Source organism: Lates calcarifer, linkage group LG9, assembly GCF_001640805.2.
Source record: "Lates calcarifer isolate ASB-BC8 linkage group LG9, TLL_Latcal_v3, whole genome shotgun sequence".
Lineage (NCBI taxonomy): Eukaryota > Metazoa > Chordata > Actinopteri > Centropomidae > Lates > Lates calcarifer.
Window position 1 is genome coordinate 16,636,646 of NC_066841.1, and position 131,194 is coordinate 16,767,839.

A 131,194-nucleotide genomic window follows, 5' to 3' on the forward strand; every position below is an offset into this window, starting at 1 on the left:
GCTCTACTGCTGCAGTCCAGTTCCTCAGTTTTAGCTGCTACTCCAAAGCGCTTGTCATAATCGTCATTCATCATTTCTTTAAAAAGTCACAGTTGTCACAAGTGCTTAAAATCTCTCAATTTGCTGCCCTGTCTGCATTTTGCTCCTCTTAGTACTACAGCCAACATTCTTCATGCTTTACAAGTAGTGAGTATTTGATAAATTTACAGTAAGGACACATAAATGGAGCATAATTTTAAACCAAAAGTGCTGAACAATAAACAATGGTTTAGTCAGTCAGAGGACTCTATATTTGCCTATAGTATTTAGAATACATATTATGGCAATGATGGAAAGCAAGCATATTCACTCAAGGAGTGTATTTAAGTATTTAAGTTTTCTCTGCTGCTGAATGTAGCCTCTTGCAGTGGTAGTGATGGTCGCTGGCCAAGAGCTCCAGCCATTGTTGCATTTACAATACAGGCGGTTAAAATACGTCGTCTGAGCAGCGTTACTGCTTCAGGGCAATCTGGACATTACTGGCATCGGAAAGTGATGAGACGGGACAGCTGGCTGGGGCTAGCAGGTTAGCATGCTAACTTCAATAGAAGAGAAAAGGAACAGAACAAGAAGCAAAACATTACTGTTGCTTTTCACCACTAGAGACAGCTCTTGATGTGTAAAGAAATTAAGTTTGATGCTGAACTCACATTTCTTCTAGACTGATAAGCAAACGGCTGTTACTGCTAACACTGGCAATTAAGCGATAGCAAAAACTTATTAATAGCCTCTTTCACGCCCAGTTCTTGGCTACTTGTATGTTACTTGAGTACTTCCATTGTATATGTATATTTACTGTTTATTCCACTCCATTTAGCTGATAGCTATAGCTTCTTACTGCACAGATTAAGATTTTACATTAAAACACGATGTCTTATCAGGGCCACTTGTCACATTTCCAGATGTCTACGAGTTGTTTGCGGTTCCAAAGAGAGAGAGAGAGAGAGAGAGAGAGAGAGAGAGAGATTGTTCCTCTAAATTTATAGTTGTTATAATTTATAATTCCACTACCATATCTGTACATCCAATCTGAAGCTACTGTCTCTTTCCCAAAGTTAACAAAATCCACCAAACAACACATCTAAAACTCACTAATTAACACATTATGTCCTTATATAATGTAAAAACCAAAGCATCAAAAGAGCTATTTATCATTATCATTGTATGAAGAGTTATGTGCTGCGCTAGCTTCATACATTGTGTACAAACTTGAGTGGTGTCAAATTTTTCATCTAACAAATTACATTTGCTTTTTAAAATAACTATTCCAGGGCTAAAGGGGTAAAATTATTTAATAATTCATAAAGGAGCCAAATGAACAAAAGGTTGTGTGCCAGAACTTTTGTTTTTCTTTCCTCTTCCCATTAATCATTTCACAACCCCTTCAGATTTATCTTATGACCCTTTGGAGGGGATCCGATCCCTCAGTTGGGATACACTGAACTTAACTACCTACCTATATGTAAAGTAACTAACTAGCTCCACTTCAACAAACTTCATCAGTGATATCACATAGCCAGTTTTCTGCTGAGCAAGTACTCTTTCTGCTGATAGTATCTTTATACTTTTACTTAAGTAGGGTTTTGTTAGCAGGACTTTCATTTATTGTTTAGTATTTTTACACTGTAGTGTTACTTTTAGTTAATTTAAGGATCTTAACTGTACCAATCAAAACTTTTTAGTTTGTCCTGGAGCACACTGGAGCGTTGATACAGTTGCTCCACTATAAAATTCCTAGAGTGCTTCTTTGCTCCAAGCACATTTACATCTCCCAAAGTGACCTCTTCATACATCCTAAACCACACTACACCCCGACTCTGCTCTTCTCAAGCTTATTACACTTGGGTGCTCTTGTAGTTTTTTGACACATCACCTGTTGCCGTAATTGGAGGGAACTAAATCCCTACCTGCTGTCTTTTTTTCCCCCTCTCATCCTCAACCCACTTTGATGCCCCACTTATCACCACTGCCATTGTAAGTAGTTCTGTGCTTAGATGAGGAATTAGCTTTTCACTCTGGTTTCTGCTTTTACTCACCCAGGATGCTGCCTCAGTAGAATCCATGCATTCTGATCGTCCTAAATCCATCCTGTAAACACTGCATTAAATATTGATCATGGTATCATGCACAACATTTTTTTTCTTTGCTGCGCTAGGCTTAAATGAGCACTGTGCAAGGTTTTCTCCTAATGAGACACTTGAAATGCTGCAAGTCATCTTCACCACCACCCATTTGATCAAAGCTTAAAGATTACAGATTATTGAAATTAGTGGTGCATGGGAGGGCTAAAACACATTGCTTTATTATAATGATTGCAGGGGAACGCTTGCATGAAATACATACAGTGAATAATACATATTTTTTCTGACTTATCATACTGCGCTGCAGGCAGTGCAGAAGAATGAGTTTTAAGTGTTAGAGGTACATACATTAGCTGTCCATAAAATGCATAGCCAGGACGATTCTTTGAGCAGACTTTGTTGGAGGCAGCAGCAGCAGCAGAGAACAATCCATGTGTGATCACCAGATGCAGCCTGGGAACTTCTTTCTTGTGGCGAATCTGTGGAGCTAGAATTGTTTGACATTATTAAAACATGTTGTAGTGCAATTAATAGTAGACTTACCTGTTCTGCAGCTTAAACAGACATCCAGTTGTTTATATTAATATTTAGTCTAAATTCAACCCTCAACACACACACTCTCTCTCACACACACACACTGTTTAAATGGATGTGGCCAAACTCATTCTGAACTTCATTAACAGGAGTCATTTCCAGCTCATATTGTGTGTATAGAATAGCATGTGGTAAACTTAATGACCTTTTGACAGTAACTTCTGTTTTCCTGTGTGCATGTAAAGAGGGGGCCTCTTACACTTACACTATGGTATCATTTAACATTTATTTTTTTATTTTAAATAGTACAATAAATATACTACAAACGAACATTGGCTTTGGTAGAGTTACAAGTTCATCATTTTCTCTCCACTTCACAATTGCGGACATGACCTTTTTTTTTTCTTTTATTCATCTGTAGCATGGAAAAAACGGATGTATCCTGATGAATAAAAACGTGGACTGGAGATCATGTCACCCTACAAAATTATAACAACAAGAGAAAAAACTTTACAATTTCATGCATACAGATAGGTTTTAATGCTTCAAAAGACATACAAGAGTGGATGGCCACAGTAAACTTGAATTTATTGACATAAAAACTAATATATCTTCTATCCTCTTATCCTTACACAGGTTTGACAAGACTGTGAAAACAAACAAACAGACAAACGGAAAATCTACAAAATAAAACAAAAACAAAAACAAAACAATGGCAGCATTACTGCTGGTTTTGGAAATTTACAAAAAAATTGTTTGTCCTTTCGTTTTATTGAGAGCAAAGAGTTAAATTTGGGTGTACTGCATCACAATGAAAAATAAAGCCAAAGATCTACAAGCATATTGAGTTATCTTAACAAAAATGGTTCAAGTCACATATTTGAAGATTTAAAAAAAAAAAAAAAGGAAACAAAACAAACCTATGGATGAAGGGCTGTAAAAATTCTGTGGTAGATACTAGTGGTCATAAGCATAGAGAGTGCATAGTTTGAACAAAGAGCATAATTACAATAAGGGCAAAAATAGAAGACCAACAAGCAGTTTCTGACACTGCATGAGCAACCTCTTCCATCTGGCTAATTTGATGACCTGTTTCTACTGCGGTTAAGTCAAGAAAAGTACTTTTCAAGTTGTATCCCATACAAAATAAACAATTTCAAGCCAGTTAAAGCTAAATATATACGTGATAACCTTTGGGTTTCAAACACCAAACAAAACATTGGACCATCGCCCTTTTTGGACGCTTTGGCCCAATCACAACAATTCCACTTCTCAACTCCATCAGTTTGGACGTGGCACAGATGATCCAACAGCAAGAGGCAAAATGCAGCGTCTTAGAGCAGTGATATGCAAAAGCCAACAGCACCATCTTAGCTTCCTTTCGTTATTCCAACATTTTGGTACAAGTATCAGACACATTTCTTATCTGTGCGGTCCGCCGAAGCAGGAGATAACATATGCCGCCATGCTGCTCTGATCTGTGAGTGGATATGTAGGGAAATGGCATGCAAACGCCACCGCTGGACATTAAAAAAAACAAAAAAAACAAACAAACAAATAGATGCAGCAAAGATCCACCTGCGTCAGATGGTGGTGGTTAAGAGAGTCAGGGGGTTGCTGGTGATGGAATATTATCACCTCAAATTTCCTTTCATTCAAACAACACAAACTAGAAAAATACATAGCACCACAGAAGAGAGAAAATAGCACCTAGGTTTTGATTTCTTTGTGTTTTCATTAAAATGTGACATCATCTCCCGTTGCATAGTCAGATAGATGAGTATCTCAGGAAAAAAAGGCTGTTTATTAAGTTAATGACATTGCCACCAAGGTAGGTGTTCTGTTCAGAAGGCACAAAAGGAGGAATGTATTACTTTTTGTTTGTTATGCAAATCAACTGTCACATAATATCACAGAGCTTGTTTTCGTCTTTTATTTCCATTCCGTTCTTAAATTACAACAAGATGTGCTCCACAACTGCAACAAGACAGGACCTCCCAATTAGACTGTTTTTGTTTTTTCAACTATACAAGTCGAATTTCCTCACTTTGGATATTTCTACAATTTAGGTGTTATCCCTGTATCCATCATCTCCTACCTCACAATTAATAAAGTCACATGCATGTTTTGAAGCCAGAAGCAATAAAACATTACCAGGAAAAATATACAGAATGTACTTACAAACATAAAAATTATTTATATATATTTATATATATAAGATCCATTCCAAGAGAATGGGGAGACAATTATGCACAAACAAAGCTCCTGTAGTGAATGAGCAAAACAAACCAACAAAAGGCAAGTGGAAAAAAGCCAGGGAGATGAGGGAAAACATGAGATCAGAACTAAAGAAGAGAAAAGAGCCAAATCAGATGGAGTCCATGGCAAATAACTGCGAGCGTCTGGAACGGCTGCAGCTCTCAGGGTTGCCTTCGTTGTTTGGGACAAAAAAAGTCTAAATCAAGTGTGATGACGTGGGGCTAGGTGTGTGTGTGTGACTGTATATATGTGAGTGTGAGTGTGTGTGTGTGTGTGTGTGCGTGCGTGCGTGAGTGTTTCGTGTAAAAGGCAGGATCTGACATCCAGTTTCAAAACTTGCATGTGATGGAGAAGGCACACTGAGGTTTCAAGGTTATTTCGTTTTCCTCTATTCCTAAAGAATTTCACTGTATTCTCAACTTGATTTCATTTTACTCATACTTGTTGCTTTATGGAAAAAAAGTTACTTTTTTACAAATAGAATTGTCCTATTCTTTTTCAATTGTTCAATTGAGAAAACAAAAATATGCTTTTTTTTTCTCCATTTGCTCAGTAAACAGTCTTAGCCGATGAAACAGACAGGGCCCACTTCAAATCCAAACTTCTGCGTGGAACCTCCAAAATCGTTGAACATGATGTCCACAAATGGCACCTGTTCCACCTTTGGTGTGTTGATCTCAAGTACTGTCTTTTCATAGCCCTTTTTCAACTGAGAAAAGACACAGCAGGAAAGAGAGTTAAGTGTGTGTAGGAAAAAAAAAAACATTCTTTAGAAATAAAAACATCACACGCTTTTGCAGAGCTCTTATTGACCGAGCCACTACACAGACGACAGAAACACAATTTTCTGACAGTGTTCATCAAAGGAACCCTGCCAACCGTCCCACAAATACTCACACACACACACACACACACACACATCTCTTTGACTTACCGCACAGCCATCGACCATTGCGCGGATGTAGGGGTTGTTATCATAAGACATCTCCTCATCGTTGGAGCCCAGGAAGCGGATGGCCTTGTCGTAGTTGTCCTGCTCCTGGTCGTGCCAGGCCACCGACTGGTAGCAGTTGTACGTCATGTTCTGCCTGGCTGCCGCGCTCAGCAACCGCAAGAAAGTCATCTGGACCACGCCGATCGGGTTGCCCTCCGCATCCACATAGGAGAGCTGCAAAAACAAAACAAAAAAAAAAAAAGAAACGCAGATGGAGTTGAGCATCAAAAACTTACCACCAGGGTGAAGGGACCAGTGAACCGAGGGGAAGGATATCCTGAAGATACTAAAGATTTACTGAACACACTGTCATGTCTACACTGTGCAGTGTTTCTCTCTCCTGGGAGTCATTTTGAATTAATTTATGACTAGTCATTTGTTTTCCTCTTTTACTGCTGTGTTGGGATTTCTAGGACGTGTTTCTTATTGATAACACTGTTAGGAAAAGGAGGTGTCATCTGAGGATACACAGTTTATATATACTACCATGTTCTGTGGTGGCCCTGACAAAACAGAATTTTATGTTGTATGTAGGACTGACTTAGGTAATGCAGCACAACATATTGACCTGATCATTAAAGGATAATATTGGTGTTATTCTATATTTTTCTAGTTGTCGACATATCTATGAAAAGGCTGAAACCAGCAATGCTAAAGTTTGTCTCTCCATACTTTCTGACTTAACTACCCTGTTTGTTGCACTCACTTCCTCACCCATTCATTCCTCCTGACCTGTAAATCTTTAAAACCAGGTCATAAATAGTTGTTAGATCAGCGCTGCAGTTTGTTGCTTAAAAAGTGGTTCAGTGGTGGATTAATACACCTTCACTGCACTATTGAACAGAATGGTGTATATGAGACCAGGTTTTGATACATAGATAATATGTTAATAGGATCAAATCATTGCTGGTTTTAATCTTTTCATGGAGATTTGTTGACAATAAAAAAATATTAAATATTACCGGCAAAAGATAAGCATGGACCACATATTTCTGAGGCCTAATGCCTGTGAGCTGCACTGATGTGGCTTAATGTGGAAAGATCTGCCATCAAAGTACAAAAATAATTATAAAAAATAAGCATAACTAAACACCTCAATTAAATCTTGATTATGTAATTATGTAAAATATAGAACCAATATCACCAAATTATGGTAAAATCATGAAAATGCAATTATCTTAATAGGAAGTATGTTGCAGTAATGGTATGTTAATTGCCTGGTAATTAACCCATAATTAACTACTTTTTGAGCTCATGTTACAGAAAACTGAGCTACATCCTGTTAAGCTGATTATGGCACTCTGTAATCCTGACTGATAAGACAGCAGGTTTGGAACCAGTCACAGTTCGGTTTAATGTCCGTAAGTGACTATCAGCATACCAACCATCAGGAATCCATTAGATCCGCATGATCGCTTCGTCTTTCAGACAAACGGGACTTACTGAGAGTAGAGCGCATGCAGCATCCATGCCAAGCAGCCAGAGCAGCAAACCGTCTGCGAATCTGGATGTGTTCTTTCTCGACTTGTTCTTGCACTTAAGCAAACATCCTCCCACACACACACACACACACACCCCTCAGGACACATGCATTTACAAACCCATTGTACCGACACTCAAACTTGATATTAACAGAGTGAACTAATCATCTTCTCCATTTATTTGTGCAACAATTAAGTGCCAATGATTGCTGTAATTAGCTAATTAATCACAGGATATAAACAGTAAAGACGTTGTTCTGTAATTTCTGTCTGAGTGTCGGCACTGTGGCTCAAAATAAAAAACCATTCTGAAGTTTTCATCCTCAGAGTAGCCTTGTGCTTTTCTCATTTACCCCACCATCATCCATCCCCTCCCTCCCTGCCCCGCGCAGCGTGTGGATCCAGCCTGACATCACCAGAGAAACATTACCTCTTTATCATCACAGCCGCAAGTCAACAGTGACTGAGTACCCAGAAGCCCCTGGGTGGTGACTGAGTGCCTGACCTGCTTGACTCAGAGCTACTCTGCCGGATCTAAGTAGTGTTTAAGGAAGACAGTGGGAATGTGAGTGCAGCTGAATGGCTGCAGCAGAGTGGGAATGACACTTATGTCCCCCCCCCACTTGTGGAGGATAGATGACCTGCTGAGGCAGGAACTTGTTGAGATCTACAGCTAAAAAAAAAACACATTTGTAGGGAAGATAAGTGTAAATTGATGTATTCACTCTTAGTTGGGTTAACAGTGTGAACAAAAACACCTATCCATGGATACAATGATGCTTCTCGAGTCATGGAAGTGTCAAGGCACACAGTCACTCGTAGAAGATGCTCTCTTAATGTAGCAGAGGTGTGGCAGAGTGGCTGATACAGTCAGGAATTTCTGCAGTAAAACAGCAGAACATTGTTTTCTACATATTAAACTCCATTAGATGTCAAATCCTGCCTGCATAGTCCACAAACCTCTCTTCCATTTCCCTGTAAGAGCATCACCTTTGTTGCTGGACTGAAAGTGAGAGCAGCTCGTGCTGATTCATGCACCACAATAACATAATCACCAACAAGCAAGGTGCCAGTGCATATACATACTTTGTAGGGCAGAACCAGAACCATGCAGAGCCTCAGGCACACAGAGTCCAGGCCTTAGCCAAGACTCTGGTACCACAGGCAGGGCCACTTACCAGGGAACCTCTCTTGTAGTGACTATACCATGTGCCTGGCGAGTCTTTGGGCCATTTTGCCATTTTGCTCTGTAAAATATAAGAGGCATTCAGGGAAGGGAAAAGGACTTGGGAAAGTCGGGAGTCTGGCTTACCAGTTTACCACGTTTGAATTCACTGAACCAGGAGCCGGGATTCTCCTTTACCCAGGATGTGAGCCTAGCCTGGGGGCATGGATCAACAGAGAGGCAGAGCAGGAGGAGGAAAAAACAGCAGTGTTAAAGACAGGAAACAGATCTGACAGAAGCACATCCCCAGTTTTTTTTCTCCCCTCTTTATCCTCCTGTTTGTCCTCTCAGGAGTCTTCAGACCTGAAACAGTATTCGGTGAGATCAACCAGACCAACCGGACCATGGCAGAAGGTTTTAGCAAGCCATTATGCCATTTTGTACAGTACAAACTGTAGCTGGCAGCTAATTGCTGCTGAAAAATTCATGAGTACACAGTGATTAATTAAGAAATGATCGCCTGCAAGGAGCTCTTATACCACGGCCTCCATTCCTGCTGTTCAGTGTTAGTGCTGTGCAGCCATGGTGCACTAACTTTGTTATGCCATTAAAAGCTGTGAATTGGCCGACAGGGCACAGCTCTAATGGTCTGAGGCATGACAATGATGAATTTCTCCATAATTAGATTGCAGGGTTTGATATGGAACTGTCATCAATAGCTTAACGCGTTAATGAATGATGGGCCGGAGATCGCTCATCGTTGGGAGATGGCATACATTAGACCCATGCTGCCTTGAAGGTGACCTCCACTTGTTTTCACCGGAGTGGACTGAGAAGAGGAGGGAATGTATCCTTGCTGTGACTTTGACTTTTTCTGGACTCCGTGATAGCATGTCTGGCTTTCTGACTCAGATTCTGTATGGGATGTGGACAGTATAACTATGTGCTCTTACAATAACTGTGCCAATCTAAACGCACGTGGGAGTCTTTCCGGTCTCAGTGCAAAGACTGACAGCGCAGGCTTTTCTTCTCACCCCCGACACAAATGAGAGGAGCCCATCACCAGCACGCTATAAAAAGTCTGCTTCATTATTCTGAGCTTAAGCAAACTCCTGCTCCTCTGAGGCTTGGTGAGTGGGATCATTAAAATGGCTGTAGCACTGTGCTATTACACAGCCCCCGACTTGTCAAAGACAGTGTTCCCAGTGTTTCACCACTCCGCTACTCTCCTCTCCTCCACACACTCATGCATAATGAACCAAAAATCTTCTCAATGTGCCTGTCACCTGCCGAAGGCTTTCACAGGTGATAATACTCTTAATGGCATTCTATCTAAAAATGGCGCCGAAACAACAGAGTATGGATGCATTAAGAGTGAATGTGTGTGTTGAATGAGGGGGTTGTCTCCATGCAGTTACTAACTGTCAGAGCTAAACTGAGATTTAGCATGTTTGTAAAATAACTCTGGCTCTCATGGGAAATGCAGGGAGTCCTGGTGAGTCATCTCCCACATGTTCTTCATAACAACACACCGGGTAATCTCACAGAGGCTAATTATGCAGGTACATGAGTAGGTACAATAGAGTTCCTGTTGCAAACAGCACTGTCTTGAGATGTACAGGTTATTTATACAGTATGCACTCCAGTTAGTCCCAGACGTGAGAAAAAAGACAATCATTCACCTGTCTGGAGTATTAAGCTTATGTTACCTTACTGTCAATCAAATCACAAACACAAGGCTCAAAATGGTAAAATGTATTTTTCTAGCACCAGTTTCACTTTCCATTTACTGTTTCCTCAACCTGTCGGTCTCATGTGTGGCAGTGAGAGTGAGAGTGTGAGTGTGTGTGTGTGTGTGTGTGTGTGTGTGTGTGTGTGCGTGTGTGTGAGCAAGTGTTTGTGTATATGCAGCCAGCCTTACCCCTTCAGACTTCTTATCTGGGAAGATGCAGCTCTCTCCACCTGCTGTGAAGTTGCAGTAAACCTTGAAGGAGTCCCGAGAACAGCCCTGGTTTGGATCAATCCAGTACTCACCTGAAGAGAGAGTTAGAGAGAAAACAGAGAGAGAGAGAGAAAGAGAGAGAGAGAAATTATAGAGAGGCGTGTGTGATTTGAAGGCTGTACAGTTCTCCTCCAGGTCAAGGCAATGTCTGACATTTTATGGCCTGTGCTCAAGTATAATGCATGTCTCTATGTCTACACTATCATTCTGTGTTGCATCTATATTATATTTGGAGATGTTATACAAGGAAAAAGTTGTCACTGTTTAATATTGCCTGGCTCAAGGCAAACACATTATACTACACATTCTTAATTGTTTGTGTTTTCTATTAAATTCAGCATTAAACCCAGTCTGACATATTTTAACAAACATCTATCTTTGAAAAGTGAGTCCTGCTGTTGAGGTGGAACATCCATGTGTAAACAGCTGTAAGTGTCATGCAGCCATGAGGATTAGCTGGTGAAATATCCAAAAAGCAGTGAGATTCTAGGGCTGCAACTTATTATTTTCATTAAAAATAAATCTCACAATTATTTTTGCAATAGTTTAGTCTATAAAAAGTCAGAAAAGATTATCTAAAGCCCACGGGGATGTCATAAAATTGCTTTTTTTGTCCTTAAATCCAAAGTTATTATCACATAAGAGAAAGTAAAGCAGCAAATCCTCTCAAAATCCTTTGATGATTAATATCAAAATTGACACTTATTATTTTTCTGCCAATTGACTCATCGATTAATCAACTAACTGTGGCAATTTTTGGCTGATTATAAAACACTATTTGGTTATGAGCATTTCTCCACTCAATATGTGGTATACTGAACAGGACATATTACATAATGCATTCTAGCTGGGTGTGTTCATGCCTAAAACTCCCATTTACCTGATGATTCAGTGATGTTCATAAATTTGGGGGTGTATACTATTTGCAGTGTGCCTGAGGCAGGGACGTGGGTTGTGGCTCTTAAATGTGGGCTGCGGCTTTTAAAGTATGTGCTGTCCAGTAGCAGTCTTTTTCTCAACATTTTGAGCAAGCTCCTGATACACACCATTTTCAGTGCAGAAATTAAAAACTGAGGAGAGAAAAGATTGGACAATAGACCTCATGCCTCATTTAGATGAAATGTGATACAAACCATCGGGGAAATCAGGGTGGCAGAGCTGCAGGTCCTTGCAGGTACGAGCAGGGTTGCTCTGTGTGCCCAGCGGGTGCTTCATCTGCTCGATCTCCAGTTTCAGGGAGTTGAGTGAGCCAAAGATTTCCTCCATGCCGTCATCGTAGTCCTTGTAGTTGGCATCCACGGCCGCATCGTCCACCATCTGGCTGGCATCAATGTTCCTACGCGTTCTGCCCTTAATGGGAGCGTGAATGGGGAGTGGGTGGATAACATCGCCAGGAGGGCCCTGTTAAGGAGAGATGAAAGGAAAAGACACAAATGCCAGTCAGAGGTAAGGATAGAGATTATGTAAATGTCCATAAAACCAAGAGATAACGACCTGCAGAATTCAAAAGAGTAGTGCATTAACTTACAGGAGGGCCAGGAGGTCCAGGTGTACCAGTCTCTCCCTTTGGTCCAGTTTGACCCTGAAGAAGACAAATGAGATGAATGCTCAATCTTAAATGCCAAATGATTTTATGAGTATCATGTGAAAAGTTTGTCATTGTTTCTGATGGTATTCAGCTTTAATCAAAACACTTACAGATGATCCTTTAGCTCCCTTGGGACCAGGAGGACCCTAAAGATGCAAGTAATCAATATTAGCTCAGACATTTTATGCTATTGAGTCAGACACATTCTGTAGTGCAATGTGTATAATTAGCATAGTCTTACAGGTAATCCAGGAGGACCCAGTGGACCAAGTGGACCTGAGGGACCAGCAATACCCTGAAGGAGAAAAGAGAAAATGTGAATCCATAACTGTTGTGTGACATCAAAGGAAGCACTGTTTATTTCTGAGCATGACTACATTTTTCCTTTGCTAAATTAAATTAAATCAAAGACCACAAATAAAAACAAGACCATCAAAAACTTTCACTTGGCAGATTGTTGGCATAACTGATACTAGTCTTCTGCAACACTTATGGTCTGTTTTTAATACAATGTGTGAGCATGTGTAGGACTTGGGACTATGGCTCAGGTGTAGGTTTGTCAGCTCACATTGTCTCCTTTGGGCCCAGCTGTTCCTGGAGGACCAGGAAGACCTCTGTCACCTTTTTCTCCTTGTTCACCTGGGGGTCCGATAAGACCAATAAGACCTGGATGGCCCTGAGGGCAGATAACACACACACACATATTATCAATACAGCTGTCAATAATACACCATCCCAAACATTAGCCCTATAATATATCTATTTCCTACACCCTCTAATCATTAGAGTAATGATCTGATGGCTGGAGGCAAACAACAGATCAAATCAACCTGTAAGCAAATAGGATCATTAGTCTTTGTTACAGTATTTACTGTAGCTTATGCTCCGCATCAAAAACACAGATCAGATCAGTTGAGCAGGTGCTGAAGTGGCTCACCTTTTCTCCTTTGACACCAGAGTCTCCTTTCAAACCGGGTAAACCAGGAGGGCCCTATGAGAGGAGAAACAGTTGAATATGGTTTCAGATCAGCCACACAGATGATGTGAAACACCTCAGTTCAAAGGGCAGGAGTCACTGCTACTCACCATAGGTCCAGGAGGTCCATCTGGGCCTGGAGGACCGGGTAGACCTTGCTCTCCCTGCACAGAAATACCAATTATACAGTTTTTAAGCACCAGCTCACATGAAATCACAGGTTTCTATACATAGCACAGTCTCCTTTGTTCTGCTGTTTATCAGAAACTGATTATGTAGAGTTGCTTTACATGCATCCACTTTTAACATCATTACATAACTTCAATATGACTGTGATCAACTGATGACAAGATAAGAAACACTTTACTTACAACTGGGCCAGGAATACCCCTGAGGCCTTCAGAACCCGGCTTGCCAGGTGATCCTTGAGGACCAACGGGACCTGTCTTTCCTTGGGGACCTTCCAAGCCAGGCTCTCCCTTTCAGACAAAAACAGGATACATAAACCATTTGATTCTTGCTCATTTGTTGTTGTTTTTTTACACTGTTGGTATAAAGTCTGTATTATTTGTTGGATGTGTTACCTTGGCTCCCTTCTCTCCTTGTCTTCCTTCAGGTCCTGCTGCTCCAGGGGGGCCCTATTTTAAACAGACAGAGGTTAATATTGCAGAATACAAAGACAGAACATTTTAGTATTTTGGCATTGATAAAATTTTGCAAGGACGAGGAGGGGGGAGCACGTGTCAGTACTTACTCTCTTCCCTGGTGGTCCAGAGGGACCAGACTCTCCAGTAGGTCCAGGTGAACCCTGGTTTAAAATTTCAGAGGATAAAAATGAAATGAAATTGCAATTTAAATGATAATCTTAATTTTACTCAGTGACTCTAATGATGCATAGCACAGTGGACAAGTGACACTCACAGGCTGACCAGGCTCTCCATCATCTCCCTTGTCACCAGGTGGACCATCTAACCCCTGCATAAGAATTGAACAGATGCTCAGCTGTGCTGCATTACATCAAAAACAAACTGTACAGAATAGGGTTTGCACTATTCATGACTCATGCCACACATACAGCAGGACCGGGCTCTCCAGGGGGGCCAGGGTCACCAGGGAAACCACTTGGACCCTGAAAATCAGTGAAAGCTACATTACTTTTTTCCTCATTTATTTGGAGATAAGACATTTAGTTCCAGGTCAATCATCACTTATCCATCATATAAAATGTATTGTCTTAAGCTGAAGGCAGAACTTACTGGGCTGCCTTTAGGACCATCATCTCCAGGGGGACCCTTAGGGCCGGGAGGTCCAGCTGCACCAGCTGGACCAGCTTCTCCCTTTTCTCCTCGTTCTCCTCTTGGACCCTGGAATAATAACACACAGTTACCAGCAATTCTAATGGAGACTGGTGGAGACTGGTGGAGATAGAAAAGGACACTTAAAAGAAAAATTTAACAGCCTCATTAGACTTTTATGGTCATTGTAGATAAACTAATTTCTAGTCTAGCTTTTGACCAACAATAATTCATTTGTGTTAGTGGTCCTTTCATTCTTTGTTGGTTCTTATCATGTAAAAATGGAGAAAAGACCATGAGATAACTCACTGGTGGGCCGACTTCTCCCTGAAGACCTGGCTCTCCTGTTTCACCAGCATCTCCCTGATAAGAAAGAGAGAAAAAGAGAGAGAGAGAGAGAGAGAGAGAGGGGAAGGGGTGAGAGAGACACATACATTATCAGACAGGTGATTTGTTGATCCGAAGTGGTTCTAAAAATCCCATCATTTACAGCAGCTCTCACTGTCCTGGTGCCCTTGTCACCCAAATGGGGACAGAAAGAGATGACACGAGAGATTTCAATCCATCAACTGCAGGTAGATTGGGTGGCTGGAGCAAAGAGGGCGCTGACCTCTCTGTTCTCCCTGGACCCTGCCCATATATCTTGTCCTGTTCCTCCTGCCTTATTGGATAGTTGCCCTGTTGACTCACCTATACACTGGGCACTATCGTTACTCACTGTCACATAAGCCTACCGTCCTCCCTTGTGGGGTTTACTGCAGATGCACTCTGCCACACCTGTTTCAGGGAAAAATATTAGCCTGTGTCATGTTTGCGAGAAAAGTCACCGATCGATAGGGATGCTCTGCAGAGCCAATGACAAGCTGCACAGTGACATGTTATAATAAGCATATCCAGATTCTCTCAAGCAGCTTTATATTGTGAACATCAACCAATACTCTAAATTAGCATCTGGCTGTCTTCCAGAACCTCTCTTGCTGCCGTCAAGAAATCCACTCTAAGCAGTTGGTATGCCTGTTTAAAAGCATGACTGATCCTCCTGTATTAGGAGTGTACATTGGTACTTATGCAACGTTGCATCTGAGAAGCCTTGTGCAGGCCATAACTGCATCCTTACGACAACCTGCTCATTCAATTCAATTCAATTTTATTTATATAGCGCCATATCGCAACAAAAGTCATCTCAAGGCACTTTTCATATAGAGCAGGACTAGACCATACTCTTTAAAATAGGTATTTACAGAGAGAGACCCAACAAATCCCACCATGAGCAGCACTAGGCAACAGTGGCAAGGAAAAACTTCCTTTTAAGACGCAGAAACCTCAAGCAGATGTTCACCACAGGGATGCTGGTGGAATCTGCTGAGAACAGGGAAACCGAGAGCATGACAGACAGCTGCTCATCACCATTATATGAGGGATGTGTTTACAGAAAAAGCCTGAGCTCAGTCGCTTGCCAGCTCCCTGGGCTGGCTAATAAAATGCCAGATCAGCTGAAGCACGGCTAGCCAAAAAAGCCCTGTGTTTGTTTGCACAGGAGAAGGACAGGCTATCCTCAGGGAGATTATAAAGGAGCAAAAGGTGACTCTATTGACTGAACCAGATAAAACAAATCACACCATCACTACGGACAGGGAGTGAGCTGAAAGTGCACAGCACTGCAGTCCAGCAGCTGCAAAAGCTGCCAAAGCAGGCCTTTCATAATGAAAGAGGGGCAACAAATAAGAGCGGGAGCTGATTTTATGAAAGCTGCCTTTAATAATGCATTTATCATCCTATGCAAGTACGGTGCCTTTGAGTATTTATTCATACTCTCTCCACCCAGCACCAGTACTGTTGGGGATGGCAGCCTGTCCGTTAGATTTGCTGTGCATCTGTCACTCTGCAGCAGGGAAAAATTATCATGTCCCATTTAAAAGGGTATCATATAAATGGGCATGTGAAATATTAATGGCGGCAAAAGCCTTGTAAAGAGGTATCATTCACAGTCTTTACCGCAGAGCATTCAAACAAACTGATAGCACACTGACTCTGCCTCTTCCAAAGTGTTGTAAAAACCAGTCAGCTGGATAAAAACACAATCACAGTCACAACACACCTGTTTCATAGGCAATTTACAATGAAAATGTGTCTTAAATTCATTGTGACACTAAGTCTACTTGCGGACCTTTGTTGCGCTGCCAAACTCTCTGGGAAAAATTGCATAAACACAATCTTTACATTAAAAATCGATATTCAGAGACACAGCACTCATTTTTTTCAGAACTGTTCCAGAGGTACCACCTAGCAAAAAAGGCTGTGGCAGGATGAATCCATTGTCAACTGAATGAATGCATTTGAGCAGGTGGAGTGGGCTTCCATAATGGAAACACAATAGCTCCTCTTGTCCATGTTAAAAACCACAGAATTACAGACAAAATCTGTTCTTCTCAGGAAAGTGCAGGGCCCCAAAACACAAACACACAACAGCAAGAACATGATTATACAGCAGTCAAAATATATTATTTCACAGGGGCAGTTGTTGTACCTTTGTGAAATAATGTTCCAGGAGACAATGAAGTTACCATTTCTGCATGTAATTATGCACACAAAATTGTTTTGGTAGACAGTATCTATGTTGTTACACTGGATACTTTTATTTTTGCGGTGTGTCTAAATATCTGTTTACTATAGTGATTAAAATTCACAATTTAGTTAATTGCCTACAAGATAGATACAATTACTATCAAATAAAAAAGGAAGTACAATGCAACAAAACTGAATGGAGTTTATGTGACATTAGAGATATCTGTGTTTATACACAGACAAGAGAGGTGGCAGGTGTAAATTAAAAAAGATGCAATTTAATGCCTAAAAAGTGCCATCAAAACAGATCTGCTACCTGATACACCTCACACAAAAACGTTCACTGCACCACTCCACCCTCTGCTGCATGTGCTGGCTCATCCATGGTGACAAGTCACACAAAGAGTGATCAAAGTCCACAGCCAAAACAGAGGTTTACCTTTTCTCCGACAGCGCCAGGGTTTCCGATACCACCAGGAGGTCCCTGAGGGCCGTCAGCTCCTGGGGGTCCTGAGGGGCCTCTGGGACCAGGGGGACCAGGTGGACCCTACCAGAAGAGAAGAGCCAGTTTAATTTAGAAATACATTTCAACTGCATATTGCTTGTAATGTAATGTATTGAATGGTAAGACAGTCACAGAGAATGTGTGTAAACTTATGTTAATTCTCCATGAGGCTCTTACCATCTGACCAACGTCTCCAGTTTCACCTTTCTCGCCAGGTGGACCAGGCAAGCCCTGAGGAGTGTACAGAGGATTTAGTCATTTAATCTCAGTGCTTCTTAATGATAACGTTTGACCACAGTTTGCATTTTTCACGTTTTCCACACCTGCAGCCCGACTGGGCCTGGAGGTCCTGGGAATCCTCTTGCTCCTTCATCTCCCTTCTGGCCGAACAGACCCTGCTGACCTCTGGGACCAGGTTCACCATCTGCGCCCTGCACAGCACGATAGATAAAGGCAGTCACAATCACAAGATACATACAGACACTGGTGGCACAAATACAGTAAATGAAGCGCTGAATGATCTGTACACACAACCACAAGCTGGACACTTACAGCAGGACCAGGTGCTCCAACGGGTCCTTGAGGGCCAGTAGGACCAGGTGGACCCTGCAGAGGAGGAGGAACACATTAAAATAACAGTCACTATTCAGAATGCATGTATTCACAAGAAAATGTTAATCATATTTTCTTTGGGGCTGTAAATGAAGAGCAACGTACATGTTCTCCTTTGTCGCCCTTGCTTCCCTTCTGGCCTGGCTCTCCAATTTCTCCCTGAGGAATGAAATGATCACAGTGTGAAACAAAGACAGATAAACCTCTCAAGTCAAAGTAATACAGAAGTGAGAGGGAAATAAAATATGACAGTGAATAATGGTAAATTATTATCAAACACTCCTGAACACAAGATGATATGAAAGCGCAATAAAACTCACACTCAACTGTATCCTGCCTTTTGAAAAGACATTTCTTCAGAGATCTGTCTATGGATATTTCAATTGCATCACTCTTTTCCTGACAAATATAGCTCACATCTGAAGGGGGCTTATTGTGCTGGTTGAGTCATTGGTGCTACTAGCAGCCAAAACAGAATAGATAATTAGTCCCATCTCAACCTGTTTGCACCAGAATTCCCTGAATGAAGAACCTTGCGCCATTCTTTCAAAGCCTCCGCATGCTGTGGGTGTTTGCAGAAATAATGCTAATAACTGCCAAAGCCAAAGGCATTTACTTTTGGGCTTGAGTCAGACCATACTCTTTGTGAGGCAGCATTAGTCTCTTAAATAAAGGCCTCAGAGTTGTCCATTCCCCGTGGACAGGAGTTCTAATGAGAAAGTGTCTGAATGTGTGTAAACATTAGCTTGCGAGATCCTTTTTATCTTTGTTGTAAATACCCTCTGTATTCTCTGTGTCCGTCTGCACCGCAGGGACCGTTGTAAGGCCAGTTAAGAACTGAGGCATTCTTCAAAGGATAAGAGATTATCCTCTGAGTATCTCCGTAGCTGATCTTCCTGCAAATGTTTTTAGAGGGTATGAGGAGTTATTCTTGCTTCTGAATACTAAAGGGTCACTTTCACACGTTCTGTCACTGCCACAAAATTCCTCCCTCTCCTCTGTCTGTTTGTACAGAGGAGTACAAAGCGGCAACAAGGCAGGTTCGCGTTCTAAAGATCTAGTAATCGATGCAAACTCTGTCAGACAAATTCCCCTTAGAGCGTTTAAGGTCACAGGGAAAGAGACGAGGATATCTGGCTCAGATCTAAACTGTAAAGTTTAGTGTCTTTGTAAAGTGGGTGTGTCTGTACTATGTATTAGTGTGTGTGGTCCAAGTATTACTCCTGTTGTGGGGACCTATCTGTTTACAGAATAACATTACGGAGACTTGTTTTCCTTATGGGGACAAAAAGCAAGTCCCCAAAATGTAAATCATAAAATTTCAAGGTGAAGATGTGTTTTAAGGTTAGTATAAGGGTGAGGCAAGCAGTCATTATGGTTAAGGTTCGAGTAAGTCTATAGGAAATTAATGTAAGTCAATGTAATGTCCTCTGAAGTCATGGGGATGCCACAAACCAGGAGAAGCAACTCACCTTGTCTCCATCCTCTCCAGGTGGTCCAGGAGGTCCTCCAGGTCCTGGCAGACCCACAGGTCCCTGAATACCATCTCTTCCAGCTGGGCCTTGAGGTCCTTTCTCTCCCTACAATAATGTATTTTGTCATAGTAGAACACCATGTTATCAGCCATGCTAAATTTATGCTATTTTTTGTATGTCACAGTAAATTCAATAATGTGACGTTCTTACCGGTCCACCTTTCTCTCCAGCAGGGCCTGGAGGTCCCTGGGGTCCAGGACGTCCAGGAAGACCGGTAGGTCCGGCTGGGCCAGCAGGACCACGCTCGCCAGGAGAACCCTACAGTACCACCGCACAGCAATATTATCAGGTATCAGAATGACTGAGCAAAAATATCAAAGACATCAAAGTTTTTGCACTGAAGCAAAATCATAATATCAGGCACATCTACTCTACCAAATAGGTCAGACCTTTCTTATGTAAGTAGCAAACTGCATATCATTATATAAGAGCCTGGAACAAGTGAGGGTGGGAACTTTACAAAGAAGACAATTTCCCAGAGATGGAGAGAGAATGTGGAAGGTGAGAGCAAGAATGAGAGAATGAGAATGACAAACTGAGGATGTGATGCAGTAAATTGTACTCACAGCAGGGCCAGGTGGGCCATGAGGACCTTCATTCCCTTTCAGGCCATGAGCCCCCTGCAGAACAAAATAAAACGAAGGCTTCAGAAAACAAACACATCTGTTGGAGAAGCACACATCCTGCCTTACACTGGACTCCCTATCTTCAAACAGGCTCAGCGTGAGATGGAAAACCTTCTATAGTCCCCAAAGTGAAGGCCGAGAGCAGACGGTAAGAACAGTTATTTACCAGAACTGCTGCAAACATCCGTCACATTACAAAGGAACAGGTGTATCGCATAACTTCTGCATCCCTGAAGTTAAATGAACAGCTGTTTCTGCCAACAAATAAATGTGGATTGCATAACAACCCGGACATGACTTTGTCAAGTTACAATAAAAAATTTAAAAAATAAACAGCCTGGAGCACGCTGTTCCTCTACTGAAGCCCACTCAGGGATCTAATATCATGTCTGATTCTTGAGGTTCACCACAGTCTTACAGCAATTTAATAGCCCAGAACTATTATGCAATAACCAAGCTGTGAAAAATTTTACATTTGTGAGAAACTATTGTACTCAATCGGAGCAGAAGAGAATACTAACCACAGGGCCAGGAAGACCTCTCTCTCCGGGGAAACCTCTTTGCCCAGGAGGGCCGTCCTTACCTGCTGGGCCAGCAGGGCCGGGGTCACCCTGTTGGTCAGAGCACAAAGACATTAATTCTATAAATCCAAAGTTAGGGACTCTGTGGTCGTACGTTAAATCATCCTATGAAACAAAAACTCTGGATTGGAAACAAATGTGCTATTACAGGTATGTATTATACTGATAGGGGGCTAAAAAAAAATTAAGTTATTAAACAGAGCCTCAGGCTTCACCTTGGCTCCTTCTTTCCCTGCAGCACCAGGTAGACCCTGCTCACCAGGTGGACCTGGGGGTCCAGGGTGGCCCCGATCTCCCATTGGTCCAGTCTCACCTGTTGGTCCCTACAATTGAAAAAAACAAAAGAAATTCAAAACAAAACAAAAATAAAATCATGGACACTACAGTATAAAACCCAGTTGCAGAGGAGGTGTGAAGAAGAGAAACTACAGTGAGAGGATGGCACAAGGAACACTGTGAGCAGAATCAGCAATTCAAATATTAAAAAGATGTTACAATTTCTCCAGCTATTACAAAACATGGTGTGGAGAAGCTGAGCATTTGCTGTGTGGGAGGCCTACTAGTCATTAAGGCCACATACAGCTCCGCTATCATCAATGTTCTCAGCTGGCATTAGCCGAGCGGCTGGGAGGGAAAGTCTGTTAAACATTTATGCATAATGGATGAAGAGCCCATTGCTAATATGAAATGAGTGTAAACAACACTTAACTCATGGCTTGTGAGATATATGTAGGTATGAGGGTAGATGTCTTTTTTTGTCAGACAAACAAAATGCTGAGAATATGTAATGTAACTTTGATAGTCCACATCTTAATGGTAGTCTACAGATTCCCTCTGGGCAGTCCTTCTACAATACAGACTATAACTTTTACACTAAAATTAATACAAATGCATATTTGTTATCGTTTACTACTATATGGAGATTTGTGTTTACATAACAGAGCCTGTACAACCAAGCCTATACAATGGTCAAGTGAAACCAGCAGTGATAATACATGTAAGGGAGGAACAAAATGTTGTTACTGTCACTCACCTGAGGTCCAACCACACCTGGAGGACCAGGAGGGCCAGTTTTGCCTTGGAATCCCTGTTTATTACAAAGAAATAAAAATAGTCAACAGCGAATTTGGTAGAACACAGATGAAGAGCTGAATAATCAGAGCTGTTTACTCACAGTCTCTCCTCTCTGTCCAGGATGTCCAGGCAGTCCATCTTTCCCTGCAGGTCCCTGAAAAATACACAAACCCATGAATATGCAGTTCAGTGCAAACAGAATGACAAAAGACAGAGGGGGTTTATACAGAGCCCCACGTGTGTGGTGTACGAGTTTGGACTTACAGGAGGACCCTTTGGTCCTGGGAAACCTGTTGGTCCCTGAGGCCCTGGCAGACCCTAAAACAAACAACAAATCACTGGTCATCTATCAGTTATCTCTTATGGAAACCGATACATGTTATCAGAATAAAATGTATGATGGTACATACCCTCTCACCAGGAGGTCCCGGTGGGCCGTCATTTCCTGAGTTACCCTGAAGAGAGAATAAAAGGAATTACATGGTGGGCTCAGATAACAACATATGCAGTATAATAACCAGCAGTGAATATATTTTATGCACCTTTGGTCCAGCTTTTCCTGTTGGTCCTCTTGGCCCTCTCTCTCCTCGAGGCCCCTTAGGAAAAGACAATGTGGTTAAAACCAAAGAAAGGATCCTAAGACGTTATTTGTTACCTGAAAATGTTGAGCTTAATTATTGCCTCAGTTTGAATTCCCCTCAAGCATGCCCAGGTTGAACCTCCACTTTCACTCAGGTGCCAAGATCACCATCTGTATATAAACATGGGTCTGCTGAATAAGACTAACCGTTGGTCCTCTCTGTCCGCGTGGGCCAGGCTTTCCTGCTGTTCCCTGTGGACACGAAGAACACACACAGTGATCAAAGGAGTGGCACTCACATCATTAAGAGGTTGCATCCTGTTGAAGAATGGATCTAATGCCAGCAGACAGTAGCATTTGGAAGCAGATTTCAACAATCCTGGGCCATTTAGGAATTTACCTTTTTCAAAATTACCATCAATATTAATAATCTCTTACATTACATTCATTTCTGGCTCCAAATTAGGACAGTTTAATAGACAATAAAGCACAATTTAATGACTTTACAGAAATATTGCAATTATAGCAGCTGCATGCAACTTTAATGAGAAAAACAATTACATCTTTTGTGTAGCTTTAAAGTTTCAAACAAGCCCTGTGATACTATGTTAATGGCACTATTATCCCATTCTGTCTGGCGGCTTGGTCTCATAAACTTCACAAATGTTTTGTGAAGATGAAAAGCATTGTGTGCCTTGCTCCACTCGTGGTGACAAACCATTACTCTTGCAGGCCAAGCTAATGGGCCATCCCTTAAACAAAGAAAATGAAACATTGCTCAAGTACCACAATGTGATAAACAATTCTTTTGGTGGTTTGAAATGAGTTGTGTAAGTGGTAATGAAGAAGTAATGCAATTGTCTTTCTGTCCTTGGTAAAAATCTTTATTTCAGAGCCATGCAACTTCCTCTAGGTTGATAAATCTGGAGCTCGGACAGGAGCCTGTCTCCATCCTTACGCCTGTATTGATCCAAGCCTTGTAGGAATGAGAAGAATAATAAGAAGTCTATCTGACATACCCGAGTTCCTTTCTCTCCGTTGGCGCCAGGGAAACCTTGGAAACCCTGAGATCCCTGTGTGCAAGAGAGAAAGTAATTAATCATTTGAGAGACAACCCTTAAGTATTATATCCCTTGTTTATTCCCTGAGATACCTGCAGTTTATTAAATGCAACAGGAGCGTTTCATTGTTGTCCTATCAGGAGTCTAGCGCTGACACCAAAAGGCATATTTAAATTCCCTGCTCTTTGATCAGGGAGCTTCAAGCATGTCCAGTTGTCAGACTGCAGTTTTGCCTCCAAGAGGCTAAAGGATGAACCATCGCAAAGCAGCTGTCACATGCGTGTGTATGTATTTTCTAATTCTCTTTCAAATGTACACAGAAACATGCATGCGTGTGGTGACATTCTGGCCAAATTGGGTCCCTTATCTGATTTTCAGTGAACTGAAATTGTTAAGTAATATGTGCACAGTTACCTTTGGTCCTTGTCTTCCTGGATATCCTGGCAACCCGGGAACTCCAAGTTTACCCTGTAAATGAGAAAAGCCAAATTTGTTTTTAGATTTATTTGAAATGCTACTCCAGCAATTAATAATTGCATCTCCATAAAGTTGGGGTACTCATATGATACACATTAAAAAAAACACTCAATGGTCAAAATTGATTCAGCAAAGACAGATATTCTGACTTTTAGTCTCATTTATTCTCCTGAATGCCAACTTCTTTCAAACCATAAAACTCCAAGTGTGTAACACAAAACAGGGTTATTTTTCCAACTTTACTAAACAAACTTCAGATCCAGGAAACTTTATTGACTAAGATACTGATGAGTAAATTGAACTTCAACTGGATAGTGGTTTTGATGAAAACTTTAAATATATGACACACTAACATTAATGTCAGTTTGTAGATGAAATATCTAGTATTTTAGGGTTATCAGTAATGAAAACAAAAACCATCCAATTTTAGAAAGTAGAAACTCTAGACAATGTTGAGTCTGTTGTGTAGACTGTCATTAAATATGAAAATGACTGATGAAAATGAGGATAACCAATTCATGCACCGTGGTTACTATGGAAAATAACCACAGTTTTTGCACCAACCTTTTGTGCTTGATGGATGATGACTTGCCAAATCAGATGTGAAACAAGTTTGTTAGCACAGTCTTAAAGACATTTTAACCTTTAGCGAAAGATCATTAAGAGGCTGCATTATCTAGTGGAATTAATTTACTACTTCTTTTTTTTTTAACCACAACAGCTTGCCCAGTTTTCAATTTAAAAATTAAGAATGTTAAGAACCGAATCCATATTATTCTCCCAGTTGGTTCAAGAGAAGCAGCAGTGAAAAATCGGTGGCTGCTCAGAGCAGTCTGATCGAAAAAACAATTTTCCTTGTTAAGCCCTGCTGAGCCATCATCCTAGATCAAACACAACTGATGATACAAAATAACAATTTGGATTTTTATTCTGTTTTATCAGTCAGTGTAAAATTTAGGCTATGGGATGCCATAGCTGTTGGAGCCAATCTGGCAAAAGGAGCTTACCTTCTCACCAGATGGGCCAAGAGGACCAGCATCTCCTGGGAGACCTGAGCGACCCTTTGGCCCCTCTGGACCATCTTCTCCTCTTGGTCCTGCTGGTCCGAGCTCTCCCTGAACACAAGAAGCACAAGCCGTAAATATCACATGCCTAACACTTAATCTACTGGACCCACTGTTAATGTTGGGTCCTAACAGATTTATCCTTTATCATTGAATATACCAACTGGAAGTCTATTTTTTACAACCACATTGAGAATTAACAAACACGTTGAATGTATTCTCCAGAACACATTAGATTTTTAACACATTAAAACCTGAGTTGTTTACACTGATGTTTGCTTGAGTTAGCATTGTCTGTCTTCCCTGCCTTTTGTTAGTGCGTTGCAATGTTTCTCGGCCGACTACTGCCACCAACTGTCAATTAGTGGAACAGTGTTAAAAATAGCACTGCGCATGTGTGTTACTGCCCTCTAAAGGTGGCAAGAATGTCTTACTGTGTTTTGCACATGCTCCTGGTGCTTTGATCACAACATTGCTTCATAGTGCCACCAGTGGTCAGAATCCCAGAAGGGAAGTTACAACACTTTTGTTTATTTCATCAGATGTTTATATATGGGGTATTGTCATGTCCTCACTTGACATTAAAAAAGAAATGATACACAGTGTATTAGAGAATTCCTTTACAACAACACAGTCCTATTCAGATTGCATCACATGAGGAACTAGACAACTTCTTGTTTAGCAAACAAATCTGTCCATTCTCAGTAATTCAGGTCACCCTTTTAAAAATGTTCTGAGTGTAAGGTTGCTTAAATAATCAAGTAAGGCTATTTTTCCTTGCCGTCTGCCCCTCAAAGCTGTTAGCAATCCTATTATGGCTTCTCTCTGTAAGTGTGCTCTCCTTCTAACAGGACACACGCTAAATGACAGAGTACAAACTCGCTCTGACAACCAGTCGCTGCTGCAGAGACCCAGTGGTGTGTGAAAGGTATCTAGTTAAAGGCCCGCGCAGAGTCGCACAAGCAAGCGAGTGTGCGCGCACACCCACACTCAAGTACACATAAAACGGCATCAAGCAAACTGTACTTGACTCGCACTTGCAAGCTCATCAAAGAGAACACTTTAAATTGAACACTCACACACACACACTTTTCATAGGCATGCTTAAAAATGAGTCATTTAGATTCTAGTCCATGTGTGTTTCTTCCAGAGCAAGAGGGCCTCCTCAAATCTTTGCTTTCATCTGGATCTGCTACATCTCCAGAGGAATACAGGCTACAGCCCCATGTCTCTCTCTTGGGTTTGAAGGGGTTTAAAGTGCCATTGATTTCTCCTTCCTTTCTGCACTCGGCTATAGACAAGCCTGGTCAGGGATTGGGGGGTTTGATGTTTGAAGTAAGAACTGGTGGAAGTTATGTTTCTCACCGTAAAAAGGTGTTTTTCCTATGACTTGACAGTCTAAATCCCTAATGCACTTAAGAAAAGGAAGCTGTTGCTGGGCAAACCTGTCAAAGTTGTACCTGTCTCATAAAGTTGCTGAGGTTAGGACTGACTGTTGGCAGAGGGGATAGAAAAGGAATTGGAAACTGCTCACGTAAACACATTCGCACACGCACACAAACTAACAGCTGGCAATTGGAACAACACCTTATGTTTGCTCATTACCCACAATTCTACAGGAGTCACGGAGGCATGGGCCACAAGGGGCTAACGTGACAGGAGTGGTTGGTACTTTTACTTAGTTCGAGTTAAGGTCACCCCCAACAAAACGTGGCCCCCAAAACCATTCAGAATGCACAAGTTACAGTTGTGTAACTAGCTTAATTTGTTTGGTGATGCTTCCAGCGCTCAAGACATGATTGACACATACAGTTGAGAAAAATATAAACAAAGAAGCCTTACCCTGTCGCCCTTGATACCCATATCTCCCTTGAAGCCGGGGAAGCCGTCTTCTCCCTAGCAAGACAATAAAGACAGGTGAGGATGTAATGAAGGAGAAAGAATTGGATAATACAGATGTCGAAACCATTTGTGTTGTATTCATACACAGACACACACTCAAAGACAAGCACACACACACCCACATTCACACAGAGATATGGAGTCTTGGCAAGATCCCCTGTTGCCATAGAAACTATTGATTGCTTTTTTTTTTCCCCTTCTGTACCAGTACAATTCAGATGAGTTTTACAGGATTTCATTGAGATTATCATCAACATCAAACATTTCCTGCAAGGCTACCACCACTCTCACCATCCTCACCCATTAATGTTTAGTAATATTCATACAAATAACACAATTCCTCTCTTTCTTTTCTTTTCACACAGTCACTTCCTTAGCTGACAGACAGAGCTCTCTTACCTTTTCACCCTTGTTTCCTTTAAGACCACGAACACCGTCGGCTCCCTATGATGCAAGAACAGACAGAAGTTACAGGCCAGTCTGGTCCATATTAGACAAAGGAGGGGGCTGACACCACCAGTGTGATGGCTGCAGTTTTTTGAAAATAAGGTTGTGAAGTCACAAATGTTATCTGATATGGCTGATTCTCACTGCTTTCTTTTCCAAATGTGCCAATGTGCTATGGAGGGTACGCCCCTGTGATGGATGCATTTAGATGTGTTTTGTCTGCAGTTTAGCAGATTAAATCCTCGCAACCTCCATTCCCATCTAGTCTTATCACCTTCCCAGAGGGAGCAGACACTTCAGACTTCAGCCTTGTAACAGGGGCACTGTTAGCTAGAAGTCAAGCCACTTGTGTGATCCCCTCTCTCAGTGGAGGCTTTAATGATTGGATCAGTCACGCCCTCTTGCCAAGAATTACTTGATGGGATTTCTTTTGTCATGGTTTTATCTGCTACTAATGACATCAACAAGAGAAGTGCTGTGCGCCTTGAGCCATTATCAGCCCATGTGACTAACCTCAGCACCACCTTCTGGGAGATAAATGATGTAAAATCAGAAAAGTTGGCTTTCCTGTCTTAATCTTTGCATTGCTAAGTTAGTTTTATGTCTTTGTAACATAAGCAGAGGCCACTGAAACAATAAATACAGAAATTAATTTGGAAAGAATGTGGGACTTTTAATTTGTTAAACAACAACTTTTGCAAAATCATTCTTGGTTGGTTGGACAAACCTTGGAAATAATAATACAGCTTTTTTCTGGGGATCTTTAATAAGATGGTGGGAAACTATTAGCCTAAAACTGGTAGATAATAATATTACAGATTAATTTTTTATTGGATGATGATTAACTCACCTTCACACCTCGGGGCCCAGGATAGCCAATGGGTCCTTGAGGGCCAGCAGGGCCCTGATGGGGAGAAAGATGTTTGGTGAGAGCTTGTAACACACACACACAACAACAGTACACACAGTGTGAGTGTTATCTACAGTACATTAATTCAAAAATGTTTTATGCAAATGTGTCTGAACTAGGACAAAGGGAGGGAAAAGAAACTTAGAAAAGCATAAAGAAATTAAGAAAAAAGTCAGAGAAATTAGGAGAGAAATAAAACTTACCATGTGTCCTTTCTCTCCAGAAGGCCCCTCCTTTCCAGGGTGACCCTGTGAATTATTAAGAGAAATATTATTGCATCTCATTTCAGGATAATTACCACCATAAATACCACAACACCCCCTATAACTGAAGGATTAGGTTGTAAAACTACTTGAGGACGTATCAAACTGGAAAATTTGAATCAGAACATTTAGAGTTCAATCTCATCTGGGATTTTTATCCTTAATGCACAGTATTATAGAGGCACTACCAGCTATTAATGGGCTTTAAAAGCCAAGGCTGCTGTTTTGGGACTTCACAATACATTGCACACATTATTGTACATACATGCACGCACACACACACACACACACACACAAGAAGACACAAAAAACACACATCTAATACACACGGATGTCCGGTGCAAAAAAAAAAAAAAAGCGGGAAATTGATTGCATTCTCATGAGACAAAGAAGCTGTTCAAAGCCTCTGATGGGTTTTTAGTGATGTGAAAGAGGAAGGAGAAGGAAGCAGATACTAGAGAGGACTGAAATGAGGGACAGAGAGATTGAGAAAGAGAATATTGCAGCTAATGGAAGATGCAGCCTCTATCTCTCTTTCCTTTCTTTCACTTTTTTTTTAAACACCATCTCCTTGTCTCTTTCTTTCAGTACAGTTATTCATATTTCACAGCCTCTCTTGTCTGTCTCTCTTAGGTGCCACCTGGTGCCTTCCAAGACACATCTGCCATTAGCACAGGTGTCTTCCGTACTGTCTGTACAGAGATGGGAAAGAGGGTATTTGCATGTATATATCTGTGTGGGAGGAGTGTCCCACACTTACAGAGCTGTGGTAATGTGTTGTATCATACATATGTTTCAGCCACATAATTATGTCAGTATGCTTTGAATGTGTTAAGGGGTTTTCAAATGTTAAAATTTGATACGCTGTTTTGTGTTTTTTCTCACAATTATACCAATTGTACATTTTTTTAAAAGACAGAGAGGGAGAAAGAGAGAGGCTGTTTCACTTTCACACTCTTCTTTGGATGTGTGGTATATACTCACCGGTGGGCCATCAGCTCCTGGCATTCCTGGCAAGCCTGGCTTTCCAGTAGGACCCTAAACAGAAGACAAGACAAGATGTTATGGCAAATAAGACACCACAGAATAAGACAACATACAGCATCTGTAAAAGGAGTAGTCTACAGTGATGCTAGCAGCTCTGTGAGGTTATATTAAGGCATAGCAGCGCCTGGAGCTAAATGCTAATGTTTAGCAGATATAATTTTTACCATGTCCACTATCCTTTGCTTCGTATGTTAGCGTGACAACAGCGTAACATTTGCTAATTAGCAATAAACTGAGAGTACAGCTGAGCTGACATAAACTTTGCAAATAGTTTGTCATAAACCAACAAGGTGTTGGACAAATTAAGAATTTGACCTCATGATGGTGCTAAATGAAAAGTGAAGGGGAGGTCACCAACATTATTATAATTCATTCTGAGGGGGACATGGGTGTGTGTACAAAATTTCATGGCCATTCATCCGATAGTTGTCAACACATGTAGACTATTTGTCTACATTTAGCAATGCAGCTGCCTTATAGTTAGAGGTTCAGTGATGTATTGACTTCAAGATTGTATAACTTTGTATCATTTATATCTATTAAACCATACGGTATGTCTGTGTTTTTATCAACCTGGGCTACTTTACTTCCTTGAACTGACCATTTCCAAATGAATGATCCTGTATCTGTTCTTTATTTCACTCTATTATACTTCATTACAGCTTTCTACTATTTCATTTATAATCATGGGGAAACATAATACCTGCATTATTCATTCTCAGATTCTAGCTGTTCACTAATAAACTGAATACCCACCACATAAGCTGGCAAATGTGATTTAGCTCAAATTGGATTAAAATGTATCAGGATTCAAATCTGCCTGTACTGTCTACTAGGCACTATTTGGTCCTGTGAAAGGGATGGGGATGCGTTTGCATAACAGTATGATAAGCATTTGGAACTGAATAAGAGCTCATGCAAATGAATGAGACAATTTCCTGCAATTTTATAGATTTGGAGTTTGTGTTTATTAACATTTTATTAAGCTGGCAGTTTCTGTGGAGTTTTCTGTGGAGTTGCTAGAATGGCATGTTTCACATTATAGTTGTTCAGTAAGCATGTGATATCTTACCTTCTCTCCTGGAGGTCCAATGGCTCCTTGGGGCCCTGGAAGTCCCTGTGGAAAGGATCCAGAATGCTCAGAACATTTTATTTGATGGATGAGAGAAAAATCTAATGTCAGACAACCTGTTCACTGCTCACTAACCTGGGCACCTGGGTTTCCTTGCTGTCCAGGAGGTCCTGGCTCTCCTTGAGGTCCCTGAAAAAAACATAAAGCTAATTTTAGAAATCTCATTATAAGTACAAAGATTGATTACTTTATTTACTTGAGTATAATGTCTGATGTGAGGGTAAGAGTGATTTGTTGCTCCACATGGTCCATTAAAAATGAAATGTTGCTCTGAACAGATATAAATTAAAAGCTGTCCAACAGCGCATCACTGCATTACCCTCTTATACCTAAATAGGGCATAACTTAGCACAATATCTTGCACTGGGTCAAGGTAGAAGGAACACACACACACATACATAGTACACATTCTCACACCTACTTTCCTAATGAAAGAAACTGCTGAACCACAAACACGAAACACATTCCCTCTCAGATAACTGGCAATCAATTATGTTGCTCCAGTCCAAGAGCCTGAGAAAGCTGTTGTTCTTCTTCCATCTCTACCTAGTTGGAACATTCCCACCAGAACAGACAAGCTGGCTCCAGCCAGGTATTTTCTCATTATGGCCCAGCGCTACCAGAAATTGACCTGGAATGATACAACTGGCAATGGTGGACTGCTCAAATGGATCTAAACACAGCCGGTCTATTCTTCATTATCTGCTAAGTATCCTCTGATTGTACTGCTGTGTGTGTATGTGTGTGTGTGTCTGTGTATAAGAGAGAGAGAGAGAGGGCTCGTGAGGCAGTATTGTGGATTTGAGGGTGAAATAAACAGAAATAGATGAAACAGGTGCATGTGAGATTGCTGTGCGTGATGTGTTTTTGGGTTTGAGCTTGCAAATGAATGGTCTCTGATACTGTACATTAACAGGTTCATCAATTCCAGCTTCACTTACAATGTTTCCTTTGGGTCCAGGATGGCCATCCATTCCAGTAACACCCTATAGCAGAGGAGATGAACACAACATTCATTACATACAGATCACACATGCTCAATGAGGGAAATCTGGGGTCTCTACATCCTGCTAAAGCAGTTTGATTGATGCCCACTGTCCATGTTAAATTAAATCTGTTGAAACAATATAAACATTAGGTTTAAGCTTTGCTCCGCTGTACATCTGTCTGAAATGCTGAAGTTAAACTCAATATGCTACTCTTTGTGTGTGCTGTCTGAGATATATTGAGTTTTTGTATTTCCCTGTGGGTGTTGTTTTCACTTTCTTTTGTTCTTCTTGGCTATGAGATGGTAGAAAAATGTATTCTGCTCTCTAAACAGTAAATCTATGGTAACAGAGTGGATATGAAAAGGTGAGAGGAGGGTACAGGGACTCACAGGGGGTCCAGGAGGTCCCTGAGGTCCCTTTGGTCCAAGCAAACCCCGGGGCCCCTAGAAAAAAAAAAAAAAAGAAAGGAAATGAGACTGAGAATGATATCACACCTGTGAAAGGACTGATGAATTATTGAACATGTTCAGCTAAATCAAGTTTCAAAATTATACTTCTGGAAACAACGTGACATCCCAAATGTCCTTGAGGATATTCTACAGAGTCACATTTGAGGGAAAGCTGAAACCCATGCTCTTTTTCTTTACTACACATTCATTCCCCACAGCTACGCCTATCAAACAATGCTTTGAATTTCTGTGCTTTGCCTCACAGCTACAGTTACCTAACAAGATGTATTGTCCTGGCAGGGTGAATTCAAACCAATGCAGCACACCCTGGTGGACAAAATAAATCATAACAGGAGATATCAAGGGCTTTCTGATGGTTTCTCCTTCCCCGTCTTTCCCCCCTCCCTCCATGTGGAATATCCTGCCTGAGAGAGTGGGTCTATTACAACAAGCTTGATGTGAGCTGCCTGCATTTCTCACCTCCAATGATTCTCTTGTACAGATGAGACACTAGCAAAGCCTTATCAACATGTACTTTCCCACAGTATCATGCCAAAAAATCTCCATTTATATGAATATGAACAGTGCCTACAGTCTGCAGATGATATATGTTATCATTAGACCCTATGACTGTTGGCTAGCACAGCAACATGATGAGAGCAGGCCCTGAGCCCTCAGCTGTATCAAATCGATCTCTCGGTATAAGACTGAATGGTAAGATATGCGATCACTCACTGGTTCACCAGGAAGTCCCCTGGGTCCGATCTCTCCATCATCTCCCTGGGAAAGAGAGAGAACAGGTCAGAATGTGGAACAGACAGTGAATGATAAAGGAGGAGAAAGAAGTGAGGATGTGCATGTGTGTGTGTGTGTGTGTGTGTGTGTGTGTGTGTGTTACAGGGAGCAAGAGATAATGAGAAGGCGCAAAGAAGAAGCAGGGGGAAGAGGGGATCAGGTTGCATCAGCTGTTGGTAATGAGGATGGAGAGGGAGATTAGAAGAAGATAAAGGTGTGCTGAGATCAAAAAATATTAAGGAGAAAAGTGAGTGAGAAAGGGGAGATGAAGAACACTAGAAGAGGTAAAATTCGGATGCTGACAAAAAGGTGAGTTTGGTAAGAGGAAGACATTCAACTCCGGAGTAATTTGTGTCTTACTGCATAATGGTGACACTTTAGTTGTATCAGCCCTCTTTGGTTAATACAACCAAATGGAAATAAAAGAAAAAACAAAGGTGTGTAATTGTCTTTTTTTTTTACCCTCTCTCCATCCTCTCCATGGAGCACCAGGAGGTCCAGATGGGCCAGGTTCACCCTATAACAGCAGACATTTAGATTTAGACACACACACGCACATCATATAAAACCCACATTTTTTATAGAACCACTAAATGACGTACTCTGTGTCCTTTTTCACCAGGAAGTCCAGCCAGACCATCAAACCCTCTGTCTCCCTGAAGAGCAGGAAAAACAACAGTGAGTACTTCCTGTAAACTGGTTTCATGAAATATGGTGCACTGAAGTGGAAGAAAATGTGGTGAAGAAGTGATGACTATGGTGGACAAGGTACCTTGGGTCCAGACTGTCCTGGCATGCCCCTGGCACCATCGGCTCCAGGACGACCCTGTGTAACAAATGAAAATACAACAATTACAAATCATGTAGCCTCTTAACAAGTAGGATGACTGTAAATATATTGTGAAGGCTACAACTAAACTTTAATTCAGCATTCCAAAGTATACATAAAATATTATCTACAGCATGAGTGTCAGAAAGTTTATATTGCATGCTCTCCTGTTGACAGCTCCTTTAGTGTCACTCTTACCCTTCTGCCAGGCTTTCCAGCAGGTCCAGGGGATCCCAATGGTCCACGTGGTCCCTAAAGGAAAAAAATAGAGGAGCTTTAGTTGTCTCTGTTTTTTAGGACTAGATTTAAGAAACAAAACTTAGTATGCTAATATCTTGTACCTGAGGTCCTGCCTCTCCAGACTCTCCCTTCAGTCCTGGTACACCAGGAGGACCCTGAGAAGAAAAAAAAGAGACGATTTGATTGACAGAAGTTTTCAACTCAGCTACAAACTGTTGTATGTTCATTTTTCTGTATTGTATACCACAATAAGCGCTGATCATATTTTTGACATAAAATGTCTGTGCTTGCTGTTAGGTGGTTTGAAATACATACCAGAGGACCAGGTCTGCCAGTCAGACCCATTGGACCTGTAGGGCCGCGCATAGCCAGCTGAAGACAGGAAGGAAAAGATTAGTTGTAAGATCGTGAACAAGATGAAGACAAGAATATGTAAAAGATAAAAAAGCTGTTGGCAGATGTATTATTGAATATATAATGTATTTATTTTCATTTGCATGTCTTTGTGCTGTTCAGGGACTCGCAGGAACGACCATGAAATGTAACTGATTGAAAATCTGTGAAATGTGGTGTAAACACAAAGATACAAAGACACATGTAAAATATTAAATCAATGGCAAAAAATGAACAACTATTATACAACTATTATAATGCTATAATCAAACAGCAAAGACTACGGCAAAGATGGCAAAAAGGGAAGAAAAATATCAAAACATTGATAAAAGAATAAGTAAGAGATATTTCAACAAGATGAGCAAGTTTGGAGAATGTGGAAAAGGCAAAGCCGTACACAATATAACACTGACTACTGCAGTCTGATGATGTGTTTAAGTGTGAACAGTTACCCTCGCCTGCTGCATGATCGCTTGCATCTGGGCCTCCTGTGCTGACACAGCAGGTCCCTTCTGTCCAGAGTCACCTCCAGCGCTGAATCTGAACTATGGAGGGAATAACAGATTGGTGAGACTTCATTCCAGTAAAAAGTATCCTAGCACATTAGAGGCACTGGCAAAACGCAAAAATAAAAACCAGAGAAACATTTGGGATTACTAAAATACTGGCATATTTTGCAGCAAATTAAATATTTAAGTTTATTCATTCCCAACAATACTGTCAGTATTTCTTTAATGCGATGTTCCCATCTTGAAACTATGCAACAGATGTTGAACTAAGCATCAGCCTCCAGATGCCAAACCAGCACCATCAAAAGCTGCCTCTGAGGTCCATGAACTTCGAATTCTACTGGCATCTGGTGGTGATATGCAGGCATTGCACACTAGGTGACTATCCAGGCTTGTGGAGTAATTCAGGTTTGTTTAGGCCAGGCATCTGTGGCTGGGTTACACAGAACAGACATCAAGAGGTTGACTGCCAGTTGGTTTACAGATGTACAGTAACAAACCAGTGAAATACTGTGCAGAATTTCACCATCACTGACAAATTGTTACCAAGAAGCAAAATACAAACAAAAAACAGCTGATTCAGAACACCAGAGCTGAGCCAGATCTACTGCACTACCCACCACAAACCAAATTTCGCCAGAGCACAAAATTTTCACAGCTTTTTAACAAATCCCACATTTTCTTCATCTGCCTATGGTTCTGCTGAGTTTGATTAAATATTGGCCCTTTCCTTTGAAATCTTAGTTACAATCAAATATGTGCAGCTATTTCTTTTTTCCTGTCTGCCATTCTGAGTCTTTTGGTCTGTCTTTGAGTGTTTCTGTCTTCATCTTTTTCACGCTTTATGTCATTCCTTCTACACTTCTTATTTTTTTTACAGACGTTCCTCTGCATCAGCAAACCTTGAACAAAATGTTCTGCCACATCAAGTTGTTGACTTGCAAGGCTGAGAAACAGAAAAAAACTCTGATGGGAACAACATTATTTTTTTTAGCTCAGCATGAGCTCAAAATAGAGCAGACTGTCTACAGAAAATAAAAAGAAGCATCACTAGTGGATGAATGTAAGTGGATCATTTAAAAAACACAATGTTAAGATTTGCTATTTAACCCTGCCATGTTGATTCCACAATTTCAATACTACGAGCCAAAAGGTCCTCTGGTGAAACAACAATGCGTGTTTCTCATTAGGCTTGGAGCTCAAGGATCAGATTTCAAGCCGTGCTCTCTGCCAGTGGATACACCAGAATGACTTGAGTTCCTGTCCAGACAGAGTTTGCCACATGGTTCGCCCAGACAGCTTTGTGGACCCCTGAAATAATGACTTTACATCTGTACAACTAATCAGGTCCAACAGCAACAGTGTTGCACATCTTCCTTGAACAGGAAAAAGAAAGTAAGACGGGTAGATGGCCTAGGAAGTCGTTAGAATGGCCCTGTAACTGCTGCAGACAAATTACTGGCTGCAGCTGAAGCTACAGAGAGAAAAACGATTGTGCTGCTTTTCTTCCTGTCTAAAGCTAGACAACTTCCTGGAAGACCATCTTAAATTCGAAGAATGTGGAAAACCGTGTGGATAAAGAAAGTCCTGTAATATAGAGATTTGCATTTCAGGAGTCAAAACAACTGAGAGAGAGTTACAACCTGATGATGGGGGCTAGCTCACTCATTAAACACACCACAAGGGGCTGCTAAAGCACAAATTTACATTTTAAAAAAATCTGTAAAGGACAGGTCCATCAAACATGGTTTAAAAGAACACTCCACCCCCACCCCCATTCCAGTCGACTGAGTAAACCACATGTCAGAGTTATTGATAAAACAGAGGAAGATACATCATACTTGGCTTTAAACTAGGCTAAACAAGGATATAAAGCCACATGGAAAATGTATTAGTGCTTTAAGTGGGGTAAACATAAAAGCAGGGTGCGATTCCTATTTTGCTATTTTTAACCCTTTTGGGGTAATTTACTTACAGGCAGCATCAGGACAGTGCCAGGGGGTCCTGGCAGACCATCAGCACCAGGAAGACCAGAGCGACCTGGAGGACCCTTTGATGGAAAATAGCTCACGTAAGTACACATACACAGGAGGACATATGGTTATTTTCAGTGTTTTTAGAGTTCTGAAAATGAGTGTGCCTGATAATAATTTATACTCACCCTCTCTCCAGGATCTCCAGGACTGCCTGGTGGGCCAGAAGCACCTGGGGGTCCAGGGAGACCCTATTTTAAGCAAAAGATCTCATTTGACTCCCATACATACATAAGAGAACAGTCATATTTGCTGCACTGAAAGTTCTCGCCTTTATCTTGCAAAGTGGTCACACATGGGAGAAAGGAATGCATGAGGCAATATGGGACAGCTTGTTGAGTTGTAAATCCTTTGTGAGGCGCTCTTTGTTTGTCTATAGCTCAATGCCTGAATGGCTGTCCTCTGTGGGACTCCATCTGCAGGGTGTCAAGAGCAACTGTGCCTGAAAAAAATCTTCCTAGATAAATAATTAAGTTCCTTAACATCTGGGCAAGTCCATATCTCTACAGGGGAACCATTTGGCAACTCCCTTTGCATTAGAAATCAGACAGCTAGGGATTTTCAGAGCAAAACATTAAAACTTGAATTTTCCTACAGTTTAAACAGACTACAAGAATGGGTGACATAAAGCATTAGCAGCTTTTATTTATCAACAGAGACTACAGAGAAAAATGGCCCGTGTTGAAAAGGCACTGAGGGTAAAAGAGGACATGGAAAAAAACTGAGGAAATTAAGAGGGAGAGGCTCAGAGTGACAGAATCTGAGACAGATTGACTTACTGTTGGCCCCTCAGGCCCAGGTGGACCCTCCACCAACATTCCCTGAAACGCAGAAGCACAGGAATGATCAGATAAGTCCCCAAAATGATCCTCATTCATAAATACATGTTTGTGTGCCACAATCTCTCAGTGTACAAGTGCACTCACAGGTATGTCCTTTGTCCTTTGATACACAGCTTCAGTTAAAGGAGGTAAATGTACACGGCTGCATGTCCCAACACACCTGTCTATCAACTTTCCATCTAAAAATCTTTGCTGACTTAATGGACATTCCTTCCTGTCATTTCAGTTATGCCTGCAATTAATCCATGTGAGAGTGAATGAACTGTAGAGACACAAAGGTAAAGATGCCCTCAGGTGCTCTTCTACCTGGACAGGACAAGCTAAGGGAAGTACAAATCAAATTTGAGTAATAAGTAATTCTGTCATGCTAGCAGATCAAGCATGCATGTGTATGCATGTGTGAGTGCTTTGAAATACATCCAATGGACCTATTTCTACCATATACACTATCCCTGTAGTGGAAAACAACAAGCAATCTCATTTCAGTGTGGACTGCATCTGACTTACAGACACTGTTGGAGCTCTGCGGCCACAAAGATATTGCTTTGTTTGTTTGCTCTTGTGGTAACACTTTGGCTTCCTGCTTTGTTATGAGGACGGAAACTCACACATCATCCAAACTTGTTTGAATTATGTGATCTCAGTATTCTTTTCTCCATCAACCCCCAAGCAGTACCCTCTGAGCGTTTTCATCATAAAATTACTCCAACTGATCTTTGACACTCCCTAGGTTATGCCTACATTTTGCCTGCAGTGTGTGTGTGCTGGGAAATGGGCTAGACCATGGGAAGTGTCTCAGCTTTTTTTGCATGTTTACAAGAGACAAGATACACTGGGTGATGATGTGTACTTAAACTAGTTGGTAATGTGTCCTCAAACATGCCGTCATCAAGGAAGTGGACTTAACACACACGCTCCTTTCTGCTCTCATATATAAACATGAAGATACTCACTCACAGAGGCATGTATACTTAGTGGAGCTCAGTGGCAGTTGTTTGAAGTGAAACAGCTGTATACTGATTCACTTCAAACAATATGCTGTATACTACATACAGCTGTATGTAATTCAGCTGCATATAGCTCAATTTACATCTCTTGTACAGCTGTAACTGTATAATGTACTATACTGTATATAAGAAACTCTGTCTGTAAATTAGTCACTTTTGCAAACATGCAAAAGGGCTCATCCTCATTTTTACAATGTTACCTGTATATGTGAGTATCTGAATCAGACTTGGATGTATTCCACCTGTAGACAAAGCTCAAGGTTCTTGGCAGAGAGGCACAAAAAGTCTTCCTTGTTCGCTTTTGTTCTCCTTGTATTCCTACCCTCCTTCCACCTCCCCATGTTTACACACTACCCACACTGTGTTTAGAGATTATTGACAATCTCTGCATGGCCGTTCTCCAAATGTTTATGCTTTAGTCCTGCTGACCAGCCAGGAGCGAGGCTTTGTCCAAGAATACTATGAGAGGGGTCTGGTAGTCCCTAATGAGCATGTTTGGTCTTGGGATTCTCATTCAGAAGTGAGGGGTGGGTTGTGTTTAGATGTGGATCACACATATGTACTTGCAGATATAAACATATGCCCATGTGCACATAAGCACGCTCAGCCTACATCTGTTGTCTAAGTATGTTGTTCAAATGGTGATACTCACAGGCTCAATAACAGCAGGCTCTCCCTTCTGTCCCTTCTCGCCACGAGCTCCGTCGACCTACACACCAAACACACAGACACAAACATTATCAGCAACTTCATCATCACCATCATCATGCTATCCTCCTCATCTTCAAGATCATGTCTTTGGCAGTGTGTCCTTCCATTATTTTTCACCTGTCCATAATACTCATCGGTCTCGGCAGGCAGCGGTTTGCGATCTGTGTCGTAATCCAGTTCTCCGTAGGTGTCATAGAGATCTAAATCGCTATAGTCTGTGATGTGCTCCTCCTTGAACCCATCCAGATCTGTGTAGTCACCTTCGCCCTCCACACCCTGGCCTGTTCCTGTAGCGATGGACCCTCCAGCTCCGGTGCCAGCGCTGGCTGAGCCACCTCCAGCGGTGGAAGATCCACTCGTAGAGACAGAGCTTCCCTCTCCGATGGTGATGGTGGAACTGCTGCTGCTCCCACCACCTCCACCACTGATGTGCACAGTGCTGCTGCTGCTTCCGCCACTGCCACCTCCACCACCGACGTGGACAGTGCTGCTGCTGCTGCCGCCGCCACCTCCACCGCTAATGTGAACGGTCCTGCTGCTGCTGCCACCTCCACCAGTGGTGTAATGGCTATCCACACCATAATCATATCCATCGCCGTAGTCATCGTAGGAACCTCCCACCTGTAAAAGCACAGATTTAGTTATAAAGATATACTAGTACAGGATAAAAAGGAAGATGGGGGATAAAAAAGATGAAAACACAACAACCCAACGGGCAGCACCAAAAGTAAAAAGTGCTGAAACTGGAAGAATTGCTTGTTTAAGTTATAGGCAACAGCCAATGAGGACGTTACTTCCTGTGTAAACAAATAACATAAAAAAAACATAACAACGTAACATTGAATTTTTGAACTGTTAAAATGCACAGTATCAGGGCTACATTAAAACGATTATTTTCATTATTGAGCCCAAAGATATTGAGTTTACTATCATAAAAGACAATGTAAAAGATGGAACTTGAAAAATTACTCCACTGATTCATTGATTTATAAAAATGACTGCAGATTTACGTTCTGTCTGATTGACTTATTGATTAATCGCCTAACTGTTTCAGCTTGATGTGGCACTACTTCTTCCCAAAGCTGCAGTGCTGGGAATTTCAATAAAAGAATTTATTCCTTCACAATGGGATTTTTAAATACATCCACACTGGCATTGCTTCCCCCATGTGGATTGGTGGATTATAACAACACTTACATATCCCACATATTTCACAGAAGTGCAAGTAGGCCTTGCATAGTATACATAATTAAGTAAAGAAAAAGATTCTAAAATGTTTTTTTTTAATCAGTGTGGAAGTGTAATGAATATCAACCTACTGCTGTTTCATTGATAGAGACGGTTGTAGATCCTGATCCCCTGGTGATGACGCTCCTTTCAATTCCAGTTCCTGCACCCAAGTCGATCTTGGCCCCTGCTCCCAAATCCAGCTCACCCCCAGTGCCAATGCTGGTGATGGTGACACGTCGAGAGGTATCACCGTCAGGTGCAGCTGTGGACTCATCGTAGTAGGTCTCATAGTTACCATAAGCATCATAGCTGTCATAAGGGCTGGTCTCCTCTCCATAGGCATCTCCTCCTCCGCCGGTGGCAGTACCTGAAGAGCTTGAAGAAGAGCTGCTGGATGAGCTAGAGGATGAGCTTGAGGATGAACTTGAGGATGAGCCAGAGGATGTGCCAGAGGACGAGCTTGTGGAGATGGAGGTGGAGGTGCCACCAGAACCCCTTATAACCTCCTTCACTGTGGTCGCCACTTTGTCCCCATCTGTTCCTGTTACCTGTAGAACAGAGGATGTTTGTATTCGCCTACTTTGTTGCTTATGGAGTAGTAAGATTGTATCCACATTATTAGATGAACTCCATCTGGGGAAAAAACATATATTGATTGGCTACCTTGACTTCTTCTGTGGTTGTCTCGGTATCAGGAGATGATTCATAAGGCTTGCCATCCACGTCCTCATAGTAAGGATATTCATAATAGTAGCTGTCCTCTTCTGTGTTCTAAAGGAGAGAAACATGACACTGAGATTGAAACAGTGTGACTGAGAGAGAAAGAATAACTATCAATAATTAAAAACATGACTTTTAAATATGATCTACTGCTCTGTTGCTGCTGGCTGTCTGATGCATGTGCGACAGGCTGGCCATCGATCAGAAGCACACAGGGATGTCTTCTACACGCAGAAACCTCATGCTGTACCTCCCTGTTGCAACTTGTTACGACTGAATGACAAATTATTTTTAGACAGCTTTCTTGATGAATCTGTCACCCATCTTAAGAAATAAAAGAAAATAGGCCAGGTTTTCGTGTGTGTTACGGGAATATTGACAGGCCTAACCCTCAGGGCAAAGGAAAAGGTCACGAGGATGAGCTTCTTGTCCATCTAGTAACACTTCTCTGGCACACATTTAATTGGTATTATTGGTATTCAGTGCGGAAAACGGCACGGTGCAGGGATGCAGGCTTAGGCAGGCACCACATCATTCCTGAACATTATTAACTAACTGCATAGCCTGATAACCCTGTTCTTCCTAGTCAGCACTTTCCTCTGGCAGAGTGCAGGTCTCTTGCATAAGCCAAGAGGCACTTTTCAGCACAGGATCCAACCAAGATCTGATTTGAGTATTAGAGACAATTATAGATTAAGGAAAATAAACTTCCTTGAGTAAGGTCAGCCATGAGAACAATCGGTGATTCTTTTGCTGGTTTCTACAATTTCCTGCATCACGCTGCATGCAAAAATCCACCACCTGTGTTTACAAAGCTGCATTGTGAGTTCTGTGCATATAGCAATTGTTAAAAACTAAAAATTGAAGATAAGAAAGGTCAAGATACTTACATATTCGTCTGTGTTGGGGTCCTGGTTCTGAGGCTGATCGGGCACTGGCACTTCACAATCAGGGCTGTAGTGCTCACAGTAGTCATAGGCAGCACGATGGTCTGCTACAATCATTAGCTGCTGGATGTCTCCCTGGAAACCACAAAAAACAGGAAGTCATGAGACTCACTGGACAAGTCATGCATGTAAATAAACAAGCAAACAATCGTTAGTGACAGACACGGCGGTCTCACGCTCAGTGACCCGTGGGGAAAAATGAAAGCAAATAAAGATGAGGGAGAACATCTGCGTGCAGCATTATCACATGCAGAACAGGCAGCTCTGAAACTAGGTCAAGCCAGGGAAATCTAAGGGTGACTAAATGATGAAGAACTTTGTCCGGCATCCAAGAGTGTCGTTTCGAATCAGAGTCGAGCACTGGAGTGTGAGACAAAAAGCTTACAGCAAACAGTGTGGAGTTACAAGAGAACATGGAACAACTGACTTCATGTAACTGCGGACGATGACACAAACAAACACACACAACCACAGGCTCACACACTCAGAGTAGGTTTTAACAAGATGAAAGATTTTGAACAGAACACATACAGTAAGACCAGCCTGAAATCTGAATGGGACATGAGTGATTGTGCCCTCAAGCTGATTGTGTAAGATCAACTTGGTTGTGCGACACGGAGAACATGAGCAGACCTGCAGTTCCAGATAGCTGACCTGATCCATTTGACTTGAAGGTGCAAGTGCATATACTCAGTCGAGGTGCAAGAAAGGGGGTGGAACAGTAGCAGAGGTGAGAGATTCAAAGAAAGAGACAGAAAAGAAGAGATTGATCGAAAAAGAGCAAGAGAGCACAAGAGAGAAAAAGAAAAGGCTCAGAAGGTTCCCCAGGCTACATAGGGAGCTGGGTGTGTGTGTGTTTGCCACATGTTTCTGAACAGAATGCATATGGCACCAAAAAGCTGTATTGTATCTATCCAAACATGTCCTGATCACACTTCCAAATAAAGTGATGTCATTCCACATCAATCTAACACTGAGTCAACTTAGCTGAAACAAATATATTTTCAGGGGTGGGGAGTGGGGGGATGGGGGGGTATGAGAATCATGAAGCGACGCAACTCTGGGAACAGACCGCCACTGAGCATGAAGTGTTTCTGATTATGTCCAAATGCCAAATGTCTGAAATCCCTCAACATATCTTTCCAGTTGAAATTCTCCATGGATAGCTCTCTTTTCTGACAAAGAGAAATGGATCGCATTTGTGGTCTAACCAGTGACAGTTCACTGAGCACCAATCCCAATGCTAAAACATACCACACAGAACACCATGTCTCAGATACCTCTAATAACCCTTGCAAAATACTCCACAAGAAACAACAACAAATCCTAATACTTCCTCCAAGACAGAAGGACTGGAGTAGCCATTACACAACTCTCCCAACTATGAACTCTGTGCTTCCAGGAAACTTTCGAATGCCTATCTCTGAGCCATTTGTCTGAAGTCGCAATTGGTGAGGAGACTAGACTTGGTATCAGTTTAACAGTCTGTCCCCCTCGTCCTGGCAAGACCGTGTGTCACAGCTGCGCTGAAAGGGGATGATGGGAATTCACTGTTTGAAATGAGGTCACATTCAATAAGGAATAAGCCCTCTGTACAACAAAACAGCCCTGCCGTCTGGAGCATTGCAACTGCTTTCCTATTCACATGCCATTCCTTTTTTTTTTTCCCCCTGCACTCTTTTTCTCCATCTCCCAGAGCAGCCAGGGGAATGTTGGGATTAGATCCTGACCACAAGTGGTGTGATCCTAATTTCACAGAGATGAGATAATTAATCATACACCTAAGCATTAATGAGAACATCCTAGCAGCACTGAGAGCACCGTGGAAGAATGTGTTTAATGATGTGTGACATACACAGAGAAAGAAAAGAGGCGTGAGCATGCTAGAAAAAGAAAAAAGAAAGGAAAACGTTGTGTTATATGGGTCTTTTTGAGGCTGGAAAAGGCCGATGGCTGCATTTGATTGTACTAATAGTTATAGCCAAAGGCATATAAGAGGGGGAATAAGGATGAGAAGAAGCTGGATAGGGAACGTGGACCTGAGCTGAGCTGGGCTCAGTTGTGTTGGACCATTCAGCACAGGCCAGTTCCAGCCGTCTGAAGTTTTATTCTGTGTTAAAGTTCTGGGCTATAAAAGGGGAAGCCAAGCACTGAGCACTGCACAAAACCAACTGCAGATGGACAGGCAGAGAAAATTTAGAAACAAACACTTTGAGGGCCACTCTAGCAACTTAAAATTGCACTTAGACTGAATCTGGAGAATGAAGAGAGAAGAAAGAATGGTCAAAAACAATGAAGCAGACTCAGCGATATGCTCACTTTTTCACTTAGTATGGGTTAAGCTCCAAAAATATGGGATGCTACTGTATATCTCCCATCATGTCACTTCATAGCATCTCTTCTATCAATCTCCACACCAGTTTGTAATACACGCTTTCTGTTATAAAATGTAGACCAATTCAAGGTAACCCTGATAGCATCACTGTGATATTGTTAGAGGTTAGAGGTCAGACTGGACACAGCTGCGATGGTATTCACTGTAACTAGAAAAATCCATGGTATCCCCTTATTTTAGCCTCTGTTTTATAATTAATTGTATATAATAATACTAACTGTATCTGATGATTGATCAGATATAGACAATGATGGGAAATCACAGAATCTACAATGTATGTAAAAATTCAGCATCACAAAAGATGCCTGTTTTTCCCTCATTACTTTCATCCTCCATCTTTACACATAAATTACTTCTGCGCTGATATAAAAGGCGTACAGTGCATTTGTTCCCCTGAAAGCTGAACACCTTCACAGTAAAGCTATTGTCAAAGTCTTGATCCACCATGACAACCACTAAAGCTGGTTCTGATTTCCTTTCTTTGAGCCAGAGCTGCTCTTTTCACTACGCGTCACTCGACAGATTCCGGTGCCAAACGTTATATAAGCTGCTGTTTTACAGATGTAGAGAAGCAGTAAATATTCCTATACTGTACTCCAGCTGTATGCTAATGCCAAATTTCTCATTTAGTATTCTGGTGCTGAGTGGTCAACTCGGTCCAGCAGCCCATTAAAGCCTGAGATATTTACACCACTCCTGTAAATAGAAGCTACTTAACTATATTTTGATGACAGGAAACCACACTGCAACTACTATAAATGCAGAGTCAGGGATTCAGTGTGTGATAAAGGTGATTGGTTAACCCCAACACTTCAACTTAAACTATAAAAAGAAAATTATATATTACTCTTCACCAAGTAACATTGATGGAAGCTGATATACCATATAAGAGATGATTAACATGTAGCACCACATGCAGACACATAAGCACCACCAATCCCACACCCAAACAGGTTGAATCAAAGACAAAAAAAACCCTAGAATTATAGAATCACACCCAAACCCCTTGGGGAACCATAAAAGACATGCAATCATCTCTCCTAGTTGAGAGGGGACAGTGACATTTTTCACTCAGGAGCATCATGTGGCACATCAGAGTGGTGCTTAAGGCAGAATTTTCAGACAATAACAGGGCTGCCGTTGTCAGCATCTCCCTGGACTCCACTGAAATATGACTCTGCTCCTGGCCAATGCGCTCCTCATGTTGAGCTCTGATGGAAAAGCCATTGCCTGTGGCTGTGAGCAGCGGACGACCTCACTCCACATAATTCATGTTAAGAGAAACTGTTGAAGACAAATCGTATGCACACACTAAACATGCACACCAATCTGTGAGTGATTACAGAGCTGCATCTTACAACTAGATTACAGAAGCAGAACAAATACAGATTTATCAGTAATACTTATATTCTTAATCTATTGCTTCTGCATCTTAGCAAATAAAATGTCACATCATCTTTTACATTTTCATTCCTGAACCTCACCCTGTTTGGCCCCCCACATGTGAGTCCCTGCTGGATGTTCTTCTTGTGTCCAGGTGGGGGCAGGAGAGTGCTCTAGTGAGCAACAGGCCAAACATCTGTCTCCATCTGAACCTGACCCATAATCATGACGGGTGGACTGAGTTCATTGTCTCTCTTCTGAATTATCATATAATGAATGGGATGGAATGATGGAAAGCAATATTGGTGCAGTTTTGGTTAAAATCATCACAACATAATGAGTGGCCTTGAATGGGGTACATTACTGATGCACAAGAGGCTCAAACTTAACTGACTGAACCACACAAACATACACTCTCCTCTTCTTTTCCTCTTTCTCTTTCTCTCATGTATACACACACCTACATCAAGTAGTAATTAAAATGAGCCCAGCAAAGGCTTACTTTGATTAGAGTAAGGTCTTGAGATGATGTCAGGCGACCCCCTGCTGATCAGTTTAGTGGAGCCGTGTGTCAGACTCATGAAATTTGCGCTCTCAAGCACTTGCTTAGAGCAGTTTAGGTTGAAATAAACAGCACAAACCAATGCTCATTATTTCTCCATATCCCGAGGGACACCTGGTAATGACTCTGTTTACCTTTTACACCTCACACAGTATGAAGAACGACTCAAGTCTAGTTTTTCATCATTTTCTGGTCAGATGTCAGCAAAGGAAAACGGGTAGGAGGGCCCTCACAGAGCAGGATAAGACTCTGGGAGGTCTGAGCTCTGGCTGTATTTTAAGGCAAGCTACTTTCACAACATATTTACACAGTCACCCATGAGCTCTGAGCCAGGTCTTGGTCCCACTGCCAGCCCACACCGGCACACTCACAGTTCCAGTGCCTGGGCATTCTCCAAGCTGACCACAAAAACCAAACAACGCTCTGCAGAGGTCAGCTCACTGCTCAGGGGGCATAAATCAGCATGGGCACACAAACAAAATATGCACAGGGACACACAAACAAAATAGATACACATTGTCAACATGGCTGTTCAAGCACATACAAGCATACCTACATGGTTAGAACCACATACATACATGCCAGCAGAGAAATTACAAATCTACATAATTAAACCCTAACCAGACACTGAGTACATTTTCACCCACGTACGCTTTCCCCTCCAGACTGTCTTGCAATCCCAGCGCTCAGAGCAGCTGCCAAGGGCAACAGGCCTGTCTGCCACCCCACTTATCCTCTACACAGCACCTTCCCTCACCTCTTGGCCGCTATCCTGTTTTTCGATCCCCTCTGGGTCTCCTCTCCCTCAGCCTCCCAGCCCCCATCACACTCCCTTCTGTATAGGATTTTAATCCCACACCTCTAAGGACTATGGGCAGCCATATTCCCATTTCCCGTTCTTTTAGGGTAGTGGAAACCAGAGTGGTTCGCCTCACCTAGCAGATGCAGAATCTGAGTGTTTGCCTTGGCCATTGGCTGAAATCTACATCAAAAAAAGTGCTGAGGGCACACTTCAGGGCTTGCTGACACAGTAAAGGAATAACAGAGGGAATAAGGGGGCGAAAGACAAACATCTGACATGAGTTAGGGAAATTCTCTTAATTATCCATGGTGGAAACTCCATCTTCCCTGAGGCTACTGAAGTCTGAAATGTATAGAGGTAGTGTGCTTTGACAGCGAAGCATGACATATACTTTGGACAACATAATGCAGAAATACGTGACTATAACATACAGCATTTTTAGTAGTGTTATATCATAGACTCCTAGGATGCAACACTGCCATTCAAAATTAACATTAAATCACAGTGAAATACACTGCTTTATTATGGTCACATTCTCCAAGTTCTCTACTTGAGTCTTTAATCCATTATCAATGAGTCATTCTTCAAAGAAGTTATGTGCCTAGATACATCTGGATCACACTATATCTCTAGCTCCAGCTGGGACAGATTGGGGTTCACACATGGAGTCAGAATGCCTCTCAAATCAATGTCAAATGCACCGCTTCCCCACTGACTTGATTTTATCTGTGGGAAAACTGCAGTCTGTCTGAAAATTGTACAGTCATACAGTATGTTAGCACTTGGCACTGCAGCAAAATATGGGGACAGATGTGGAGGTTTGGTATTTTACTTTGAGCTGTCCACTTTAGATCAGATCAATCAATCATGTTGTGAAAATAGGCCTAAATAACAATTTGTATCTATGCACCAGATGAGTCTCTGCTAATGGGGCTCCATGAGAGAAGGCCATTCCATTCACCAGCTGTGTTAGGCCTGTAACTGCTTTCTGACGCCCAGAAACAAGAACCCAAGAGTCAGGTACATTGTGGAAATTGCTGAAACTGTGGAGTTAATAACAAATAATAAAACAGAAGCCCAGTCAAGGCCTGGCAACATCAGCCAAACTTACATACTACAACCTCAGAAACTAGGACAAAATGGGCTTAAATCTGATTCTGAACTTGGAAAATCTACTGCAAAAATGCAGCTCCTCTTAGTGCATATTCTTTGTGAACAGTCAAGATAAAAATCAGGAGTATTCCCAGAGGTGAATACATCTTTACCTTAGATGACTGAAACATGTTAACTATAAATAAGGAGAGTCTGAGTGAAAGGCAGGAAAACTGAAGAAAAGTCCTGAGGTAAAGATGAGGAAACAGGATGTGTAAAATGCATCATGCCATCACAATATTAAAGCTCTTAACAAGCATCAAGCTCATGTGTTGCATGTTTTTACTACTTTTTCCTGGCTCTGGTTGCACTATGGGAGCCCCACAACGTGCCTCATCCCAGCCCTATTAAAGGCCTCCCAGCCCTCTGCACTGCTCCACTTGCTCTTATCATTCACCCCCTCGTTCATTCCATCTCTAATTCTATATGTCAGTATATCTGACCTCAGTCTTCTTCTCAAGCCCTTCACCCTTTCTTACTTGTCCTCCCCAACTTATCACCCACTCACCCACACACATGTGCGTCCCTCTGCCCCCCCACCCTCCCCCCTTGCCCAGGCCTGGGACAGCCTATCAGCAGCTACCAAGGAAACCTCTGGATGATGTCATGTGGTAAGGCTGCTGTTCCAAGACTGACATCAGTGAGAAGAGAGCTCCTCATTCTTTCCAGCGTATGACCCAAAAGTTTTGGCTCCCCTACCTGAACCTACTGCTCCAGCTTCCCTCGCTCCTCCACACCCTCTCTATCCTGAACATCTTGTTTTCCCGACACCAAAACCTCCTTCTGATCTGCTCCCCTCCAACTCTCTAATATGCCAAATTTATAAATGTCTTTCTGTGACAAAAACGACACTATACGATCACCCACATTCATTACTGGGCGAGGATGCTTTCGCGCTGCTTTGGCTGAGACAATGGAAGCCCAGACAAGAACTGCTGTGTCTGCACGGCTCCACCTTGGCCGCCTCGATTCACTCGAGGTCCCCTGCGGATTACCTCTGAGTGAGGCCAAGTGGTTCATCTGTCCTGTTTGTGTTCCCTCAGACCAACCACAGCCATTTATTTCACTGAACGCTACTCAGAACCAAGGGATGGGCATTAAATTATCTCTGGTTTTTCTTGGCACACTCACTGGGAAACAACAGCGAACAGGGAAATCAGAGGACACATTCTGCAGATGGACTTTGTCAAACAGGCCCTACTTTCTGAACAACGCAGATTAAAATACACTGAAAACACACACACATTCTCTAAACATCTAGAGGCCTAAAGTCACAAAGCAAAACAACATTTCTAAAGTCATTAGTTCGTCTTTCCAAAAGATAATGACTCTTAATAACTGATTTTAACAAGTGCATTATAGTCATTATAAAGGAGTAATTGCTATTTCATTTGCAACAGATGAGCATTGATTACCAGGTAAGATACCAGTCTTTTTACATAATTACCACTCTAATTACATTCATAGTCTTTACTGGCACAAGCCACAATACTCTTATGCAAGCCGCTAAGGAAAAAAAATAACATTATGGTACTTATAGAGGGTAGACGCTCTCTCAGTAACCACAAAAATCATGTTAGAAACCAAACCACAAACCACCTCAGCATACAGTAAATACTACTTCTCTCCTCACTGCTGTATGTAAAGAAAAGGGACATGCTTCTTAAGAACTTAAGAAGGCACATTAAACACACCATTCTCTGTAATTCAAGGATTCAAAGTCAAATTATTTTGCCGCTGTCTGTAACTATGTTTGTTTAATTTATGTTAACACCATTTGTCTCCTTTTTGAGTAACCAAAAGTCTCTCAAGGAGAAGCTGGGAGATATCAAATCAGTGCTGTCAAAAACAGCTCTCTCAAACTGATTCAAAACTGCTTTTGCTCTGTCTTATTATTTCCCCTTCCCCTTTTTTTTCTAAAGCGATTGACTGGAAATTGCATGCTCTCAAGTCCACTGATTTAATTGGCCTGCTGGTGAAATCAAATATGCTTTTTTGTGTTTTCATGCTCACCACCTCTTGGTGGTAACTGACTCTGGCAAAAGTCAACACAGGATCAGACTAAACTACAGAGGGGAGAAGGGAGTAAGGGGAGTAGAGAGGAGTGCAGGCTGAGCATAATTTGGAAACTATGTGGCATATTTTCCATTTTCTGCACGCAGTGGAGCCTGTCCTGTCTCCCAACTGGCAGACACACAGCAGGAGGGCTTTAAACATCTCTCACAAAATATCCGTCTGTTCCCACGGTAACCATTGGACTGTTACCGTGGCTCTGATAGCTTGGTAAGATTTAAATTGTTCCTGTCTCACCTCAGTCTTGTGATGAGTATGCTATTGGCAACAACAAAATTAGAGCAGAATAAGAACTGTGCTGGATAAATGCAGTCATCTTGTTGGCAGCTAGAGGAATTTACCAACATCCATTAGGTGTGGGGGAAATAATAGCTATAACACATACCAAAAACATATGTATTTATGCCTCGATGAATAGTCCAACTATTTCGCTACAAATCTGAACATAATCTGGGTACTTTCAAACAGCGCTATACTCCCCTGCTTCACTCATGAACCACATCTAACACACGAAAAAACAATGTATACATAAACATTACCATACACACTATATAGCTTTTTAGCAATACAGAAATCTAGACTTGTGATCTGGCTGTGATTAATGGTTTTGAATGAGGGAAAGAAGTGAAGTATTAGTTTTATATGCCTTCATATATCCATCTCCCCTATAGCTTGGCAGACCAACTTTTGAAATTGAGTGATGTCATATTTCTTTCTTTTTGTCCATTCTCACTGAGCAGCAGTGAGGTTAAAGGTCAGCTGGCTCAGCATCAGTCACATCAGTCAGCCTCTGTTACTAATTATTATTGAGGGCCTCAGCCTCACAGACTAATCCCCCTTTAAACAAGCAACTCTGACAGGACAAAGACAACACTATTCCTTGTGCCTGTGTGTGTGCATTTTGTGTGTGTGTGTGTGTGTGTGTGTGTGTGTGTGTGTGTGTGTGTGTGTCTCACAGGGGTCACATTTAAGAACCACAAATATCCACACAAAAGCTTGTTATAGGCACTATCCAAACTAATTCAGACTCTTCACACTAGGTAAAACCAAAAAGTATTTTGTTATGATTCATATCAGGTACCTCTGGGTATTATAAACCCCAAAAGGCTTCCTGTCACTAGTCAGATCACCATTAATCTTTCATCTCCTGCCACAAAGCTTTTACACGCATAAAAGAGGAGAAAGGAAGAGGTAAAGCCCTCGTTCTAATAATGAAAACCTGTCATCACTTGTTAAAAATTAAAATGTTGCAGCCATTCAATTCAGAGAGGGAATCCAGACACTGACACCACTAACAGAAATATAACAGTTACAACAGACTAATAGGTTTAAAGTGCTTACTAGCCACAATGAGGCAAAACTTTAAATCAGCAATAACAGATGCAGAGTTGAACAGCGAATAAATGCAGCACAGCTGGAAACGCCAGGACATTAAGTTCTTTTGTGGACAATGTGGAATATCTGGCACCTTAAATTAAATTTGATTTGCAGTTTTGTGCATGTGTACGAGTGGGTGGCAGAGGCAAGGAAATCAGATGCTGGGGGCTCCACAAGCTAATCCACATATCTATAGAGGATGTGGCCGTTACCGCAGTTCATATTTCGTGCACCATGACATACAGAATGGGGATTGGGGATGACCATTTGCACCACAGCCACATGTGTCTGCACTGTAGTTAAACTGAAGGATCATCATTCACTTTTATCTCATTTGCTTTAGGCCTTATTTCAAAGTCAAGTTGGCCTGAGAAGAGACTGGTATGCTGACTTGTTTAGAGCAGCCTTGAAAATAGTATATAATGGGAGAATCAAAAATGCATCAGCTGTCAAACCTATAAATCAGCTCTCTCATCCCACTTTGGCACAATCAAGTTCACATTGAGACAAATGGACACAGTTGAGTGGCAGGCTAGTGTGAATCTGGCAAAAACGCTTCTCATTAAGCACTGAGCCATCACACAAATAGCCCTAAATGGTCACATAATTAAATATACTGAAGAATAACACCAATAACAACATGTAGATGAAGAGCTGCAGTGCTGTGCCTACCTCAAAGACTTCTTCATCAAGTATTCTAGTTCCAAACACTATAATTCCTTTGGTATCGATGATGGGGCTGGGGCTTCGGAGCAGCTTCTGGGTGGTCTTCTTTTTACAGTCCAGAATGAGGGTGATGGTCTGCTTGTGCACACTGATGGCCACTCGATGCCACCTAGAAAGGGAGGTGAAGTTAATTCACACACTTACTGGGTTACATGCTGCCACACTACTAACAGGCTAAGGGCCCCTTTTGTGTTTGGCTTCTTGTTCAAATACATCCCATTATGTTTCCTGGGGTAAACAAAAGAACTTCATTTTACTCTTATTTTGTAGGCAGAAACAGGATTCTGTACTGTGACTAAGAGATACATGTTTAAGGACAACGCAATCCACATAAAGTGTAAGGGATTAAATGTACAATATCACAAATGGGCACTGACAAGGCTGCATGCTGCAAACAAATCAATGGTAAAGGTACACCTGGTTCAGGTGCTGCTCTAGGTGGTTTAGTGTGCTGGCAGATGCGCCACAGATAACTTAATCAAAGCCTAAGACATCCACCTGGACTCTGATTAGAGGGGAAGATGCATAAACAAAAAAACAGGGTCTGATATTCTGTGATGGATGTTTGTCGAGCCAACAACTACTGAACCTACTTTCCATCAGCTAGGTTGACTCCTCTGAAGAGGGGGTAGTCCTCGGGGCTGGGTTTTCCTGTGTGGTCCTCGTACAGGAACACAGGAGAGCGTCCCACTTCCAGTCCGAGCTGCTGGATGCCTTGTTCATTGTACACAGACAACAGGAAGGACTGGCTGCCCTTCTTGGGCTTCACTGTGGCCAAGATGGAAAAGTCCTCAGGGAACACATCACCTGGCAGGACGGACGGTGGGTTGGACAGAGACAGAAAAGTTTTGGAGAATTATATGTAGTAGTAACCATTCATCATCATAAGAGGAATGAAATACTATGTTTGTGTTCAGGATGTTGTAATCGTATTGTTATTTTAGGAGACAGACAGTGCGCTTTGGTGTCAAGAGGGAGTATGAAAGTTATTATAGTTATTTCTAATGGAAAGAAATGTTACAAAAACAGACAAAGATAATTTAGATTGGAAGACCTGGGACGGCTTTGAGCACCAAAAGGAAACGATTTGTGCAGTGCCCAAAATGTAACAGGATAGGATTAATCTGAAATGGATAAAGGCCGGCAGGAGAAGAAAATAAAAAGTTAGAAACAGAAGTGCAAAGTGGGAGCATTTCCAGCATAGCACAGGATGAGAGGCATAATGACAAAAGCATGTGATCCAGGGAGACTTTGTCAAACTATCCTTCAAAGCCCTCCCCTCCACTGCTCTCTTCTCCCACAGCTGATCGATCTAACACTGAGACACTGAGACGCTCCAGCAGAGAGGTTGAAGAGGAGGAAGTAAGAGTGAAATTGAGACAGAATTAAGGACACATATGTATGGAAATTGAAATACCAATAATAATTTGATATTTAAACACATAAAATATGCAGAAGCAGACATGTTTCCCTCCATCTGTGGGGTTCCACTGTGCAGCCTCAACTATTTCCTCCATTTTGCTCAAAGTGCACATCTGTCAGACAGACAGTCTTAGTGGGGTGTTCTCAGGACCCCAGAATGAGGGCGGGCTTTCCAATCATCCAAGGAGGCTGCTGCTTGCTCATGTTGAGGTCAGACTACACTTGAGGCAAGCACAGTTTTCTGATATTTTAATTTTGGAAGAAAAAAAAAGGCAACAGAGGCAATCTGACTGTATTAAAACCACTATTGTTATGAGAGACCGGCTATCTGGATTGTGTTTAACATTAGCAAAGAAACCACATGGATTCCAGTAGCAACTCCTTGCTGCTCAGTATGTGCCGAGCACAGATTTCCAGACGACCGGAAAAGAGAGGCAGGGTTTGTGGCTGCAGTGGTTTTGTAGCACCTCGTGCAGCCATCAAGCCCCCTTACTCAGCCACAGGAGACTGGAAAATGCGAAATTTGAGTGACTATGGTCTAGGTGGCCAATCAGAAGCTGTGGATGAAGAAGACGCCTTAGAGGGGATGTGGTATGGAAAACTGAGGCTCAGAGAAGATAGTGGAAAAGGACAGAGGGGGAAAGAAGAGAAAAGAAAAAGAATTTTGCCACCATTATTCATTCATTTTGTTCTTTCTTCTTCTCACTGTCTTTCATTCAGTCAGCATCTGGGTGTCTGTCTGCTTTCCTGTCCTGTCTTCTTGCCTTTTCTATCATTCCTTCATTAATGCCAGGCACCAAATCACATCATGCGGAGAGCACATGCCTTGGCAGTGTGCTCCCTCAGGAATTCAGCTTGGCATCATATGAGAAACATTGCTTTAATTGACAGATGCTTCGACAGGACGGTGAAAGGCTGAGAGCAGGAGAGACAGAACATAAGAGAGAGGGAGATGAAACAGACAAGCCCTCAAAAACCTTCTTGTATGGAGGGTTTGGTGAGGAAGACATACAAGACATACATGATAGCCTTGGCAGGCAGCATATGAAATGAACTGTTACTGTTGAATGCAAAAAGGAAGGTGGGAAAGACCAGAGAAAAGAAACCAGATGGGGGAGAGTTTGTCACTACATCCGGTAGCACATGAGCCACGTCTGTCGCAGAGACAATGAGTCAGCGCTGGCTCGGGACAGGCTGTTTGTGTGGAGGTCAAAGGTCAGATGAGGGGCAAAAGGGACAGAAGAAGAGATAGTGGGGGGAGCAAAGGAATGAGAATGACTTATTTTCAAATCCAAACTACTGTTTTTGGAGGGCAGAAATTGGAACCAAAATTAAACTGTCTCTGAATTTTAACTAGCATTTACACAGCAAGGTTTCTCATTTGTGGATTTGTGTTTATGTAGTGTGTCTGTCCTCCCTACCATCACCACGAGGGCTGAGATGCCCTGAGACACTCTCCATCATAACGCTGAGAAGAGAGGAATGAGACTGAGGTTAACAAAAATAGAAAACTGAGGATGAGAGAGGGAAAAAATGTGCACTCTTCTTCCTCACTCTCTCCTCAGGACCTTATAACAAAGTAGAAGGGGGGGGGGTCGTTCAGAAAGCTCGGGTTTCTCTGGAATGTGTGTCTCAAACTGCTACTTCAGGCCACCAGATGAGAGATAACTCATTCCTCATTTAGTCTGTGTGTGTGTCTGTGTGTGGGTATGTGTGGGTGTGGGTGTGTGGACATGGTGGGAATGGAAAAGCTATGGTGCCAGAAGTCCTGGGACTTTACACTGGCAGCACCACCATCAGAATCAGACTTAAAAGGTCTGGGAAAGTCAGACACTCAAAGACAAGCCCAAATATCTCAACCAGCCAATCAGGCACAATCCATCATTTTCTGCCAGATCCAGACCCAATTAAAATAGCTTTTTATTTAGGCAAAATATCTATTATGATATGGCTAGCTTTTTTTTTCTTGGACAAGTCTGCAGTGGAAGTATCAGAGTTGATAGTGAGAAGGTTTATTTACATTTGTTAATAAATTGTTAAATTAAAATTAAAGACTAAGTTAAATAAGTTATTTATAAGTTAAAGGAGACTGTGAGAGCAGTTTGCCACCCTCTATTTTCACAGTGCTGACATTTCACATCTACATCTCAGTTACTCTTCTTTATCCACCAAACTTACAGAATCCCTCAAGAACACCTCAAAAGTCAGGGAGGGACTCTACCATCTGTCAATGTGCATACAAGCAGGTAAATGGGGTAGAAAGTCCTGTAATTGGTCATTCAGTCATCACAGTGTCCAAATCCCAGCATTCCAGAGGGATTGCACATTGCCGCAGAGAAGTGTACCTGTCTGTGGGTGTGCAAAAAAGGGAGAAACATGGACAAAGGATAGAGAGGAAGATAGATGTGTATTGTATGCAGTTAAGTGACCATGAAGTGTAAATGGAGAAATAGCACCCAGGACGCATAGGGTTTAAAATTCAAGGCCCAAATAACATTACGTGACTAAAAGTCTATTGTTTAATAACAGGCTGTGATAGAAATATGATTTTATTTTTGTTCAAAAGTAGAGATAGAGTTTTTTGGGGATTTTTCTTGGTTTGTCACTTTCTGTGCAAAAAAACATATCAATAAGAGAAGCAACTTATAATCTATAATCCTCACCTGATGTGTTATTACCTCTGCTTACACTTGGCTTCACCTCACATTGCCAGATGCCAACAGGATATGATTCAAACTGCATATCCCATCCCAGATAAAAGGTCAAAAACACTTCTTTTAATACCACTAAGGCATGAGGAGTAAACTACAGGTAACATTATTTATACCAGCTATAATAATGACCAAATGACTTAGGTTATTGGATATCAACAAAATTGTATTTGTGTCCATACTACGGTCATTTTAATTTAATCACTAATTAATGATCTTTATGTGTTTTATTAAAAAAAAAAAAAAGTGAAAATAGAAAGAAGGGAATTCTAATAATTCTAACACTTTGCTCATTTTACTGTGTTCTGGGTTTTGTGCATCTATAAAGTCTCTCAGCTGACTAGTAATAAACTAAAATTGCAGGCTGCTTTTCGTTCAAATTAAAAGATACTACGCATGTGGCATGTGGATATTTTCTACGATAATAAAATACAATATTGCCCAGGGTTTTATGAAGTTAATAGACTATGTCACTCCTGAACCATGTTAGCAAACAACAGAACCGCTGTTGCTATTATGGCTTGTGATCTTAGCTTGACCATTTGAATATCAAGTGTATGCTGCAGCAGAATCCCCTAATCGAATGGCCAGTGCCGTCTAGCCACAGCAGTCTAGACTACAAGTGCACAAGCCAACTGACAGCTAACCCCATTCAGAGAGAAGGTATGAGCCACTGCATCACTCTTTCCTTGTTGTTTGTGCAAATGCTGGCCATTATCCATTATGGCTAACACCACAGACAGGGGAGTGAAGAAAACTTTTCTGCATTAACTTCAGATTATCAGAGCTACATCCAGAGATTTGTATTTTTTTTTTACAAAGTAAAGAAAAAATCTGGCTCAGGGCTTACTAGCACGTTTCATGTTGGGTTTTATTATAATTCAATTCATCATTTGCAGAATCTAAAGGAGCTTCTATGGGTCCTTCCTGAGGTTCTAGTGGTTACTGAGGCGATTCTGTGAGTAGTTTAGGTAGGTGTTAATAGGACTCATTAAGAGGGTTCTGCTAGTCCACCATCAGCAAAACACCAAATGAGGGAATGTCCTTTGGAAGAACATTGTTCATCCTTCTACTAGTCTAGACAAGGAGCACTCAAGATGTTTTGGAGGCTTGTGGTGGAACATCACATTGCTAACACACTTTGGTTTCTGTTCCTTTAATTTGTCCCTGTTCTGCACTCTGCTGTTTCTCACATATTAATCTGGATACAGAAAGAAAGTTAGTAGAGGATGACATTGAGACATGGGAAGTGTGTGGCTTTAAGGTTAAAGCTGGCTGACAGCTTCATCGCCCTGTTTCTTCACTTCTCATTCACATAATAAAGGTAAGAAAAGACTCTTCTGTTTTCAGTGCCTCAGTAGTTTCAAATGAATCATCCCTTCCACATGTTTGCCTAATGATTGCATGTCTGCACTTGCTCTTTTCCAACACATCATCACAGACTGTCTGTGGTTATGGGGTCACGGGCCAGTGTTTTGTCAATCAGAGCTACTGTGGTTTTTATTACCAACATCATAGCCATAACAGAATGAGTTTGTTTACCATGCCTTTGTTTTCTATATGTGATTTAGTTTTCTTCTTTTAGGAGGCAGGGTGCTGTGCTGATAATTTAGACGAACTGTACCTCCAGGCTTTGGGCCAAAGTCATAACTCAGTAGCAAACTTAGTTAAAGGGAAAAAAGAGATGGATAAAATGATCTCACAAGTTTAGCTGCCTTCTGGAATATATTAGCTGTACATTCTCTTAATGTTGAGGTGAGAGAGGCACCACATCACAGACTTGTATATTAGCTTTTAAGGCCTTCAAGCCACAGGCAGCTAGTTATTCTGTTTGCACCTTAAGAGTATGTGGTGCCTGTTATGAAGTCCTCCAAGTTGGTTTGTTTTATGTAGACTGTTATTTTGGATGATCCACAGTAGCATGTGTGTAATTATAGAATGTGTATCTAAACAGAGACTCATGGGCTCTGCTGACATAGAGCTTCAAAGTGAACAGTATTTGTTTGATTGGAGCGCATGATAGGACATGCACGCCACAGGAGCCCTGTGGCTCTACTTTAAGCCCTAAAGAAGAGCCATGACATGGATCAAAGGTCCACTAAGGCCAGTGCAACGTCTGAGAGGACCATGAATGGGGCTGTCATCCAATCCAAGCTTTGTGGAAGCTTAGCTCACAGGAAGGATTATTATTCCTCCCTCTTCTCTGCATCTAGACCACATCACTGTTCTTTTTGCTTTTTGTACCTTTAAGCTGCAGGGAAACCAATCACGGTTTTAGAAATTGGTTGTCTGAATCACAGAAATTATGGTTTTGAATTTCTGTACTGTAAGGGGAAAAAAGAAAGTGTACAGAGAAGGGAGCTTAGCATGTCTCACCAGACAGAGAATTAGATGAAATACACAGAGAAGGAACACTGTGAGGAAGCAGCAGTCTAGAAGAAAAGATAGAGGGAAAAATTATGGCGCTTGAGGGAAAATAAAGAGAGGAGGGAGAGGAGCGAGGAAAGATTGCCGTAGAGGGATGAGAGAGAGGAAAGTACTACTGCAGCGCACCATAGAGCAGTAACCCAAAGCCACGTCAGCACAACAGAACAAGGCAAAAGTGGAACCCCAGACTTCCCTCCCCTCTACCACCCCTATTTTCACTACTTTTCCACTGTCCAGCTCCTCCTACAACATCAAATATTACAGGGCTGGAATTCTTATGCATCTGGTGTGTGTTTTCAACGGGGGAATTAGCATGCATTATCTTTGTCCATCGACATTTAAATGTGTGTGACTAAGCAACAGGACTAACTCAGTTAGTAAAAGTATCCAGATGTGCTGGACATCTCTGACATCTTTACAAGAACAGGGCTTACAGTAAAAACTGTAGACATACAGTATATGTTTTAGTGAGGGATAAACAGGGGAGTGAAACATGAGACACATGCAGGGGTGGGCATACCCTGCCTACAATCCTATAAATTAAACGCAGAGTTGACATAAATAATAAAGTTATAGGAGCCAATAAAACTTCTACCTGGAGGGGAAAGAAAGGAACAGACTAGGTGAGGAAAAAACACAAATTGCTTTCCAGTCAGGTTTAAATGTTTTACCTCTAGTTCACTATGATGTGGGGTACAGGGCCATAAAGCTGACCAGGTGGCAAGGCTGTGTAGCCGAGACAACTTGTAAGATAAGTTAAAGGTCTTCGAGAAGCCACAACACGTGTAGTCCTTAAGCAGAAGGGTAGTGTGGAAAAATGAAATTAAAACTAGATTTGAGTGGCTTTGAGCTGCTTTGTTTGATGCCCACATGCTTTGGGAGACAAAACAGAGGATGGTATTAATACTCAGAGGTGGAGAGATACAGCGTGTCAAATCTGATACTCACCTGGATACAGCTGTTTGGTGGGGGCGCTGAGCTGGGCGTCTTTGGAAACTCTGTAAGCCACATCGGGTCCTTGTGTTGACCTTCTATGTGAGCAGAAACCCGTTGTTTTTGTAACACCCTCAGGTAAACTGTGAAAATCTAAAATCTTCAAGAGGTCTGCTGGTTCCGCTACAGAGAGTAAAGAGAGACACATAAAGAAAAAGGATGAAAAGAAGATTTTTTTTGTTTAACTGATTGAAATTGCACACAAACTGCCTTGGCATTTGTACAAACTCCAGTGCACATTGCTAAATTTAAAGTTTATATATATATATTTGTTTATACAATGCATATATAGATACAGACCAGATTATCTAGATGCATATGCCTATTAAATAAGCCTTAATTATGGCCAATTCTTTTGCCATTCCCTCTATTTTCTGTCTTTTGCTGACTCAGAGACACTAGTTACTCAGCAGAAGCCTTCACTGTTGTGGTTCAGAGAAGACTTCTGTTATCCATTTAGGCGCTAAACAGAGATGTGCCCATTTATAGATCACCATGATCATGGGTTACAGCTGCAGCAAAACCCATCCTTCCATCCATTTCCCTGCAATGCTAAATCTACCGCTGCCTCCCCTTGGCCACAACCGTGCAATTAGCACACTTTCAGACCGGTCGTCCCAGCTGTAACCAGGCCACCGCAGAAGAACACTGGGTCAGAACAATGTGACATGGGGTTTGACCCTAGACCGCACCCTCACATGCCAAAACCACCCAGGACAAACAGCTGTTCCTGCAGCCAGATGCACACATAACAAGCGACACAATGACATACATTAGCATCCATAAAAGGATGCTGGGTCATGTCTATAGGGACAGTCGCATAAGGACTGGGACTGTCGGGGTGTTTTAGAGGAGGGCAAACACTAAAGTGAGGAAGCAAACTAAACAGAGGACAACAGAAGGATTTTATGGCGCAGGAGTTTAAGAAACAAAACAAAGACAAAGGCAGGCATGCTGCGGTATTCTCCTAGTTGCATTTTTGTGTTGTTATGAGAACATAGAGCGTCAAAGACAACCCCTTGGCCAAGTATAAAAGCTTGCGCACACACCCACACAGGTACAGCGGTCCTAGTGTCAAGCTACAAAGACCACACACACCGTTCAGAAAAAAAAAAAAAATTCAATAGCCCCATCCATCTGAGAGTGAAAGAGCTGCTGGGAAAAGCGGAGAGACAACTGGGCAGAGCAAAAAAGTGTTTGTACATTCTGCCTTGCCCTGCAACAACCTCCAGCTGGATGTCATTACACATGACTCACGTGCAGCACAGATCAGTTTTTTAAAAATTCTTAAACAGAGGTCTGCATTTAAGAAGCCTTTGGCTGCATGTGTTCCTGTACAGTGATGAGTGAAAAGCAACTTCCTCCTCATCAGCTGAAGTCTGATTGCATGTTGCATAAATTATCTTACTGTGAAAAAGACAAGCACTCAACTAATGAAAGCTTCCTGAGAGTATTTAAAACCAAAAATTGCTCAAACATAACCAAGTTCTTTTTTATTTACAAACCATCTGCCTGCAAACACAACAAATACAAAACAATCACTAAAACACCAGTTTGCAGTACAGACATCAGACATGAAGTAACTTGATGCCATTACTCAACAAATGAAGACATAAACACACTATAACAGTTTATACCTGTTTATACACAAATATTACCACAGCAGTCTGGAACAAGTCTGTGTAGACTATTTCGATGAGAAAACATGGGATTTGAGTCAGATTAATGAGGTGTGTGGAGATTTCCTACTTCTCATCTCATCTCACTCTTTCTATCTCTCTCCTCCCGGGCCAGCTCACTCTTCCTGTCATGGAGGAAATCTATTATCCAATCCCTAACTCAGTAATTCTACATATGTGAATGTGGAGCCCTGCAGAATATTACATCACCTTGGGAGCACACTCGGCTGAGGCACAGAGATTTGTAATAACAGTACAGTTGAGAGAGTACACTAATCCAAGCACCACACCCAACTGTTTCAAAAGCCACCTAGTGCATCCTTTAAGCATGTTAAAAGGATAACTGCATTCATATTCCTGCAAGTGCATATCACAGAATGATAGAGCCTCTAAGCAGGTGAAGGCTCTAAACAAGAAGACAGCTTTGTCTGTCATCAACTCATAATGAAGAGACTGACAGAAACTCAACCACCAGCCAGAAAATGTCTATCATTCACCACGATGACAAGGTTCATTTAATGAGCTCATCACTGAGAGCACTGTAACGGTGTAATAATATGTCAGGCTGTCAGAGCAATGGGAAATGTAGTTCTCTTACAAATGCCGCAATTGATCTGCCATTAATCAAAATCTGTGCTCTACACCATTCTCGCTTATTGGTTTACAAGTGGGGGATTACAAGAGCTGATCATGCGAAATGAAAAATGTGTTGCACATGTTGAAAAATCTCTCTGCATTTGGAGAGGTGGTTGCACTGGTCGCTTAGCAACTGAGGCATTCAGGGGACACTGTTTCAGGGGAAAGACGGGATCGTGTGTTCGAATGATTATACAACGTCAATTAGACATAATGATTCTCAAATGAAGGGTTGGAGACATCTTGGATAAAAGACAGGGCCAGCACACAGGAAAGCAAGATGACGCTACATCTGCTTAACTGTAGCATCTAAACTTTGGTACCAAAAATGTTTTATTCATTTATCAATCCTGCAACAAAAAGTAAAGTGCTTATAGAAACTGTTTATAACTCCCTGCAATAAACTTTTCTCAACTATATTGTAGGCATTTAGGCTCCGGAAAGCCTAGTTCTGTCAAATTGTTTATAATTTGGTGTGTTAAGGTGTTGCTGGCTCAGAGATTTGGTGGAATTATCAAATTATCTGAAATTATTCTACTATAACCGGTTATAATGCTTTGCATTTTAATTCCCTGTATAACATAAAGAAATGTAGATTATTGTTAAGAAAACTGCAAAATCTCTCCATTCACGACACTAGAACTTGGCCCATGAAGTCTAATGGTTTCATTCATTTACTGCATCTGTATCAGCATTTGTATTTGTATCAGACATTTCTAACAGGATATTCAAAAATCAAAATTAGCAAAATTACCCAGCTGGAGCATCCTTAATTCATTATGACTTTCTGTGGGAGAGACACAGGGAGCTACTGTCTCTCTGCCACTAATATAACAGCAGTAAGTGACACATAAAGCAGCATTTTCATTTAACACCATTTTTAACAAGGACCATGATTGACTAAAGGCAAAACTCAGTTTTTGCCCTTTTCTCAGACAACCAGAAATGTTCCCTGGAAAATCCACAAGTCTACTTTGACACTACAGTAATCCCCTCTAACCTGCCAACATCCAGCAGCACTTTATCCCTCGGGAAGTAGATCAATTGATCACTGACAGTTACACAGAAGGAGCCCATACAAGGTCTGGAATGGAAACAACTGTCCTACAGTGAACACAGGGACCACAGTCTAAATGATGGGAGCTTAGATGTGGTCAGGTTAACCCCATGCTACAGTATTACAGTCTTCTATTAACGGTTGAGCACGTTCATGGTGAGGTAGTCTGTGAGTCTCAGACTGTTACAACCAACCAGCCACTGCATCATTTTTCCATCTCCTCTTAATTCATCTTTGTGTAGCCTCTTCCTGCCACACACAGTCACTCCAGTACCTTATATGGACACAACCTTGTATATGCCCTGCTGCTGGACACTCTGGTGGTGACAGGTACAAACACTCACATCAAATCTTACCTTATTTAATCGAGCAAAAAATATATATCCCTGTCTGTACTTCATGCTAATGCTAATTAGCATTTCATTTCAGTGTCTTATTTACTCTCATTTGTAAAATGTGCCCTCACACCAGGATGTCTAAACACATACAGACAAACAGTGACTACTGGCAAACTACCTCCTCTTATCAGTTGTTTCCAAAAAGCCTCAGCCAGTTTATTAGTTTATAGATGCCAACAACACACAAAAAGAGATAAAAGATTCAAGAAAGTTCCTCTGGGCTTCAGCAGCCTACACTCAGTGCATCATCACAATACGCATGTCATAACAACATCATAATGGCAGACACTTCACTACCACAAGAGAAGAAGAAAAGGGGGGAAGGCTGTGAGAAGCATCCAACTGATGCTAACTGTGTCACGACCCCTGCTGAGGAGTGTTGCTTTAGCTAATCCACAATGACACAAAACTAATCCTATGAGGATCAGCAGCTTTTTTTGGGAAGGAAACAATTGTCATCAGGATGCCCCTCATTCCATACATATTAACCACTCTCTCCCTCCATTAGCCAGCCTGTTCAATTATCAAACTGTTTCCCTTTCTCATTTCCTTTTTCCTCATGTGAAATCTGTTGTATTAGTTGTTTTCATCCTCATTTTTCATTCAAGGATCTAAAAGCGACTTACAGGGCCTCTTCCTGGCTTTACCTGGAGGTCAGCCAGGTGGAGAGGCCAATTAGCAGCTTACAGGAAAAGAGGCAGGAAGGTGAAGGGACAGCATAATATATCTCTGTCCAGACAATGGCTACAAAACAATAGCTCGACAGAAAACCAATTTGAGAAATGTCTCCTCCAATAAAGTGATGATTCATCTGATGCAAAGAGCAAAAAAAATACAACTAGGCCATTTTCTCAGTGATAAACACAGTCAGACAAGTACTTCAGAGAGCTGCAAACACAAATATTATCAAGTCTATTTCCCTCCCTCTTTGACATATTCTCACACACCTTCATTCATGGATTTCTGTCACCGGCAGTCGACCTTCCAGCGGAAACTGTCCTGACCACATCCTAAGCCACAGGTATGGGTCTAAGTCTTACCTTGTTAAGCTGAGATGTTTACCCACTTAACATGGCAGTTCCCTTGAGAGACCAACACCTCTTGCACAAGATGCTAAAAATACCTCTCCCTCTGACCACAGCCCCTCACATCCTCAAGGCAGGTTCACCGTAAATACACAGAAACTGTTTATGTGACACGGTCTTGTGTACATTTGCACACCGCCAGCCTGCCGTCCCTCCTCTGCTGCTTTCATGCAATGAAACATGACACATGAAAAGTAACACTGTAAATACAGAATATCCTTTAACCTTTAGCACTTTTTAGAAGCTTTTTTCATGTGTAAATAAAACATATTATTTCCTTTCCTCAGATTTTATCCATAAATTATCTCAGTATTTCTGATGTCGCCAATGCTTCCATCATACACAAGGCCCCTGCCACCGACAGGTAAATTTATTTACAACCCAATTACAAGACAGTACAAGCAAAGGCATAACTTGTTAATGGACAATTAAAAACAGGGTATCTGCCTGTTCCTAAAGTGTAATGTGATTAATAACTTGACACACAGGATTCATTCAGATTGACTTAGTTGATGAAAACTAAGGTCCAACTTGTCCTCCTCAAACTGTACACAACTCAAACTTGTTTCGTGCTATGAAATCCTCATGTTCAACTTTTCCAAACTCCTCTTAATGAAAGATAAGCTCTTAGATGGATTGGATATAAAGTATCTACTGCTACTCCCTCAGTTAGGGGTTTTCCAAGCCATGTGCACAGTGGAAACTTGTAAGTATGTATAATGTATAAATTAGTAGGCAAAGAGCTGTATCTTTGATGTGATGTGCTAAAAGAGGAGCGGTTGACTTTGTCTTTTACGGGTTTGTTTGTCAGACATGGGTTGGATGAGGCTACAACACAGTAAAAGATAATGAATTCATAAAAGTATATAGTAAAAACATAAATTATCTTAAAAAGTGTGATGAAACTTGTGTATTACAGCAGACTGCTACAGAGAAAAATGGGCATGATGTGGTTTCACAACACAATCTTCCCTTCCCTACCTCACTAAACTTTCTTTTTACCTTTTTTCTCCCTTTTTCTGAACAGTAGCTTGAGTGCTAGATTCATAATCCTGCTTTCGGCTCAGTGCCAAGATTGTGGTGTATCCCATTCCCCTAACCTATCCATCTAGCCTTGATTTTCACGAATGCACACATACGTATACACACACGCTCTGTAACAACACTTAGTGACTCCAAGACGGCACCATTTCATTTGACAGGAGGAGGGGTGCCGGACCAGTGAATTAGGACTTTTTCATGGGGGGGGATTAACATTCTTCCCTCTTTCACTGCCCCCTATCCTCCTCCTCTAGCCCTTTCTGAAGTGAGGCCTGACTCCCCAGGCACATGCTTGACCTGGTGCTGAGGACAAGGAGTAATTAGCAGCCATAAAGAGGACCCTGCCTCTCTTGGAAACCAGCACAGCCGAAAACAAGAATGTCCAATGAGAGACTTCCCCCTCCTAGAGCGCATCACAGACTTGGAGGGTGTGAGATTTTCTCTTTTTTTCACCTGATTCTGTTATAAAACTTTAACTGAAGGCAACTGTGAAGCTGGAGCCTCACTGTGACACAGCCGGTTACAATTAAAGCCCTGATTTCAATTACTTAAAGCGAGTAACTTTTAAAAGAAGTACAACCTTCTTCCTCTTCCAAATTAAGATTGGAATTCATAAGCAATAAAAAGCACTCTTGCTCAGCTCAGTACATTCAGTGGTTTTGCAGCTACCGCCAGTATGACTGGTACCTCGTGCTGGGTAATGATAGTTAATGTTAGCAAACTTGAGACTAGAATTACTGTGTAACTGGCTCTTCTCTACATGCACTGTTACCCTTCAAGCCTTAAGCATTTATCAATATCCCATATTTGCCAATTTTATCCCAAAGTAGACCCTACTAAGCAAAAGTTACAAACGTTTTGCTTAACAGCGTAAAATATCAGGAGGACTTCACCCAGAGAAACGTTTGGGCTGAGGTGGATCCCAACACAAGGCCTAAAAAATACTAGTGCTCATTCAATACATGCCAGTTGGAATGTGAAAAAGTGCCTTCCTCCCTTAAAGATAAATAATTTATCTCTTAAAAGTGTTTCAGCTTTTATTAAGTCTGCGGATGTGGTCTTTGTTTCAGGCATGGCGGCCCACCTCTGTAATAAAACAGCAGGAAACCTTGATTAACACACAACTCTAGCAAAACATAAAAGTATCAAGGTTAGTGAGTCCAAGTCTGCATAAACCTAAGAAACACATCCAGCAACGCTGACCTTAAGTTGTTGCGTCGGTGTTTCATGTGACCAGACCTGGGAATCATACTGCAGGTATTACGCTTGCTAGATTGAACACATTACATACACTGCATGGATATCCTGTGAGAGAACACACACACTACTGCAGACATGCAACACTTGAGTAAACTAATGCAAGCACAAACCTGAATGAGATGTCAGTTAGCAAGGAGGCAAGCAATCACACACACCTCCACCACCTCAGCTTAATTAAACCCACTGACTGCTTAACCACTGTCAGAGATATTTCTTGGCAATCACACCTCCTCTAAGTGTTTTGTAGTGAAGTTACACCAACACTTACACACAATTCTGATCACAGCTAGGAAAGCATACAAATGTGAATGTAAAACGCTAAAACAGCTGTAAGTATGTTATAGTTAGTAGTAGTAGTACACAGTTGTAAAAAAAAAAAAAGAGCTGGGTAATGACTGGCAATCAATCATAAAAATATATAAGCATAATAAGCACGTTTTTGTTAATAATGATCGAACAAATAAATCAAACAGGGTTAAAAATATTAATATTTTTATGCAATCCCAGCTTTCTGTCATCTCTATGATTCAGTGGGAAGAGATGGTGTAAAGTGAGCATAAGAACAATTAACAAATTCTCAGAAATGTATGAATTTCTAAGCTATCAAACACATTTTAGCTTAAAACACATTGAGGTTTTGCTGCTAAAGTCTGGCCACAGAATAAGTGCAGTTCGACAAAAGTTACATAGTCTAGCTCTAAACATGTTAAACTATTAGCATTAGCATTAGCAATCATCAGCAGCTTTGTTTTGAATGAATATGCAGTATGAATGCCAGCAGGTCTATGTGACGAGGGGACAGCAGGGTATTTTTAGGTGAAAACTCTGAGTAACACGAGAAAAATGTAATCTGTAAATGACCTCAGATTCCAGTATGAGTTAAGTTTCATTTTATCAGCCAACTTTAATCCAGACTTTTCAGGATACTGACCCACTGACCTCAGCTGAGAGCTGCATGTGAAAGCAGCAGCAGGGAGGCCGAGACAGAGGAAGAGCAAGATCTTCTTGTTTATACACTTGATGCCTTCATTTCCCTGGTGATGATCAGCTCATTCTGATATTCATTATGATATACTCCCAGCCTCTAATTGCAAAATGATAGGAAACACCAAGAAATGGCAAGCAGTCAGAGAGAAAGTCATGCACAGACTCACACAAATCCACCCTGAATCTGCAGATACTGTCTTGCACATTCACACCTACGTCCACAGATGAACTGTCTCTGATACACACACATGAACACAAGCACGCAGACCTGAAAGATGATCCAGAGAACAGAGAGTTTTTCTGACCACAGCTTCTCCTGTGTACTCTGAGGCTCAGTGCTTTAGCTGGACTCTTATTGCTTTAACAGGGGGAATACCAGATGGTTTACTTCACTGTCTCCATGCTGCAGCTCACAGCGTTGAAGATAAATCACTGTCTGCCGTCCACCACAGACGAGGATGGAAAAACTGAGTCAAGATTCCACGGTGCACCTCCAAATGCTCATTTTACACCATGAAAATACAGGAATGGTAGTTTTCAGGCACGTGCGGTCACCGTTATCTCTGTCTCTTTTATCTCTTCCTCCGCCCTCTGGTTGCTTTGTCTTTTTTTGCTCCAGATTCATTCAGCTGTATTTCCTAGCCTCCATTAGCAACTTTATTTCCCTCTGCCTATTTTAGCTTTTCCTGCATTTAAGCCTTTTCCTCATTCTGTCTCTCCCACAGCAGATATGGTTTTGATGGCTGACTGTTGAGAAATTTATGATAAAGGAGGGCCCTGCAGCACTGACATTACAAAACCATTTCCTCTCACTCAGCCTTACAGAACCATTATTCCAGCACCAACACACTGACTCAAAACAATGAAACTGAATCTAATAAATATAAAATCCTCCACAATAATGAAGCTTTTTCTTTGTTAAGGACTATCCAGCACTGACACACAAGGCCTATCAAACCTCAGTGGCACATTTTCCAACACTTCACTGAGGTGTCATGTCTGTTTGATAGGAATCAATCCAAATGTGCAATGTTCTCTCACAAATGAATGAATCATCATCATTAGTGACCCATAAACATTTGCAAAGAAATAATTTCACCCTGCCAGCATAATCAACATATGGATACCAATATAAAGCAACAACTGATGAACACAACAATCAAAAAATGGCTCAAGCTTAGCTTAAGCTTATTTTAGAAGTAATGCTTTTAGACTACTTATGTTAATATTAGAGGAGAGTATCAATGAATACTAAGAGGGTGAGACAAAAAGGAGGTGAATGTAAGACATGCATCAAAAGCAGCCTCATTTTAAGCTGCACATGGACTATGATGAGTCTAAAGGGAGAGGAAATCACAACGCGGATGGACAGAGTTAAAAATAAAAGTTATGACACAGCTTCAGTGAGGTGTGGAGAGAGTGACACAAAACACGAGTATGCAAAGATATGCAAAAATATGTTGTTCAATGCCAATATTTTGCAACTCTACAGACAGAATAATGAACAATATTTCCTCCTTACGTTGACAGAAAATATAATCCAGACAGGCATTACATTTTTGAATAAATTAATTTACTGTTGTAATACGTGCTGTATTAACACAATTTCAAGTAGACAGCCCTGCTTTAACACTTATTTCAGCTAGCACAGACTGTTTTCTTTCATTTGTCTAACATATTTCCTTTAGCTTGCTTCAGCACATGTGTTTGTGGTCTAACTCTAGCTTGGTCGCTTGTTGCAACAAAACCAAATGACTTAAACTGCCTTAATTACAAAAATATTGCTTTAATGCTGCCTTTCAATTCCAACTCTTACTAATTTCATCACCTAATAAAATAAAAATAGAATACATCTGACTGCAGTGAAGTTTCTGGAGTGACCAAAAACCATTGTATTTCCCCTAGTAGGAAAAAAAATGCTTACACTCAGTATTTCTTCTGCCCAGGCTGTGGCTAAGCTCAGGCTGGGGAAGGGGGAATGGGGTTGGAAAGGATGAGTCATACATTGCTTTCCATGCTCAATGATTATAATACCCCATTACAGAGAAAAGCACTGTTTCCCAGCCCAAGTGAATACTCGGCTTGTGAGCCTGGACCAGACTTAACTTTTCACTCTGCCATGCACTACATACAAATCGTACTGTTAAAAATCAACAACAGAAGTGGGAGTTGCATCATGAGGTAGCACATCCAACTTTTCCATCACTAACATGTCCATGTTGACATTTCAAACACGGCTGCCTCCATTTTGTTCCTTTTTGTCTGTCAGAGAGTAAAGAACACATTGTCCCTTTTGTTGAAATTGAAATTTTCCATCTTTGTTGGGAGTCTCTAGCTGTTACTATTTGGGCAGGAAACACCTTTGGAGAAAACTGTCTGCAACTGGCTTCAAATCAAGCACACTGTGTCACGAGTACAGAACGCCATTGAGCAGCGTAAAACAATTATTTGACCCTTAATTAGTCTGGAAAAGGATAGACGATATACTGTCCAGGATATGGCAAATAATGCACTATTTGTGCTGTACAAAGGATCTCCTTAACTCTGACACAGGGTCAAAAACTTGTCCTGCATATTTTGTTTTATCTCCCATGTTGTTATCAGGCATTAAAGCTGATTTACAGTCCTTTCCACAAAGCCTGCATTTACAGGCTGGCACATGCAATTGCAGGGTCACTGCCTCTCTCCACAGTCCAGCTAACTCAGATTCCTTCCTCAGCGCCATGGCAATAGGCACACACACAAGAACGCCACTTTTCCTCACTGCCACTTATCAGACTGAGGTAGAGGTGACCTCAGGATTGCCACTCAAAGGTGATTAACAAAACAACCCACTGAAATCCCACTGAAAAATTACAGTTGTAGGTCTGACTGAAAGATGATTACCAATGGGAATGAGTGATGGCAGTGACCCTAAAAGCCTCATGGCTGCCATGTGTGGTAACACAAAGGTACATCTGTGTCTGCCTTTCACCTTGAACAGGCTGCGTTAGTATGATAGATCTGAGCAATAATAATAATAATAATTTAGTTCTACAGCATCCTTCAGGCCAACCAGCTGTTAGCATCCTGTAAAAATCCACAAGTCAAACACACAGGAAGTTCAGGAAGTTATGTAAGAATTCAATCACTTCCGTAAGCTTTTATAATCGGCATCATGAAGAACTTTATACACAGTGACAAAAAGGCAAAATTGACTAAGCCATATAAATTCCTTTTGAAAAAGAGCTGCCCAGATATAAAGAGACTGTAAATGAAAAACAGCTGTGGAGCAGCTGTATTCAACCTTTAACCTTGTCATAAAGTTGGCTCACTTAAACAAAAAGAACCTTTTAATGACCCTGGATGTGTATGTGCAAACCTGGCTGAAACACAAGGTACACTGCTATTATTTTTACAAACTCAGCTATAAGGCTGCAGATGTTATTCGATAAGGAATTTTCTCTAAAACCAGCCCAGAATGGTGTATTTTCTTTAGAAAAATGCAACAGTATTTTTTTTCATGGTCCCCTGTTCCACCAAGAATGGGAAGAAAACATCTGGAAGACATTTTTTCTGGCTTTTTAGAGGGCTTAGCAGACAGCACAATGGAACTTATCGAATCCAGATGTGAAGGAGCTCAGTGAAACAGCGAGGCCTTCTTCTGTTTATCCCTTTAAAACGGACATAAGGATAAGACAAATATCAGCTCCTAATACATAGCACAATTCTTGAATCGTGACTATATTTCCTGATTCCATAATATACCCAATGCTGTTGTCTATTACCATCAGTGACTTTGGACAAAATCCATCCTTGTTTTGATTTTCACAAGGTATTCAAAGAATGTTTTTTCAGTATTTTTGATGACTAAAGTGCTCTGCACAAGTAGGCTCTGGTCCTGTGTGAATGTTTGTTACAAACGAAGACCATCCAAAAAATTTTTGGTTAATTAATAATAACAAACCACAGTGAAAAGAGTCAAAACAAATTTTCTAAGACTCGTGAAAAGAGTCCATTGATTGAGGGAACTAAGGTGAAAATCTACTCAGCTGAAACATAAATGAAACATTTTGGAGTAGAGCTCGGATTTGGCCTAAAGCAGATATGCTGATCATAAAACTACAAAACAACTGAGGTCCCCCACTAAGAAGGCATGGATGTTTAATTTGATGTTATTTAGCCTGACATCTGAAAATGTCTACTAGGTGGAAGCTAGACAGACAAAACACCTTTACTGACTGATCAGTTTGACTTAAAATTCTGCATCTCAGGTTAAAGATGTCAGTGGGATTATTTAGAGTACAGAATCCAAAAAACTGAAAATGCTATTCAGAAAAGCATGAAACACAGACAGAAAATGCACAACTACCAACTCATTATCTTTCTTTTTGTCCTCCAAGAGACAGACGAGAATTTACAGACAAAAAGAGCAGTGTAGCTTCAACAGCAAGAATTCCTTTCTTCAGGCAATGAAACTGTAAACCTGACAGCAGTGGCAATCCGAAAGTCCTGACCTTAACCTTTGAACTCTGACCTCTCTTCTCATTCTTAACCTTTATGTCTTATGGGCCTTCTGTTATTACCACTTTTCACATTTGCTTAAAATGAGGTTGCCTCATTAATGCCAAGGCAGGATGACCTCCCTGAAGAACTGTGGACTGTGAGTTCACTCATTCTCTCTAATAAAGCTAGACATACATTCAGTGTGCTGAACCTCTCTGAGCTTAGGTTGCTGTGAACCTGAAACTATTTGACTGTGCAAAAAATCACTTTGAGAATATGCTGCAATCTTATCATATATCATATCTCAATTCCTTCTCCATTTACTATTAAGTCAGCAGCTAAAATACTATTTTAGAATATCAAATGCTGTTCCACGACAATACTGTGGGATAACAAGCTAGGCCACATTTCACTGCAGACTGACCAGTCATTTTGAACTTTAAAAATGCACTTATGAATATTTTATATAATCAAATGACTGTGTAATGTGAAAGGAATGACTCACATTGACAAAGCTACAGTAAATTATCACCAGTCTGCAGTCTGCCTCAGCTCTACTTTCAGTTTCATCAAACATGTTTCAAGCATTAGCAAGTAGCTGTGTCCAGTGTCAATACTCCGATAAAGAAATACGCTACCTGCCCAGACAGAGTTAGCAACTAGCTTGTCCTCTTTTCCTCTGGAGTTAGTGGAGACAAAAACAGAGCTAATCGGAGAATGAATATTTAGCTCACATTCACCAGGTTTGATAGAAACACAGTTCCGAACGAACACTGATGTTGCTACATTTCTGATGAATGTGTAAATAGCAGCAGTTTGCTAACATGTTAGCCAGACTAACTTCATAAGGTTTATTGCTGCAGCGTTGTGTTTTCAGCTTTTTTTGCTGCCCCAGGTGGTGAAACACAACTTTATGAACTATAACTAAAAATGTAACATCTGAATAACTAAATGTAGATGTTATGTAGCTTATATATGTTACATATTTTGAATAAAATCCATTGTGGAGGTAGTTTTTGGACTTCAATAATACACAAAAGTGCCATTAAATGACAACATTAGCTCTAAAATATTATATAATGCAAAGATGCAACATTAACTCTATAAACTACAAATTACAGTTGCTAAATTGCTCTGTAATTTCAGGGGATTTTAAAGAAAATCTACCTTCAAAATATTCAAATAACTATACTAATACATTCATTTTTTTTAATGGACATGAAATAAATATTTCTATTTCTGTTACTCCTGGGTATAAGTAAGTACACTATTCACAGAGTTGATAACCTCCAGATAATCATTGCTGGTGTGTCTGGGCAGGCTGCTGCAAGCCCTCAGATGAATGTATATCCAGGTTTTCCCTGAGGCTAAGATGTTTGGGTCAAGATGAATCTTTTACTGCTGACAAACTGGTTAATTGTCTGTAATTACCATTTGTCCTCAATGATGTGGAAGATACATGCAAAAAATACAGTAATTTTACAATAATCCAACATCAGTGTGAAAATTATGAACTGTATTTAACCTATTTAACTGTATTTAATACTATGACACTTATGTTGAACTGAAGGTAAATGAGCAAAAAAGTTAAGTTAAAAAAAAAAACAAGAAGTAAAGAACAAGATAATTAGTTTACACAAATGTAGTCATGTCATGTAGTTGGCATGTTGCTAGCACTCAGTCATCAAGTATTTCCCATTCAGCATGTGTCAAGTGTCAAGTTTCAGGAAGTGTACCAGTACCCTTGGGGATCACTTACAAGACTCTGGTTGCTGTGTGTCGGTTTTAAGAGCTGATTGAATCCAGCCTGCAGCATCAAAATGATTTCAGGCCCGTGCTCTCTAATGTCCTACCAAAACTCAAGTCCAACTCCTCCTTTGTCATCAAAAATGACCCAGATCTGGTTCCAGACGTTATACAGTGACCTAAGTTCAGTTAACAACCAGTGTTTGTAGGCAACATGAAAATAAACAAGCAGCAGTAATTCCTTTATATGTTTCACAGTATGGCCCGTATAAGCCTGTAAAACTATTCCAGCTGCATCTGTTTTTTATTATGATTCCATCTAATTTTCTGCAATGGGACGATCTTAAAATTCGGCAACTGGCTGCAGGCAAAGGCATTACATTCACACCATCAGCACAATCTTGGGACACTTTCAAACTGTCTTGAGCAGACAGAAGAAGCCATCTGTTCACCTCAAAGTCCTGTGTCAAGAGACTCACAGCAGACAGCAGACCACCAACCATGCCAGGCAGTCTTAAGGTGCTAATAATACATGCAGGAAGACCCACTGCCACAGCACTGCATGACCTCTGAGCACCTATGGGACACAACAGTCCCACAGGAGTGTTTAAGGAAAATCACTGTTTCCATCAATCCTACATATAGACTAGTTTTAAATATATTTAAGTATTATGATATTATAAGTGTTATTGAGAAGCCTGAGGAGAATTTGTAGAATGCAATTAGTGAAATATGTGGATGTTTGAGTCTCTGCATAGGGCCCACTGCTTTAGAAACTTTGTGTCCTTATCACTGATGTCGGAGTCCTTAAGGCAGCTCCACCCTACCACTTCAGACAAGCTACAGCCCCTCCCTCTTATGAAAATTATGCTCATCCCTCTCATCAGTTGAAGAAAAAAGATAGAAAGACCGAAAAATCGACTGAAAAAGCCTCTTTAAACTGTCTTAAACTGTACCACAGCAAAGGTACTGTTACAACATAGTATTAAGTCAGCAAAATGCAAAAACGAAATTGGACTTCATCTTAAAGTAACATCTGAAAAATACATTTAACTTGTCACTCAGGGGTATACCGTATATTCTTCCTTCTATCTTATGCCTATAAACTTTGCCACAAGCCTTTAAGCTAATATATTCATATATTCAGGCCTGGATTTATATTTATGAGATCTAGGATGCTTCTGCAGTGGAAAACCTTTTGCTCAACTTCACTGCAAAACCAGTTCCCCCATATCCAGAAAACAGACAGAATAAGTGACCAGTTCCATATCAGTCTTTCTCTACAGAAAACGCTTTCCCTCAAAAACGTGCAGTCTTTTGAAACTAACATAAGTCCCCCAGTTTCGTGTAGACCAAGCTGAATTCATTAGGGTACCAAAAAAAGCTCAAAGATGAGTTTAGGGAGGAGGGGCGGACATCACAGTTATCCACTATAACCAAAGGGGAAAACTTGTGAGCGCAGCGCAGCTCCAGTCTGTATCTACAAATCTCACAGCTGCATCTTACCTGAACTTGCTTGCGATGTGACAAAAAGCAGAATCACCGCTAAAGTGATTTGGGCGTCCCTTATCCTCCGTTTAACTTTCCATCTTATATGGGTATCCATGACCGCCAGAGACGTCCACGGCAAGTGGATTCACTTTTCAACTTGGAGCAACTAATTAGACTTGCAGCAACTTCTGGTCAGGACAATACTAAAAGCCAAAAGTCCCAGAGAAAGAGAGAAAAAGGGGGAGGGGGAGTGTATCGTTATTTCTCAAGCAGCCATAAGGGTTTGTTAGTGTGGGTTCCTCCAGCTAGTTGACGGATGGGCACCGTCTCTCCCGCACTGCTCCTCTCCTCTCTGCTCTTCTGAACTGTCCTGCACCGCCGCTCCTCCGATCAGAAGTGTTGCCCCCTCTTTCAGTCGTCACATAGAGCCCCTTCAAGTCCAACGGGGCAACACACGAAAAAAGTCTTCCCCCCAGGCTGTCACTCACTCCGCGGACAGGAGACTCAGACAAATCAGAGGAAGCCATATATTAGGGCCAGCCCTGTTATTGGTCGGGGGAGGGAGGAAAAGTTGAGAGAAAGTTTCACGCCTACAGTTCTTGCGCTGTGATTTATTTTACATGGAGTCCGCTTCTTGAAGAGGAGAGGGTCAGAGCGGGAAAAGCGAACTGCTTCTGAACAAATTATGAATAAATACATGACTGCGGCTGTTAATTTGCTCTATGTAGATAACAATGATTCTAAAAGCTGGCTGTGCCCGCCCATACCTACACATATTAGGTTTAAGCTTGTATCCTATTAAATGTTTTACATCTGTACCCAAAAATTGTCATTTAGAATATACTCAGGTTATTGTTCTAACAACGACAACGGTGAATAGTACACTAATTCAATATTACACAAAGGTCTGATATACTCATTTTATTAACTTGTTAACTAGCTCATTTTAACGTTATTGTTCAGCTTCTGTTAATAAATGCGCCATTTGTAAGTTTTGCTATGCTACATAGCCAACGTTAGCATTAACAGCTGTTTACTTACCTGCCTAGAAGAAACGTTGCAAGTTCAACATATTATTTTATTCGCCATGAGCTGTCTCCAAACCCCTAAAATGTTTTGTTTCTAATTTGATCAACTCTTTTCTTCTGCTAAAAGTTATCATGCTAACCAGCTAGCCCCAGCCCGGGCCTTCCCATCACAGTGAGCTGCCCAGTCAGCAGTGAAAAAGTAGCTCTAATCAGGGGGCGTGTTTTAACCTCCTGTATTGTAAACGCAACGATGAAGCTGGCTGAAGCTACTTAAGGAAACAAAACCTACCTAAGTCTACCAATGATACTAACTGACACAGCCTCCAGACAAGAAAAAGAACCTAGAAGCTCACAATTAATGTCAATTGGTTTTCAGTTGGCTACTTGAATAATGACAATTTGGTTTAAGAATTTGCACCACTAATAAAAAAAATATAAACAAATGCAGATATCAACAGTGTTCTGTATATTACCTAATGTGGCTCTGTGTGGAAAGCCTGGTTTTAACTCCTTATCATAATCGATGATATTGTGCTCAGTGGTTGTATTTAGGATTGAGGATCTGAGGATAGGAGGATAGAGGAGGGTGTTTTCTGCCATACAGGTTATAACTCTGGCCTTTGTTATTTTGTGCTGTATTAATAAAATTGGCTTGACTGAACAACAGAACTTTTTGCTCTTGTGCCTCATAATAAGTTAATCCACCCATGATTCCACATGGAAAAGTTAATTATTTAGAATGAAATAAATAAAATGATAATCATATTCTATTGATTTATGTTTCTTAATTTTACCATTGAAACAAATACAGTCATGGAATCCATTACTTGCATTGTTACCACACCTTTGGCCACTGAGTCTCTTAGAAAAGGTCCTGCATTATAATCAACTTTAATTTTAATTTATACTCTGGTCAAGATAGGACCGAGGTCTATTTTTCGAACTAAATTTGTGTTACCACAAATCATCTGACACAAAAAACCTAGGATTGGAAAGTATACAGTAATTCCAGCAACTATGTTTCTGGGCAAAATCTTATTAAGCTGTGCATGAAATTTCAGTCTTGGCCTTTGAGCAAAAGTACTTCAATCAAGGTTAAGAATTTTCGCCCAGACTTCATGGAATAATAAAGTTTGATGAAGACTGTGAGATGCAGTTGAAAGCCCCAGAAAACACTAAAAAGTGACCTTAAGTGAAGTTTTTTTTTTTTTTTTCTGTCAAGCAACAATAATCGGAGCATATGTATAAATGTATTGTTTTATGAACCATTAACCCAGTTAACAGTCTATTTACAGTCTTGAACTTTAGGAGCCCATAAAATATGCCATCTCAGTCATATAAGCATTGTTACAAAATACCAAGCTCCTGTATTTACTTTCCTAGGTACACAATAGGCTGGATGAAGAGTCATTTTGACACCCAAGGGACAACTGGAGAGCACCAGTAATTAAAGAAAAGATGGATACACAAGTAAGTCATTCTGGCAAGATTGTCCAGCTTTTGTCACGGACAAGCCCAATTTAAGAAAAGAATATCAACACTAAACTCTAAATAGAAGGTGCAGTCATTTTTGAGGAATCAGGTCTCACAGGGTGCATTTGATATTTTGAATCAACCAACTGATAAGTGTGCTAAAACACACACATACCTTTCTTGTCCTGCTAGAGTCCACAAAACTGCTAACTGTGATTTCTGCCTCCCAAGGTCTCACTACACAGTTACATTTGTTACTTTAGATTTCATTTTATTACATTAGAGAAAGATTTCAAACCAATTTTGGCTCTGCTGTCCAGGACTGAAATATTGTACTTTTCCTCTTGTAAAATATACTGATACAAAACTCAAAGGGAATTTTTAACAATTTATCAACCAGCCAGCTCATATAGTGAGCTTCAGACCCCAGCTCTTGCTGCTGTGTCCCAAGAACAGCCAAAAATGGCAGCTGTCTTTTATAATCTGTCATATGGCTGCTCCAGTGGGGGGCAGACTTCCATTAACTGCCCAGTAAAAGTTGTTTTTTAACAGAGTAAACAAACAGCATGGTGGTTGTAGACAGATCTAACACTGTGAACGATGAGTCTGGATGCTCAGTGCTTGCCTTATGTTAGACTCTAAATATGTACAATGCAGTAACTTTACTGAACAATAGTCAAAGTGCTGCTTTAATATCCTACTGTTTAGTTGGTAAACGTTGTTAAAAGGTTTTGGAAGATATAAAGTTTGTCTGTTCAACATGCAGAGGAAGAACAACTGTAACATGACTGCTCCGCATCTGCATTCACATTTCAAAAGCCCTTCTATAACCATGTTTAAGCAAATGAACCATTTGTTTTCAGCCAAGACCTTCACAGCAGTTTTACCTCAGGTAACCCCTATTACCATATATATATATACTTTCTTGTGTATAAAGGCGTTAAACTTTTGATTCCATTGTATCAAGTGGATAGCTTGTTCTCAGAGGGAACATCAGGAATAAACTACTCACTCTAAACTGACCACCTAGCTATATAATGGTTACATGGTCAGATATATTGGTCAAATTATGGCCTGAGCCCTGTATTTAGGGTGGCTTTATACCTACACCACACTAATCTCAAAGCTCTCAAACAACTCCTGTACAAGGCCTTCACTTGCTCCCCTAAACTGTCTTCTAACCAAAACATGGTGATTTATCTGAAGCTGGCAGTTATGCTTCATTTGAGGTCTTTCAGACAGAATACTCTTCCACTAAAAAGTCCCTGTGAGACAAAAGGTAGGGTCTGAAATGTTTCTGAGTCGTTTCTTCAGCTCCCTCTCTTTGTCCTATTTTCCACATCCACTTTCACCAGGTGTCAGGCTGGATATGAAAGCCAGAGAGAACCTAGATCTGTCAGTGGCAGAGGAAGCATTCAAATGCTTTACTTAAGTAACATTACCAATGCAATAATGTAGTTCTGCATTCAAGTAAAGGCACAGAAGTGCCTAAATGACAGTTAAGTATTGCAAGTAAAAAGCATTTCTATTGTTGATGTGTAATTGTATTTGGCGTTGTTAAATTAATAATATTGATGCATCAGTGTGTTTACTGTTGTAGCTACTATAAAACAAGGTCAATTTAAATACTTTATATACAGTGAGTTTGTTTTTTCAGTATTTGGACTTATTCATTGAGTAATCATAATCACTGATCTTCCATCCATTCATCCAGTACCTATGCCACTTATCGTCGTCACGGGGGGGAGCTGGAGGTCACCAGTCTACCACAGGGCCAACATATAGAGACAAACTATGAGAAATCACACTGCATGTGTTTGGACTGTGGAAGAAGCTGGAGAAACCCCATGCAGGCATGCTGAGAGCATTACAAATTCCACACTGACAAGCCCCAGCTGAACTGGGGTTAAAACCCAGAACCTTCTCGCTGTGAGGTGACAGTGCAAACTACTGCACTTTTTTCAGATCAGTTTACAGTACCTCTTTGGACCTCAACTGTTACTGAAATCAAACTGAAATCAAACCACATAAGAGGAAATGTTTCTTTAGTGGAATTGCTAATGACTCAGAGACATCTGAAACAGGACAAAGAGCCAGATTTAGACAGTGATTTTTCACAAGGGGTCATAAACAAAAAAAGTTTGGAAATCACTGGTTTCTCTCTGAAACATAACTAGTCCAGCAGGAGCTATTGCACCAGTTTGTAAATTCATACTTAAGGCAAGAATAATGTAAGCTTTTACATAAGTGGAGATTTACACATCACTAAATTAAGACCAGTTGCACCACACAACCACATATGACATGTTTAGAGTGAAGAGTAAAAGAAGCAATAATATTTGACTAGATTTAACAAAGAGGACCAAGTAACTTCAGTCAGGTTAGTGCAGAGGTTTGCAGACTGTCAGTGTTGTAAAAACAAAGGGAAGTAAGTTAATGTGGTATGACCCACTCACCAACATGGAATTAGGGTATTTAACCAACATAAAACCCTTAGCTCCCGCTTGTAGCAATTTGCATCTGTCATACTCCTTCTTGGAGTCATAACTCAGTCAAATCCGAACACACAGACATAATAGACACATTTTTAGATTTGGTATTAACTCACAGTTTCCAGGGATATGGTTTTCTTTGATGTCCACCCCGAACACACATCTCTTAATCAGCCTGAAATCAAAAGAAAAAAGATCTTCTACGATCTCCAGAACTTGACTGAGAATCACCCTATTTTAAAGTTTTCTTCAGTATCAAAATAATCCAGCAATAGTTGTCTGTACACCAATTGGTACACTGAAAAAAAAGGAACTGCTAATAGCTAATTTGGCATTCTCAGAGTGGTGCCTATTTGCCAAAAACATGTGCTCAAAACAATGGGGCCTAGTTTTTAGCCCACAGCTGACTCCATAGAAACATTTCACTTCCTGTTTTTGTCCCATGAAGCACTGCAGATTATGGGTGCTGTAGTTCTAAAACTTCTTGCCAAATAGGCAAAGGATGATAATAGTAAGTACTGACAAATCCATAAATATTAACTCTATCAATACATTTTCTGCTTAGTTTTTCTTACTAAACTTCAGAATGACCCATTAACATTGTTCATATACAGATATTGAAATACTTTAAACTTGGCTGATGTCTTAACCACTTCTTTCATCTAAAAGTATATGGGGGATTTTAGAATGTCATCTTTGTGGGCAGGACTGTAAAGAATAGAATACACAGACAGGAACTTGCATCTGCATGTCTTCTTCCTCTTCAGGTTCCCCGTAAACCAAAGTATTTCATTTGTCAAGAACTTGTAAACTTTGTACAAGCAGAGTTACACATATTTAAACCTGCATTTTAGGTCTTTTTAATCATTCCCCAAACACCCAATAATTCTTCACAGACCCTACGTCAAAACATTGTTCTCTGATGTTGTGTTGGAGATGAATTACAGAATGGAGTTGATTCTGTGGTTTCACTTTAATGATAGTTTCTTAGAGAGCCAGAAGGGGGAAATTCAAACACACCACACCAAAGACCAGATAAATTGTGGATCCTGGCACTGAGCGGCTCCTGGAAGCTCAAAACACAGATTGGACATTTACGCAATGTAGGATGATGATGTTGTGCTGCAGATCAAGAATCTGGGAGTGACAAAAGTAGTGTGTATTTGAAATACAGCTTCCCTGTGCATGTGCATGTGTGCGCGTGCGTGTGTGTGTGTGTGTGTGTTAGCATGCATTTGCACAACTTCTCTGTTCTCTGCTTTGTGTGCTTTCTGGCTCAAATGCAAGAAGTCCTGGGATACAAAAGAGGCAAGTGCACAAGCAGCAAGGGGGAAACCCAAGAGCTGACTTTCTCCTTTAAAAAAAAGAAAAAGAAGAAGACAGACTGAGTCAGACACCAGTTTTATATTTTCAAATCACAATCAAAGGGTAATTAAATAAGACAGCCATCTGACACACAAATGTTAGAATGTCTCCAGGTCAAATGGCAGATGTTTTTGTTTTTTTTTCAATTTGTGCCATTGCATTCTTTATTAGATTACCAAGGCTTTGCAGAACAAGCTTTAACAACTTTAACAATTTTTGTTTAAGTATGAATGTCATTTTGACGAAAGCAGCCGATCCACTGACAGAAAATGAACCCAGTGCTCTTTCTCTCTCCCTCTCTCTTTCAGATGCACACTGGTGTTGTTATGCATTGTTAAAAGCCTATTTGGCATGGTGCACTATGGCAGGGCACCATATTTTCCATTCCACAATGTGCGACACCATCCAGTGCCAGATTTTATTATGGCGTTCCTCCCTAGGCACACTGTGGGGAAATTTTGCAACATTAAGAGACTTGACTGTTAAGTCTAGAGAGAAAAAATCTCAGGAGTACATACACACTTAGGATGATGACAAAACCGTGCCTGTCATCACAGAATAAAAACACACTGGTGTTTAATGAGTCAGTCTCACCTGTCTGCTCATGCTCCCAGTTGTACTTCATCTCTTCTTTGACATGTTGTATTGGAAAAGACTTGCAAGCACATATTTCCTCCTGTATAGAGGAGCAGGCCAAAAATATCAATGCCAGACATCAGTCAATCAGTTGGCATTAACTAAATTAAACATGATGTGACAGCGATGCATGTATGGCCTTGTATGACCTGCACAGATATGCCACAGAGCGTGGAACAGGCAGGATCAGACAGTATTATCATCACTGCTAACAGTGAACTGCTGCTCTGACCCTCAACTGGTTCCACTGTGCTTTTGTCAGAGAGCAACAAGGAGTTAAGTTTATTACCCAGACGCTTGTGTTCTCCATGAGCATTGAGTTCAGTAGAGCTGCAACCTTCTTCCTGTTTTAACAATACTGAGCTTGATCCAACTTGTGCTATTCAAGAAATGCAGAACATCTGCTTACACTCTTCGAAAGTGTTAGCTTCTGAGAACCAGCCAGTTATTTTTCATTATTAAGCTACTGCCTATTACATATTCTGTTTTTTAAAAATCATGGCTCATTTAAACATTTCATATAGTCTTTGGCATATTGATGTTCTTAAGGGGAAATTTAAAACCCAGACTTCAACATACTCGCTCACACAGTATCCATTCATCTCCACAGGATGAAGAAAAAGACATAGCTTTCCTTTTTATGTTACTTTCTGTCCATATTCTATTAGGTCCTGTACTTGGGGAATAGGCAAATAAGTTTCCAGAGTGCTAATGAGTCTGTGAGTAAAACAGGGATGAATATCTGAAATGAACACTGCTGAGTACCGAACAGGACACTTATATGACAGGTAAGGATCCTACAGGTGAAATAATATAATAATAGATTAAAATAATCATGATAATGTGTCATCCAGTGACTTCTTACTCTCTCAGACTCCATCAGATTTTGTTTAATGTTTATTTAGCAGTAAAAGTAAAAATCTAATATTGTTTAACTACATGGAAAAAGCCTTAAGCTCTGGCACATGGACTTCATAAGGACTGATGAACAAAGAGGTAATAGATTTGCCAAAACATTCAAGAAGATGATGAGAAAAAAGAGCAAGCCTGCACATATTTTCTTCTGAAGGGTAAGGCGAACATTAACAAATTACACTTTACACCTACTTTGATGAATTATGTTAATTAGGTGAAGGTTGTGCTGCATCATGAAGTGCATTATTTCTTGGCTGATAATTCTTGTCATAACAGTATGAAAAGGGCAATTTCACATGTAACTGGCAAAAGTTTCTCCAACATCAGTATAAACTATCAATGCAATGGGTTTGGAAGGCCAAGCCTTTTTTTCTTTATATAAACTACTTGTTTCACATGTTGTCTTTTCAGATTTGGATTCCAATACTTCAGTCCTCCAGTGAAGAGACCTAATGCTCTCTTAAATTAAGTCTCTCGACCAGAGCAGCAAGAATAAAAGTGCCAAAGTTGTCGCCTGTCGTCTAGGGAATTAACTAACCATGTCTCCTTCCCCACCCCTGGGATCCCAGCTCCGCCCTGTCGGCTGTTTGTAGTGGTAACTGTAATTATGGATGGCGGTGCATACCCATGTGTTTTAACAAGACCTTTTCGTTCTGCTCCTCTCTCAATGCTGAAGGCGGCTCGTCGCATAATTGCTGAGGAGTGACACTGTGTAAACAAGTTGCCAGTCGATGTCCATGTAATGAGAAATATCTTGAGGTTCCAACTTGATTTCACTTTATTACAGGTGCAACAGGATGATGTTTATGCTTTGAAGAAACAAACTACATCCTTGTTAAATCCTGGATGGATGAATAGAAAATAGGCCTCACATAAAAGACCCCCCAGTCCTCCTATACAGGATCCCCAGACTGAAATAGACACAGCTGCATCATTTAAAAATCATTCTGTGTCTTTTCGTGGTAGGTTTGTGTATTTTTGTGGACATTTGATTCACTTTCAGGTTGGTTTGAATCTCTTTATGGTCATGTTACATCTCTTGTCATTTTGTGTCCCTTTCTCAGGTCTCTTTGACCATTATTATTCCTTTAGCTATAATAATAATAATTATTATTATTATTACTACTATTTACATTTTAACTTAGTCTGTGTATCTGCAATGTTGTCTTTCTATTACCCCATCCCCCCACCCCCCTCTCTCTGTCTAAACCCAACTGGTCGAGGCAGATGGCCGCCCACCCTAAGTCTGGTTCTGCTTGAGGTTTCTGCCTCTAAAAAGGAAGTTTTTCCTTGCCACAGTTGCCTAGTGCTTGCTCATGGTGGGATGTGTTGGGTCTCTCTCTGTAAATTTTATAAGATAAAGAGTATGGTCTAGACCTGCTCTATGTGTACAGTGCCTCGAGATAACTTGTGTTGTGAATTGGCGCTATATAAATAAAATTTGACTTGACTTGACTTTGTGGTAGTTGTCGATTTGTGATAGTCATTTTGCATCTGTTCATTTTTTCATTATCTCACAGTGGACATCTTTTGTTTCTTTGCATCTGTCTTGGTAGTCATTTAGTGTCTCTTTCTAGTCATTTTGTGTCTCTGTGGCTGTTTTGCTTTTCTTTGGGATTGTTTTGCATCTTTTAGTGGTCATTATGTGTCTTTTAACCACTTTCAAACAAGAAATACTGTCATTTTGTGTCTCATTGTGGTCATTTTTTGTTTCTTTGCAGTCATTTTGTTTCTCCCTGTAGTTGTTCTGTGTTTCTTGTGGTTGTTTGCTTCTCTTTGGGATTCTTTGGGATTGGCATCTATTTGTGAGCTGTTGAGGTGATTTTTTTTTATCTGCGCTATATGACTTTCAGATGAGAAATATTAACTGTTAACTATATTAAAATTATTCACTTCATACAGAGGCTCTGGTCCAGGCCTGTTGGGTAATCCATCCATCCAAATTCATATTTGCCTGGTAGAGTAAATGCTCTTTAGTTTGACTCCACTGTACAACAGACTGCAGAAATTCTCAAAGTTGTTTATGAAACTGAAAATGTGATCCTACATTTAAAAGTGGAAATAAGCATATTTCTGTTAAGGCCAAAGACAACCCAGGAGAATCTGAAAAACGTAGACCAGTTTATATTTCATTCACTTTTAAGACCATTTTCCATTCTATTCCACTCAAAAAGGTTGAGGCCTGGCAGCTCTCCTAAAGCCTTTTTAATATCTGTGACCTCCTCACATCTTCCATCAGAGCTCAAAACTACACTGAAATACCTCGAATCAAACCCACAATTGACTGTTATCAGCATGATGAATGAGCGCTCCAAATCAGACCTCATTATTTTCTTTCAGGTTCATTTCAATTTGTGAACCACGTCTTCCTGCTTGATTACATTTGTAGCCCTATTGATGCCAATGTCAGTCAGTTGCTGGGTTCACCATTTTGGTCCAGACTGAAATATCTCTGTTGAATGGATTGCCATTAAATTTTTAACAGATATTCATGGCCCCCAGAGGAAGAATCCGACTTTTCTGACTTTTCCTCCAAACCCACCAGCAGGTTGACATTTGTGGTTCAGAGTGAGTCTTACCAACAACACCTCAAAATGATCATAACTTGGTTTATGACCAAATGCCCTCAAAACTAATGACATTCTCATTCTGCTAACTAGCATGCTAACATCCTAACCTAGAATGGCGACCGTAGCAAATGTTATACTTGCTAACCATTAACACATGATTGTGTTTTTGTTGTCATTGTGAGCATGTTGGTATTTAGTCTAAAGCACCACTGCACTAATTTGGCTCTACACTTCTTGAATTGTTACTCTTTAAATAATATGTTGATGACAACTTAACAAATGTAATTTAGAATTCAGATGATTAATAACATAATAACACTGCATTTCTATCCCCTTCATCATGCAAATAAACCAAAAAATGCATAGACCCAAAACTGAAATCGATTTTGTCAGATTTCAGAATTCTATGTCAATGAGATTACTGCAAGACAAATATTCATATTCAGTGGCTTGTCAATGTCAACATATTCAAATAATATAATACTTAAACTGTCTATGTTAAGGTTATTAATTTTTAAACAGATTATTTCTACAGGATGATTTTTTTTACTAACATGTACTTACTTACTTTCTTTTCTTAAAAGTGTGTTGTGTGTTGAGAATTAGCACTTGTGCTAAAACACTCAAGCAATGCATCTGGCTTGTCCAATGTTATTGTAATGTCCATATCAAATAAATGAATAAAAATATTTATGCATCACAGGGCTATACAGTAGCCTGACAGTCAAAGAATATGAACTTACGACCTGTGCCAGGGCCTCTCTTTGCTGGCTCCCCATAAACTCATGTGTTGATTACAAAGTGCTGCTTGTAACTTGTGAGGCATTGCATAACATGGCATCCCAATATATCATTAGTTCGTTTGCTTGCTACAAACCTTCCACATTCTCTGCTTGCAGGATGTGGATGTCATTCGTGCATTCAAAAGAAACAGCTTAGGGTCAGGGTCATCTTTTATGGGGCCTGCTGCTTCTCCAACAAGCCGCCAGCCATTGTGTAGGGAACCCACACAGTTCTATGATCTACGCCCTGCGGAAGTGCAATTCCACAGTGATTTGAGCTTTTTGTTAAATGAATAGGACAACTTGGCAACACTAACTGATGTAATGGATAAAGCATATTCAAATTTATGCTGACATTGTAGACTTTCAACCTTTTAAAACCCCAATCCATGGCCAGTGTACAGTGCCCTGTCACCCTAACCATGACCTCATGGTAAATTCTGCATTTGGATCATGTATACTCAACCATGATGCAGGCTGTACTGTGGCTGGAGATGTGGCTGCTTGTTCCAGCAAGTCAAGCAAAAATTAACGGCAAAAAACAATTTTTATGCCACAATGACTCATGAAATAAGTTTTCATTTTCCACAAGATTATACAGCCTTTATTGTATATTTCCCTCTTCCAGGCAATTATATATTTTGGATCAGTTTTGAAGACAAATATTTTACACTGCAGTGGACCTGTTAGCATATCATTACATTAAGTTGGCATAATATACATAATATACCAGTGAAATGAAGTGAGACAGGATTGTGTATCTTACCTCTGCTTTCTAGTACCTCTCCAAAATAAGGTTTCCACAGAATCATTGTGTTGTCTGTGGTTATATTAGGACCTGCCTCCTGTCAATCACAAGCCAGTCAAGTCTACAAATCAACAAACCCTGATGCTTTTGTCAGCTATAGTCTGTAAACTTAAATTAAAACAAATAGACAATATCACAGATTTATATCCTAAGATTGTAGCTTCTTCCTTATGCTACTATATAATTAGACAGTATTTACTTTATTTCAAAATTCTTTGATTGTGAGACAAATAAAGGGAGGCAGGAAATAACAAGTATCAGTGCAGGAGTTAGAAGCTAAATCTGTTTTGTTTCAGTTTCCATGCAGACAGACAGTTTTGATGGCTGATTATCCTTTGAAGGTGTACAAAGGCACCTCCAGACAAAAATAAACTCACGTAGTACACCCCCTTCTTTTGCTGTTTGTTTTGGTGATGGTGATAGTGCTCAAGACACAGAGAGTTTCCATTGTCCCATAGTTGGAACTGAGCTCATGTAAATATTATCATGAGTACATAATACTTGTGCACATGTGAAAGTGTTCAGCAGCTGCTCACAAGAGAGTAATACATCAGACCAGCCCATAAAAGCATGGATACGCACAAACTCACATGCGCAGTCTCACACTCTCTTAATGAACACAAACATGCACACACACACACACACACACACACACATCTCACACATCCACTCCATACATACACACTAACACACTTGACACGTTGTCCTGAATTCACCAGCTGCCAGTTATCAATTGAGTGCAAATCCCCCACTGGCAGGGGTCCCATGGCCTGGATGTTTGCACTTTGGAGGAATACCTCTCCCTCGAGTCTGGCGTGTAATCCCTGCGGAGAGAATCTGCTGGGCATAAAACTTATTATGAAGTTTTACAGACTGAGATCAGTTGGACTCAATGTTACCTCACCCTTAAATTCTTAGTTCTTATACAATATGCTGGGGACATACACAGACTTCAAAATCCTAGACCTCCATGTGACCATACAGTTGGTTTTACATGTTTTTCTGCCCTCACATCATGTGTCCTTTTTCTTTTGGTTGCTCATTTTCCAAAGCATATTATAGCTTTTTAGATTAGTGGGAGCCATCGATTTCCAACTATTTCCATTGAGTAATCAAATTATTGCAGGAGACTTAAACTTATTATTTCTCTCAGTGTGCCATCATCATTTTGTGGTAAAGTAATTTCTAGCTGGAAATGTTTTAAAAACTATGATGTGTTGTGTTCAAGGACACTAAGATTTGCTAAAGCAACAAAGAATATTATCCAAATTATAGTGAATTTGTTTCAGCGTTCAGCGACTATGAGCTACTAAAAGCAGTCCCTACAAAATGCACTGTCTCAAAGAAATTTTATGTTTCTACTATCCTGGTTAAAACTCACTGCTTTCTGTTTTAGAAATGTTCTGTTTCAAAATGTTTTGTTTGATAGCTTTACCTTTTTTAAAAAAAACAAAAAACTCAGATTTAAATTATCTTGAGTAGGACAACTCTGATTTGGTACTATATGTTAAGCAAACTTTAGAAAACTTCAGATAACTGGTTAAACAACAGAAGAGGAAGAGTGCCTGCTCCACAGATGTGACATTTTAATCTAATTCTTACTCAGAAATGTACTGATTTTAATTAAAGAGTCTAAGTTATTAGATCAGTAAACAGTCTCTATGAGTGAGACATTTCATCAGGGAAAGACTGAATTTTCTCTCTCTTAAAAATGGAAAACAACAGCCATCCTTGGTCATTACCAATAGTGTAGAACTGTATGTGAAGCAGAATTTAACAAAAAAATCACAGACCTCTATGTGCACATATGTTTACACAATTCTGAGGATAAAGTCCATTTTATGTTTATGGTTATGTTCATTATATGCTAATAAAAATAACGGCTCTTAAGACTTAACTTTTTTGAGAGACACCCTTTATATCTGCTGACTTATAATGTTAGTAAGAGGGTGTTACGTGTCATGAATACATTTGTGGATTGTGGGAGAGAAGAGAAAGTTCTTTGTTTGCAGGGTAATGTTTTATGTAAGTAGTTATGTTCTTGGCTGAAAAGTCTTGTTGCACCACTGCTGTGGTACATTTGGTGTTTTATAAGCCCATGTGGAATGGACACATGTATTGTATGTGCATGACACAAAAATGAACAACTAATATGAAAAAAAGAAATGTTCCCCCATTTGAGAGATATCAAACCAGCAGAAATGGTTTGTGACCCCCTGTAACCAGTTACCTTGGAGGTGAGTGTTACTTTTGCATTGCTTGGATATAAAAGAATTGACCCCGATGACTCTGTCAGCAGCTGAGAAACAGCTTGGATTCCTCCTTGCCCCTGAGCTGACTGTACACTTGAATCTGCAAGCAACCGACTGCTCAAGTACACTACCTTGGACTCACATGTGGCACGCAGCCCCTGCTCTTGGCTCACACTGGTCCTGCTGTTCTCTGTCTCACACTGTTATTTTTTGTACTCTTTGGAGAACTGATGTCATAAATTAAACATCACATTCAGGCTGTAATAATTAAGAGCCAGCAGGATATGCTAATCAGAGACTCTACTTGAATAGAAGTGGAGTTTTAACAGTGGAGATAGAGATAAGCCAGCTGGAGTCTGGGTGGGTGTGGCTCGGTTCAGAACAAAATGCCCGCATTACAAGCCTGAAGTGGTGGGGCTGAAGTGTCAGTGAAGTCACTGGAGGTTGGAAGGGGATGTCCTGAAATCTGGATGAAATCTTTTTTAATTTTATCTAATTTTCTGTTGGTTTTTGTAGCTTTGATGATTTTTTTAGATGTTCTGAGAGATCTTCTTCAACAATGACCTGCCAGATGATAAAGCAAAAGCAGTTAAAATCCCTTGTAAAAACAAAATTAAAAGAAAAACCCTGCAGTGAAAGCAGTTTATCAAAAACCTTTAAAATATCTTTAAAGCTATTTGTTGGATTGCCATGAAATCTTGTATTGACATTTAAGCAGTATCTGGTTTGATACCCAGACCCTTATCTTCATGAAGGTTTGCATTATCATTTCATTTTCTCTCTCATCTCATTTTGATCAGATTGCAGACCGTGTGACTCATCTGTGACATGTGTAACCAAAACATAACAAACCCACATGAAGTGCAAACTGGATATCCTAACAAAAAAAAATCATACACTTTGTAATCCTTATTTATGCTAAAAATAAATAAATAAATAAATAAATTGTATTTTTACAGTGTGTGGTCACCAGACAATAAATCCTACTGACTTTGGAGATCTCATAACTTTTCATCTAGAGCCACCATCAGATTTTTGTTTTTTATTTAAATACCTTGACTGCCATTGGATGGAAGGCCCTAAAGTTTGGCACAGACATTCAGAGTCTCCAGAGGATGAATCATAACGACTTTGGTGATCCCTCAACTTTTCATCTAACACCATAAAGAAGTTGAAGTTCTCAAAAATCTAGTGAACTATCTCAACATCTGACAGATAGATTGGCAGAGAACTTAATACAGATGTTCACAGTTACATGAGGATCCTATGTATCCTATTGACTTTGCTGATCACCTGACCCTTCCTCTAGTGCCACCAGCAGGTTGACACCTAACACATGACACCCAACACCTGCAAAAATGATGACATTCCCATTAACCTCAGCTTTGACTGCATAAGTGCGTTCATATGGACAAGTGTGGAAACATGCAGTGCGCTATATGTAGCCAAATGCTACACTCAAACAGTCAAAAAGTTGAATGTACAACCCTGGACAGTTCTTACCCTCAACAGTCGCCATCTTGGCTACGTTAGCAGAGGATATGGACCACCAACATACAGTGTAATTTCCATGTTGTATGAAACGGAAGGGCACACAAGTCAAAGTAAAATGTTCATTTTTAATTTAGGTGAGCAAAGCAGCTGGTGGGTATTTTGGCCAATTCCAGTCACATGTTGTGATTGTTATTTCCGGTGAGTGCACAAAGGCTGTGTTTGATCTGAGACAACACTATCCTGTCAAAATTCACATGTTATGCCAGTGAGTATACTGTGTACATACATCCAAGTTTACCAACTGAGGTATCTGATTTGACACACTGCATTAGCTTTGTTTGTAATTCTAAACCTCTCTTAGAGTTTAACCTTTTACTCAGAGCTTCATGAGACCCTCTATGAAGAAAGTCTTATGAGATATTCAGGAAATGCTGGAAACAGTGAGATGTGCTGACTCAAGTAGCCTGTGGTCATCTTTTTTCCCTTAACTGTTCATGATGCCATTGGCTCAGTTACTTCTCTGACTAAGAGGGCCAATCTGAGGGTTTGGATTCAGACTCTAAAGACACAATACAATCGCCACTTAGAATAGAGGCATTTTGAGACATTTTGTCTCTTTCTCGTCTCTCTAGCCTGAAGAAATCCTTGCAAAATAAACTGACTCCTGTATGTGGGTTTTCTTCCTTCTATTATAAGATTCAACTTTAGAAACAAATCATCCCTGAGGTATAAAGGTCACGGAGATCAAGGACTGATGGGCCCTTGCTTCCATCTCATCTTAATTCCATCCCAGATCTGCCCAGCAGATGTTTGCATTCACACCACACAAAAAAGTCCCACCTCATGTAATAAGGTTATGTCCTGCTGCAGTTAGTGGGCCTTTCTGAATTCCAGGAGCACCCGTCTCAGATATTCAAACTATGTGGCTGCAGTGTTTGAAGCCTAAGGGATGGATCCTTCTCACCTAAGTCCTCTGTTTATTGTATGCATGGATGGGCGCATGAAAGAGAAGTATTAACAGCCAGGTGGAGCTGCATGCAGGCAGGAGGACCTGAGACTTGATTTAAATCCACCAATCATCCCCTCCCCCCTGCTTTGCTTCAAGGCCTTACATAGAAGGCTAAATGGATTTCTTGGGATAACGCATGTTTATACAAGCGTCCCTGCTCCTCTTTGAATTGTAGCACAACCATACACACATATACAATGCATACATGCGCACGATTCTTCCATCTCTCATCATTTTACTGGTAATCTCCGTGCTCAGCCCTGTTTAATACACTTTCCATCGAACGCGATTCATCACAAACATCTCATTGAGGTTTGGCAGCACTCCTGTGGAAAATCTTAACATTGCAGTTCGTGCCAGAGTACTCATTGCTCTTGATAAACACAATGTCTGGAGAGGGGACTTGCAGCACAGTGGAGACGTTTTGTTGCGAATTTATTGCTTTAGTACATCTGAAAATCAATATTTTTATCAAAGCGTAGATGAAAGGAACATCAGGGCTCAATTTGCCCATTCATAACATGCCTGTTACTGTAATGCCACTCCTTGGATGTCTGTCATTTTACGGCTGCTACTTGCCACTTCTCTCCATAAGATCATAAAAGCTGGAGCTGTTACCATGTAATGGTCTGCAGTTGAAATCCAGATGTCTGCACAGTTGAAAAAAGAGAATGGGAGGAGGGTCTTTTTCAGTGGAAAGAAGAGGGAGGGAACAGAGGAACAGAGAAGGAAGTATAGCTTTTGGGGGGTCGTACGATGATAAATTTGGTGAAGATGGACGATCGTTCAGTGGGAAAACACATATGGTTTAAAACTGTTTTGGCATCTTTGCTCAAACACAGATGGGCACAAACGATGTTGAAAATATGCAGACAGCCACAGGTCATGACGGTCTGAAGAAAGAGTGGTACCAGGGGGCAAAGTATACGTCAGAAATCCCAGTGTTGACGGGTGTTTCATGTGGTTGATGACACACTCACACGCCCACACCACTAAACTCTGAATGAGCAAAAAATGTCTGTGAAGATTTTCCTCTAACACACAACTCAGACGACAATAGACTGGCTCAGAATTAAGTAATTTACTCCACAAATGAGACGTAGACTGTACATGTTGAAATACTAATGGGCAAATAATGGAAACAAAACCAGACCAAGACCATTCTGTGTTCAGTGGAAGATTCTGCTGCCGTTTACTGACTTGATTCAGTCCAGTGCTTCCATTCAGACCGGGTCCCTAAGGACCGGAACCACTGGTGTGGGAGGCAGAGAGGAGAAGAAGATGTAGGAAAGGAGGGATGAAGGAGGGGGACTTTCCCACTACACACTGGGAGCTACTCATCCGCTCTGTGTACATTACATTCCCTTTCCCTTCATCCTCTTTCTTCTACTAATTCTAACACCCTCTTTACTGTCTCGTTACAAGGATTTTCCACTTTTCACTGTTTTAGAATGCATGTAGCCACACTAGCGGAGCGACTCTAGGGATGGTTGTTGGTCAGTCAGCCCCGTCATTTTGGTCTAGACTGAAATATCAAGTTTTTCAGTGGACTGCCACGAACTCTTGTACTGACATTTATAGTTCCCAGACAATGAATCCTGGTGACTTTGGTGATCCCTTCACTTTTCCTCTAGAGCTACCAGCAGGTCAAAGTTATCTTATGAAATATCTCAAGATTTACAGTGTTTTGTACATGAGAACAGAAAATCTGCCACAAGTATTCGTGTTCTCCAGAGGGTGAATCCATGACCACAGTATGATGGTCCTCTGACATGACCTCTGGCATCACTGTGAGGCCGACATTTCAGGTTTTGTGTTAAATATCTCAACAACTGGATGAGCTGCCTGTGAAATTTGGTACTGACATTCACAGTACCCTCAGGATGGAGAAAGTTAACTCAGTTTGTCCAATACATATCCAACTAGTTTATGACTATGTACTTGCAAAACTAATAACACTCCCATTACCCTCCACTAGCTTATTAGCAAATGTTTGAATGCTAACACCCCTGTACCAAAACAGTGAACATTTTAAATACTACACCAGCTAAAAACAGCCTGTTAGCATTCTGTTATTAACATTTAGCTGAAAGCCTCACAGAAGCACTAACGTGGCTATATTTCCTCACCACTTCAGGCGTGTGAGCACAAAGAGAGCACAGAAGTATAATTAAGTTCAGTCACTGATGTCAGAAAGCAGTGACACAGTCCAAAGGGGGACACAAAGATGGAAAATAAATAAACTTTAGAGAGGTGGAGAGAGGCCAAAATGAACAGAGGGGGACTGGATAGTGTGATGGGAAGAGCGTGTCTAGACTGTTCCTGGCCTGCCTGAGCTCTGCTCTTTGAAGTGTGCGTTAGTGATGCGTGCTGCACGCTCAGGGCATGTGTGCAGGGCTCTGATGAGGCTTACTCCAGATCTTCTGTTGTTAGACCATCATCTCCGGGTTTATAGTCTCCATGCCTATTGCACTGCGTTCCCTCTTCTTTTCCCCTTCCATTCATATTCCTTCCACTGATTTCTTTCCCCTTTGTGTCCCCCCATCTCTTCTCCCTCCCTTGCCTTCCCCTCACGCCATTTTCCGTCCTCTTTGCAGCACTAGCCCCCACTACATTCCAAGAAGATGTAAGGTGTGCGTGTGTGTGTGTGTGAAAGAAAGACTGAGATTGTACTTTTCATCAGACGCAAAAGATGGGACTCATACCTGGATGCTCTAATTGATTTTCTGTCTGATCTCTCTTGTGGCCACTAACCCTGAAGTCAGCCACTTCCTCCCAAATAAAACATGACAGTGGTAATGATTCTACCAAAAACAGAGAAAAAAGAAATTCAGTATTGTGCCGTAGTTGATCAAATGAACAGGGTCAAATGAACACTCTAGTTTTTGGAGTGGTGGAAACATTTCAGCAAGTCACACAAAAAGTATTACCCTATTTAATGGGGGGTTTATAGAAAGGGTGAGGTAGCACTTTCCAGAATCTTTAGAAAATTACAAGGAGGGTGGGAGGCCAGAGGGAAGGAGGGGGGAGGAGAACGAGGGAAAGGAGCATGGAGGTTTGTCTTCTCTACTAAGAAGCTGCCGGCACTTACTCATTAAAAAGCCTACAGTGGCAAGCAAAGTGTGCATTTGTAGTGTGCACTTTCAGAAAGAGAGGGGAAGAAATAATGAGCTAAGTGAATTAAACAAGATTAATTAACATTTTCTGCGGTCAAATTTGTTAGTTTGGCATCTGCGCCCTTTAGCGTTTAGTCCCACAACTGAGGGGATTTGATGTAATGTCAGAACACAGTGGAGGGATGAGGCTTTGGAGGATGGATAAAGGAATTAATTTACAGTACCATGTAGAATACTGTAAAAATGAATGACAGATTACTCAAACAGAAGTATTAAACATGTGTGGTGTCTGATAATAAAAGAGGAATGCCACTGATTTAATTAAAGATAGAACAGCCAGAGGCTCCTTATTAGAAATACAGTGGAACAGTATTTAGTTTTAGCATGTTTGTAGAGAGACATAAAGACAGACATACAGACAGACAACGCATCCTTTCTGGCACAAATCAGTGCCTTAAGCGCTCCCTGGCACACCTCAGTGGAATTAGCTGGTAACTGAATGAGGTTCATTACATTGACAGCATGGCATGAAGGGAGGAGGTCACTGAGTCTAACATGGCACGTAGTTTTGCTGACATCCTCTTCCCCACCACTACCTCCAGCGGGTCCAGGCTCAGCCCAGCTTAAGAACATCCCTCACCAACATTTTCATCAACACTGTCAAACGCCTCAGATTAGAACAGCATAAAAAACTGGGTTTACAGTAGACTGAGCACTTTGAAAGATCTAGGTCTCTTTAGGAAGAGGGGGCTGTGCTGTCTTTTCATGTATAAATCATCAGTATCAAAAATTGCAGCCCATGATTAAGTACATCCATTGCCAACATTTCAGTACAAATGCAGGAAGTAGTGTACCCTTGGGTGTTCAGAGGTGGAAAGTGCAGTAAAGGTTTGGAGGTTGAGTTGAGTTTTCATCAGGCCTCCATGAGTTTTGGCTCATTGTTCAGCTGTCTGGTCCACAACTTTGCTCTTTTGGTTCAGTCTCACCGCTATCATGGTACAATTTTTAAGCCCAAGCAGCTGTTTTGAGTGAAAAACCTCTTAAGACCTATTGTACACACTATACCTGCTCAACACCAAACAAGCTGTTGAATCATAGTGGAGCATTCAGTGGCTAAAGTGTCACTTGTTTCTCTCAAGAGTTAGAGACCAAAGATAGAGCTAAAAGGTAAATAGTAATGGACTAACAGTCATTAGCTGGTCAGAAGCACGACTCCAACTGAATGATAATTTTGCTCTGTAACCACTGGATGTGCAAATATGCAACTGTTTGCTAAGGCTTCAATTATACTCCCTTGTGGACGAGCACATGGACAGCTGCGGACAGCATGGACGGGTAGTTGTTGTTATTGTACTTCATTTTATTCCGCTTGGAATCCATTCAGAGGAGCGTATCTGTAGTTGATGCCCTGTAGCATATGCACAAACACCAAAGATTGTAGGGTATGAGGATGTCTGCAGGGGGCCTCGCGTACACCTTCTGATGATGAAATTTATGTCATCAAGACCCTCACATACTAACACTAACTTAACAAATTCATGATATCCACTTAAAAGGTAAAATTAGGTTTGAAAAATGAAGAGATAATTGACAGTTAAAATAATTGGTTTGGTAGAGGCATTTGCCAAGCAGACAGTTTCTGTTGATTTTGCTGCAGCTACCACAACGCAATGGAGGTGAAAGGAAGTCCGATAATAAGATTGATTTCTTTGGAGGAAAGTAGTGGTAATGAAAATGGTCCACACCAGGGTCTGTTTATTATCAGGAGTAACCATAACATTGTTTCTGGAAAGTGTTCAAGACCACTAGTGCTAAGTGAGTAGTGTGTGGATGTTTTTTGTGATTTGAGTGGTCTTAAAATGCAATCTTGTTTATTCTCCAAGACCTGTTCTTTAGTGGGACTGGACCACATCATTGTCTCCCCCCTGGGTGATAAGTCTGTTCTAAATTAAGCAACAATTTGCTATGTCCTTACACAATACAATAAAGTTCTGCACCTGACCCCCCAGGAGTCAAAACCTCTGTGAGTAATTATTCTGGAATATAAAGTCTAACCTCTGGGCGAGTTAACAGGATAAAGAACAGGAAGTATGTGATGCTCACCCACTTCACAGTTTTGCAACACCCCCCACCCCCCCCCCCCCCCCCACACACACACACACACACATACACATCAAACATTTGCTTATGGGCTGGGCGGTAAGTTCTGGAGAAATCAAAATCACAATGTGTGTTACGGTGGTGCTTCAGTTAGACCTAGTGCTGTAATGATGCTGGCAGTATTTGAAACTGTTCCACATTCCTCTGTGGTTGACTGACACTTCTTGCATCGGCTGACCGACAAATAAACTCTGAAATTGCACTGAAGTGGTATGGAGTTTTTTCTATGGGACCAAGCTGGACAATAGTGACCCAATATTGAACTCAGCTTGAACTCACTCAACTGTGTTCCTCCACCATATGATCTAAACACAGGCAGGTAGCCATCAAAATACACAGAACCACAAAATGAAAAGTGTGCTAATAAAGACTGCAAGCCACCGTGACTGCCAGAAACCTGCAGCACACACTGGCATTGATCCTGTGACCATCTGGACCTCTGGTGGAGGAATGCAACCCAATTCTTCCACAGGATATGGCATCGTTTGGCGTTTTGTGGATGGGAACTCAAACTGCTGGGTCAATTGCCACTCCAATAGAGTTGATTTGAAGAGGTGTACAAACACCCTGAAATAGCCACCAACATTGTTTCTACTTTTGCAAAAGCAACAACGGAGCAAAGCCAAAATCTCTCGCTGAGGCAGATGGGAACAACAGGAGACAGAGTGAGCCTAGCCTAAAATCAATAAAGGCATCAAGAACGTGTCATTATGAGCAGCAAGGAATTACAAAGCAATGGCCAACTGGCTTATTCTTTTTCTCCTGGTCCAACCTTTTTATTTAGAAAACCATATGCTTGGCATCACAACCTCTTACCTACTCACTTTTCAGACTTTTTTTTTTTTTTTTTAATCTGACTCGTTTTCAGTGGAAGGTTTCTCGACATAAATCTGACTCTGGTATCAATAGCAATCATGATCAGTGTAAGATCAAAACTCTTACTCTTGGTGCTTTGCTGTAGCCAGAAGAGCTGGGTGTTTCCTTGAAGTAGTTTGCATCTTGTGGAGTAGAGTTCGAGTCCACATCAGAATGGCCACGTGTAATTTGTACACATCATCACAAGTCGAGGGCAAAATTCTAATAACAGAACTGTAGTAACAACATAACATCACTTTTCTTGCTCCTGTGTTGGTGATTGCATTGCCTGCCTTTGCTGTCTCATCATTTCACTTGAGCTAACTGCAAGGTGTTATGGGTAGTCACTTTACACACTGATTTTGTTTTTATTATTTGTTTTGGTAAACAGACAGAGGGTGCAGGGAAGAAATGGGATTAACAGATATAAAGATAACATGGCAAACTGTTAGATCAGAGGGAGATGCAGGATCCTGCATCCTGGGATACAAAGGGAAACCTACAAGAACTGCTTTAGAGTCATTTTGTTGCCAAAGTAGTAGAGTAGAGAGTAGACTTGAAGCAAGGAGAAACAGCTAGCCTGGCTGTTTCTAAAGGTAAAAACAAATCTGCTGCTAGCATCGCTGAAGCCCACTGATTAACATTTTATATATATGAGAGAGGTATTGGTCCTCTCATTTAATCCTCAGCTAGAATGCAAATAGCCAAAGTGTATTTCCCAAAACGACAAATTTGTTGCTTTAAAAACAGGCTTATAGAGTGTGTTGTGGGTGAAGCAATGTAATGTGTCTACCTCTACAAGATTGACAGGCTTGATGGATGTTTTGGTATGAATCATGTACAATGAGTAAAGAACACAATGGATCACATTCTTATAAAGGCCTGTGTAAGCAAAAAGGTCAATGAAATGATTTTAATCAAGGCACTTACGTTGTGAAAAACAGCTGTGTCTCACAATATCTATGCAGCTGTCTTCTTGGCTGGCTCACAGTACTTGTGGTCAGTCTGTACTGTCCACTTCACCACCAGTTAAATCATGATCATGTCTACCGCTTATGACTGCACTTTTTCAGATCGAGGACTTGATGTACTTACAGGACTGGTTAGCCGTGTGAAACTATTGTGAACAGTCTTTGTCGTTGTGTGCTGGGACTATGAATCAAAATGGCATTTCATTTTTTAATTTGGATGACAGCTACAGCCTACACTCTGCCTAAATACAGCCTCACAGAACTGCTAGAGTGGCTTTAGACTTTTTAATTAAAATGGTGTAAGAATCAACTGATCAGCTGATTATTACACATTGTCACTACTGACAATCAACTAGTGACAATATGCTTATTATGTTAAAATAGCATTTGCTTCTACCTTTTCTAGCTAAGGCCAAACCCTCCGACCCCTCCATCTCACCCACCCTTTGGTGACACATGTTAAAAGACCATAGTTAATAGACAAAGTAACAAGCTTCACCGCTCAGAGACTCTACAGCCATAACATCCCTGCAAACAATCACAAATCAGACAGCCGGGTGTACTGAATGAGTTTCATGATAAGATAAAGTACCACCTATGCATGCTGGTTCTCTGATGAAAGACAGAGATAGATAAAGAGAGAAAGAGGGGTCAGCTCAGATTTATTCAGGATGGGCTGTCTATATATACAAAGCACTGGCTAAATTTAAAGTCTGTTGACATGGGACACACATAGCGCCAGTCTCCTTTACTGTCCGTCCGTCACTTTGCTCACCCCTTCTCAAACACACACACACACACACACACACACACACACACACACACAGAAATCCTTGGTATGTTTATTGCCCATGAATTTTGAAAGTACAGACGAATGCTCTCTCTGTTTATACATTCATATACATCTGTATACTTGCACAATAGTGTATATACTGTGGTAACATACATTCACTAGTACCACGGTTTTATCCATTTCTCTCCCTCTCGCTTTCCTCTGTTTCATATACATTCAGTCCCACACACAGTCTGTTTGACAGGATCATCAACCATGAACGGATATAAGTATCTAATCTCTTTCGCTTCTGCAGTGTTCAGTCCTTAAAGGATGTTAAGCATGTGCATTCCCAATTTAAAGATCAGGTGGTGCCAATGATGTAACATATACAAAGCGTAAGATAAGATAAGATACGATTTTACTTAAAGTTGCACTAATTTTTTTTATCCTAATGGATCGTTGTGTAAAGGAGTTACTTGTGGTGAAGAACCTCCAGAGAATCAAGACACAACTCTGCAGTTCCCCTCAGCTCTATAGAGCATTTTAACATCTTTCTTTTTTGTTTTGTTTTGTTTTTGGCCACAACATGCAGGTGAAAAACCTATAGCATTCTTCCTGCTTAGCACCAAACAGCAAACAGAAAAAAGTAGCAACTAGCTGGTGAAAATAGTGACGCATTTAGCATCTATAGAGTCAGATATTTTCCCTTTAATATCCCTTAAATAGAGAATAGTAGAGAATACTGGACTTGCATTCATCAGGTGTCCAGAAACACGACCGTTATATGCTGGCTGGATTACCAAAGAGGCAAAGCAGGCAAATATGGAAAATTAAGGAGCCACTAAAGTACAAAATGATGTGTTTTATATATTCTTGTGGCTGTCCCTGTGTAAAAATCTACTTCCAGCACCTTTACCACTTTTATTTTGTGCTCATATTCATTTTTCTAAATAGTGTTACATTGTGCTTCATCAAATTACCACAAACTGACAGACCAGGTAGTATTCCAATGCAGGACTGTTGGTTGTTGATCAATTCCCTCACATGTCTCTGATTTAACAAACTGTAACTAAACTTATCATCACTATATTAATTGGGGATTTTTGCCTTTTATTTTGATGTGCAGAGACAGAAGAGAGATGACAGGGGAAAACAAGTGCTGGAGATCAAACAGGGACTTTGTGATTACAGTATGTAGTATGTATGTGTTTTAACCACAGTGGCACCACGATGCCCCCATAACACAACTGTTAAAGCATCCCATAAGGTCATAGATGATCTCATGGGATGACATCACAGCAGCTCTTTGGTGAGCCCCTTTTCTTTTCCGTTACCGCAACATGCTTTTGCCAAACCCAGCTGTAACGGGGCTCTGAAAAAACACCAGTAACATGGGACTGACATGCAGACGACTCAGAGGCCACATACCAGCAAGTCTTTCATGTCATGACGTCACCGTTCTGTCCTCACTCCAGGACCACGCTGTTAATGCACAGTGATGAGTAAACGGTGATTCTCATGCAGATTTCACTACAACCCAGTGACATTTGAAATTACCACCAAAGCCACATTTCACTCAAATGTTAAATGTTGTCAAAACAGGGAAATATTCCTTTAATTTACTTTTTGTGTCTGGACAGGTGGAAGACAGCTGTCATGATTGAAAACAGAAAAGGAGGTAGTGCTGCTGATGTGTCTGGCTAACTCTGTTATATTGTCATTGTTCAGTGAGAGAAAAAGCAGCAGGGAGAGGAGGAGGTGGGACAGGGCGGGACTCCCGAGCCACGACTGGAAAACTTCAGGCGCACAGATACACTAGACGAAGGTGGAGCTCATTGTTGGAAAGGCAGCTTTGTCGATATTACTCCACCCCCTTCTCTCTCTGCACCCTCCCAATGCACACACAGATACGGTTTTCCTATATTTTCTCCACAGCCTATCATGTAATAGTAGAAACATATGCGCACTGGTGTGCTGACATGTGCGCAGGCCCTGGGTCCACAGGGAGGGTGAGGGATACATGGTGCACTGACAAAATACTATTAATTCTTCTTCTCCTTTCCCTTTTTCTTCCTGTTTTCTTTAGGTTCCTCTCTGCTTTGTTGTTCTCTTCCTTTCTGACTTGCACAATATTCCCCACTTTCCCCTCCCCACTTCTAGCTTGTTCCACATGTAACCAAAGTTCCCGATCTCCATTTCGCTTCTGTTTCCCACTGCCTGTCTCATTCTGTTTGGTCATTTTGCCCCCCCCTCCCCAACCCCTCCGCCTCGACTTACATTTTCAACCATCGTCCTTGTGTGTTGAAACAAGTCGCACAAAGGCTGAAAGATGTTTTTAAGGAGAACAAAAGTCCTTGACAGCTGCACATTTGCCTTGGCTCCCACTTTTGAGCAAATTCCATCCCACCCTTTTGCATCACTCACTGCTCCGCCTGCCTCACGTTCTCACAGCTCCCACGTTTTCTCTTTCTGTCACTTTTTTCTCCTTCCTCCGCTCCCTCCCTCCTTTCTCTTTCTCCCCTCAAAAGCTTCTCAACTCTCCCCTTCTTTTTTCCCTTTTCCCCTACTGTATGACCTCTTTCTTCCAGATCCCTCCTCCTCACTTCTCTCACCTCTCTTTTGTAATGTCTCTGCTCCCTTTCACCCTTTCTCGTCAGTCTGCAGCCCATCCTGAAGGTTGGTTTTGCTTCCATTTCTGTCTTGGACGACAGAATTGTCATTTACTGTGACCATGACCCAATATCCTGCTGTCAGCATGATTTAAACCAATCAGAGTGAAGCATGGTGTTACTGCAAACCCAAGGCAAAAACAGAGAGGGAACAACTATCAACAAGCGGGATAGACAGACTGACCGACAGATATACAGAGAGAGACAGAGAGATCGTCAATCAATTAGAGTAGCGCCTGTCACAGCGATGTCTGACACCACTCGATGGCGGCTTATTTTCTTTGAGGCTTGTCTCATGAGTGTATACTTTGGCTGGATGGATGTTTACTAAAAAAGGGAGGATGACTCTGGTCTCTGGGATAAGAAACAGACATGCCCTCCACTCCCTCCAAAGGGGAATGTAAACAGCAGCATTTTACAAGAGCACGTCATTATTTTTCTCAAGACGTCCTCTCAATGAAGTTAAATGTGTTGGTAATAATAGATACTGTATTACCACATCACTGATGCATGACAAAAATATGAATCATAAGAATGGCCGACAGTGCTTGCTGAATGTCCTCGGGGAAGCTTTGCATCTTTATGTGAGATTGGATTGGCAGTAAGAACAATACCACAATGAGACTGGTGATTAATCAGTTAGTCACGGATCTTTAAAAACTGTTAAAATTACATTAAGCACTCCATTTCTGAAGTCAAAAATAATGTTAGTGTTTAATTGTTGCCAATAGCTTTTTATTATTAAAAAGAAAAATGTCTTAATAGCAGAAATACTGGCTTTCTTTTCAGCTACTGAAAGAGCATGTCAGTGTCTGTCTCTGATTGACAGCAACTGCCCCTTAAAAGTCAGTGATTCAGTACATCCCTCGTAAGGATCCCAATTCCAAAATGTGATTCAACAACTTTTTATACTTCTTTTTAGCTGCCTCACAGTACACACACAGAGCAATGCAGGAGCAACAGTGGAGCAGTCAATAAACTTTACAACTGAGTTTTGTCTTAAAATGACCAAACAAAAAAACTGAATGGAAAAGCGGAAACTACTGGTGTTATGGCGAGTTAAAACAGGCTGATAACACTGTCAGCAGCTGGGCAGGTGAGACACACATAACCGTGCTATGACCAAGACGCCAACTTTACGTCTGTGTGGAAAGACACGAAAGATTCATCAAATCTTTGTATTGAACAGCCAAATCTGATTGGACTGACACATAACATTTTTAGACGTGTCCAGTCTGTCCTGAAGTAGCACTGCTCTTAACCTTTTATGTTGTAAACACAACGATGGCTAAGAAACCACTTTCCAGCAACAGAGAAAACTATCAGGTCTAAATGGAGTGATGGGGTCCTAATCAGCCACAGTTTTCTACTAATGTTTGAACAGTTTTGGTTATTTCACCTGAAAGATTTCTGTATTTGTGTTTTTGTCTGTACTCTTTACTCAGTTAAAAAAGATGACATCATCGTACTGCCACAAACCAGTGCTGTCACTCAAATTACTTGAGTTTCTTAACAATTAATAACTTAGGATACTTAGCCTAGCCTACCCCCCATTGTTGTTCATTTAGTCAGGAATATTAAATGTTGTAAAGAAATATTTTGGATTTCAAACCAAGTCTTAATGGGCTTTACATGTTCTCCATCTTTGATGATAAAGGGCAACCTTTCCCATCTATTCAGGGTCAGTTTTTAAATTTAGCAAATGACAGGGGAATACCGCACCCGTGTGAGGTTGAGGCTTCATCACTACTATACAACTACTTTTAGCTTCTGGAATCAAACAAGACTTTAAATTATGCTCTTGTGGATGCTCATCTTTAACACTGCTCTGAATGAAGAGTGGTGAATGTGGCCAGAATGCTGGCTGTTTTGTTTTGAGCCACAACTTTTGGTAGGTGACACTCAATTTAGGTGTCAGGTGATATCAAATTAAATTTGACTTATGGAAACACTTGGCCTGCCAAGAACATTTCTCACTAGGTGGGTCTGACCACATCTTTCAAAAAAAAAAAAATGTGTGAAAGTCTTTTCGTTCTTGCTGCAAAAGCCGTGAGAAAATAGATTTCTTTACAATGTGTCCACAGACTCTCCCTTTCCTCTACTCTGTCTGAGCTGAGGTGAATGTTTGGATTCCTGAGCTTGTCCCTGCTCTATCTGGTCCTGCCCCAGCAAAGCCTAGGGTCAAGGCAGAACGCTGCAGGTCTGCAGAGGTCAGGTTTTCATATTAGCCTCATCTTGCCATCCCCCACCTTCCCTCACTACCTTCACCCATCCTCCCACAGTATACCAAAGCCAATAGTGTAGGTAGGTAGATCATCCAAATCCATACAAATGACCTTGTTACATTTTCCTTTTATTTTCTAAACTGCTGACAAAAGTGCATCTTACTTTCCGTTTTAAAACTTCTGTTAACTGAGGTTTTCTTAGGAAACCATCGTGTACTTAGTGGAAAACTGTCTTGGGGGTTGGGGTGGGGGTGGGAGTGGTGGAGTGTGTGATTTCTCCGTAATAAAATTTCTTCCATGATTCAGCAAGCTGGTTCTTATCCACCAGTCTCCAACAGCCGAGCTATGGCGGTCGCATGCATCGTTTCAATAAAATAAATGAGTCAGCTTGAAGCTACATCAGACAGTCGAGGCTAAAGCGAAAAATGCCCTCCCTTTAATCACTTGAGATCCTGTCAAACATGAAAAATCTGCTGTGTGATTTTGTTCCCTAATTTACCACACTTACAACCTCTGACGTAAGGTGATAGGCATCTTGTGGCTACATATTTGTATTGTGTGAAGTGGGCTGTTGCAGGCATGTTTTGCCCTCACTCTGAAGTCCACCCAAACTCTGGGACATGGTCTTTAGCACCACTTAATGAGCCTCGAATTCAGCTGCCTTTTTTACAGCAAGCCATAAAGCCAAACAATACAAGAATCATTAGTGTCTTTTCTCATGAAATGCATGGGTTTAGAGTCTATTTATTATATGACAAGAAAAAAGAAGTTTCCGTGCCCACAATAATGAAGATACATGAGATCCTGTCACACAAGATTCCCTCCATACTGATGGTTTCAAGCCACATTGTTTAAAGTTCACTATCCACCATGAAATTCTAGCAATAGCATTTCTTCCTCTTTTTCTTGTATGGCAAATAACAAAACTGTCCTTTATTGGCATCATCTGTATTTAGACAAACATTATGACTGGCAGTAAGAGCTATGCTCACTGCATGGAGTAGAGGCAAAATGCAGTGTAGGTTGATGTCGCCAATGTAGTGAGTGCCACAAAATTTGAAAGAAAATAAATGAATAAATAAGGAGCCAAAGAGAGACTGTATATAAAGCATGTATTTTAGGTTAACACGAAATAAGACACTACTAATGATCCTCCTTTGAAAGGATGCAATAATTAAAAAGCATTTTGGTGCAAAAAACTATTTTTGGTCCTTTTCATTCATCACAGATAGCCTTCAGGCCACGCCGCAGGCAGCTGTCATCTCAGTGGGTGAATTGAAAGGTCAGAGGCAAATAAGGTCAAGTTTGAAACTGAATGCAACAGCAAGGCATTAAATCCAAGAAGATAAAATCGCCTCAGGACGTACAGTACCTCTTTCAAGGGTATATGCTCTTTCTCATCTTGTGTCAGTTTGAATATGGACTGAATGTTACTGCACTTGTTTTCACAGGCCTCTCCTTGATATACTGTGACCTCGAATGTACTTTATTTGTACGTCAATTAAAAAGCATCTGCTAAGTGCATAAATATAAATGTGTGTTGTGACGTTTTTGACCATGAGGAAACAACTTTTTCCCAAATGCAAAGTCTCATCAGCAGTTCACTAGCCACTCATACTGCATAGGTGCAAGTGAACATTCCTAATGACGTTGTAACATTATATAACTATTTACCCTTAAAATAACGGCCTCAATATCATTTTGATGGTACACTGACTTGTAATAACCTGTTCTTGCACTATGTAACTTTAGTGAGTGGGTACAACCCTAACCCTAACCCTAACTCTAACCCTAACCCTAACCCTAACCCTAACCCTCCCACAAGAAGGGTCTAACGGAATTATAGTGAGTGGCTCACAGCTGCCAGAATCAAGCCCAGCAAGTTTAATAGTACTAAAGTGTAGATCAATTAAAATCAGTGTTCATCTCCAATATCCAGCGAGGAAACAGGGAACGTTCACTGTTTAGTGGGCTATGCAGTTGTAGCTCTGGACAAGTGATTGATTAGTTTTGTGTTCTGTAAATGAACACTGTTTAACCACTCAGGCTCCAAGCCTGGCAATTATTTATTGATTAATTAGCACTTGTGGAGGGGTTACTCAGGGGTTACAGGATAGAAAAATTGTTATCACAGAGATAGATGAAGGTGACTGTTAACATATGTGGAAGATGATCACTGAAGTTTTACAATCATACATCAGCACTGTCAACAAGCTCAGTTCTCCTCCTCCAGACTGGGTGTTTGTTGTTTTTTTTTTTAAATTCTTGTGTTTTTTTGGTGAAGACAATGCTGCTTTGTGTAAATACAGAGAAACATTCATTGATCGCTGGAAATATGAGAATCTTTGGCAACTCTAAGTAATCATTCATTTCAAGTTCAGGATGAGTTTGCAATAAAGGGAACTTCTAACTTCTCAGTAAAAGCTTGATACAGATAGAAATGAGAATGGGAATCAAAGGCAGGATGGCTCTTAAGAAGGGGAGATAGTAATGATCCACAGGAGGACAGGAAGCCGGGTGCAGGGCAGAGAGGATCAGGGGGCTGAAAGGCCCTGTTTACAGAATCCACAGTCTGCTAAAGACATTAGAGCCCTCTCCCCTCAGCTATCAACGCTTCCAGGGTGACTCGTGCGTGATTTCAGTCATGCCAACTCAGATTAATGCTCTTACTCACTCTCACAGACGAGGAAAAAGTCACTTTAACAGAAGAATCTTTCACAAATATAACAGCATGTACAAACACACAATAATGTTGTACTAGAAATAAAATTCCTGGACATGGATTGGATTAAATGAGTCTTGCAGATAAGGAAAATCAGTCCAGACTGTAATTAAAAAACCCAGTGGGCCTGTGGGAGAGTGCTGACGTGGATGTTTTGCCTGGAAAGGGATGCTTTGCAGTTGAGTCATCCCAGGCAGAAGAAGCCATATCCTGGGCAGACTGGGCCCCTCTGACCCCTCCCTGGTTCTCCCCCGGGCGTCCTCCTCTCTGCCTCTGATTTACACTGTGCTTCCAAAGGGACTCTTAGCTGATGTGCTGGATGCCACCCCTCCTGGGAGGTCATCCCAAATCGTGACAAGTTAGCCCCCTCAGTAGGAAGTTGGCTCCATGTGGAACTCGAGAGGGTCTCCTCTCAGAGAGATGGAGGCTAACCATTGGCTGCTGCTGGACACAGCAGACAGGCAAACAGGTGTGGGTCTGTTCCCCATAAACTGGTGCTAACAGGGCCAGGGACCCCCAGTGGAGGCCTGACACCTACACATATGTGTGTGTGTAATGACAGGCACACACACACACACATAACACAGACACCTATGGCTGGCTGGGTGGGCCTGCTGTTTACTGAAACAACAGGAAACATCATGGCTGTCAACATTTCAGCATTCTGATTGTTTGTTTCTGTGTTCTTGGTTCAGCACGGTCTCTCTGCTTTCTGGTCTTTTCGCATCAACACTTTCAAATCGGTGCCCAGTCATGCAGATAGTTTCAGATTTACCTACTGAGGTTTTGAGATATCTGCTGTTTTCTGCCTCCACCCCAACACAATGGAGGTCAGTGGAACTTGGAAACTTTGTGTTGCTCAAAGCATTGAAGACCTAGATTTAAAGAATTCAAAACAGTGTCCCTGTCCCTTGGAGCTGAGCCTACAAAGCCTCAGTGCTCCTTTAAAGTACTGGCAGGAGGATATTTTTCCATCTCCAAGACGCCCCTAAAGTTCTCCAAGCAGAAGGTTTCCTCCAACCAGTGCCATTTTTCAGTTTGATTTTGTTATGAATCTACCTATCATTTAGGGTTGGATAAAATGAGAATCTTGAAGAATGAACATTTTGTACACATGTAGTGCAGAACTGACTAACACAGCAATTTCTTATCAAGACATCATAGCTAACCATTTTACATATTCTGTTGGGTTTTAGAATCCTAAATGTATTTTTCCAATTGTTCCAGGCCTCAATTGGCTTCCATTCATTTCCAAACAGTAGGAAAGCCATTTAGCAGACTGTTCTATTTTTTCTTATTGTCAGCAAATCCCATTAAAAGACCAGAACCTCTAACATGTGATCCTGCTATCATGTTTGGTCTGTTTAGCCAAAACCTATATATGGTTTATATTCCTCTGTACCATAGACCTCCACTGTTGTCCAGAAACTACTGAAAACACTTAAAACATTTATTAATTACAATGAACATTGACACTACAATTTTTTAAGGCATCCTGTTACTGTCAGTACTCATTAGTGCACCAAATTCACAGCTGATAATATTCCCCTATAAACATGCTTACTCCTGTTTAAGAAGCATTTGGTAATAAATAAGGTTCCCTGATGTTTAAGGAAGCTATTAAACCCTTTTTAAAATGAAAAGTTAAACTTGTGAAGCAGAAGAGTAGTTAGTTTGGGATGGATTAATACATTGTTGGTTTTGGTCTTTTCATGGGAGTTGATGTCAATAACAAAGACACAGAAAATACACCACACTTATCCTCGTAGGTTAAGAATTCTTTTATCTACAGGAATAGTGTGATGCTGAGGTATCCACTTTCTGCCTGCAGTCACTGCTATTTGAAAGCACAACATTTTATATTGATTACACAAATAATATATAAATGTAAACTAGTGAGCTTCAGAGGTGGTAGGCTGCTGCTAGGCAGATTTTTTTTTTTTTTTTTTTTACCTTTGGACTGAGCCAGGCTAGTTAACAGATGTTTCCAGACTTGATGCTCAGCTACACTAACTGACAAGAAAACAAATAAACATATTTCTTAACTTTTCCTTTAAAGTCTTAGTCAATTCCATGTGTCTTGGGTCAGCAGTGAGATGATTCAGGCCACCTGGCTATTTTACCTCATTTTACCATATGACTGTACTATACTTTGAGTCTCTTCTGTCTAAAATTCAAGGTTAAAATACATCTTTTACATTTTTGCTTTCTTTTTCTGCCCACCCACCCTCTTCCTCTTTCTTTTGCCATTCAATATCTTTGCCATTCCTCTACAGTTTGCGTTTTCATTCCCCTCCTCCCCATCCACTTCGCTCCTGCTCCACTCTCCCTTCCTCCTTCTCTCCATGTGTAAATGGTGAGGGGGTTTGGGATGGTGGGAAAGCTGCTTATAGGAAGTCCCCCCCCCCACTCCATGTTAACGTGTTCACCGGCTGGACAGCACATTCTTTCCACCTCTGTCGGCCTCACGGGTCAAGCAGAACCATACCTCCTCTTCTCTCTTTCTCTCTCTCCCTCCCTCTCTCTCTCCTGGTTAATACACTGATCAGACTCTGCTAAGCTGCTGGAGTGGGAGCCTAAGATGTGGTGGGGGGTGGGGGGTCGGGGTGGGGGGGGTTGGGCTGACATTTTCGTTTGAATCACACTTTCCAGCGGTTTCCCTCTCCCGTGTTTTTCAGGTGCTTTCTGCGAAAGAGTTTAAAAAAAAAAAGAGGAAAAGGCTTTAAATATAAACATATGTGGCACACCAGTAACGTGAGTGTTTCCATTCCAGACACTTGATTTATGTCTGCCAGCTAAAACACAAGACACAGGATAAAGAGGAGGGGGTGGAAGAGATAGATATGGTCAGAATGGAAAGACTGAGGATGGAGGAGAGGACGGAGAATGCTCATTAAGTTACAGTGAATGCAAGCTTTTCTGAAACATGTCTTTGTCTCTCTTTCTGTCAGTCTCACACGTGCACAAATGGTAACACATGCTCTCAAATGAGCGTACAGATCCACTTACAGCTGAGCAGTCATTGAGACAAGATCTGGAGAGTGTTGACCATCTCTGTTATTAACATCTTTAAACATCTGTAGAGTCTGTGCAGCCAGCTTGTTTACTTTTTTAGAAGTAGGATATCTCCCTGTCCATCCCTTCAGCACACACACAACTGGAGAAACTGAAGAGTTAGAACCATCGTGAGACAGGGAATAGAGACATACTGTGCTACAGGAGTGAGTCATAGTGTACTTAGGGAGACATTTCCCTCATTGTGGGTTTAAACACTCCATCACCCCCCAGTAATCACCAATATGGACCCAAGTACAGACACTGACTAATTCTTACAAGAGGCGATCCAGCAGCTGCCGCGTAAAGAAATCTGAAGAAATCTGGAGCCTAGATGCTGTGGGAGAGTGGAAAAAAGCCTCTTGTTCTGCGGTCCATTCTACATTTTCCTGAAATGGTTTAGATTAAGTTTTTGGACAGACCGAGCTACTCATGAATCTGTGATGTGGCAATACAGTGAAGTCGTGACACAACATTTCAGGAATTGATACCTCAACTTTGAGAAGCTTATCATCCCCAGAGGGGGTCTGTGAAGAGCAAAAAATAACAATAATAATAATAATAAAAATCACACACACCTCAGTCAAGGACAAAGTGATTTGAGTTAATGCACACTGGGTTTAGCAGACTTTGAGGAGCCCAGAGGCAGGCATGAATGTCCAGAGGGGGGGGTGTAAAGATGCTGTGTTTTTGTGGGTTCAAAGAGTCAGTGATCCAAGGTGTAGTGTGGTTCAGATCGCCTGGTTGATATCTGAGGTAACTTAAAGCTCTCTTTACACAACCTGAGGGAAGTAGTAAAGTGAAAAAAAGGGGTGAGCTCATTTGTTTTGCCTGGGGTCCTGGATGGCAAAAGGTCAGGGGTTTTTCAAGTGAAATGGGGATGGCCGAGGGTAAAGACGGGAGGAGGGTGTATAACAAGCATTTACCAAAACTGGCAGGTAATGAGAAAACACTGAGTTCCTTCCTCTGCCTTTTATCTCAGTCACAAGAAAGCGAGAATGCTTTTCTTTCTACAGTCTCTCCTGCTTTTATATCATTATAATCTACACACAGACATAAACCCACTCAAACAAACACACATTTCATCATTTGCTGTAATAACATGTACGAGTTGAATGACACGCATCTGACTGCCGACCAAAACTGTTTAAAGTTACACAAGTGACCTGTGATTGTAGGACGATGCGAAAACTAAAACGGTAGTTCTCCTTTAAGAGTAGGTATACTGTGCTTTTGTTTATTTTCAAAAGAAATCAAATCCAACAGAAAAGGCTCAACAAAAGTGGTCCTTGAAAGGCCCAAAACATTGGCTCAGATGTCTCCAAGCTAAGAGGTCCCACAGATTTGTTGGGGGGTTGGTACAGAAAAGAAAAACAAAAGTCGCGGAAACATAGGAGAAGGCTTATTTTCTAAAACTTTAGCTGGATTCTGTTCCCTCCACAGGTTTGTTGATTTAAAAGATTTGATTGATAATTACTGCCATCTGTAATTCTATGGCAAAGAAGGCACCAAACAAGTGGTTGAGAAATATCTATCTAACACACTGTATTCACTGCTGCAAACAGCATTCCGACCATCACCTATCCTCCACTCTACTTCCATTTACTGCAAGCAACTTTTTGAATTCAATTTTAATCCCAAAATTAAACTCATTGGAAAAAGAGAAAATTAAAATCTGGCCTCCTTCCCCTTGAAGCTAGTCATCCTGTGCAGCAAAACACACAGGATGACAACCACCAGCACTCCTGCCATGCTTGGAACGTTCCTTGGAAGTTCTGTTAACAGCATCAAGCACCATCTGCAACGTGCGACTCCTGATCAGTTAATTGTACAGAGATACAGAGATCAGAGATACAATTCACTGATACATATAGTATGCCTTAGTTAATAAAACACAGTACATTTTGGCAGCATATAATGTTTGTCTGCTCTTGGATTAAGTCAGTTTTCACTGTTACACCAATGACAACAACATCATTGATTGCGACCAATGACCACAAATTTAGAGGTGTGTTTTTTCTCTGTATGATCACTGTAAATAGGAATGATTCAGTGAGAGGAGCTTTGATATTTTCTTTTTACATGTCACGTGTCAGCTTCTATGCTGATGACAACAAACTCTACATACCCATCAACATTACTGAGGTGTGTTTAACTGCAGTCAAATGTTGATTATCTTTGACTTTTGACTAAACAACAAATGTAGAGCTGTACATATTTAAATATTACTATAATCACCAGCAGAGTGGCAGGATCTAGTTTCAAGATCCAAGTTCCTACTTTTTGTATTCTTTCATGGGATCAGCCAACCCAGATCATAATTTCAATCTTGGTACTCAATTCTGGTTTCTGAAACCTAGAATACTGATGTTTTCTGTCCTTGTAGGTATCCCAAGTCTAAATCAGTTCCTGCTGTGATACTTGTAATGAAAACCATGAGGGCTGCGGCCTGGGCTCTGAGTACCACGATTAAAAACCAATAGTCAAAAGAGTGTACAGTTTGTGGTCACTGACTGTTGATACTGACTCTTCTGAAAGAGATTCTCATAGACAATGGCGCCAAGTCTGTTGGATTGTAGAGTGAACCAGAACCTTGTGCTTCTTTAAAACAGCAGCTGTCTGAATTAGATGAATTAGATAATTAAAGGGAAAGTTTAAAAAGCATCTATTTCAGGGAGAGTCTGAGTCAGTCCACCACCTACCTTGGTTTTAGCTTTTTACCATTGAATGCTCTGCTCCTGTCTCACCTGATCACATACGTTAATATATTTTTTGTTCATTTATGGTGATCTAAAGAGCACATCCCATTACGGGGATCTGTAGAGCATATCATTATGAGATCTGTCATTTGATCACACCATTGACAGGTCTAGAACTTGTCATTCCAATAAGATCTTCAAGCTGGAAAAATGACAGAAATACATATAAATAATATTGGTGGGCAAAATGTAAAGAAAAGTCAGCAGCATGGACGAAGATTCTAAAATGTCTAATGCTCAAATTTTCAAAAATTCTCCTCTGTGATTTAAGGGTTCTGTTATTGGTTCAAACAGCAGTATTAGACTTTCACCTTCCCTTTTGCCAAACTTGAATGCGTCACCTCATGAGTCTTAGCAGACCCCCCTCTCCTGGTACTGAATTTGGGCATTACTCAGCCTTCAGCACCAGACAGTCTCTGTACTTTTTCTCCCTCCATCAACAACAAAATGCAGTTTTTACAACTCACAATAACCCAATATGAGTGGAGGAGTGGAAAATAGCAGGAAATGGCAGAAAGGTGGCGTGTGGATAGCGTTGTTTGATTGAAAACAGCTTGACGGTCATTACCGTGATGTTTTCAGGATAAATGAAAGCAAGGCTAACTTAAGGCTACAGCTGGGAATTATTATTATTTTGTTCCTCAGTCTTTGCTGATATTCTCAGAGATGATTTATAAACTCACAGCTGTGTGTATAATTCGCTCGCCATTGGACATGTTTTATTTTGGATGGACAGAGCATTGTCATGTTCAAGATATCATTTGTTTCATCACCTAAAAAAGACAATTACAAAGACAAATTCATTTACTGCGTATAAATAATGCAAGGTGTATAACTATCAGTGCCAGTCAGTTGCCATAAACAACTCGTATGGCTACAAGTGTGAGCTAAAGCCAAGCAACATGAAAAATCTTGCCTGAGTCTAGCATGACACAGCTGTGTAAAGCCTCTGCAGAAGCCAAACTCTGACACAAGTGTTTTAAAGCCTACAACACAGACTGAAGAGTAATAATTCAACAGGAATAAAGTTCAACAACATGGAAAATATGAGACAGTCTCAGAATCTCAAACACGTGATACAGTATGATTGCACAAGTTTTAGTGCCAAATCAAACAATATACTTCATCTTTGTGTACTAAACCTACAAAGTGGAGTTATACTCCAAATGTCCAGAGCCGATATATTATTAGATTTAATTTGCTGATTATTGAGTTGAATTAAAGTGTAGCCTTAAATCCAGGTTTTATTTATTTTTACCCATAAGTTCTTGCAACTTGCGGTAAGTAATACTAGTAATGGTTTCCTTGGGGAATCCTTCAACATAGGAAAGGAATTTATAACCTTGTGAGTCAGACCTTATTCCACTTTTCCAGACTGAAGGAAGGATAACCCCGTGGGGGTGGAGGCCTTGTTCTGACTGCTGGATGGGGGTGGGAACTGCCTTGTTCACCACAACCCCCCACCCCCACCCAGACTACTTCAGTCATAACCACCAAGTGGGGTAGATGATGCTCATGGAAAGAAAGATCATACACCTCTTCACAGGAACATTGTAGACACATTTGTCATGATGGTCAGTTCAGCAGTGATCGGATGCAGCGGTACCCCAAACAGGACAGGAAGGAGGAGGAGGAGAAAGAAGAAGAAGAAGAGGGGAGGAGATGGAGAGAGTGACAGACAGATAGACTGGTTATGTGGCAGGGCAGTGTCTGTGGCTCTGGTGGCAATGTATCCTAACTCAGCAGAGTTCAGGATCAGGCTTCTGTAGAGCACAGCTTTCTGCTGCGGTCCGCTGTGCTCCACAGGCCCTGCTGGAGACAACAACATTACAGGCTCTTGTGGCTGCATTAGCGGGTCACCCTGCTCTTTGTTTCAGAGAGAAAGACAGTCTCTACCATCTCCTGAACTTACAACACATGTGGGCTCTGGAGACTACTCTGTACCCAGCATACTCTCCCTCCCTCCTTTCTGTTTCCCCTCTCTTTTTCTGACCTTCCATTTCATGTTTCCTTGTGTAATACATTTGGACGCCCTTCTGCAACTTGCTGCTTTCCCCCCCTTCTCTCTCACAATAACTTAACTTTCTCTCTTTCCTCCCTACTGTAAGTTCTCTCCCCTCCCTCCATGCCAGTCATGAAAGTGAAGCATAGAGCCAGACAACAGCAGAGTGAAGAATAAGAAATAATGTGTGGTTTTGACTGGGATGGAGGATAGCTTTCAAGTTTGGAGTCAGTTTGAGGGATTTTCATCAAGGGAGCGTCGAAGCTGATCATAAAATACTAAATGAGAGGTTAGGCTCAAATTTTGTTTGTCAGGGCATGTTGCAGTGTTGGAACAAACATCTGGCAAACAGCTTTCTCCACATCCCTCCAACCACTGACTCCTCCATCTTCTCTTCTTTGTATTTCCATTTTTTTTTTTTGGTACAACAATTCACATCTCTGCCGTTCTGTCTGAAAGTGAATAGGAAGTTAACATATTGGTCAACTGTACATGTGCTGTACTTTGGGCTACTCCCTTTTTATTTGCCTTCATCCAACAGACAAGCATGATTCAATAAATGTACTCATCAAATACAGCATGAGAACGGCATAAATCAAGAAGTCAGATTAATATTGTCTCTCTGCCCTTTAGCAGTTTTATAACAGCCATAAAAGGCTCCAGTTCTCATGATTCGACAGGGAGTCACTTACATGATTTCAGATCACAGACTGGAATACACAACCTGTAAAGTAAAGTGTCCCCCCCTAGTGGCGAGAATGAGAGTCAAAATCATGACAGCGCCAAATCTCCTTTCGTCCTATCGCCATCAGAATTTCCAGAAGCAAAACATGCACACAGATAACAAGCAAAGTGTGTGTGCCTCAACAAGCAACAAAATAAATATGAAATAGACCAATAAATCTGTTGGTGTCAGTCTTGGTTACAGAAAAAATGTTACTTGAGTGTAAATCTTAAACATACTGCATCAGATTGGAGACAAATTTCAATTCTTAAACTCCCCAAAGTGTTTCCTTATTAAAAACATCATGTTTTTGGGGTTTTTCCCCAACAAAACCAGTTTGGCTGTGAGTTTCTGTGCCTCGGCCATGGTTTCTGATTCATTAGTGCTCTGGCAGACAATAATGTGTTTACACAATTTGGTTATACATCTCATCTTTGTCTATGTTCTACAGATAAACAGTCTTTTTCCTCTCCTCTCCTTTGCTCTTCCCCCCTTTTTCTCCATACTGCTGATGTGTCACCAGCCCCCCTATTCTTCTGCAGTTCTCCCTTCTCATACATACACACACACACACACACACACACATACACACACACACACACACACACACATGCTCTAACGTTTCCAGATGTGTGCAGGGATGATGTCATGGCAGACCGGAGGCATTGGACTCTGATCCCTCTCTTTTTCTCCAGAAAACATTCATCGCAGACGAGGGAGTGCGGGGCGGAAGAGTGAAACGTTGATAAGTTCCCAGACAACATTGTGAGTGTACAGTGCTCAAAGCAGAGCATATCTCCGTCTGATTGGTCGGGTGGTTAGGTTTTTCTGAGTCACAGCCTGTTTGTCATTGAAATCCCACCAGGGTTACCCACCATTTGACCTTACAGCCCCTGGAAAATTGCATGCATTCGTATATCTTTCTTTCTGCACGTGTCACACCCCTGCATCACCAATGGCACCTGAACATCCCAAAACATGTGAAAACCAGTCTGCAGCAGATGTGGCTTTGTGTAAAAGGGGGTTAACTACCAATGACATGGAGAGTATAAGAGGAGGAGGAGCTGGTGAGTGTTGTGGTGGTTGCTAGACGACTGCACTGTAAATAAATTGTGAGAGAAAAAAAAGCCTGGTTCGCAGCGTGAGGCCTGTCTGAGATCTCTGGGGAGATCGTGAAAAGGGGGATGACTAGTGAGGGATAACATGAGCTGTCCCTCACCTTGTTACACACCCCAGCTGGACTGGAATTTGGGCCTCAGACACCAGCTGGAAGGAAGAGACTCACCCACTAACCTGTCACACTCTTGTAAGGGCTCCAGTAAAGAAGAAATACTTCAAATCTTGTCAGCTAAAAAATGACAGAGCAAATACTGGATGTGCAAAACAGAAATAGGTCACTCAGTGAACTGAGCACCCTTTGTACTGTCGAAGCAAGTAACTGCTTTACCTGCAACATGACAATAGCCTGTTTATATATTATTTTTTATATCTTATTGCATAATTAATTCACCACTGTATTTGTTGTATTTTTTATTATTGACTCTTAATAGTAAAAAAAATACAATAAATAAATGAAATTTATCTTTTACAGGTAATTCTTTGTTGTTTTTGATTTCACTGTATGTCATCTGATGGGACAACCATCTATGGCTGTACTCAGACCAGGTAATACAGACTGTGCTTGAGCATGTTCGACCCCCAGAGTCCAGTGTGTTTGACCGGTGTGATTGCTCTAAAGTCAAGTCAAGCCACTTTTATTTATATAGCGCCAATTCAAAACAGAAAACAGAAGTTATCTTGAGGCACTGTACATATAGAGCAGGTCTAGACTGTACTCTTTATCTTATAAATTTACAGAGAGAGACCAACAGATCCACATGAGCAAGCATTAGGCGTCTGTGCAAGGAAAACTTCTTTAAGAGCAGAACTCGAGCAGAACGGACTCAGGGGGCGGCATCTGCTCGACGGTGGGTTAGACGGGGGGGTAGGGTTAGGGTTAGGGTTAGGGTTGCAACATTGCAAATTCACAGTCTAAGTCAAAATGTAAGTAGTAATAATAATAATAATAATAATAATAGCAAAAGGAATAATAATGACAGAACAGCGAAACATTAATAGCAATAACACTACCACTAACACTAAATTGTGCCTGGGCATGGTTCAGTTGGACTCAGATGATACACTCTAGAGTGAACGCTAACCATGCTTGAGCCCAGTGCAATGCAAGCACAGGCCAGTGCAGGCCAGTGGGGAAGTGGGAAGTGGGGAATATTGTGCTTGGGCACGGTGTAATGTAACCGGGCCTAGTGTGAGTACACCCTATTTAATCTGATGTATGAATCTGAATCTGGCACAAAATGTGTGCAGAGGCTGATGCTTAAAAGGAGCTGTTTGTAAGATTTGCTATTGCTACATAGCCAACAGGGTTAACAGCTGTTTAATTACCACTCTAGAAGAAATGTTGCAAATTCAGCATGAAACTTCACTCCTGTCTCCAGGAGTGGAGAGCAATGCAAGTGTTTTCCTTCCACTTCTATCACTTATCACTTTTCTTCTACTGAAGTTAACATGCTAACCAGCCAGTCCTAGCCAAAGAAGTAGTGCTGCTCAGAGGACATATTCTAACCTCTTATATTGTAAATGCAACAATGGCTGAAGTGACGATCACTACTTTAAACGTTTTTTCAGTTCATTGGTTTTACTAGCTTTCAGCATCACTGTTTTGGTTTAACATTACCACGCTCCTCCTCACTGATGTCTACAAATGTGGCAGCAAGCTGTTGTTTTCAGCGAAAAAGCTCTGAAAATTGACTCAAACCAAATTGTGGATGGTGGTGATGCAGCCCCAGGAAATACATCAGGAATCTGTTGACAAACATTTTGCTTTCTCTGAGTAAATTTTAATTGCCAGTGGTTTTCCAAAGTTGCAGTTTGATTATTATCTGGTGCAATATTGTATCCTTTCCCCTTGTAAAAACAGTAAAATATGTTGATTTTTTTTAACTGCAAACAGTAACTGTGTACAGTATACTATGAAAATTAGGAAACTCTCTGGAAAACTCTCTGGATAACCAAACAAATAAACTTTTCAGGTTGGACATTTTGACCAGTCAGCCAAAGGCATAACTAATACCATTAATGGCTGCAGTCCATCTCCACTTCCAGGGCTCTGGTATTATGCATGATGACTCACTGGTATGGTTTACTGGGACACCTAATGGAACAGAGGGATCATTAATGTCATTAGTTCCACCTGCGCTTCTACCACTGCAAGTCAAACTCTTCCATGAAAAAGCTTGTAAAACTCTGTTGAGTCTTGAATCTATTGAGTATATAAAAATTTCAAGGGAAATTTGAGTTTTGTATCACTTTCAGCTTACAGTGTTTACAGTATGATGTAGCATTGGCACATGACTCATTTCTCTTCTATCCCAATGTGTTTAAAACAGCTGAGTGGATCAATTTAGTAGCTAATCACTGACTTTAATCAGATTACTTCACTTTAGCCATGAAGATTACATTCCCAGCCCACCCACATTCAGCACTGCCTTGGTCTGTATCTGAAACTCTCCTCCTTTTTTTCTATAAAAAGATCTTGTGAGGACACAAAACTCAAAGCAAAAGATCCAACCAACCCACAGACAATTGCTTTTGATTCTCTGTTGTGATTAAAAATAAAACCAAATCTTGGCTTTATTCCCCCTAAATCCAAATCCCTTCTCTGTTTTTCTCTGCTGGGTGGTTTCACTACAAAGGCAGGGTGACAGATCTCCCAGCTGAGGCTAATCTGTCCTGATCTGTGTGGCACCTTTAGGTGCTCTGTTATTCTCAGCTACGACTTAAAATCAAATGATGTTTTGGTATTTAATTGATTTAAGATGTAATCTTTGAACCCATCTGACACCAAGCTGCTTTATTGTCCAAAGATTAAGAGATGGGAAAAAAGAGGAGAATCTCACACCTGGCTTGAGTTTCCCGTGATAGTGAATAGTGACAAGTGAATTCAAAAACCGGCCAAAATCCGCCTTTGAAGTTCAAACCTCATGGAGTCAGGAGAAAATCACTCTTACATCAGTGATTGCATCAACCATGAGCTGGAGAACCAAAGGGGGGCACTTTCACCATGCCTCCTTTAAGCAAACACAATCACAGCAAGCTCTGTATAAGTGATAGATCATTGAGAGGCCATTTGAAATCTTGCCAAACATTCTCAAGTAACCAGTCTTGCTCCATTTAATAACACTTGTCTGTATTTTTAAAAGGAAAAAAAATATATTTGTAAAATAAGAAGCCAGCCATTTTGGTCCAACAGTTTCCAGACATTTGCCAATATCAATAGTTCACATATTAACTTTTTCCTAGAGTCTGGGACCTGATGGATTATTTTTTGTACTTCTTTAAAAAGCTATTTCAATCACAAACATTTGTCTTACTCGCATTGCACTCTATTCAATTACAATGTTGTTAAATTTCAACTTGAATCACATTCACTGCATATTGTAATTATAGTGTTACAATGGCACCATTCATGAATGTCACACTGCTATGCTGGTAATGACTTTCACCATTAAGTTCACTTTTTGTTACCTTTAAGTAAATTACAATACATCATCTAGTATGCTTTAAGGTAATCATGAACAGGCCTGAAAACTGTACATAACAGTTCGGAAGATAATGATGTGCTTCTAATTTTTCCTTCAAGAGAAAATGAGGGATTTGTTCCATCTTTCATTGGTTGTTTGTCTCCATAATCTTTATAGAAAACCAAGGCTCCAACAACATGGCATTTTCAGCTAGACTAAAATTAAATGTTTGAGCTGCTTGGGAGAATGTTTTTTCTACTAGTGCTACAGAGCAATGTTTTAATAGTAATGGTTAAACTATTCCAAACGGTTAGTGGAGGTAACATAACAAGAGCAATGCATCAGCAAAAGGAGAGGGAGAAGAAGACTGTTAGTAAACATGGACGTACACAATACTGGTTCCAAAATATCCACACGTTTTACGAGCAATGAAATGCATTCACCATGTCTGTTAGATCTCAACAATACCAACAAAGCATTGTGGTCGGAAACTGTGAATGTAAATATAACTTTATGTGTAGACAAGAAAAATCTACAGGGTGCCTTTAAACCTCTCCTTTCCATGAACAACGACAAAGACATGCTTTTGTTTTTTTTTTTTGTTTTTTTTTTCTGGGTCAACACCACTGTGTTGAAGCCCAATGAAAATGCAATGGGCAAATAAGGATATAGCTGATACTCCAAAGCCCTGCTCTCTTGATAAAGCAAACACTATTAGCCTGCAGGTTCCAAGCTAATTGGCTCGCTTGCTGTATGTTCATGAATTCATGTGAATGAAGGAATGGTTACCATCATTATAATGGTTTTCATCATTAGTCACACACTTACTGCCACACTACATGCCCTTATGTTGGGGTGTGTTATGAAACCAATAGACAACAGTCCAAGGCTCAGTAGGAGACACAAGAAGAGGAGTTACAGCTTTGAACCAGACACAGGGATACTGTTGCCAGGTGAGGTGGAAGACAAGGTGAATGTTTGTTGTAACCCGCTGATGAAATAGTTCTTAAGGCAGAGACGGGGGAGAAATGCGTTCATGTTTCCTGCACTGTTGAGTAATATCACAATGCTGCTAAATCTTGACTAGATTTGACATTTCTGACACAGAAGACAGCACAGCCAGAAACAGTGCACTGGATGATTCTGGAAGAAACAAAAACATGAATCAGTTTTTCTAGGTCAGCGAAGAAGAGGAAACATGTAATCCTGGAGACGCTTCCCAGATGGAAAAATGTGCTTGTTTTGGATTTTGCCTTTATGTGACTGTCAAAGAGGAAATGCGGATCAAGTCTGCAAAAGCTTACCTGCAATAAGAGTGGGGAAGTTTTCATACACATTTTGATGTCCAAAATAAAGGACTGGGGTGTCTTGTCATATTATTTAGGTTTTATTGCTATGTAAAGTGCTGTGTCATCTGCATAAGAATGGAAGAGAACACCGTCTAAATTGATAATTATCATGCAAAAGATAGAGTAGTATAGAGAATTCATTCAATAATTAACCAACAAGAAGAGGAATTCAAATCTATTGCTCATTTTCAGTCAAAAGCATTGCTAAAGTTTGGAAACAGGTTATATGATTATTTTCACAGGATGCCTGTGGAGACCATTCAGTGATGTTTTCACTTGTTATAGCAGGGAGATCACAGGTGCAACCAATTACATTAACGATGACTCTGCTCCATTTATGTGTCCCAGTACACAGTTATCGACAATTAACTACACTCGCGCTTTTCCTGCTAAGACATGTCGAAATGTCTGCTGAGACAAATGCCTGTTGGCAGATGAGCAACCTTCAAATACAATAATATCTATGGCAGGTAACTTTTTAAAAATGTAAAGCTGCACTAATTAGTATATTTATATCAAAAACCTTACTAAAACTGTGGCTTCTTAATGCCAAAAGTAACATTAATATTAACCTCCATGTCGCTATTGCCTAGCAGCATCTCATGATATGCTAGGCCATAAGCGTGACAGTAGCACAAGTAGAGCAAAGTCATTAAGTCTGTAAACTGACTTTAGTCAGTTCACACCAGTACTGTATCTTAAGTTTGATAACATTAGCTAAAGTTAGACACCATAAGCTACTAGTCATTCCCCTCTGATCTACTGAGTGATTTAGCAACCTTAAGTTAATTTAGCAGATTTATGGTCCATTATCAGCAACAGAAGGCAACTGTTTTCATAAAAACACTCAGGCAGACAAAGTTAGAAACCAGCTTGTGAGCATAGTGGAGCATTTAACAGCAGCAGATGTTGCTAGTTAGCTGTTTGATAACATATTTACCATGACATTATAATGTCTATGTCATTTTTACTGACTGCTGTGGTCCCAAGTGGCCTAACGTTTACAAAAATATTTAGAATGTAATTTATTTCTTTTTTCCTCTACAATGCCCAACTGTTACTCCTTTGTTTTCTTCTACAATGCAATACTAAGTACCAGTAGAACAGGTATGGACTTAATACTTATATTTGTATGATAAAATGTAAATTGCAAGGCTGAATAGTAGTTTTACTCCTAATTTTCCAATTTAATTAATCAATTTCAAATCAAAGTGTCTCCAGCAAGTTCTTGAGAAAGGTGGTGTGGTCATTTACAAAAGAAAATCATACAAAGAATGCTGGAGTAAATGCAAAAGCACTGGCCAAAGTGAGCTCTTTGACTCTCAGAAGACAAAGTAACAAAAAATAAGTAATCCCTCTTTTAAATGTGTGCACTCAAATGGTTCAAGCCAGATTTTTATTAGTGGAACCTGGGGAATCCTTTCAGCGATTGATAATCAGTTCAGAAATGAGACAAGCCTGCGGTAAGAGTCATCTCATGAATTAACTGGAAGAAATGAGATCTGCTGTCCTACAGGCACCCCGGGATTTCACTAGTGACAAGCCCTCTTAATTAAAGCTTGTTTTTGGGTCATCTAGGGTGGAGGCCATCTCTCAGTAGTAGACAGAGTCTCCCTCAGAAGCTGGACCGGCATCCAGGTTCAGTGCAGCGTACAGTATGATTCATAACAGCAATCCTGAGTCATCTCAAAAAGCACTTATTTGGTCATGTTGACTTCTTTGGTATTTTGTTTCGCCAATATAATTTCCCACTGGACTCCTGAATATGGACATTGTCCACCCAAAAGGCTTGTTAACAGTTTTTTAGAGAAACTGAATATAACTGGAACAATGTCTGGCAAAATAACAGCAGCTTCAAGTTAATTTACTGTCAAAAAGGCCAGGTGTTGAAAATGAACGTTCAATATTTTCTGATCTGCTTCTTTTTACAAGGGGTGGACACAATAATGTAAAATTTTTGTTTTGACTTTCAGAACGATGCTGATTGAATTGAGTTTGTGGTTTATATGAAATTTAAGGAAGAAAGGAAGAAACTTTCATGGAGGAAAAGAGAGGGGTTTGTTTACAAGCCTCATCCATTAGGGTTTTGCCTGTCTGCATGTATCCATGTCCTTTGGTTTCGAATGGTTGGGGAAGATCTGTGCCCTTAATTACCCTGGGTTCAGCGCTGGCTCCATGTGAGCGTGGTTGGACCATCTCTGGTTGTGAGATGAGTTCTCTGTGGTACGGCTGCTTGGAGTCAGAGGTGGTCGAATGGTCTGGACGTTTGCCACAGCTGCAGTCACACCGGGTAGAAAAAGGCCTTATGAAATTGTCCAAAGATTACAAAGAGCGGCCGGGGCAACAGACGTTCCTTTGTCCTGCGGTGAAGGCATTCCTTACACTCATACGCTGTGGTATTCACTGTGAATACATTTGTTCAATGTCATTTTCCATAGCGGCGTGTGAGTGCATGTGTGTGTGATTTATTGTGGGACCTAAAAGAGGGTGATGACACAGGGAGAGCTCCATATAAACCGTCCCTCTGGCAAAAATGTCACACTGCAATCTGACCATGTGGCTCGGAGCCACTGTTAAAACCAAATTACAACTCAAGGTGGAGAGGTCAGCAGAGGAATTTCATTGTTGGCCAGTCTTGTTTTTTTTTTTTACAAGTGGTGGGGGTTTCTTTAAGGGTGACAGCTAGCTTGCTGTTGCCTTCTTTCTCACAGGAACTCCCAAGCACACATTTCCAAAACCACACAAAGAGAGGACTTTAACATCCAGTGAGCTGTGAATGGAAATATGGAGATCATTAGGTTACTCCTCTTCTGAAATCTACCAAAACCAGAAAAATGATGGCATGTGGGCGTTTTTTGGATCACTACATCAGAGTCTTGGTCTCCTTTGGTTTCCTTCTATTAATGTGACGTTTTCTATAGCCTCCAAAGAACAAGCTTCTGTTAATAGAGTGCATTCAGACCATTCAGAGAAATACTTTAAATATCATATGAACACAGATGCAGCAGTGCTGAGCTTGCCACTCTGGAGCTTTTCCTAGCTCAAGTTTTCCCCGCTCAGTGGCAGCATATTTTCCACTACTGCGCCAAAGCATAAATGGGATCCATCATAATTTTGCTGATGCCTGAAGAGAAAGACGAAGGGGAAAAGGAAAAGTGAGAGGGCACGCGGAGCGAGAGAGATTTTCTGGTAGATTGAGAGGTGTTTTATAGTCTCTGACCCACGGTTGTACGCCTTTGTCTCTAATTAGCAGCAGCTAATTAAAGAGCAGAGATGAGTGGCTAGCAGCAGCCGGGCTTGCTGTGGCGAAAGTGAAAAGTATCTGCTGACGCGCCCCCAGGCCCAGTGCAAACTTATAGCACACATCAATGGTGCGTTAACCTCCTGCTGTTTCAGCTCTGAGAAAGTTATGGCTGCTGAAATTGCTACGTGCCCTGACTCAACTCAAGAGCTCATTCAAACCAACCTTCATTCTCTACTCTCTGCACCACATTTATTATCTTTTATGCTTTTTAAATAGGTATTTGTTGATTATATAGAGAATGTATTACCAGATTGTTGTTGTGAGGACACTGGACAGTGCTGAGTTGTCTCTTGGGACCATAATGTGCAGAATATTATAGAAAACTAAAGCCACAGTCCAAGTATTAGCTCAGTTCAGGTCCCAGCCCGCTGACAGCATATCTATTCCAGATGGAGGAACCAGCTTCTCTCTGACCTCTTTTTGCACATTTTTTCATTTTTCTTGGTTTTCAGAGACACTCTTTGTTACACTGGCAAAAACGTCTATGGTTTCATTTTAGGAAATGCTTCTGTGGATGCCATTGTGTTTGCCTCTAAAATTAAAGTATGACCTATTAACAGCACGTCTGTGACTGTGACGTGAAGCTCAACAGGCGTCCAGGCATTCTGAGGCATGTGACTGCATCTTTTGTTGACTGGCGGTTTGTGTCTTCCTTTCTCATACTTTTGGGACGGATTCAACATATTTTGGCTTTAAAAAATTCACCAAAGTTGAATCTTCTATTGTAGAGGACAAAGCTGCAGCAGGCCAGCAGCTGAGTGCTGTTCAGTGTTGAGAGATGTTTACTCATTCCAGGCTTGATTTGACATTGCCATTACAAGGGCTGTGAATAATAACGTTACTTATTCGGCACACCTGTACTGTATCCATGCTGTAACTTCATTAGAAAAACTGGAAAAGAGGTCCACGAGGCCCTCAGGGTCTGCTGGCTAACACTGCTTTCAGGACATGCAGTCATATTAATCACCAAGTGACAGCGTTTGATCATATGCAGTGACAGCTCTGTTCAGGAAGCTTAAGTATAAAATGGCTATACACATCAAAATAGGTTTAAGAGTGTTTAAAATATCACTGTGGAATTTCAAGATACTAAAACTTAAATCTTAGTCCAGCAACAACAAAGCAAGTTGCATAGGTACTGTAACACACACACACACACACACACACACTCAAGAAGGCATGAGGTGATGGCCTTGATGTGTTTCACAGACAGACAGCAGCACCCACTGCTCCTTAATGACGGGACAGACTGGGCTGATCTCCAGAGGTGTGCTTTCCCCATCAGGCAGAGCGCTCTAACACCAGGCCAGACAGGAACATACCAGTAATGGAACAGACTGAAACCAGCAGGTAAAACACACTGCAGTGACCAGCCAAAAACCTATTACAACCTTAAAACAGGCCGGAGAGTTTATGCACCGAGTTTTATTGGTTCACTGAAAAAAAGCTGGACACTGGAACAGTAGCTCACAGTGTTTACTTCAGGTGAGACTGACGATTCATTCTTTGTGATGGTTTAACTGTGCTAGAATAAAACTGGTGCAAATTTGACCTCTGCTCGCCATTCTTTGTTTTTTGTCTGTTAATATAAAAATGAGATCCTCGGTGAGAGTCTTAAATCTTTCATATCGTGAGGCCAAAGTCTAAGTGAAGTCACACAAAAGTGGTTTTAGTCTCTTTGGATTTTGTGGATTTCAAAGAGTCCAAGTCATGTGGCATTTGGTAACAAAACTCTTCAGTGTAGCTACCATATGTACAAAAAAGGCTGACTCGTGTATATCATCAGACTCTATATTAAATCACACAACAGGAATATGTTGAATCAAATGACATATTTATAGGGACCTAGATCAAATGAAATAACAGTCACAAGATAAATCCATTAAGGTTTCTGAATACAACTGAAGGAAACGGAGCAAATCACAAACAGGAAATCATGTGTAGAAACAGTGCAGAAATATACAAACAGTACAAAGAATCAGCAGCATGCAGCAGCAGCATGCTAGCATGCTAACATTTGATAATTGCACATAGCTGAGACTGATGTCGTTTTGCAGGTATATGATCATAAACCTAAGAACTGGACAAGTTGAAATTTGGACCTTCTGATACTAATAACAAAAGTTATTGCAACTCATTCAGTTCAAGGGGAACACATGTGTCTGAACCAAATTTCAATGCAGTCCATTCAACTGTTGTGGAGACCATAGTGTAGTCGCATAGCTAATGCACATCCACATTTAAACCAGGGTTTAAGAATTCACAGCACAATTCATGTCCAGAATAGTTCATGCAGGAAAACTGCCATCCTCCTCTCTCCTTCCACCATGACATCTCTCATCTTTTTTTCTTTTCTTTTTTTTTGACATGGAGATTGTTCCTGAGACGTTGTACTGAGTGACGGCTGTCGGTGCCATCAAGCTCCTAACACACTTTGTTTGTTGTACTGAAGGTGGGAAGGGAGGTGTTTTCTCAGATGGAGTTCAGTGTATTCCTCTCTCTCACTGTCTGCATGTCGTTCAGACTCCACAGTACAACAGACCTTTCAACCTCCATGTTCATATAATCTGAAGCCTTCAGCCTCAATACTGCCCTCCCAGCACACAGAATCAAATAATAACTGTGAGCTGGCCACACTGTTTGCTCTGTTCCACAGACAAATACCTGAATTGTTTTGAAAAAGAACCACCCTCTGACCAGACACTGAAACGACTGTTGGTCAGAGGCGACAGGAGATAATAACCAGGAGATGATCAGACTTTTGTGTTAATTAATGAGTAAGTTCCACATTAATGTATTTGCTGTGACTACTTCAGTTACAGAACAATGCAGAGTGAATGTGTGATTTACTGAAGCTGTTTAACATGCAGCCAGAACTGTAGAACTGAGGGCAAAAGAACGTTAGTGGGGAACAGCAAATCATTCTTAATTAAAATAATGAGTGTCTTGAACATGTCTATACTGGTCCACTATGACTAAAAAGACCTTCAACAAAGGTGCAAATGATCCATCAGCGACTGAGTGATACTTACTCATAAGCCTGCAGAGATTGTTTTGTGACTTATCTGGGCCTAAAGACAAATGGAAGATTTGTCTAAGGAAGGTTTAATCAATCCCTACAGTAAAGTTGAAAGCAGTGGCCTCTTTTAGAGAAGGAGTCTGTTGCTTTGGGATGATCTGTTCACACAGAACAGATGAAGTAGATACTAAACCACTCAAGGCGCAGGACTAAAAAGAGTCAGTTGTATTATGCGATTCTGCGGTTGCATCTATTTATTCTGCTAGCTTAAGTTTAGTTTACATGCCTGCTTGTTACAGTACTGTTTTGTATTTTCTGTTCCTGTTTCTGATCTCTGCTCATCTGTTCCATCTCTTTGGTGTCTATTTTAGCACTCTGATGGCTTCAAAGACTATGTACATGTCTGCATGTTTGCTATATTATTTTTTACAGCTGGCTGCAGATGAAAATTTGCCCATTCTATGGGCTAACTCCAGCAAATAATATAAACTGATGAGTTGGATGTCGCTGCCAAATAAACCCATTAAGACGCTCTTGCCCCTCAGGATTCACTGAAGCAGTTCATTTTCTTTAGCCATTTCTAGCCACAGTACAATACAGTACAGCATGTAGGGTTCCAGGGAGCAAAGGCCAATTAGACTGTTTGAAAGTGAGTTCGAGGAGGTGAGTGCCGCATCTGCTGCACAGCATGTGCCTGAATATTTCTGTGGGGCAACTGGGACTGATCACAGCTGCAGCTCAGTGAGCCAGAATCAATTGGCAATCCAGATCTGTCTGTGGGCCAGATCAATATGTGTGACTGCTGCTGTGACTGTCTGCTGGTCAAACGTAATCTAACAGTTCAGTAATTAGAAAGAATAAACACAGTGTTTATAAGAGAGACACCTTGAAGAAAACTTTACTGAATCTAAGAGACAAATTTAAATGCCAAAGAGGAGACTAAAGTAAAAGCAAACACACACCAAACACAGAGGTAAGTCTGAGGTGCAGTTTGCATTATTCAACAGCCACCTGTGGAAGTTTTCTCATGTTTAAAAAACGCTGCACAAAAGTCACCAAAAAATAGTGCAGTAGAAAAAGAAAAAGATGAGAGAGTGTAAAGCACTGTTGGCTACTCCTCTGTAGCCACGTTACCACATTTTGATGGAGTGTGACTGCCCTCTAGTGGCCAAGAGGGGACTCACCCAAAGCTTGCCCAAAGTTTTAGTTTCTGACTTTTCTGACAGACTGAACGATGCCTTCAGAATAAAAACCTTGACACACATTTAATGACTCACCGTTGTAGCTACTGAATTATTTTTATTTTTAAAAATCTAACTAACAATGAGCAATGAACTAATGTTCTGCTAATGAGTACACATAAGTACAGTGTTAGTTATTAATTTTCTGGTCCCAGCTTCTCAAACGTGAATATTCTCTGCTTTTCTCTTTAATTTATTTATATTTTATTTCTCCTCCTCCACAGGCGACTATCTTTGAGTTCTGGACCGTTGTTCAGTCATTAAATACACCTGAAGACTGTCACCTTGAGCTTGCTGAACTTAAATTCATATTTCATAGACTAAACAATAGTAATAATAGATTCATTAAAATGATATTTATTGTAATTCTAAATTATATTATTTATAAACTGATAATAGAAATAATTTGCAAACTTAGTAACAAAACCTGCAAACAAGGGAGACAGAAACAGTAATGACATCTGC

The 131,194-nt window shown here is 40.9% G+C and overlaps 1 protein-coding gene across 1 annotated transcript; it reads right to left on the reverse strand.

Moving 5' to 3' along the window:
• Positions 1–2,921: 2,921 nt before the first annotated feature.
• Positions 2,922–77,581, reverse strand: col5a1 (procollagen, type V, alpha 1). The gene is given in 68 exon segments (XM_051072972.1): positions 2,922–5,622; positions 5,848–6,081; positions 8,567–8,635; positions 10,475–10,587; positions 11,689–11,956; positions 12,084–12,137; positions 12,254–12,289; positions 12,385–12,438; positions 12,712–12,819; positions 13,081–13,134; positions 13,230–13,283; positions 13,491–13,598; positions 13,704–13,757; positions 13,874–13,927; positions 14,041–14,094; positions 14,195–14,248; positions 14,376–14,483; positions 14,724–14,777; positions 17,419–17,526; positions 17,662–17,715; positions 17,808–17,915; positions 18,037–18,090; positions 18,202–18,255; positions 19,569–19,676; positions 19,782–19,889; positions 20,198–20,251; positions 20,779–20,868; positions 21,054–21,161; positions 21,872–21,925; positions 22,013–22,066; positions 22,177–22,230; positions 22,323–22,367; positions 22,455–22,508; positions 22,700–22,744; positions 23,512–23,565; positions 23,968–24,021; positions 25,038–25,145; positions 26,937–26,990; positions 27,396–27,440; positions 28,294–28,347; positions 28,557–28,601; positions 29,601–29,654; positions 30,736–30,780; positions 30,871–30,924; positions 31,737–31,781; positions 32,174–32,227; positions 32,969–33,013; positions 33,491–33,508; positions 33,510–33,545; positions 33,631–33,684; positions 33,801–33,854; positions 34,056–34,109; positions 34,199–34,252; positions 34,413–34,469; positions 34,943–35,035; positions 36,975–37,049; positions 37,161–37,223; positions 37,812–37,853; positions 39,534–39,590; positions 39,710–40,213; positions 40,912–41,370; positions 41,486–41,593; positions 42,433–42,564; positions 52,906–53,068; positions 53,553–53,766; positions 60,468–60,635; positions 76,393–76,919; positions 77,419–77,581. Coding segments are annotated over 67 exon segments (6,045 nt in total). The 5' UTR covers positions 76,493–76,919; positions 77,419–77,581; the 3' UTR covers positions 2,922–5,475.
• Positions 77,582–131,194: the final 53,613 nt, after the last annotated feature.